This window comes from Heterodontus francisci, chromosome 29 (genome assembly GCF_036365525.1).
Source record: "Heterodontus francisci isolate sHetFra1 chromosome 29, sHetFra1.hap1, whole genome shotgun sequence".
NCBI classification, from domain to species: Eukaryota; Metazoa; Chordata; class Chondrichthyes; order Heterodontiformes; family Heterodontidae; genus Heterodontus; species Heterodontus francisci.
Window position 1 is genome coordinate 46,393,849 of NC_090399.1, and position 138,750 is coordinate 46,532,598.

General features: G+C 52.3%; 1 protein-coding gene across 2 annotated transcripts; it reads left to right on the forward strand.

Moving 5' to 3' along the window:
• Nucleotides 1-14,072: 14,072 nt before the first annotated feature.
• Nucleotides 14,073-110,169, forward strand: LOC137346266 (major histocompatibility complex class I-related gene protein-like). 2 transcript variants are annotated; one of them, XM_068009729.1, is made up of 6 exons: nt 14,073-14,205; nt 94,140-94,400; nt 101,394-101,666; nt 102,546-102,809; nt 103,249-103,353; nt 103,706-110,169. In XM_068009729.1, the coding sequence occupies exons 2-6, from the start codon at nt 94,283-94,285 to the stop codon at nt 103,816-103,818; spliced, it is 873 nt and encodes a 290-aa protein (XP_067865830.1). In that variant the 5' UTR covers nt 14,073-14,205; nt 94,140-94,282; the 3' UTR covers nt 103,819-110,169. The 2 variants fall into 2 exon arrangements, with proteins under 2 accessions (XP_067865830.1, XP_067865829.1); XM_068009728.1 differs by lacking the exon at nt 14,073-14,205 and adding an exon at nt 85,274-86,466.
• The last annotated feature ends 28,581 nt before the right edge of the window (nt 110,170-138,750 follow it).

Sequence of the window (138,750 nt, forward strand, 5' to 3'; positions counted from 1 at the left end):
ACGAGAAGTCATTGGCGGATAGGATCAAAGAAAACCCTAAGGCTTTCTTTAGGTATATCAGGAATAAAAGAATGATAAGAGTTAGAACAGGGCCAATCAAGGATAGTAGTGGGAAGTTGTGTGCGGAATCAGAGGAGATAGGGGAAGCGTTAAATGAATATTTTTCGTCAGTATTTACAGTAGAGAAAGAAAATGTTGCCGAGGAGATTACTGAGGTACAGCCTACTAGGCTAGATGGGATTGAGATTCACAAGGAGGAGGTGTTAGCAATTTTGGAAAGAGTGAAAATAGATAAGTCCCCTGGGCCAGATGGGATTTATCCTAGGATTCTCTGGGAAGCCAGGGAGGAGATTGCAGAGCCGTTGTTGTTGATCTTTATGTCGTCATTGTCGACAGGAGTAGTGCCGGAGGACTGGAGGATAGCAAATGTTGTCCCCTTGTTCAAGAAGGGGAGTAGAGACAGCCCTGGTAATTATAGACCTGTGAGCCTTACTTCGGTTGTGGGTAAAATGTTGGAAAGGGTTATAAGAGATAGGATTTATAATCATCTTGAAAAGAATAAGTTCATTTGCGATCGTCAGCACGGTTTTGTGAAGGGTAGGTCGTGCCTCACAAACCTTATTGAGTTTTTCAAGAAGGTGACCAAACAGGTGGATGAGGGTAAAGCCGTGGATGTGGTGTATATGGATTTCAGTAAGGCGTTTGATAAGGTTCCCCACGGTAGGCTATTGCAGAAAATACGGAAGTATGGGGTTGAAGGTGATTTAGAGCTTTGGATCAGAAATTGGCTAGCTGAAAGAAGACAGAGGGTGGTGGTTGATGGCAAATGTTCATCCTGGAGTTTAGTTACTAGTGGTGTACCGCAAGGTTCTGTTTTGGGGCCACTGCTGTTTGTCATTTTTATAAATGACCTGGATGAGGGTGCAGAAGGGTGGGTTAGTAAATTTGCGGATGACACGAAGGTCGGTGGACTTGTGGATAGTGTCGAAGGGTGTTGTAGGGTACAGAGGGACATAGATAGGCTGCAGAGCTGGGCTGAGAGATGGCAAATGGAGTTTAATGCGGAGAAGTGTGAGGTGATTCACTTTGGAAGGAGTAACAGCAATGCAGAGTACTGGGCTAATGGGAAGATTCTTGGTAGTGTAGATGAGCAGAGAGATCTTGGTGTCCAGGTACATAAATCCCTGAAAGTTGCTACCCAGGTTAATAGGGCTGTTAAGAAGGCATATGGTGTGTTAGCTTTTATTAGTAGGGGGATCGAGTTTGGAGCCACGAGGTCATGATGCAACTGTACAAAACTCTGGTGAGGCCGCACCTTGAGTATTGCGTGCAGTTCTGGTCACCGCATTATAGGAAGGATGTGGAAGCTTTGGAAAGGGTGCAGAGGAGATTTACTAGGATGTTGCCTGGTATGGAAGGAAGGTCTTACGAGGAAAGGCTGAGGGACTTGGGGTTGTTTTCGTTAGAGAGAAGGAGGAGGAGAGGTGACTTAATAGAGACATACAAGATAATCAGAGGGTTAGATAGGGTGGATAGTGAGAGACTTTTTCCTCGGATGATGATGGCAAACACGAGGGGACATAGCTTTAAGTTGAGGGGTGAAAGATATAGGACAGATGTCAGAGGTAGTTTCTTTACGCAGAGAGTAGTAGGGGCGTGGAACGCCCTGCCTGCAACAGTAGTAGACTCGCCAACTTTAAGGGCATTTAAGTGGTCATTGGATAGACATATGGATGAAAATGGAATAGTGTAGGTCAGATGCTCGGCGCAACATCGAGGGCCGAAGGGCCTGTACTGCGCTGTAATGTTCTAATTGTTGGGTAGATACCAGTGTTGCAGTTGTACTGGAACAGCTTGACTAAGGCTGCAGCTGGTTCCAGAGCACAGGTCTTCAGCCAGGATGTTGTCAGGGCCCATAGCCTTTTAGAAATGAAGTTGGAAGGACTTCACTCTTCTTCGAAAATGGCTTTATAGTTCTTACACCTCTTTCCACTTCACCATTTGATTGTGGATACAGTTGTGAACTTGTGAGATGTCGAAATCCCATTCTTGTTGCAAACTGTGTGAGATATTCATTCGCAAATGGAGGATTGATGTTTGGTGTTTAATTAGCTGCCCGAGAAAATAGAAATTATAATAAAGTCTTTGCAGATCACGCTTCCTATTATGGTCTTCAAATTCCATACAGTCCAAGTTCACTTGCAGTCTTCCAAGGTCCGATGAGGGAAGAATCCTTTCAGAGATAAGAATTCAGCAGTTCAGTTCAGCATTTGAAGCATCAAACTTTTCTTCTGTCTTCTAGCGATGAACACAGCAGATCAATAATTGGTTATTTTCTTCAAGGATTTCATCTGGCTTCAAGTTTTTAGAAGAGAGAGAATAATAAACTAACTTCTCTTCCTTCAGTTTAAATGGTCTGAGAGCACTTCTTTCTCCCTTCTGGTGCTGGCATGCAGCTGTGTCAACTACCTGTGCCTGCCAGCCAGTTTCAAAGTTAAATGTCATTGTATTTCGTCTCTTCTTGATTTGAATGGTAGCTAAGCAACTAGAATGCACTTTCGCTCAGTCACTGGAACTTGTTCCCTTAAAGATGTACTGATCCCTTACAGGCTTAAAGGTGCACCGCTTATAAAGAAAAAGGATCATGACACGTCCGCCCCTGGTGAAATGAAACACCATTCCCGAAATGCGTTTCATTACAATGTCAAAAAATAGATATTGAAAAACACTAACATTTTTTTCCCATATGTAGATATACTATTTTCCTAAAATGGTACGACTACAGCAACAAGTTCCATCAGAACATTTTCAGCTTTAAATTTTACAAAGTTTGTCCCAATTATCCCATTTCAACCTTCCAAATATAGCCTCCCAGTTGTTTTGTGTTTTCCTTCCAAGTGTCCCTATTGTCCATCACCTCAGCCAGGTGAGCTGCACAGCTAGGAGCACTGACCACTACTGGGTTCACTATTCTCTGAGAAGTTTCTCAAGTATTTCTTAATCTATGTGGCATCACTTGACACTGGAAAACCCTGTCCGGTGTAACAGAATCTGACCTTTCCTTATCTTAGGGTGTCAAAGGAATTTGACAGAATCCCTCCAACATATCTGTCTCTTTAAGACACATTGTGTTGCCCACTCTGTCCATACAATCCTTTAAATGAGAATTTAGATAGGAGTCGGCCTTCTTTACCACAGTGACTTTTCTAGAGTCTATGCAAGTTTGAGCCGACTCACCAGGTTTAGTCATCAAGACCATCTGCGAATTCCAGCTGTCCTGACTAGGTTCATCTGAGCTGCCCTTCTGTCTGCATTGTACCTCCGCTTCCACTTGGGCCTGTCTGTCTGGACCTAAGTGACAAGGATGTTGTTTTAAAGGAATGGCTCCCCCTATACCCACATCATGTGTGGCTAAGGTTGTGCATCCTGGCTCATCCCTACAAACTCTTTTAAACAACACTGTTTTGTCTCTAAGTGCAAAAATATATTGTCGAATTTTCCTAGCCGTTCTGTATTCGCTAATTTGATTGTTGGAGGTTCATTCTGAGAATTTCCTGGGCCTGCTTCTGCCTCATCCTCATTATCCTTTTCCTTCTCAACAGTCCCAATTACCTGAAATACCTGTACTGGCTTATCCTGCTGCCTGTGATAATATTGCTTTAGCATATTGATGTGACATAACCGGTTCTTCTTCAGGCAATCAGGGGTGTTTATCAAGTAATCTACTTTACTTACTCTTTTGATCACTCTATATGGGCCACTGAACTGTGCTTTCAATGGTTCTCCCTGTAATGGTAACAACACTAATACTTCATCCCATGGTTGAAACTCACGGGCTTTTGAATTCTTGTCTGCCCATTTTTTCACATTGGCTTGGGATGCTTTAAGGTGTTCCTGAGCTACACCATAAGCTTTTGTCAGCCTTTCCTGGAACACAGATATGTAGTCTAGTATCGAAGATTCATTCTTTTGTTCCAAGAATCTGTCTTAAGTTTTAGAGGACTTTTTACTTCTTGTCCGTAAACTAATTTGAAAGGACTGAAGCCTATAGACACATTCGGTGAGTCTCTGGTGGCAAATAAAAGAAAATCTAGTCCTTTATCCCAGTCACGTGGATATTTGTGACAGTATGTTTAAATCATTGTTTTGAGAGTTTGGTAAAATCTCTCTAAAGCTCCCTGTGACTGTGGGTGACAGGCTGAAGATTTCAACTGTCTAATCCTCAAATTGCCCATGACTTCCTCAAATATCCTAGACCTGAAATTAGAACCTTGATCTGATTGAAATTCAAGTGGCAACCCATACCTAGTAAAGAATTGGGTTAACTTTTCTACTACTGCTCTACTGTTCTCAAAGGAATGGCCTCTGGAAATCGAGTAGCCATATCCATGATAGTAAGTATGTATTGATGTCCCACTTTTGTTTTTGGCAAGTGTCCTACAGTCTACTAACACCCTGCTAAATGGTTCCTTAATCACTGGTATGGGAACTAGTGGTGGCGGTTTTATGGTAGATTGAGTTTTTCCCACCATTTGACATTTATGGCAAGTCCTACAAAATTGTCTCACATCCTTTGTAAGACCTGGCCAGTAATAACGTTTGCTTATGTGTGATTTGGTCTTCGGAATTCCCCTATGTCCTGCAAAAGGAATGTTTTGTGCTAACCTTAATAATCTTTGGTGATATTTAGGTGGTACCACTATCTGTTCAACAACTGTCCAGTCTTCGTCAGCAGGTCTATGAGGCAGTCTCCATTTCCTCCTCAAAACCCCGTTTGCAATATAATAGCCTTCTGGAAATCCTTTCGCCTCAGCTTCTGACAGAGCCATCTGTGCTATTCGATATATCTCTGGATCAGCTTGTTGTGCTACAACAATAGATGATCTGTTAAACATCTCATTTGTATTATCTAAATCCCCAATAAGGTTTCAGATGCTTGGCTATCTATTTGTGGTGCCCCTTTTACCTCCGACAATGGATCCTGTTTAGTCATTGCTTGAAGAGGCCTGAAGACTCAGGGGTGGGGCAGCCAAATCCAGTAAGGGCCCCTGTGTTTGTATTGGTGTTGCACACAGGGAGCTCCCTCCCCACCCCAACTGCCTGCTCGGGACAGCTGGAGTTGCCCGGGTGAAGACTGTCTTGTTAAAATCAGAAGAGGAGAATACCGGGCGGCTCCAGCTGTCCTGGGCGAAGAAGCCTCCCCCAACTGGAAGACAACAAACAAGTTTGGACTAATTGTGATAAAGGTGCTCCAACTGGCAGTTGAAACAAACATCCTTTTCAGCCTTTCTCTCCCTTCCTCCACTCAGTCGCCTCAATCACCTATCCTCCCCTTTTCCTTTACCATCCTACGCCATCCTCCTCTACTCCCACTCCACCTTGTTTAAAGTTTGCTTTTTTAAAAAAATTGTGTAAATTTGTTTTGTTTCTTGGGGGTGGACGTAGCTCTTAGACCCCATGGCAAGCCCCTCTTCGCCGGTGGCGGGGCCTTCCCGTTCATATGCTGCTGCGGCTGCTGCAGCTGCACCTGTTGCCCCGTCACCGTTTGCTTTATTAACAACGAAGCATGGGGTCAAGAGCTACGTCCACCCGAACATGACTATAGAGGCATGCGTGAAAGCAATGGCCGAGGTTGTCGGCCCTTCGGCCATTGTTGCAGCCTCTAAAATGTACGGGAAGGCAGTGTTTTTCCTGAAGACCGAGCGGGCGGTGTCCCTGGCTCTGAGCAAGGGGCTCACCGTGGGCGGGACCTTTCTGCCAGTGGACCCCCTGGAGGCCACTGCGCAAAGGCTCATTTTATCCAATGTCCCACCCTTCATCCCTGGTGAGCTCCTCCTTCCCCACCTGCACCATCTGGGGGAGGTAAAGACGGGGCTCACCCCAGTCCCGCTCGGTCTTCGGGAGAACAGCCTCCGACACGTCTACTCCTTCCGCCGCCAGTTATTCATGCAGCTGGCGCGGGAGGAGGTGACAGAGGGCCACTTCAATGTAGAATTCCAGGGGACGGCCTACCGCGTCTTCTGGACCTTGGACGGGGTGCGGTGCCATGTCTGTAAGGGGGTGGGGCATGTTCGTAAGAACTGCCCCAACCTCCCGGCTGCCAACTCCAACTCAGCGGCCCAGGGTGGCGACGCTGCACCTCCTCCCACCCCCACTACACCACCACCAGATACCATTCAGTCGGTACCGGAGGCTGTGGTTTTCACGGCCTCCGGCAGGGAGGGGGGTGACCGTCCAAGTGGAAGGAAGGCGCGGAGGAGAAATAAACATCGAGAGGCGCGTCCCCTGGATATCGTGACACTACCCGAGCCTGAGCTCAGCCCAAGGCCAAATCTCGGGAAGTCAAGTTGCCCCAGGGCTGGGCTCAGGCCCAGGGTGAATAAAAAAAAGGAGAGTGTGGAGGTGGAGGCCTCTGATGATATGGAGGTCTCTGAGCCTCCGCACACAACTGGGAAAAAGAGGAGAAGGCACCCCTCCACAGAGGTAACAAGGGGCCCTGAGGCGCAGGGCCCATCTGTTGGAGGGGAGCTGCCTCCTGTTTCGGGTCCCCAGGTTTCCCCTACCGCCACCACCAAGGCTGCAAAGTCCGGGCAGGTGCTCCCTATTCCTCAGGACGGAGGGGAGGGGATGGCCCCGGTACATGAGGCCCCTCCTGAAGGAGTAAGTGGGGCCCTGCTTGTGGTGGGGGAGCCTGGGGAAGCCGCCCATTCTTCCACTGCTACTGGGTCGGGTGTCCTGAATGAAGGGGAGGGCGAGGCCCCAGAGGGTCGGGCCTCCCAGCCGGAGTCCACCACCAACCAGGAGACACCCGACCCAGTTATAACTGAGAATGCTGCCCCACCTGCTGGGCCTGTGGGTGCTGGCGGAGCGGGAGATAGCCTCCTCCCTCCGCCTCCAATCTCGGCTCCGGCTGGTTTCCCGGAGTCGGGAACTTCTGTCTCCCCTGGACCACTCATTGCCCTGGGGACGGAGGTGGAGGGGGGTCCTGAACCGCTGGTGCCTACAGGCTCCAGTTTCACAATAGAACCCAGAGAGGACTCCTCTGCCATCGATCCTGGGGGTGGGATCGTGACGGAGGCGGGACCAGCTGGCGCGGCCGGGACGTCCGCCCCACAGTGTGTGGTGGATGTGTTGGCCGCTGGCGGTGATGACCCGGAGGAGGATGGGGATTCGGTGCGGGGCACGGAGGATGATCTTGATTCCATCGCCAGTGAGGTGGTGGAGTCCCTCGTGCCTCCCACCGAATCTCCTCTCATCCCCACGGCGGAACTCCGGGATTTCCTCGCGGCTTGCAGGGGTTGCCGCAATAAAGTTCAGCTGGCCCTCGACCGTTGGTCGAATCTGGCGCTGATCATCCAGTCCGTCCGTGCCGCCCTTAAGATAGCGGGCAAGCGCGCGGACGTGAAACTGGTTGAGAGGCGCCGTTTTAATGTGTTCCTCAATGGGTTGCTGGGGGAGTGGAGGGCCAGGTGCACTTCCACTCCCTCCTCACAGTGAGCTGTTGGTGACGGGTTTTAAGTACCTTTGACATGAAGATAATCATAGCCAGCCTCAACATCAACGGCAGCAGAGGGGCTCACCGCAGATTTCACAATCTCTCAGTCCTTAGGGAAGGGAGATACGCGGTGAGCTTTCTGCAGGAAACCCACACCGTTCCGGGAGACGAAGCCACCTGGCTCCTGGAGTGGCAGGGTGGGGTCTACATGAGTCACCTCACCCCTATTTCTAGTGGGGTGGATATCTTGTTGGCCCCGACTTTTCAGCCGGAGATCTTGGGGGTCAAGGAGCTAGTGCCGGGCCGCTTGCTCCACCTCGCCGTTCGCCTGGGTAGCGTGCCGCTCCACTTTGTGAATGTGTACGCGCCCAGGCCCGGCGCTTTGCAAGCGCGCTTCTTTGAAGAAGTGTCCGCTCTCTTGAGCTCCATCGATAGCGGCGAGTGCATCATCCTCGGGGGGGATTTTAACTGCACCCTCGAGGTGGGGGATCGCTCCGGTCCCCAGCGCGGCCAAGCGTCGGTGGAGAAGTTGAGGGGACTGATCAGCTCCCTTAACTTGGTGGACGTCTGGCGGAATCTCCATCCCGACTCCAGCGCCTTCACGTGGAGGTCTGGAGGAGGGGGGTCGCGAATCGACCGCCTCTACATTTCGCAGGCGTACGTCTCCCGCGTTTCGGCGGCCTCCATGCGGCTGGTGCCGTTCTCGGACCACCGCCTGGTGTGGGCGGAGTTCACTCCGCTCCGCACGCGGGCGGGGTCCGCGTACTGGCACTTTAACAACCGGCTGCTGGAGGACGTGCGATTTCGGGACTCGTTCTGTCGATTCTGGGCCGACTGGAGAAGGAAGCAGGGGGGCTTCCCCTCCTTGAGGCTATGGTGGGATGTGGGCAAGACTCACATCCGCGTCTTCTGTCAGGAGTACGCGAAGGGGTCGACCAAGAGGCGGGAAGCCGAGATCGGGCGCCTTGAGAGGGAGGTGCTCGACTTGGAATCCCGCCTCGGTCATGCCGTCGCGGACCCGGCCCTGTGGCAGGCGTACAAAGAGAAGAAGGGCGCGCTGAGGAACCTGCAGCTCATAGGGTCCCGAGGCGCGTACGTGAGGTCGCGGATCCAGATCCTGGAAGATTTGGACCGCGCCTCACCCTTCTTCTACTCGCTGGAAAAATGGCGGGGGGTCCGTAAGCAGCTCGTCGAGCTGCTGGCCGACGACGGATCCTCCATCACGGATCCGGAGGGAATGGGCCTCCTGGTCCGGACGTATTACAGTGCGTTGTTCTCTCCGGATCCGTCCAGTGAGGATGCGCGCAGAGTTTTGTGGGAGGACCTGCCGCAGGTCAGCCCGGAGGGCGCCGAAGGATTGGAGGCTCCGCTCACGTTGGCGGAGCTGACTGGCGCCCTCCACCAGCTCTCGAGGGGCAAATCCCCAGGGCTGGATGGGTTGACCGTGGAGTTCCTCAGGGCGTTCTGGGACGTCCTGGGGGACGATTACGAGCGGGTCCTGGGGGAAAGCCTGGCAACCGGGGAGATGCCCCTCTCGTGGCGCAGGGCGGTCATCGTCCTGCTGCCGAAGAGGGGCGATCTCCGCCTGCTTAAAAACTGGCGTCCGGTCTCCCTCCTCAGCACGGATTATAAGATCTTTGCCCGGGCTATGTCTACCCGCCTGGGCTCCGTGCTGGCCCACATGATCCACCCCGACCAGTCCTACACGGTCCCGGGCCGGTCCATCCAGGACAACATCCACCTGGTCCGGGACCTGATCCATCTTTCCCAGAGGACTGGTCAGTCGGTCGCCTTTCTCTCCCTCGATCAGGAGAAGGCGTTCGACAGGGTGGATCACGATTACCTTTTCGGGACTCTGCGCGCTTTCGGACGTCCGACTTTTATACGCCGCCGCAGAGTGTCTAGTCAAAGTTAACGGGTCCTTGACGGCGCCCCTTCGATTTGGGAGAGGAGTGCGTCAGGGGTGCCCCATGTCCGGCCAATTGTATACCATCTGCGTGGAGCCCTTCCTGTGCCTGCTTCGCAGGAGGTTGACGGGATTGGCTCTGCGCGAGCCGGCCATGCGGGTCGTCCTCTCGGCTTACGCCGACGACGTGCTCCTCACAATCACAGATCCCGTTGACTTGCGGAGGATGCGCGACTGCCAGCAGACCTTTTCTGCTGCGTCCTCCGCGAGGATCAATTGGGAGAAATGTTCCGGACTCCTGGTTGGTCAGTGGCGGGTGGACTCCCTGCCGGAGGAGATGACACCTTTTGCGTGGAGCACCACGCACCTCCTCTATCTGGGAGTCCACCTTAGCCCCGCTGAGGAAGCCTGGCCGGCAAACTGGCAGGAGTTGGAGGCGAAAGTCACCGCTCGGCTGGGGCACTGGACAGGACTGCTCCGAGTGCTTTCCTACAGGGGCCGAGCGTTGGTCATAAACCAACTGGTGGCCTCCATGCTGTGGTACCGGTTGGTCACTTTGGCCCCGCCCCCTGTATTTGCCACCAAGATCCAGAAGAAACTCGTCGATTTCTTCTGGGGCAAGAGGAAACACTGGGTCTCTGCCGCGGTCCTGAGTCTCCCGATCGAGGAGGGCGGTCAGTCGCTGGTGTGCGTCCGCACCCAGGCTGCGACTCTCCGCCTTCGGACCCTGCAGAGATACCTGTACGTCGAGCGTCCTCCCAGATGGTGTGCGCTGGCGACGTATTTTTTCCGCCAGTGTCACTGCCTTCAAGACGACACGCAGCTCCCGGTGGAGTCCGTTAGCCGCGCCTCTCTGAGGGAGTTGCCTGTCTTTTACCGGGATCTTTTCCGAGTCTGGAACATGGTCGCCTCCAGTCAGGGCGCTCCCCCGCCGGCGGAGGAGAGCGCCTCGGCTGTCCGGGCGGCCGACTCTGGGGACGGTCCGGCGGGCGGAGGAGTAGCCGAAACCCCCGGGACGCCCCTCACTGCGGGTGGCGAGGGGGCTCGGGAGTGCGGAGCGATCCCGGCCGAGCTGACCCCCGCTCGGCCGGAACTGCTCATCGGACCCAGGCCCCGAAACCCTCCTCGGGAGCCGGTCCCGCACAACCCGAGCCGCCTCTCGGAAATGCCCTCCGTGCCATTCCAATCGGCGCGGAGGGGTTTCCTGTACGGGCTGCTCCTGCACACTCTCCACTTCCTCGCCCTCGTCAGCCGGCCGGACACGCCCTGGCGGTCCGCGTTGCCATCTGGCGGCGAGGGGAAACCCCGATGGAGGTCTCTCTACGCGGGAGTCTTCCCCCTTTACATCGGGGACCTGGGGTGGAGGGTGCTGCACAGAGCAGTCCCGTGCAATAGGCTTTTAAGTAGGTTCACGGACTCCCAGGCCACCTGTACTTTCTGCGGCCTGGACGAGTCCGTGTTCCACATTTATATGGAGTGTGCGAGGTTGCAGCCCCTATTTGAGTTTCTGAAGGGGCTGCTCCTCAAATTCTGGCTGCACTTCAGTCCCACGCTCCTGATCTTTGGGCACCCGGTGCGGAGGGGCTTGGGCCGGGAGGAGGATCTCCTCGTCGGTCTGCTCCTGGGCCTGGCCAAGGTGGCAATTCACAGGTCCAGGTTGCGGGCCGTCGGGGGGTCCGTCCTCCCCGATTGCCTGCCCCTCTTCCGCGGTTACGTTCGCGCCCGGGTGTCCCTGGAAAAGGAGCATGCGGTGTCCGCCGGTACGCTTGAGGCCTTCCGCGACCGGTGGGCACCGCAGGGACTGGAGTGCATCGTCGACGCCGAGAATGGCATTTTAATTTGAGTTTTTTTTTTTGTTTATTTATCTGTTTTAATAAAGTTATTTTAAAACTGTAAATATGTACATAAAGAGGGCCTGAGGGATAAAGGCCCCCTCGATGTGAAAAATATAAAAGGGGCCTGGGGTATAAAGGTCACCTTGTAAAAAAAAAGAAAAAAAAAACAAAAAAAAACGGGTTAGATACAGAGTAAAGCTCCCTCTACACTGTCCAAAAAAAAAAAAACGGGGGTTAGATACAGAGTAAAGCTCCCTCCACACTAAAACAAAAAAAAAAAACAAAAAACGGGTTAGATACAGAGTAAAGCTCCCTCTACACTGTCCCCATCAAACACTCCCAGGATTGGTACAGCACGGGGTTCGATACAGAGTAAAGCTCGCATTACACCACCCAACCCCCGGCCCCCGGAATGCCAACACCTCTGTCTCAATCATCAAGAGAGAAAGGGGGAAGCATTTGTCCACATAGCTCCCGCTTCGCAGACGTACATTGATCCAGTGAGACTGACAGTCCATAATCCGCTACGTGCATGGCCCTTGTGTTGTTCTTCATTGACATAATTGAGGAAGGTTTTGCAGGCTGCACAGACACTGGCCCATGGCACTGCCTATCTGTGAATCAATGTAAGTCTGCCGAGAATGCCTAATGCATATACATTTCTTCCCCAAACTCTTAAAAGCAAGAGATTCTGTATAAAAGTTGCTGTTATTTCCAAAAATACACCAATACAGATTGTCAATTAATTTATAAACCTCAAGCATGCCATATTTATTCTGTAACTGGTCGGGGATCCTTACAGAAACTACGTCACTGCAACTGAAAATGCTTTCCAAAAATCTGTAAATGAAATGTATCCTGTTCTCCCAGTACGTGTTCAAGAAGGATCTGCTCTCCCAACACAGCAGAATGATCCAGTTCACAAGGAGACCACTCAGCCCATTGCATCTGTCCTGGCTCTTTGGCAGAGCTATCCAATTAGTTTCACTCCCCTGCCCTGTCCCAATAGTCTTGTCAATTTTTTCCCTTCAAGCATTTCTCCAATTCCGTTTCTCCAGCTGTGCCCCCTCGATTATCGGCACTGCCTCAGGCGAGTGGAACCGCTCAACTTGTATCTCATCCAAGTAGCCCTTCAGTCAGTTATTCAACCATGGAGGGCATCAGAGATGAGCACAGGCTTGTTTTCGCCCACTCACACGCAAAACCATACCTGCTTGCACTCCCTGGTAGAGATCACTGGACAGAAACTCAGCAGCAGAAACGCTGCCGACCTTTCCTCACTATACTTTATTGGGCAATGAAGTCAACTGGGCCTCCTTACACTTTCTGCAAGGCCCAGCAAACCGAGCACAAAAACAGTGACAGAGTCCAGGGTCTCGACAACCTGCTGCTTCTGGCTGAGTCCCGGACACTGACCTGGACACCCAATTTCCGCCACCCCAAACCCTGAATCGCAAGAGGAGCCGCCGAGGGCTCTCACGCCGCTGTCTCTCTCTTCCCCAGGGTTCAGAGATTCAGGTCTTGCGCATGGACATTGACTCAAAGAACAAAGACAAAGAACAAAGATAATTACAGCACAGGAACAGGCCCTTCGGCCCTCCAAGCCTGCGCCGATCCAGATCCTCTCTCTAAACATGTTGCCTATTTTCTAAGGTTCTGTATCTCTTTTCTTCCTGCCCATTTATGTATCTGTCTAGATACATCTTAAAAGACGCCATCGTGCCCGCATCTACCACCTCCGCTGGCAACGCGTTCCAGGCACCCACCACCCTCTGCGTAAAGAACTTTCCACGCATATCCCCCCTAAACTTTTCCCCTTTCACTTTGAACTCGTGTCCTCTAGTAATTGAATCCCCCACTCTGGGAAAAAGCCTCTTGCTATCCACCCTGTCTATACCTCTCATGATTTTGTACACCTCAATCAGGTCCCCCCTCAACCTCCGTCTTTCTAATGAAAATAATCCTAATCTACTCAACCTCTCTTCATATCTAGCGCCCTCCATACCAGGCAACATCCTGGTGAACCTCCTCTGTACCCTCTCCAAAGCATCCACATCCTTTTGATAATGTGGCGACCAGAACTGTACGCAGTATTCCAAATGTGGCCGAACCAAAGTCCTATACAACTGTAACATGACCTGCCAACTCTTGTACTCAATACCCCGTCTGATGAAGGTAAGCATGCCGTATGCCTTCTTGACCACTCTATTTACCAGCGTTGCCACCTGCAGGGAACAGTGGACCTGAACAGCACAATCTCTCTGGACATCAATTTTCCCCAGGACTTTTCCATTTACTGTATAGTTCACTCTTGAATTGGATCTTCCAAAATGCATCACCTCGCATTTGCCCTGATTGAACTCCATCTGCCATTTCTCTGCCCAACTCTCCAATCTATCTATATTCTGCTGTATTCTCTGACAGTCCCCTTCACTATCTGCTACTCCACCAATCTTAGTGTCGTCTGCAAACTTGCTAATCAGTCCACCTATACTTTCCTCCAAATCATTAATGTATATCACAAACAACAGTGGTCCCAGCACGGATCCCTGTGGAACACCACTGGTCACACGTCTCCATTTTGAGAAACTCCCTTCTACTGCTACTCTCTGTCTCCTGTTGCCCAGCCAGTTCTTTATCCATCGAGCTAGTACACCTTGGAACCCCAAGCGCCTTCACTTTCTCCATCAGCCTGCCATGGGGAACCTTATCAAACGCCTTACTGAAGTCCATGTATATGACATCGACAGCCCTTCCCTCATCAATCAACTTTGTCACTTCCTCAAAGACTCTTTCCCCTCTCAGCTGCCAATCTCACCTCTGACTTATCAGCAACAGCACACTGCAAAATCGTGACATTTCGACAAAACGTTAGCCTGCAATTGTGTCAAACAGGATCAATTCACAAATGTTCGTCAGTTTGCAGTGCTTGTTCGCCAGTAAGACGGAGACTGTGTCTGCACCCCAATGTGAGTGAGTCGGGGTCTGTTACACAGTGTTAGTGAGTCGGACCCTGCTCCCCAGTGTGTGTGAGTCGGATCCTGTTCCTCAGTGTGTGAGTCGGGGTCTGTTCCCCAGTGTGTGTGAGTCGGGGTCTGTTACACAGTGTTAGTGAGTCGGACCCTGCTCCCCAGTGTGTGTGAGTCGGATCCTGTTCCTCAGTGTGTGAGTCGGGGGCTGTTCCCCAGTGTGTGTGAGTCGGGGTCTGTTATACAGTGTTAGTGAGTCGGACCCTGTTCCCCAGCTTGGGCGAGTTGGGATCTGTTCCCCAGTGTGAGTGAGTCGGGGTCTGTTACACAGTGTTAGTGAGTCGGACCCTGTTCCCCAGTGTGTGTGAGTCGGATCCTGTTCCCCAGTGTGTGAGTCGGGGTCTGTTCCCCAGTGTTAGTGAGTCGGACCCTGTTCCCCAGTGTGTGTGAGTCGGATCCTGTTCCTCAGTGTGTGAGTCGGGGTCTGTTCCCCAGTGTGTGTGAGTCGGATCCTGTTCCCCAGTTTGAGAGAGTCGGGGTCTGTTCCTCAGTGTGAGTGAGTCGGGGCCTGATCCCCAATGTGAGTGAGTCGGGGTCTGTTCCCCAGTGTGAGTGAGTCGGGGCCTGTTCCCCAGTGTGTGTGAGTCGGATCCTGTTCCCCAGTTTGAGAGAGTCGGGGTCTGTTCCTTATTGTGAGTGAGTCGGGGTCTGTTCCCCAGTGTATGTGAGTCGGACCCTGTTCCCCAGTTTGAGAGAGTCGGGGTCTGTTCCTCAGTGTGAGTGAGTCGGGGTCTGTTCCCCAGTGTGAGTGAGTCGGGGCCAGTTCCCCAGTTTGAGAGAGTCGGGGTCTGTTCCTCAGTGTGTGAGTCGGGGCCTGTTCCTCAGTGTGAGTGAGTCGGATCCTGTTCCCCAGTGTGAGAGAGACGGGGTCTGTTCCCCAGTGTATGTGAGTCGGACCCTGTTCCCCAGTGTGAGAGAGTCGGGGTCTGTTCCTCATTGTGAGTGAGTCGGGGTCTGTTCCCCAGTGTATGTGAGTCGGACCCTGTTCCCCAGTTTGAGAGAGTCGGGGTCTGTTCCTCAGTGTGAGTGAGTCGGGGCCTGATCCCCAATGTGAGTGAGTCGGGGTCTGTTCCCCAGTGTGAGTGAGTCGGGGCCTGTTCCCCAGTGTGTGTGAGTCGGATCCTGTTCCTCAGTGTGTGAGTCGGGGTCTGTTCCCCAGTGTGTGAGAGTCGGGGTCTGTTATACAGTGTTAGTGAGTCGGACCCTGTTCCCCAGTTTGGGCGAGTTGGGTCCGTGTCCCAGTGTGTGAGTAGGGGTCTGTTCCCCAGTGTGAGTGTCGGGGTTTGTTCCTCATTGTGAGTGAGTCGGGGTCTGTTCCCCAGTGTGAGCGAGTCGGGATCTGTTCCCCAGTGTGAGTGAGTCGGCATCTGTTCCCCAGTGTATGTGAGTCGGACCCTGTTCCCCAGTGTGAGAGAGTCGGGGTCTGTTCCTCATTGTGAGTGAGTCGGGGTCTGTTCCCCAGTGTATGTGAGTCGGGGTCTGTTATACAGTGTTAGTGAGTCGGACCCTGTTCCCCAGTTTGGGCGAGTTGGGTCCGTGCCCCAGTGTGAGTGAGTAGGGGTCTGTTCCTCAATGTGAGTGAGTCGGGGTCTGTTACACAGTGTAAGTGAGTCGGACCCTGTTCCCCAGTGTGTGTGAGTCGGATCCTGTTGCTCAGTGTGTGAGTCGGGGTCTGTTCCCCAGTGTGTGTGAGTCGGGGTCTGTTATACAGTGTTAGTGAGTCGGACCCTGTTCCCCAGTTTGGGCGAGTTGGGTCCGTGCCCCAGTGTGAGTGTCGGGGTTTGTTCCTCATTGTGAGTGAGTCGGGGTCTGTTATACAGTGTGAGTGAGTCGGCATCTGTTCCCCAGTGTATGTGAGTCGGATCCTGTTCCCCAGTGTGAGAGAGTCGGGGTCTGTTCCTCATTGTGTGAGTCGGGGTCTGTTCCCCAGTGTATGTGAGTCGGACCCTGTTCCCCAGTTTGAGAGAGTCGGGGTCTGTTCCTCATTGTGAGTGAGTCGGGGTCTGTTCCCCAGTGTATGTGAGTCGGACCCTGTTCCCCAGTTTGAGAGAGTCGGGGTCTGTTCCTCAGTGTGAGTGAGTCGGGGTCTGTTCCCCAGTGTGAGTGAGTCGGGGCCAGTTCCCCAGTTTGAGAGAGTCGGGGTCTGTTCCTCAGTGTGAGTGAGTCGGGGCCTGTTCCTCAGTGTGAGTGAGTCGGATCCTGTTCCCCAGTGTGAGAGAGACGGGGTCTGTTCCTCATTGTGAGTGAGTCGGGGTCTGTTCCCCAGTGTATGTGAGTCGGACCCTGTTCCCCAGTTTGAGAGAGTCGGGGTCTGTTCCTCAGTGTGAGTGAGTCGGGGCCTGATCCCCAATGTGAGTGAGTCGGGGTCTGTTCCTCAGTGTGAGTGAGTCGGGGCCTGATCCCCAATGTGAGAGAGTCGGGGTCTGTTCCTCAGTGTGAGTGAGTCGGGGCCTGTTCCTCAGTGTGAGTGAGTCGGATCCTGTTCCCCAGTGTGAGTGAGTAGGGGTCTGTTCCTCAATGTGAGTGAGTCGGGGTCTGGTACACAGTGTTAGTGAGTCGGACCCTGTTCCCCAGTGTGTGTGAGTCGGATCCTGTTCCTCAGTGTGTGAGTCGGGGTCTGTTCCCCAGTGTGTGAGAGTCGGGGTCTGTTATACAGTGTTAGTGAGTCGGACCCTGTTCCCCAGTTTGGGCGAGTTGGGTCCGTGCCCCAGTGTGTGAGTAGGGGTCTGTTCCCCAGTGTGAGTGTCGGGGTTTGTTCCTCATTGTGAGTGAGTCGGGATCTGTTCCCCAGTGTGAGTGAGTCGGCATCTGTTCCCCAGTGTATGTGAGTCGGACCCTGTTCCCCAGTGTGAGAGAGTCGGGGTCTGTTCCTCATTGTGAGTGAGTTGGGGTCTGTTCCCCAGTGTATGTGAGTCGGACCCTGTTCCCCAGTGTGAGAGAGTCGGGGTCTGTTCCTCATTGTGAGTGAGTCGGGGTCTGTTCCCGAGTGTATGTGAGTCAGACCCTGTTCCACAGTGTGTGAGTCGGGGTCTGTTCCCCAGTGTGAGAGAGACGGGGTCTGTTCCCCAGTGTATGTGAGTCGGACCCTGTACCCCAGTGTGAGTGAGTCGGAGCCTGTTCCCCAGTTTAGGCGAGTTGGGATCTGTTCCCCAGTGTGAGTGAGTCGGGGTCTGTTCCCCAGTGTGAGTGAGTCGGGGCCTGTTCCCCAGTGTTAGTGAGTCGGACCCTGTTCCCCAGTGTGTGAGAGTCGGATCCTGTTCCTCAGTGTGTGAGTCGGGGTCTGTTCCCCAGTGTGTGTGAGTCGGGGTCTGTTCCCCAGTGTGTGTGAGTCGGGGTCTGTTATACAGTGTTAGTCAGTCGGACCCTGTTCCCCAGTTTGGGCGAGTTGGGTCCGTGCCCCAGTGTGAGTGAGTAGGGGTCTGTTCCTTAATGTGAGTGAGTCGGGGTCTGGTACACAGTGTTAGTGAGTCGGACCCTGTTCCCCAGTGTGTGTGAGTCGGATCCTGTTCCTCAGTGTGTGAGTCGGGGTCTGTTCCCCAGTGTGTGTGAGTCAGGGTCTGTTATACAGTGTTAGTGAGTCGGACCCTGTTCCCCAGTTTGGGCGAGTTGGGTCCGTGCCCCAGTGTGTGAGTAGGGGTCTGTTCCCCAGTGTGAGTGTCGGGGTTTGTTCCTCATTGTGAGTGAGTCGGGGTCTGTTATACAGTGTGAGTGAGTCGGGATCTGTTCCCCAGTGTGAGTGAGTCGGCATCTGTTCCCCAGTGTATGTGAGTCGGACCCTGTTCCCCAGTGTGAGAGAGTCGGGGTCTGTTCGTCATTGTGAGTGAGTCGGAGTCTGTTCCCCAATGTATGTGAGTCAGACCCTGTTCCCCAGTTTGAGAGAGTCGGGGTCTGTTCCCCAGTGTGAGAGAGACGGGGTCTGTTCCCCAGTGGATGTGAGTCGGACCCTGTTCCCCAGTGTGAGAGAGTTGGGGTCTGTTCCTCATTGTGAGTGAGTCGGGGTCTGTTCCCCAGTGTATGTGAGTCGGACCCTGTTCCCCAGTTTGAGAGAGTCGGGGTCTGTTCCTCATTGTGAGTGAGTCGGGGTCTGTTCCCCAGTGTATGTGAGTCGGACCCTGTTCCCCAGTTTGAGAGAGTCGGGGTCTGTTCCTCATTGTGAGTGAGTCGGGGTCTGTTCTTCAGTGTGAGTGAGTCGGGGCCAGTTCCCCAGTGTGAGTGAGTCGGGGTCTGTTCCTCATTGTGAGTGAGTCGGGGTCTGTTCCCCAGTGTATGTGAGTCGGACCCTGTTCCCCAGTGTGAGTGAGTCGGGGTCTGTTCCTCAGTGTGAGTGAGTCGGGGCCTGTTCCCCAGTGTGAGTGAGTCGGGGCCTGTTGCCCAGTGTGAGTGAGTCGGAACCTGTTCCCCAGTTTGCGCGAGTTGGGATCTGTTCCCCAGTGTGAGTGAGTCGGGGTCTGTTCCCCAGTGTGAGTGAGTCGGGGCCTGTTCCCCAGTGTGAGTGAGTCGGACCCTGTTCCCCAGTTTGGGCGAGTTGGGATCTGTTCCCCAGTGTGAGTTAGTTGGGGTCTGTTCCCCAGTGTGAGTGAGTCGGGGTCTGTTCCCCAATGAGTGTGAGTCGGGATTTGTTCCCCCAGTGTGAGTGAGTCGGGGCCAGTTCCCCAGTGTGAGTGAGTCGGGGCCTGTTCCCCAGTGTGAGTGAGTCGGGGCCTGTTCCTCAGTGTGAGTGAGTCGGGGCCAGTTCCCCAGTGTGAGTGAGTTGGGGTCTGTTCCCCAGTGTGAGTGAGTCGGGGTCTGTTCCCCAGTGTGCGTGTGTCTGGACCAGTTCCCCAGTGTGAGTGAGTTGGGGTCTGTTCCCCAGTGTGAGTGAGTCGGGGCCTATTCCCCAGTGTGCGTGTGTCTGGACCAGTTCCCCAGTGTGAGTGAGTTGGGGTCTGTTCCCCAGTGTGAGTGAGTCGGCATCTGTTCCCCAGTGTATGTGAGTCGGATCCTGTTCCCCAGTGTGAGAGAGTCGGGGTCTGTTCCTCATTGTGTGAGTCGGGGTCTGTTCCCCAGTGTATGTGAGTCGGACCCTGTTCCCCAGTTTGAGAGAGTCGGGGTCTGTTCCTCATTGTGAGTGAGTCGGGGTCTGTTCCCCAGTGTATGTGAGTCGGACCCTGTTCCCCAGTTTGAGAGAGTCGGGGTCTGTTCCTCAGTGTGAGTGAGTCGGGGTCTGTTCCCCAGTGTGAGTGAGTCGGGGCCAGTTCCCCAGTTTGAGAGAGTCGGGGTCTGTTCCTCAGTGTGAGTGAGTCGGGGCCTGTTCCTCAGTGTGAGTGAGTCGGATCCTGTTCCCCAGTGTGAGAGAGACGGGGTCTGTTCCTCATTGTGAGTGAGTCGGGGTCTGTTCCCCAGTGTATGTGAGTCGGACCCTGTTCCCCAGTTTGAGAGAGTCGGGGTCTGTTCCTCAGTGTGAGTGAGTCGGGGCCTGATCCCCAATGTGAGTGAGTCGGGGTCTGTTCCCCAGTGTGTGTGAGTCGGATCCTGTTCCTCAGTGTGTGAGTCGGGGTCTGTTCCCCAGTGTGTGAGAGTCGGGGTCTGTTATACAGTGTTAGTGAGTCGGACCCTGTTCCCCAGTTTGGGCGAGTTGGGTCCGTGCCCCAGTGTGTGAGTAGGGGTCTGTTCCCCAGTGTGAGTGTCGGGGTTTGTTCCTCATTGTGAGTGAGTCGGGATCTGTTCCCCAGTGTGAGTGAGTCGGCATCTGTTCCCCAGTGTATGTGAGTCGGACCCTGTTCCCCAGTGTGAGAGAGTCGGGGTCTGTTCCTCATTGTGAGTGAGTTGGGGTCTGTTCCCCAGTGTATGTGAGTCGGACCCTGTTCCCCAGTGTGAGAGAGTCGGGGTCTGTTCCTCATTGTGAGTGAGTCGGGGTCTGTTCCCGAGTGTATGTGAGTCAGACCCTGTTCCACAGTGTGTGAGTCGGGGTCTGTTCCCCAGTGTGAGAGAGACGGGGTCTGTTCCCCAGTGTATGTGAGTCGGACCCTGTACCCCAGTGTGAGTGAGTCGGAGCCTGTTCCCCAGTTTAGGCGAGTTGGGATCTGTTCCCCAGTGTGAGTGAGTCGGGGTCTGTTCCCCAGTGTGAGTGAGTCGGGGCCTGTTCCCCAGTGTTAGTGAGTCGGACCCTGTTCCCCAGTGTGTGAGAGTCGGATCCTGTTCCTCAGTGTGTGAGTCGGGGTCTGTTCCCCAGTGTGTGTGAGTCGGGGTCTGTTCCCCAGTGTGTGTGAGTCGGGGTCTGTTATACAGTGTTAGTCAGTCGGACCCTGTTCCCCAGTTTGGGCGAGTTGGGTCCGTGCCCCAGTGTGAGTGAGTAGGGGTCTGTTCCTTAATGTGAGTGAGTCGGGGTCTGGTACACAGTGTTAGTGAGTCGGACCCTGTTCCCCAGTGTGTGTGAGTCGGATCCTGTTCCTCAGTGTGTGAGTCGGGGTCTGTTCCCCAGTGTGTGTGAGTCAGGGTCTGTTATACAGTGTTAGTGAGTCGGACCCTGTTCCCCAGTTTGGGCGAGTTGGGTCCGTGCCCCAGTGTGTGAGTAGGGGTCTGTTCCCCAGTGTGAGTGTCGGGGTTTGTTCCTCATTGTGAGTGAGTCGGGGTCTGTTATACAGTGTGAGTGAGTCGGGATCTGTTCCCCAGTGTGAGTGAGTCGGCATCTGTTCCCCAGTGTATGTGAGTCGGACCCTGTTCCCCAGTGTGAGAGAGTCGGGGTCTGTTCGTCATTGTGAGTGAGTCGGAGTCTGTTCCCCAATGTATGTGAGTCAGACCCTGTTCCCCAGTTTGAGAGAGTCGGGGTCTGTTCCCCAGTGTGAGAGAGACGGGGTCTGTTCCCCAGTGGATGTGAGTCGGACCCTGTTCCCCAGTGTGAGAGAGTTGGGGTCTGTTCCTCATTGTGAGTGAGTCGGGGTCTGTTCCCCAGTGTATGTGAGTCGGACCCTGTTCCCCAGTTTGAGAGAGTCGGGGTCTGTTCCTCATTGTGAGTGAGTCGGGGTCTGTTCCCCAGTGTATGTGAGTCGGACCCTGTTCCCCAGTTTGAGAGAGTCGGGGTCTGTTCCTCATTGTGAGTGAGTCGGGGTCTGTTCTTCAGTGTGAGTGAGTCGGGGCCAGTTCCCCAGTGTGAGTGAGTCGGGGTCTGTTCCTCATTGTGAGTGAGTCGGGGTCTGTTCCCCAGTGTATGTGAGTCGGACCCTGTTCCCCAGTGTGAGTGAGTCGGGGTCTGTTCCTCAGTGTGAGTGAGTCGGGGCCTGTTCCCCAGTGTGAGTGAGTCGGGGCCTGTTGCCCAGTGTGAGTGAGTCGGAACCTGTTCCCCAGTTTGCGCGAGTTGGGATCTGTTCCCCAGTGTGAGTGAGTCGGGGTCTGTTCCCCAGTGTGAGTGAGTCGGGGCCTGTTCCCCAGTGTGAGTGAGTCGGACCCTGTTCCCCAGTTTGGGCGAGTTGGGATCTGTTCCCCAGTGTGAGTTAGTTGGGGTCTGTTCCCCAGTGTGAGTGAGTCGGGGTCTGTTCCCCAATGAGTGTGAGTCGGGATTTGTTCCCCCAGTGTGAGTGAGTCGGGGCCAGTTCCCCAGTGTGAGTGAGTCGGGGCCTGTTCCCCAGTGTGAGTGAGTCGGGGCCTGTTCCTCAGTGTGAGTGAGTCGGGGCCAGTTCCCCAGTGTGAGTGAGTTGGGGTCTGTTCCCCAGTGTGAGTGAGTCGGGGTCTGTTCCCCAGTGTGCGTGTGTCTGGACCAGTTCCCCAGTGTGAGTGAGTTGGGGTCTGTTCCCCAGTGTGAGTGAGTCGGGGCCTATTCCCCAGTGTGCGTGTGTCTGGACCAGTTCCCCAGTGTGAGTGAGTTGGGGTCTGTTCCCCAGTGTGAGTGAGTCGGGGTCTGTTCCCCAGTGTCAGTGAGTCGGGGTCTGTTCCCCTGTGTGAGTGAGTTGGGGTCTGTTCCCCAGTGTGTGTGAGTCGGGGTCTGTTCCCCAGTGTGAGTGAGTTGGGGTCTGTTCCCCAGTGTGAGTGAGTCGTGGCCAGTTCCCCAGTGTCAGTGAGTTGGGGTCTGTTCCCCAGTGTGAGTGAGTTGGGGCCTGTTCCCCAGTGTGAGTGAGTTGGGGTCTGTTCCCCAGTGTGAGTGAGTCGGGGTCTGTTCCCCAGTGTCAGTGAGTTGGGGTCTGTTCCTCAGTGTGAGTGAGTCGGGGTCTGTTCCCCAGTGTGAGTGAGTCGGATCCTGTTCCCCAGTGTGAGAGAGTCAGGGTCTGTTCCTCATTGTGAGTGAGTCGGGGTCTGTTCCCCAGTGTGAGTGAATCGGGGTCTGTTCCCCAGTGTGTGAGTCGGGGCCTGTCCCCCAGTGTGAGTGAGTTGGTGTCTGTTCCCCAGTGTGAGTGAGTCGGATCCAGTTCCCCAGTGTGAGTGAGTCGGGGTCTGTTCCCCAGTGTGAGTGAGTCGGGGTCTGTTCCCCAGTGTGTGTGAGTCGCGGTCTGTTATACAGTGTTAGTGAGTCGGACCCTGTTCCCCAGTTTGGGCGAGTTGGGTCCGTGCCCCAGTGTGTGAGTAGGGGTCTGTTCCCCAGTGTGAGTGTCGGGGTTTGTTCCTCATTGTGAGTGAGTCGGGGTCTGTTATACAGTGTGAGTGAGTCGGGATCTGTTCCCCAGTGTATGTGAGTCGGACCCTGTTCCCCAGTGTGAGAGAGTCGGGGTCTGTTCGTCATTGTGAGTGAGTCGGAGTCTGTTCCCCAGTGTATGTGAGTCAGACCCTGTTCCCCAGTGTGAGTGAGTCGGGGTCTGTTCCCCAGAGTGAGAGAGACGGGGTCTGTTCCCCAGTGTATGTGAGTCGGACCCTGTTCCCCAGTGTGAGAGAGTCGGGGTCTGTTCCTCATTGTGAGTGAGTCGGGGTCTGTTCTTCAGTGTGAGTGAGTCGGGGCCAGTTCCCCAGTGTGAGTGAGTCGGGGTCTGTTCCTCATTGTGAGTGAGTCGGGGTCTGTTGCCCAGTGTATGTGAGTCGGACCCTGTTCCCCAGTTTGAGAGAGTCGGGGTCTGTTCCTCATTGTGAGTGAGTCGGGGTCTGTTCCTCAGTGTGAGTGAGTCGGGGCCTGTTCCCCAGTGTGAGTGAGTCGGGGCCTGTTGCCCAGTGTGAGTGAGTCGGACCCTGTTCCCCAGTTTGCGCGAGTTGGGATCTGTTCCCCAGTGTGAGTGAGTCGGGGTCTGTTCCCCAGTGTGAGTGAGTCGGGGCCTGTTCCCCAGTGTGAGTGAGTCGGACCCTGTTCCCCAGTTTGGGCGAGTTGGGATCTGTTCCCCAGTGTGTATGAGTTGGGGTCTGTTCCCCAGTGTGCGTGAGTCGGGGTCTGTTCCCCAATGAGTGTGAGTCGGGATTTGTTCCCCAGTGTGAGTGAGTTGGGGTCTGTTCCCCAGTGTGAGTGAGTCGGGGCCAGTTCCCCAGTGTGAGTGAGTCGGGGCCTGTTCCCCAGTGTGAGTGAGTCGGGGCCTGTTCCTCAGTGTGAGTGAGTCGGGACCAGTTCCCCAGTGTGAGTGAGTTGGGGTCTGTTCCCCAGTGTGAGTGAGTCGGGGCCTGTTCCTCAGTGTGAGTGAGTCGGGGCCAGTTCCCCAGTGTGAGTGAGTCGGGGTCTGTTCCCCAGTGTGAGTGAGTCGGGGTCTGTTCCCCAGTGTGCGTGTGTCTGGACCAGTTCCCCAGTGTGAGTGAGTTGGGGTCTGTTCCCCAGTGTGAGTGAGTCGGGGCCTGTTCCCCAGTGTGCGTGTGTCTGGACCAGTTCCCCAGTGTGAGTGAGTTGGGGTCTGTTCCCCAGTGTGAGTGAGTCGGGGTCTGTTCCCCAGTGTCAGTGAGTCGGGGTCTGTTCCCCTGTGTGAGTGAGTTGGGGTCTGTTCCCCAGTGTGTGTGAGTCGGGGTCTGTTCCCCAGTGTGAGTGAGTTGGGGTCTGTTCCCCAGTGTGAGTGAGTCGTGGCCAGTTCCCCAGTGTCAGTGAGTTGGGGTCTGTTCCCCAGTGTGAGTGAGTTGGGGTCTGTTCCCCAGTGTGAGTGAGTTGGGGTCTGTTCCCCAGTGTGAGTGAGTCGGGGTCTGTTCCCCAGTGTCAGTGAGTTGGGGTCTGTTCCTCAGTGTGAGTGAGTCGGGGTCTGTTCCCCAGTGTGAGTGAGTCGGATCCTGTTCCCCAGTGTGAGAGAGTCAGGGTCTGTTCCTCATTGTGAGTGAGTCGGGGTCTGTTCCCCAGTGTGAGTGAATCGGGGTCTGTTCCCCAGTGTGTGAGTCGGGGCCTGTTCCCCAGTGTGAGTGAGTTGGGGTCTGTTCCCCAGTGTGAGTGAGTCGGATCCAGTTCCCCAGTGTGAGTGAGTCGGGGTCTGTTCCCCAGTGTGAGTGAGTCGGGGTCTGTTCCCAAGTGTGTGTGAGTCGCGGTCTGTTGTACAGTGTTAGTGAGTCGGACCCTGTTCCCCAGTTTGGGCGAGTTGGGTCCGTGCCCCAGTGTGTGAGTAGGGGTCTGTTCCCCAGTGTGAGTGTCGGGGTTTGTTCCTCATTGTGAGTGAGTCGGGGTCTGTTATACAGTGTTAGTGAGTCGGGATCTGTTCCCCAGTGTGAGTGAGTCGGCATCTGTTCCCCAGTGTATGTGAGTCGGACCCTGTTCCCCAGTGTGAGAGAGTCGGGGTCTGTTCGTCATTGTGAGTGAGTCGGAGTCTGTTCCACAGTGTATGTGAGTCGGACCCTGTTCCCCAGTGTGAGAGAGTTGGGGTCGGTTCCTCATTGTGAGTGAGTCGGGGTCTGTTCCCCAGTGTATGTGAGTCGGACCCTGTTCCCCAGTTTGAGAGAGTCGGGGTCTGTTCCTCATTGTGAGTGAGTCGGGGTCTGTTCTTCAGTGTGAGTGAGTCGGGGCCAGTTCCCCAGTGTGAGTGAGTTGGGGTCGGTTCCTCATTGTGAGTGAGTCGGGGTCTGTTCCCCAGTGTATGTGAGTCGGACCCTGTTCCCCAGTTTGAAAGAGTCGGGGTCTGTTCCTCATTGTGAGTGAGTCGGGGTCTGTTCCTCAGTGTGAGTGAGTCGGGGCCTGTTCCCCAGTGTGAGTGAGTCGGGGCCTGTTGCCCAGTGTGAGTGAGTCGGACCCTGTTCCCCAGTTTGCGCGAGTTGGGATCTGTTCCCCAGTGTGAGTGAGTCGGGGTCTGTTCCCCAGTGTGAGTGAGTCGGGGCCTGTTCCCCAGTGTGAGTGAGTCGGGGCCTGTTCCCCAGTGTGCGTGTGTCTGGACCAGTTCCCCAGTGTGAGTGAGTTGGGGTCTGTTCCCCAGTGTGAGTGAGTCGGGGTCTGTTCCCCAGTGTCAGTGAGTCGGGGTCTGTTCCCCTGTGTGAGTGAGTTGGGGTCTGTTCCCCAGTGTGTGTGAGTCGGGGTCTGTTCCCCAGTGTGAGTGAGTTGGGGTCTGTTCCCCAGTGTGAGTGAGTCGTGGCCAGTTCCCCAGTGTCAGTGAGTTGGGGTCTGTTCCCCAGTGTGAGTGAGTTGGGGTCTGTTCCCCAGTGTGAGTGAGTTGGGGTCTGTTCCCCAGTGTGAGTGAGTCGGGGTCTGTTCCCCAGTGTCAGTGAGTTGGGGTCTGTTCCTCAGTGTGAGTGAGTCGGGGTCTGTTCCCCAGTGTGAGTGAGTCGGATCCTGTTCCCCAGTGTGAGAGAGTCAGGGTCTGTTCCTCATTGTGAGTGAGTCGGGGTCTGTTCCCCAGTGTGAGTGAATCGGGGTCTGTTCCCCAGTGTGTGAGTCGGGGCCTGTTCCCCAGTGTGAGTGAGTTGGGGTCTGTTCCCCAGTGTGAGTGAGTCGGATCCAGTTCCCCAGTGTGAGTGAGTCGGGGTCTGTTCCCCAGTGTGAGTGAGTCGGGGTCTGTTCCCAAGTGTGTGTGAGTCGCGGTCTGTTGTACAGTGTTAGTGAGTCGGACCCTGTTCCCCAGTTTGGGCGAGTTGGGTCCGTGCCCCAGTGTGTGAGTAGGGGTCTGTTCCCCAGTGTGAGTGTCGGGGTTTGTTCCTCATTGTGAGTGAGTCGGGGTCTGTTATACAGTGTTAGTGAGTCGGGATCTGTTCCCCAGTGTGAGTGAGTCGGCATCTGTTCCCCAGTGTATGTGAGTCGGACCCTGTTCCCCAGTGTGAGAGAGTCGGGGTCTGTTCGTCATTGTGAGTGAGTCGGAGTCTGTTCCACAGTGTATGTGAGTCGGACCCTGTTCCCCAGTGTGAGAGAGTTGGGGTCGGTTCCTCATTGTGAGTGAGTCGGGGTCTGTTGCCCAGTGTATGTGAGTCGGACCCTGTTCCCCAGTTTGAGAGAGTCGGGGTCTGTTCCTCATTGTGAGTGAGTCGGGGTCTGTTCTTCAGTGTGAGTGAGTCGGGGCCAGTTCCCCAGTGTGAGTGAGTTGGGGTCGGTTCCTCATTGTGAGTGAGTCGGGGTCTGTTCCCCAGTGTATGTGAGTCGGACCCTGTTCCCCAGTTTGAAAGAGTCGGGGTCTGTTCCTCATTGTGAGTGAGTCGGGGTCTGTTCCTCAGTGTGAGTGAGTCGGGGCCTGTTCCCCAGTGTGAGTGAGTCGGGGCCTGTTGCCCAGTGTGAGTGAGTCGGACCCTGTTCCCCAGTTTGCGCGAGTTGGGATCTGTTCCCCAGTGTGAGTGAGTCGGGGTCTGTTCCCCAGTGTGAGTGAGTCGGGGCCTGTTCCCCAGTGTGAGTGAGTCGGACCCTGTTCCCCAGTTTGGGCGAGTTGGGATCTGTTCCCCAGTGTGAATGAGTTGGGGTCTGTTCCCCAGCGTGAGTGAGTCGGGGTCTCTTCCCCAATGAGTGTGAGTCGGGATTTGTTCCACAGTGTGAGTGAGTCAGGGCCAGTTCCCCAGTGTGAGTGAGTCGGGACCAGTTCCCCAGTGTGAGTGAGTTGGGGTCTGTTCCCCAGTGTGAGTGAGTCGGGGCCTGTTCCTCAGTGTGAGTGAGTCGGGGCCAGTTCCCCAGTGTGAGTGAGTTGGGGTCTGTTCCCCAGTGTGAGTGAGTCGGGGTCTGTTCCCCAGTGTGTGTGTGTCTGGACCAGTTCCCCAGTGTGAGTGAGTTGGGGTCTGTTCCCCAGTGTGAGTGAGTCGGGGCCTGTTCCCCAGTGTGCGTGTGTCTGGACCAGTTCCCCAGTGTGAGTGAGTTGGGGTCTGTTCCCCAGTGTGAGTGAGTCGGGATCTGTTCCCCAGTGTCAGTGAGTCGGGGTCTGTTCCCCTGTGTGAGTGAGTTGGGGTCTGTTCCCCAGTGTGTGTGAGTCGGGGTCTGTTCCCCAGTGTGAGTGAGTTGGGGTCTGTTCCCCAGTGTGAGTGAGTCGTGGCCAGTTCCCCAGTGTGAGTGAGTTGGGGTCTGTTCCCCAGTGTGAGTGAGTTGGGGTCTGTTCCCCAGTGTGAGTGAGTCGGGGTCAGTTCCGCAGTGAGAGTGAGTCGGGATTTGTTCCCCAGTGTGAGTGAGTCGTGGCCAGTTCCCCAGTGTGAGTGAGTCGGGGCCTGTTCCCCAGTGTGAGTGAGTTGGGGTCTGTTCCCCAGTGTGAGTGAGTCGGGGTCTGTTCCCCAGTGTCAGTGAGTTGGGGTCTGTTCCTCAGTGTGAGTGAGTCGGTGTCTGTTCCCCAGTGTGAGTGAGTCGGATCCTGTTCCCCAGTGTGAGAGAGTCAGGGTCTGTTCCTCATTGTGAGTGAGTCGGGGTCTGTTCCCCAGTGTGAGTGAATCGGGGTCTGTTCCCCAGTGTGTGAGTCGGGGCCTGTTCCCCAGTGTGAGTGAGTTGGGGTCTGTTCCCCAGTGTGAGTGAGTCGGATCCAGTTCCCCAGTGTGAGTGAGTCGGGGTCTGTTCCCCAGTGTGAGTGAGTCGGGGTCTGTTCCCCAGTGTGTGTGAGTCGCGGTCTGTTCCCCAGTGTGAGTGAGTCGGGGTCTGTTCACCAGTGTGAGTGAGTCGGGGTCTGTTCCCCAGTGTGAGTGAGTCGGACCCTGTTCCCCAGTTTGGGCGAGTTGGGATCTGTTCCCCAGTGTGAGTGAGTTGGGGTCTGTTCCCCAGTGAGAGTGAGTCGGGGTCTGTTCCCCAGTGAGAGTGAGTCGGGGCCAGTTCCCCAGTGTGAGTGAGTCGGGGCCTGTTCCCCAGTGTGAGAGAGTCGGGGTCTGTTCCTCAGTGTGAGTGAGTCGGGACCAGTTCCCCAGTGTGAGTGAGTCGGGGTCTGTTCCCCAGTGTGAGTGAGTCGGGGCCTGTTCCTCAGTGTGAGTGAGTCGGGACCAGTTCCCCAGTGTGAGTGAGTTGGGGTCTGTTCCCCAGTGTGAGTGAGTCGGGGTCTGTTCCCCAGTGTGAGTGAGTTGGGGCCTGTTCCTCAGTGTGAGTGAGTCGGGACCAGTTCCCCAGTGTGAGTGAGTTGGGGTCTGTTCCCCAGTGTGAGTGAGTCGGGGTCTGTTCCCCAGTGTGAGTGAGTCGGGGTCTGTTCCCCAGTGTCAGTGAGTCGGGGTCTGTTCCCCACTGTGAGTGAGTCGGATCCTGTTCCCCAGTGTGAGAGAGTCAGGGTCTGTTCCTCATTGTGAGTGAGTCGGGGTCTGTTCCCCAGTGTGAGTGAATCGGGGTCTGTTCCCCAGTGTGTGAGTCGGGGCCTGTTCCCCAGTGTGAGTGAGTTGGGGTCTGTTCCCCAGTGTGAGTGAGTCGGATCCAGTTCCCCAGTGTGAGTGAGTCGGGGTATGTTCCCCAGTGTGAGTGAGTCGGGGTCTGTTCCCCAGTGTGTGTGAGTCGCGGTCTGTTCCCCAGTGTGAGTGAGTCGGGGTCTGTTCACCAGTGTGAGTGAGTCGGGGTCTGCTCCCCAGTGTGAGTGAGTCGGGGTCTGTTCCCCAGTGTCAGTGAGTTGGGGTCTGTTCCTCAGTGTGAGTGAGTCGGGGTCTGTTCCCCACTGTGAGTGAGTCGGATCCTGTTCCCCAGTGTGAGAGAGTCAGGGTCTGTTCCTCATTGTGAGTGAGTCGGGGTCTGTTCCCCAGTGTGAGTGAATCGGGGTCTGTTCCCCAGTGTGTGAGTCGGGGCCTGTTCCCCAGTGTGAGTGAGTTGGGGTCTGTTCCCCAGTGTGAGTGAGTCGGATCCAGTTCCCCAGTGTGAGTGAGTCGGGGTCTGTTCCCCAGTGTGAGTGAGTCGGGGTCTGTTCCCCAGTGTGTGTGAGTCGCGGTCTGTTCCCCAGTGTGAGTGAGTCGGGGTCTGTTCACCAGTGTGAGTGAGTCGGGGTCTGTTCCCCAGTGTGAGTGAGTCGGACCCTGTTCCCCAGTTTGGGCGAGTTGGGATCTGTTCCCCAGTGTGAGTGAGTCGGGGTCTGTTCCCCAGTGTGAGTGAGTCGGGGTCAGTTCCGCAGTGAGAGTGAGTCGGGATTTGTTCCCCAGTGTGAGTGAGTCGGGGCCAGTTCCCCAGTGTGAGTGAGTCGGGGCCTGTTCCCCAGTGTGAGTGAGTCGGGGCCTGTTCCTCAGTGTGAGTGAGTCGGGACCAGTTCCCCAGTGTGAGTGAGTTGGGGTCTGTTCCCCAGTGTGAGTGAGTCGGACCCTGTTCCCCAGTGTGAGTGAGTCGGGGTCTGTTCCCCAGTGTGAGTGAGTCGGGGCCTGTTCCTCAGTGTGAGTGAGTCGGGGCCAGTTCCCCAGTGTGAGTGAGTTGGGGTCTGTTCCCCAGTGTGAGTGTGTCTGGACCAGTTCCCCAGTGTGAGTGAGTTGGGGTCTGTTCCCCAGTGTGAGTGTGTCTGGACCAGTTGCCCAGTGTGAGTGAGTTGGGGTCTGTTCCCCAGTGTGAGTGAGTCGGGGCCTGTTCCCCAGTGTGCGTGTGTCTGGACCAGTTCCCCAGTGTGAGTGAGTTGGGGTCTGTTCCCCAGTGTGAGTGAGTCGGGGTCTGTTCCCCAGTGTCAGTGAGTCGGGGTCTGTTCCCCAGTGTCAGTGAGTCGGGGTCTGTTCCCCTGTGTGAGTGAGTCGGACTCTGTTCCCCAGTTTGGGCGAGTTGGGATCTGTTCCCCAGTGTGAGTGAGTTGGGGTCTGTTCCCCAGTGTGAGTGAGTCGGGGTCTGTTCCCCAGTGAGAGTGAGTCGGGATTTGTTCCCCAGTGTGAGTGAGTCGGGGCCAGTTCCCCAGTGTGAGTGAGTCGGGGCCAGTTCCCCAGTGTGAGTGAGTCGGGGCCTGTTCCCCAGTGTGAGTGAGTCGGGGCCTGTTCCTCAGTGTGAGTGAGTCGGGACCAGTTCCCCAGTGTGAGTGAGTTGGGGTCTGTTCCCCAGTGTGAGTGAGTCGGGGCCTGTTCCTCAGTGTGAGTGAGTCGGGGTCTGTTCCCCAGTGTGCGTGTGTCTGGACCAGTTCCCCAGTGTGAGTGAGTTGGGGTCTGTTCCCCAGTGTGAGTGAGTCGGGGTCTGTTCCCCAGTGTCAGTGAGTCGGGGTCTGTTCCCCTGTGTGAGTGAGTTGGGGTCTGTTCCCCAGTGTGTGTGAGTCGGGGTCTGTTCCCCAGTGTCAGTGAGTCGGGGTCTGTTCCCCAGTGTGTGTGAGTCGGGGTCTGTTCCCCAGTGTCAGTGAGTTGGGGTCTGTTCCCCAGTGTGAGTGAGTCGGGGTCTGTTCCCCAGTGTGAGTGAGTCATGGCCAGTTCCCCAGTGTCAGTGAGTTGGGGTCTGTTCCCCAGTGTGAGTGAGTTGGGGTCTGTTCCCCAGTGTGAGTGAGTTGGGGTCTGTTCCCCAGTGTGAGTGAGTCGGGGTCTGTTCCCCAATGTCAGTGAGTCGGGGCCTGTTCCTCAGTGTGAGTGAGTCGGGGTCTGTTCCCCAGTGTGAGTGAGTCGGATCCTGTTCCCCAGTGTGAGAGAGTCAGGGTCTGTTCCTCATTGTGAGTGAGTCGGGGTCTGTTCCCCAGTGTGAGTGAAATGGGGTCTGTTGTTCAGTGTGAGTGAGTCGGGGTCTGTTCCCCAGTGTGTGAGTCGGATCCTGTTCCCCAGTGTGAGTGAGTCGCGGTCTGTTCCCCAGTGTGAGTGAGTCGGGGTCTGTTCCCCAGTGTGAGTCAGTCGGGGTCTGTTCCCCAGTGAGAGTGAGTCGGGGCCAGTTCCCCAGTATGAGTGAGTCGGGGTCTGTTCCCCAGTGTGAGAGAGTCGGGGCCTGTTCCTCAGTTTGAGTGAGTCGGGACCAGTTCCCCAGTGTGAGTGAGCTGGGGCCTGTTCCTCAGTGTGAGTGAGTCGGGACCAGTTCCCCAGTGTGAGTGAGTCGGGGCCTGTTCCTCAGTGTGAGTGAGTCGGGACCAGTTCCCCAGTGTGAGTGAGTTGGGGTCTGTTCCCCAGTGTGAGTGAGTCGGGGTCTGTTCCCCAGTGTGAGTGAGTCGGGGTCTGTTCCCCAGTGTCAGTGAGTTGGGGTCTGTTCCTCAGTGTGAGTGAGTCGGGGTCTGTTCCCCACTGTGAGTGAGTCGGATCCTGTTCCCCAGTGTGAGAGAGTCAGGGTCTGTTCCTCATTGTGAGTGAGTCGGGGTCTGTTCCCCAGTGTGAGTGAATCGGGGTCTGTTCCCCAGTGTGTGAGTCGGGGCCTGTTCCCCAGTGTGAGTGAGTTGGGGTCTGTTCCCCAGTGTGAGTGAGTCGGATCCAGTTCCCCAGTGTGAGTGAGTCGGGGTCTGTTCCCCAGTGTGAGTGAGTCGGGGTCTGTTCCCCAGTGTGTGTGAGTCGCGGTCTGTTCCCCAGTGTGAGTGAGTCGGGGTCTGTTCACCAGTGTGAGTGAGTCGGGGTCTGTTCCCCAGTGTGTGAGTCGGACCCTGTTCCCCAGTTTGGGCGAGTTGGGGTCTGTTCCCCAGTGTGAGTGAGTCGGGGCCAGTTCCCCAGTGTGAGTGAGTCGGGGCCTGTTCCCCAGTGTGAGTGAGTCGGGGCCTGTTCCTCAGTGTGAGTGAGTCGGGACCAGTTCCCCAGTGTGAGTGAGTTGGGGTCTGTTCCCCAGTGTGAGTGAGTCGGACCCTGTTCCCCAGTGTGAGTGAGTTGGGGTCTGTTCCCCAGTGTGAGTGAGTCGGGGCCTGTTCCTCAGTGTGAGTGAGTCGGGGCCTGTTCCTCAGTGTGAGTGAGTCGGGGCCAGTTCCCCAGTGTGAGTGAGTTGGGGTCTGTTCCCCAGTGTGAGTGTGTCTGGACCAGTTCCCCAGTGTGAGTGAGTTGGGGTCTGTTCCCCAGTGTGAGTGTGTCTGGACCAGTTGCCCAGTGTGAGTGAGTTGGGGTCTGTTCCCCAGTGTGAGTGAGTCGGGGCCTGTTCCCCAGTGTGCGTGTGTCTGGACCAGTTCCCCAGTGTGAGTGAGTTGGGGTCTGTTCCCCAGTGTGAGTGAGTCGGGGTCTGTTCCCCAGTGTCAGTGAGTCGGGGTCTGTTCCCCAGTGTCAGTGAGTCGGGGTCTGTTCCCCTGTGTGAGTGAGTCGGACCCTGTTCCCCAGTGTGCGTGTGTCTGGACCAGTTCCCCAGTGTGAGTGAGTTGGGATCTGTTCCCCAGTGTGAGTGAGTTGGGGTCTGTTCCCCAGTGTGAGTGAGTCGGGGTCTGTTCCCCAGTGAGAGTGAGTCGGGATTTGTTCCCCAGTGTGAGTGAGTCGGGGCCAGTTCCCCAGTGTGAGTGAGTCGGGGCCTGTTCCCCAGTGTGAGTGAGTCGGGGCCTGTTCCTCAGTGTGAGTGAGTCGGGACCAGTTCCCCAGTGTGAGTGAGTTGGGGTCTGTTCCCCAGTGTGAGTGAGTCGGGGCCTGTTCCTCAGTGTGAGTGAGTCGGGGTCTGTTCCCCAGTGTGCGTGTGTCTGGACCAGTTCCCCAGTGTGAGTGAGTTGGGGTCTGTTCCCCAGTGTGAGTGAGTCGGGGCCTGTTCCCCAGTGTGCGTGTGTCTGGACCAGTTCCCCAGTGTGAGTGAGTTGGGGTCTGTTCCCCAGTGTGAGTGAGTCGGGGTCTGTTCCCCAGTGTCAGTGAGTCGGGGTCTGTTCCCCTGTGTGAGTGAGTTGGGGTCTGTTCCCCAGTGTGTGTGAGTCGGGGTCTGTTCCCCAGTGTCAGTGAGTTGGGGTCTGTTCCCCAGTGTGTGTGAGTCGGGGTCTGTTCCCCAGTGTCAGTGAGTTGGGGTCTGTTCCCCAGTGTGAGTGAGTTGGGGTCTGTTCCCCAGTGTGAGTGAGTCATGGCCAGTTCCCCAGTGTCAGTGAGTTGGGGTCTGTTCCCCAGTGTGAGTGAGTTGGGGTCTGTTCCCCAGTGTGAGTGAGTCGGGGTCTGTTCCCCAGTGTCAGTGAGTTGGGGCCTGTTCCTCAGTGTGAGTGAGTCGGGGTCTGTTCCCCAGTGTGAGTGATTCGGATCCTGTTCCCCAGTGTGAGAGAGTCAGGGTCTGTTCCTCATTGTGAGTGAGTCGGGGTCTGTTCCCCAGTGTGAGTGAATCGGGGTCTGTTGTTCAGTGTGAGTGAGTCGGGGTCTGTTCCCCAGTGTGTGAGTCGGGGCCTGTTTCCCAGTGTGAGTGAGTTGGGGTCTGTTCCCCAGTGTGAGTGAGTCGGATCCTGTTCCCCAGTGTGAGTGAGTCGGGGTCTGTTCCCCAGTGTGAGTGAGTCGGGGTCTGTTCCCCAGTGTGTGTGAGTCGCGGTCTGTTCCCCAGTGTGAGTGACTCGGGGTCTGTTCCCCAGTGTGAGTCAGTTGGGGTCTGTTCCCCAGTGTGAGTGAGTCGTGGCCAGTTCCCCAGTGTCAGTGAGTTGGGGTCTGTTCCCCAGTGTGAGTGAGTCGGGGTCTGTTCCCCAGTGTCAGTGAGTTGGGGTCTGTTCCTCAGTGTGAGTGAGTCGGGGTCTGTTCCCCAGTGTGAGTGAGTCGGATCCTGTTCCCCAGTGTGAGAGAGTCAGGGTCTGTTCCTCATTGTGAGTCAGTCGGAGTCTGTTCCCCAGTGTGAGTGAGTCGGGGTCTGTTCCCCAGTCTGAGTGAGTTGCGGTCTGTACCCCAGTGTGAGTGAGTCGCGGTCTCTTCCCCAGTGTGAGTGAGTCGGGGCCAGTTCCAAAGTGTGAGTGAGTTGGGGCCTGTTCCCCAGTGTGAGTGAGTCGGGGTCTGTTCCCCAGTGTGAGTGAGTCGGGTCTCTTCCCCAGTGTGAGTGAGTGGGATCCTGTTCCCCAGTGTGAGTGAGTCGGATCCTGTTCCCCAATGTGTGAGTCGGGGTCTGTTCCCCAATGTGGGTGAGTCGGATCCAAGACTCCAGTGTGAGTGGGTTGGGGTCTGTTCCTCAGTGTGAGTGAGTCGGGGTCTGTTCCCCAATGTGAGTGAGTCGGGGTCTGTTCCCCAGTGTAAGTGAGTCGGGGCCAGTTCCCCAGTGTGAGTGAGTCGGGGTCTGTTCCCCAGTGTGAGTGAGTCGGGGCCAGTTCCCCAGTGTGAGTGAGTCGGGGTCTGTTCCCCAATGTGAGTGAGTCGGGGTCTGTTCCTCAGTGTGAGTGACTCGGATCCTGTTCCCCAATGTGAGTGAATCGGGGTCTGTTCCCCAGTCTGAGTGAGTCGGGGCCTGTTCCTCAATGTGCGTGAGTCGGATCCAAGACTCCAGTGTCAGTGAGTTGGGGTCTGTTCCCCAGTGTGAGTGAGTCAGATCCTGTTCCCCAGTGTGAGTGAGTCGGGGTCTGTTCCCCAGTGTGTGAGTCGGGGCCAGTTCCCCAGTGTGAGTGAGTCGGGGTCTGTTCCCCAGTGTGAGTGAGTCGGATCCTTGTCCCCAGTGTGAGTGAGAAGGGGTCTGTTCCCCAGTGTGTGAGTCGGGGCCTGTTCCCCAGTGTGAATGAGTTGGGGTCTGTTCCCCAGTGTGAGTGAATTGGGGCCTGTTCCCCAGTGTGAGTGAGTCGGGGCCAGTTCCCCAGTGTGAGTGAGTCGGGGTCTGTTCCCCAGTGTGAGTGAGTCGGATCCTTGTCCCCAGTGTGAGTGAGAAGGGGTCTGTTCCCCAGTGTGTGAGTCGGGGCGTGTTCCCCAGTGTGAATGAGTTGGGGTCTGTTCCCCAGTGTGAGTGAATTGGGGCCTGTTCCCCAGTGTGAGTGAGTCGGGTTCTGTTCCCCAGTGTGAGTGAGTCGGGGTCTATTCCCCAGTGTGAGTGAGTCAGATCCTGTTCCCCAGTGTGAGTGAGTCGGGGTCTGTTCCCCAGTGTGAGTGAGTCGGGGCCAGTTCCCCAGTGTGAGTGAGTCGGGGTCTGTTCCCCAGTGTGAGTGAGTCGGGGTCTGTTCCCCAGTGTGAGTGAGTCGGGGCCAGTTCCCCAGTGTGAGTGAGTCGGGGTCTGTTCCCCAATGTGAGTGGGTCGGGGTCTGTTCCCCAGTGTGAGTGAGTCGGGTCTCTTCCCCTGTGTGAGTGAGTGGGATCCTGTTCCCCAGTGTGAGTGAGTCGGGGTCTGTTCCTCAGTGTGAGTGAGTCGGATCCTTGTCCCCAGTGTGAGTGAGAAGGGGTCTGTTCCCCAGTGTGTGAGTCGGGGCCTGTTCCCCAGTGTGAATGAGTTGGGGTCTGTTCCCCAGTGTGAGTGAATTGGGGCCTGTTCCCCAGTGTGAGTGAGTCGGGTTCTGTTCCCCAGTGTGCGTGAGTCGGGGTCCGTTCCCCAGTGCGAGTTAGTCGCGACCCGTTCCCCAGCGTGTGTGTGTCGGGGTCGGTTCCCCAGTGTGAGTGAGTCGGTGTCTATTCCCCAATGTGAGTGAGTCAGATCCTTGAATCCAGTGTGAGTGAGTCCGGTTCTGTTCCCCAGAGTGATTTCGTCGGCGTCTTTTTGGTGGTGTGAGTGAGTCGGTGTCTGTTCCCCAGTGTGAGTGAGTCGGGGTCTGTTCCCCAGTGTGAGTGAGTCGGTGTCTGTTCCCCAGTGTGAGTGAGTCGGATCCAGTTCCCCAGTGTGAGTGAGTCGGGGTCTGTTCCCCAGTGTGAGTGAGTCGGGGTCTGTTCCCCAGTGTGTGTGAGTCGCGGTCTGTTCCCCAGTGTGAGTGAGTCGGGGACTGTTCACCAGTGTGAGTGAGTCGGGGTCTGTTCCCCAGTGTGAGTGAGTCGGACCCTGTTCCCCAGTTTGGGCGAGTTGGGGTCTGTTCCCCAGTGTGAGTGAGTCGGGGCCAGTTCCCCAGTGTGAGTGAGTCGGGGCCTGTTCCCCAGTGTGAGTGAGTCGGGGCCTGTTCCTCAGTGTGAGTGAGTCGGGACCAGTTCCCCAGTGTGAGTGAGTTGGGGTCTGTTCCCCAGTGTGAGTGAGTCGGACCCTGTTCCCCAGTGTGAGTGAGTTGGGGTCTGTTCCCCAGTGTGTGAGTCGGGGCCTGTTCCTCAGTGTGAGTGAGTCGGGGCCAGTTCCCCAGTGTGAGTGAGTTGGGGTCTGTTCCCCAGTGTGAGTGTGTCTGGACCAGTTCCCCAGTGTGAGTGAGTTGGGGTCTGTTCCCCAGTGTGAGTGTGTCTGGACCAGTTGCCCAGTGTGAGTGAGTTGCGGTCTGTTCCCCAGTGTGAGTGAGTCGGGGCCTGTTCCCCAGTGTGCGTGTGTCTGGACCAGTTCCCCAGTGTGAGTGAGTTGGGGTCTGTTCCCCAGTGTGAGTGAGTCGGGGTCTGTTCCCCAGTGTCAGTGAGTCGGGGTCTGTTCCCCTGTGTGAGTGAGTCGGACCCTGTTCCCCAGTTTGGGCGAGTTGGGATCTGTTCCCCTGTGTGAGTGAGTTGGGGTCTGTTCCCCAGTGTGTGTGAGTCGGGGTCTGTTCCCCAGTGTCAGTGAGTTGGGGTCTGTTCCCCAGTGTGTGTGAGTCGGGGTCTGTTCCCCAGTTTCAGTGAGTTGGGGTCTGTTCCCCAGTGTGAGTGAGTTGGGGTCTGTTCCCCAGTGTGAGTGAGTCATGGCCAGTTCCCCAGTGTCAGTGAGTTGGGGTCTGTTCCCCAGTGTGAGTGAGTTGGGGTCTGTTCCCCAGTGTGAGTGAGTCGGGGTCTGTTCCCCAGTGTCAGTGAGTTGGGGCCTGTTCCTCAGTGTGAGTGAGTCGGATCCTGTTCCCCAGTGTGAGAGAGTCAGGGTCTGTTCCTCATTGTGAGTGAGTCGGGGTCTGTTCCCCAGTGTGAGTGAATCGGGGTCTGTTGTTCAGTGTGAGTGAGTCGGGGTCTGTTCCCCAGTGTGTGAGTCGGGGCCTGTTTCCCAGTGTGAGTGAGTTGGGGTCTGTTCCCCAGTGTGAGTGAGTCGGATCCTGTTCCCCAGTGTGAGTGAGTCGGTGTCTATTCCCCAATGTGAGTGAGTCAGATCCTTGAATCCAGTGTGAGTGAGTCCGGTTCTGTTCCCCAGAGTGATTTCGTCGGCGTCTTTTTGGTGGTGTGAGTGAGTCGGTGTCTGTTCCCCAGTGTGAGTGAGTCGGGGTCTGTTCCCCAGTGTGAGTGAGTCGGTGTCTGTTCCCCAGTGTGAGTGAGTCGGATCCAGTTCCCCAGTGTGAGTGAGTCGGGGTCTGTTCCCCAGTGTGAGTGAGTCGGGGTCTGTTCCCCAGTGTGTGTGAGTCGCGGTCTGTTCCCCAGTGTGAGTGAGTCGGGGACTGTTCACCAGTGTGAGTGAGTCGGGGTCTGTTCCCCAGTGTGAGTGAGTCGGACCCTGTTCCCCAGTTTGGGCGAGTTGGGGTCTGTTCCCCAGTGTGAGTGAGTCGGGGCCAGTTCCCCAGTGTGAGTGAGTCGGGGCCTGTTCCCCAGTGTGAGTGAGTCGGGGCCTGTTCCTCAGTGTGAGTGAGTCGGGACCAGTTCCCCAGTGTGAGTGAGTTGGGGTCTGTTCCCCAGTGTGAGTGAGTCGGACCCTGTTCCCCAGTGTGAGTGAGTTGGGGTCTGTTCCCCAGTGTGTGAGTCGGGGCCTGTTCCTCAGTGTGAGTGAGTCGGGGCCAGTTCCCCAGTGTGAGTGAGTTGGGGTCTGTTCCCCAGTGTGAGTGTGTCTGGACCAGTTCCCCAGTGTGAGTGAGTTGGGGTCTGTTCCCCAGTGTGAGTGTGTCTGGACCAGTTGCCCAGTGTGAGTGAGTTGCGGTCTGTTCCCCAGTGTGAGTGAGTCGGGGCCTGTTCCCCAGTGTGCGTGTGTCTGGACCAGTTCCCCAGTGTGAGTGAGTTGGGGTCTGTTCCCCAGTGTGAGTGAGTCGGGGTCTGTTCCCCAGTGTCAGTGAGTCGGGGTCTGTTCCCCTGTGTGAGTGAGTCGGACCCTGTTCCCCAGTTTGGGCGAGTTGGGATCTGTTCCCCTGTGTGAGTGAGTTGGGGTCTGTTCCCCAGTGTGTGTGAGTCGGGGTCTGTTCCCCAGTGTCAGTGAGTTGGGGTCTGTTCCCCAGTGTGTGTGAGTCGGGGTCTGTTCCCCAGTTTCAGTGAGTTGGGGTCTGTTCCCCAGTGTGAGTGAGTTGGGGTCTGTTCCCCAGTGTGAGTGAGTCATGGCCAGTTCCCCAGTGTCAGTGAGTTGGGGTCTGTTCCCCAGTGTGAGTGAGTTGGGGTCTGTTCCCCAGTGTGAGTGAGTCGGGGTCTGTTCCCCAGTGTCAGTGAGTTGGGGCCTGTTCCTCAGTGTGAGTGAGTCGGATCCTGTTCCCCAGTGTGAGAGAGTCAGGGTCTGTTCCTCATTGTGAGTGAGTCGGGGTCTGTTCCCCAGTGTGAGTGAATCGGGGTCTGTTGTTCAGTGTGAGTGAGTCGGGGTCTGTTCCCCAGTGTGTGAGTCGGGGCCTGTTTCCCAGTGTGAGTGAGTTGGGGTCTGTTCCCCAGTGTGAGTGAGTCGGATCCTGTTCCCCAGTGTGAGTGAGTCGGGGTCTGTTCCCCAGTGTGAGTGAGTCGGGGTCTTTTCCCCAGTGTGTGTGAGTCGCGGTCTGTTCCCCAGTGTGAGTGACTCGGGGTCTGTTCCCCAGTGTGAGTCAGTTGGGGTCTGTTCCCCAGTGTGAGTGAGTCGTGGCCAGTTCCCCAGTGTCAGTGAGTTGGGGTCTGTTCCCCAGTGTGAGTGAGTCGGGGTCTGTTCCCCAGTGTCAGTGAGTTGGGGTCTGTTCCTCAGTGTGAGTGAGTCGGGGTCTGTTCCCCAGTGTGAGTGAGTCGGATCCTGTTCCCCAGTGTGAGAGAGTCAGGGTCTGTTCCTCATTGTGAGTCAGTCGGAGTCTGTTCCCCAGTGTGAGTGAGTCGGGGTCTGTTCCCCAGTCTGAGTGAGTTGCGGTCTGTACCCCAGTGTGAGTGAGTCGCGGTCTCTTCCCCAGTGTGAGTGAGTCGGTGCCAGTTCCAAAGTGTGAGTGAGTTGGGGCCTGTTCCCCAGTGTGAGTGAGTCGGGGTCTGTTCCCCAGTGTGAGTGAGTCGGGGTCTGTTCCCCAGTGTGAGTGAGTCGGGTCTCTTCCCCAGTGTGAGTGAGTCGGATCCTGTTCCCCAATGTGTGAGTCGGGGTCTGTTCCCCAATGTGGGTGAGTCGGATCCAAGACTCCAGTGTGAGTGGGTTGGGGTCTGTTCCTCAGTGTGAGTGAGTCGGGGTCTGTTCCCCAATGTGAGTGAGTCGGGGTCTGTTCCCCAGTGTAAGTGAGTCGGGGCCAGTTCCCCAGTGTGAGTGAGTCGGGGTCTGTTCCCCAGTGTGAGTGAGTCGGGGCCAGTTCCCCAGTGTGAGTGAGTCGGGGTCTGTTCCCCAATGTGAGTGAGTCGGGGTCTGTTCCTCAGTGTGAGTGACTCGGATCCTGTTCCCCAATGTGAGTGAATCGGGGTCTGTTCCCCAGTCTGAGTGAGTCGGGGCCTGTTCCTCAATGTGCGTGAGTCGGATCCAAGACTCCAGTGTCAGTGAGTTGGGGTCTGTTCCCCAGTGTGAGTGAGTCAGATCCTGTTCCCCAGTGTGAGTGAGTCGGGGTCTGTTCCCCAGTGTGTGAGTCGGGGCCAGTTCCCCAGTGTGAGTGAGTCGGGGTCTGTTCCCCAGTGTGAGTGAGTCGGATCCTTGTCCCCAGTGTGAGTGAGAAGGGGTCTGTTCCCCAGTGTGTGAGTCGGGGCCTGTTCCCCAGTGTGAATGAGTTGGGGTCTGTTCCCCAGTGTGAGTGAATTGGGGCCTGTTCCCCAGTGTGAGTGAGTCGGGGCCAGTTCCCCAGTGTGAGTGAGTCGGGGTCTGTTCCCCAGTGTGAGTGAGTCGGATCCTTGTCCCCAGTGTGAGTGAGAAGGGGTCTGTTCCCCAGTGTGTGAGTCGGGGCGTGTTCCCCAGTGTGAATGAGTTGGGGTCTGTTCCCCAGTGTGAGTGAATTGGGGCCTGTTCCCCAGTGTGAGTGAGTCGGGTTCTGTTCCCCAGTGTGAGTGAGTCGGGGTCTATTCCCCAGTGTGAGTGAGTCAGATCCTGTTCCCCAGTGTGAGTGAGTCGGGGTCTGTTCCCCAGTGTGAGTGAGTCGGGGCCAGTTCCCCAGTGTGAGTGAGTCGGGGTCTGTTCCCCAGTGTGAGTGAGTCGGGGTCTGTTCCCCAGTGTGAGTGAGTCGGGGCCAGTTCCCCAGTGTGAGTGAGTCGGGGTCTGTTCCCCAATGTGAGTGAGTCGGGGTCTGTTCCCCAGTGTGAGTGAGTCGGGTCTCTTCCCCTGTGTGAGTGAGTGGGATCCTGTTCCCCAGTGTGAGTGAGTCGGGGTCTGTTCCTCAGTGTGAGTGAGTCGGATCCTTGTCCCCAGTGTGAGTGAGAAGGGGTCTGTTCCCCAGTGTGTGAGTCGGGGCCTGTTCCCCAGTGTGAATGAGTTGGGGTCTGTTCCCCAGTGTGAGTGAATTGGGGCCTGTTCCCCAATGTGAGTGAGTCGGGTTCTGTTCCCCAGTGTGCGTGAGTCGGGGTCCGTTCCCCAGTGCGAGTTAGTCGCGACCCGTTCCCCAGCGTGTGTGTGTCGGGGTCGGTTCCCCAGTGTGAGTGAGTCGGTGTCTATTCCCCAATGTGAGTGAGTCAGATCCTTGAATCCAGTGTGAGTGAGTCCGGTTCTGTTCCCCAGAGTGATTTCGTCGGCGTCTTTTTGGTGGTGTGAGTGAGTCGGTGTCTGTTCCCCAGTGTGAGTGAGTCGGGGTCTGTTCCCCAGTGTGAGTGAGTCGGTGTCTGTTCCCCAGTGTGAGTGAGTCGGATCCAGTTCCCCAGTGTGAGTGAGTCGGGGTCTGTTCCCCAGTGTGAGTGAGTCGGGGTCTGTTCCCCAGTGTGTGTGAGTCGCGGTCTGTTCCCCAGTGTGAGTGAGTCGGGGACTGTTCACCAGTGTGAGTGAGTCGGGGTCTGTTCCCCAGTGTGAGTGAGTCGGACCCTGTTCCCCAGTTTGGGCGAGTTGGGGTCTGTTCCCCAGTGTGAGTGAGTCGGGGCCAGTTCCCCAGTGTGAGTGAGTCGGGGCCTGTTCCCCAGTGTGAGTGAGTCGGGGCCTGTTCCTCAGTGTGAGTGAGTCGGGACCAGTTCCCCAGTGTGAGTGAGTTGGGGTCTGTTCCCCAGTGTGAGTGAGTCGGACCCTGTTCCCCAGTGTGAGTGAGTTGGGGTCTGTTCCCCAGTGTGTGAGTCGGGGCCTGTTCCTCAGTGTGAGTGAGTCGGGGCCAGTTCCCCAGTGTGAGTGAGTTGGGGTCTGTTCCCCAGTGTGAGTGTGTCTGGACCAGTTCCCCAGTGTGAGTGAGTTGGGGTCTGTTCCCCAGTGTGAGTGTGTCTGGACCAGTTGCCCAGTGTGAGTGAGTTGCGGTCTGTTCCCCAGTGTGAGTGAGTCGGGGCCTGTTCCCCAGTGTGCGTGTGTCTGGACCAGTTCCCCAGTGTGAGTGAGTTGGGGTCTGTTCCCCAGTGTGAGTGAGTCGGGGTCTGTTCCCCAGTGTCAGTGAGTCGGGGTCTGTTCCCCAGTGTCAGTGAGTCGGGGTCTGTTCCCCTGTGTGAGTGAGTCGGACCCTGTTCCCCAGTTTGGGCGAGTTGGGATCTGTTCCCCAGTGTGAGTTAGTTGGGGTCTGTTCCCCAGTTTGAGTGAGTCGGGGTCTGTTCCCCAGTGAGAGTGAGTCGGGATTTGTTCCCCAGTGTGAGTGAGTCGGGGCCAGTTCCCCAGTGTGAGTGAGTCGGGGCCTGTTCCCCAGTGTGAGTGAGTCGGGGCCTGTTCCTCAGTGTGAGTGAGTCGGGACCAGTTCCCCAGTGTGAGTGAGTTGGGGTCTGTTCCCCAGTGTGAGTGAGTCGGGGTCTGTTCCCCAGTGTGAGTGAGTCGGGGCCTGTTCCCCAGTGTGCGTGTGTCTGGACCAGTTCCCCAGTGTGAGTGAGTTGGGGTCTGTTCCCCAGTGTGAGTGAGTCGGGGTCTGTTCCCCAGTGTCAGTGAGTCGGGGTCTGTTCCCCTGTGTGAGTGAGTTGGGGTCTGTTCCCCAGTGTGTGTGAGTCGGGGTCTGTTCCCCAGTGTCAGTGAGTTGGGGTCTGTTCCCCAGTGTGTGTGAGTCGGGGTCTGTTCCCCAGTGTCAGTGAGTTGGGGTCTGTTCCCCAGTGTGAGTGAGTTGGGGTCTGTTCCCCAGTGTGAGTGAGTCATGGCCAGTTCCCCAGTGTCAGTGAGTTGGGGTCTGTTCCCCAGTGTGAGTGAGTTGGGGTCTGTTCCCCAGTGTGAGTGAGTCGGGGTCTGTTCCCCAGTGTCAGTGAGTTGGGGCCTGTTCCTCAGTGTGAGTGAGTCGGGGTCTGTTCCCCAGTGTGAGTGAGTCGGATCCTGTTCCCCAGTGTGAGAGAGTCAGGGTCTGTTCCTCATTGTGAGTGAGTCGGGGTCTGTTCCCCAGTGTGAGTGAGTCGGGGTCTGTTCCCCAGTGTGAGTGAGTCGGGGCCTGTTCCCCAGTGTGCGTGTGTCTGGACCAGTTCCCCAGTGTGAGTGAGTTGGGGTCTGTTCCCCAGTGTGAGTGAGTCGGGGTCTGTTCCCCAGTGTCAGTGAGTCGGGGCCTGTTCCTCAGTGTGAGTGAGTCGGGACCAGTTCCCCAGTGTGAGTGAGTTGGGGTCTGTTCCCCAGTGTGAGTGAGTTGGGGTCTGTTCCCCAGTGTGAGTGAGTCGGGGTCTGTTCCCCAGTGTGAGTGAGTCGGGGCCTGTTCCCCAGTGTGCGTGTGTCTGGACCAGTTCCCCAGTGTGAGTGAGTTGGGGTCTGTTCCCCAGTGTGAGTGAGTCGGGGTCTGTTCCCCAGTGTCAGTGAGTCGGGGTCTGTTCCCCTGTGTGAGTGAGTTGGGGTCTGTTCCCCAGTGTGTGTGAGTCGGGGTCTGTTCCCCAGTGTCAGTGAGTTGGGGTCTGTTCCCCAGTGTGTGTGAGTCGGGGTCTGTTCCCCAGTGTCAGTGAGTTGGGGTCTGTTCCCCAGTGTGAGTGAGTTGGGGTCTGTTCCCCAGTGTGAGTGAGTCATGGCCAGTTCCCCAGTGTCAGTGAGTTGGGGTCTGTTCCCCAGTGTGAGTGAGTTGGGGTCTGTTCCCCAGTGTGAGTGAGTCGGGGTCTGTTCCCCAGTGTCAGTGAGTTGGGGCCTGTTCCTCAGTGTGAGTGAGTCGGGGTCTGTTCCCCAGTGTGAGTGAGTCGGATCCTGTTCCCCAGTGTGAGAGAGTCAGGGTCTGTTCCTCATTGTGAGTGAGTCGGGGTCTGTTCCCCAGTGTGAGTGAATCGGGGTCTGTTGTTCAGTGTGAGTGAGTCGGGGTCTGTTCCCCAGTGTGTGAGTCGGGGCCTGTTCCCCAGTGTGAGTGAGTTGGGGTCTGTTCCCCAGTGTGAGTGAGTCGGATCCTGTTCCCCAGTGTGAGTGAGTCGGGGTCTGTTCCCCAGTGTGAGTGAGTCGGGGTCTGTTCCCCAGTGTGTGTGAGTCGCGGTCTGTTCCCCAGTGTGAGTGACTCGGGGTCTGTTCCCCAGTGTGAGTCAGTTGGGGTCTGTTCCCCAGTGTGAGTGAGTCGTGGCCAGTTCCCCAGTGTCAGTGAGTTGGGGTCTGTTCCCCAGTGTGAGTGAGTCGGGGTCTGTTCCCCAGTGTCAGTGAGTTGGGGTCTGTTCCTCAGTGTGAGTGAGTCGGGGTCTGTTCCCCAGTGTGAGTTAGTCGGATCCTGTTCCCCAGTGTGAGAGAGTCAGGGTCTGTTCCTCATTGTGAGTCAGTCGGAGTCTGTTCCCCAGTGTGAGTGAGTCGGGTTCTGTTCCCCAGTCTGAGTGAGTTGCGGTCTGTACCCCAGTGTGAGTGAGTCGCGGTCTCTTCCCCAGTGTGAGTGAGTCGGGGCCAGTTCCAAAGTGTGAGTGATTTGGGGCCTGTTCCCCAGTGTGAGTGAGTCGGGGTCTGTTCCCCAGTGTGAGTGAGTCGGGGTCTGTTACCCAGTGTGAGTGAGTCGGGTCTCTTCCCCAGTGTGAGTGAGTGGGATCCTGTTCCCCAGTGTGAGTGAGTCGGATCCTGTTCCCCAATGTGTGAGTCGGGGTCTGTTCCCCAATGTGGGTGAGTCGGATCCAAGACTCCAGTGTGAGTGGGTTGGGGTCTGTTCCTCAGTGTGAGTGAGTCGGGGTCTGTTCCCCAATGTGAGTGAGTCGGGGTCTGTTCCCCAGTGTAAGTGAGTCGGGGCCAGTTCCCCAGTGTGAGTGAGTCGGGGCCAGTTCCCCAGTGTGAGTGAGTCGGGGTCTGTTCCCCAATGTGAGTGAGTCGGGGTCTGTTCCTCAGTGTGAGTGACTCGGATCCTGTTCCCCAATGTGAGTGAATCGGGGTCTGTTCCCCAGTGTGAGTGAGTCGGGGCCTGTTCCTCAATGTGCGTGAGTCGGATCCAAGACTCCAGTGTCAGTGAGTTGGGGTCTGTTCCCCAGTGTGAGTGAGTCGGGGCCAGTTCCCCAGTGTGAGTGAGTCGGGGTCTGTTCCCCAGTGTGAGTGACTCGGGGTCTGTTCCCCAGTGTGAGTGTGTCGGGGTCTATTCCCCAGTGTGAGTGAGTCAGATCCTGTTCCCCAGTGTGAGTGAGTCGGGGTCTGTTCCCCAGTGTGAGTGAGTCGGGGCCAGTTCCCCAGTGTGAGTGAGTCGGGGTCTGTTCCCCAGTGTGAGTGAGTCGGGGTCTGTTCCCCAGTGTGAGTGAGTCGGGGCCAGTTCCCCAGTGTGAGTGAGTCGGGGTCTGTTCCCCAATGTGAGTGAGTCGGGGTCTGTTCCCCAGTGTGAGTGAGTCGGGTTTCTTCCCCTGTGTGAGTGAGTGGGATCCTGTTCCCCAGTGTGAGTGAGTCGGGGTCTGTTCCTCAGTGTGAGTGAGTCGGATCCTTGTCCCCAGTGTGAGTGAGAAGGGGTCTGTTCCCCAGTGTGTGAGTCGGGGCCTGTTCCCCAGTGTGAATGAGTTGGGGTCTGTTCCCCAGTGTGAGTGAATTGGGGCCTGTTCCCCAGTGTGAGTGAGTCGGGTTCTGTTCCCCAGTGTGCGTGACTCGGGGTCCGTTCCCCAGTGCGAGTTAGTCGCGACCCGTTCCCCAGCGTGTGTGTGTCGGGGTCGGTTCCCCAGTGTGAGTGAGTCGGTGTCTATTCCCCAATGTGAGTGAGTCAGATCCTTGAATCCAGTGTGAGTGAGTCCGGTTCTGTTCCCCAGAGTGATTTCGTCGGCGTCTTTTTGGTGGTGTGAGTGAGTCGGTGTCTGTTCCCCAGTGTGAGTGAGTCGGGGTCTGTTCCCCAGTGTGAGTGAGTCGGTGTCTGTTCCCCAGTGTGAGTGAGTCGGATCCAGTTCCCCAGTGTGAGTGAGTCGGGGTCTGTTCCCCAGTGTGAGTGAGTCGGGGTCTGTTCCCCAGTGTGTGTGAGTCGCGGTCTGTTCCCCAGTGTGAGTGAGTCGGGGTCTGTTCACCAGTGTGAGTGAGTCGGGGTCTGTTCCCCAGTGTGAGTGAGTCGGACCCTGTTCCCCAGTTTGGGCGAGTTGGGGTCTGTTCCCCAGTGTGAGTGAGTCGGGGCCAGTTCCCCAGTGTGAGTGAGTCGGGGCCTGTTCCCCAGTGTGAGTGAGTCGGGGCCTGTTCCTCAGTGTGAGTGAGTCGGGACCAGTTCCCCAGTGTGAGTGAGTTGGGGTCTGTTCCCCAGTGTGAGTGAGTCGGACCCTGTTCCCCATTGTGAGTGAGTTGGGGTCTGTTCCCCAGTGTGAGTGAATCGGGGTCTGTTGTTCAGTGTGAGTGAGTCGGGGTCTGTTCCCCAGTGTGTGAGTCGGGGCCTGTTCCCCAGTGTGAGTGAGTTGGGGTCTGTTCCCCAGTGTGAGTGAGTCGGATCCTGTTCCCCAGTGTGAGTGAGTCGGGGTCTGTTCCCCAGTGTGAGTGAGTCGGATCCTGTTCCCCAGTGTCAGTGAGTTGGGGTCTGTTCCCCAGTGTGAGTGAGTTGGGGTCTGTTCCCCAGTGTGAGTGAGTTGGGGTCTCTTCCCCAGTGTGAGTGAGTCGGGGTCTGTTCCCCAGTGTCAGTGAGTCGGGGTCTGTTCCCCAGTGTCAGTGAGTCGGGGTCTGTTCCCCTGTGTGAGTGAGTCGGACCCTGTTCCCCAGTTTGGGCAAGTTGGGATCTGTTCCCCAGTGTGAGTGAGTTGGGGTCTGTTCCCCAGTGTGAGTGAGTCGGGGTCTGTTCCCCAGTGAGAGTGAGTCGGGATTTGTTCCCCAGTGTGAGTGAGTCGGGGCCAGTTCCCCAGTGTGAGTGAGTCGGGGCCTGTTCCCCAGTGTGAGTGAGTCGGGGCCTGTTCCTCAGTGTGAGTGAGTCGGGACCAGTTCCCCAGTGTGAGTGAGTTGGGGTCTGTTCCCCAGTGTGAGTGAGTCGGGGCCTGTTCCTCAGTATGAGTGAGTCGGGGTCTGTTCCCCAGTGTGCGTGTGTCTGGACCAGTTCCCCAGTGTGAGTGAGTTGGGGTCTGTTCCCCAGTGTGAGTGAGTTGGGGTCTGTTCCCCAGTGTGTGTGAGTCGGGGTCTGTTCCCCTATGTCAGTGAGTTGGGGTCTGTTCCCCAGTGTGAGTGAGTTGGGGTCTGTTCCCCAGTGTGAGTGAGTCATGGCCAGTTCCCCAGTGTCAGTGAGTTGGGGTCTGTTCCCCAGTGTGAGTGAGTTGGGGTCTGTTCCCCAGTGTGAGTGAGTCGGGGTCTGTTCCCCAGTGTCAGTGAGTTGGGGCCTGTTCCTCAGTGTGAGTGAGTCGGGGTCTGTTCCCCAGTGTGAGTGAGTCGGATCCTGTTCCCCAGTGTGAGAGAGTCAGGGTCTGTTCCTCATTGTGAGTGAGTCGGGGTCTGTTCCCCAGTGTGAGTGAATCGGGGTCTGTTGTTCAGTGTGAGTGAGTCGGGGTCTGTTCCCCAGTGTGTGAGTCGGGGCCTGTTCCCCAGTGTGAGTGAGTTGGGGTCTGTTCCCCAGTGTGAGTGAGTCGGGGTCTGTTCACCAGTGTGAGTGAGTCGGGGTCTGTTCCCCAGTGTGAGTGAGTCGGACCCTGTTCCCCAGTTTGGGCGAGTTGGGGTCTGTTCCCCAGTGTGAGTGAGTCGGGGTCCGTTCCCCAGTGCGAGTTAGTCGCGACCCGTTCCCCAGCGTGTGTGTGTCGGGGTCGGTTCCCCAGTGTGAGTGAGTCGGTGTCTATTCCCCAATGTGAGTGAGTCAGATCCTTGAATCCAGTGTGAGTGAGTCCGGTTCTGTTCCCCAGAGTGATTTCGTCGGCGTCTTTTTGGTGGTGTGAGTGAGTCGGTGTCTGTTCCCCAGTGTGTGAGTCGGGGTCTGTTCCCCAGTGGGAGTGAGTCGGTGTCTGTTCCTCATTGTGAGTGAGTCGGGGTCTGTTCCCCAGTGTGAGTGAATCGGGGTCTGTTGTTCAGTGTGAGTGAGTCGGGGTCTGTTCCCCAGTGTGTGAGTCGGGGCCTGTTCCCCAGTGTGAGTGAGTCGGGGTCTGTTCCCCAGTTTGAGTGAGTCGGGGCCAGTTCCCCAGTGAGAGTGAGTCGGGGTCTGTTCCCCAATGTGAGTGAGTCGGGGTCTGTTCCTCAGTGTGAGTGACTCGGATCCTGTTCCCCAATGTGAGTGAATCGGGGTCTGTTCCCCAGTGTGAGTGAGTCGGGGCCTGTTCCTCAATGTGCGTGAGTCGGATCCAAGACTCCAGTGTCAGTGAGTTGGGGTCTGTTCCCCAGTGTGAGTGAGTCGGGGCCAGTTCCCCAGTGTGAGTGAGTCGGGGTCTGTTCCCCAGTGTGAGTGACTCGGGGTCTGTTCCCCAGTGTGAGTGTGTCGGGGTCTATTCCCCAGTGTGAGTGAGTCAGATCCTGTTCCCCAGTGTGAGTGAGTCGGGGTCTGTTCCCCAGTGTGAGTGAGTCGGGGCCAGTTCCCCAGTGTGAGTGAGTCGGGGTCTGTTCCCCAGTGTGAGTGAGTCGGGGTCTGTTCCCCAGTGTGAGTGAGTCGGGGCCAGTTCACCAGTGTGAGTGAGTCGGGGTCTGTTCCCCAATGTGAGTGAGTCGGGGTCTGTTCCCCAGTGTGAGTGAGTCGGGTCTCTTCCCCAGTGTGAGTGAGTGGGATCCTGTTCCCCAGTGTGAGTGAGTCGGGGTCTGTTCCTCAGTGTGAGTGAGTCGGATCCTTGTCCCCAGTGTGAGTGAGTCGGGGTCTGTTCCCCAGTGTGTGAGTCGGGGCCTGTTCCCCAGTGTGAATGAGTTGGGGTCTGTTCCCCAGTGTGAGTGAATTGGGGCCTGTTCCCCAGTGTGAGTGAGTCGGGTTCTGTTCCCCAGTGTGCGTGAGTCGGGGTCCGTTCCCCAGTGCGAGTTAGTCGCGACCCGTTCCCCAGCGTGTGTGTGTCGGGGTCGGTTCCCCAGTGTGAGTGAGTCGGTGTCTATTCCCCAATGTGAGTGAGTCAGATCCTTGAATCCAGTGTGAGTGAGTCCGGTTCTGTTCCCCAGAGTGATTTCGTCGGCGTCTTTTTGGTGGTGTGAGTGAGTCGGTGTCTGTTCCCCAGTGTGAGTGAGTCGGGGTCTGTTCCCCAGTGTGAGTGAGTCGGTGTCTGTTCCCCAGTGTGAGTGAGTCGGATCCTGTTCCCCAGTGTGAGAGAGTCAGGGTCTGTTCCTCATTGTGAGTGAGTCGGGGTCTGTTCCCCAGTGTGAGTGAATCGGGGTCTGTTGTTCAGTGTGAGTGAGTCGGGGACTGTTCCCCAGTGTGTGAGTCGGGGCCTGTTCCCCAGTGTGAGTGAGTTGGGGTCTGTTCCCCAGTGTGAGTGAGTCGGGGTCTGTTCACCAGTGTGAGTGAGTCGGGGTCTGTTTCCCAGTGTGAGTGAGTCGGACCCTGTTCCCCAGTTTGGGCGAGTTGGGGTCTGTTCCCCAGTGTGAGTGAGTCGGGGTCCGTTCCCCAGTGCGAGTTAGTCGCGACCCGTTCCCCAGCGTGTGTGTGTCGGGGTCGGTTCCCCAGTGTGAGTGAGTCGGTGTCTATTCCCCAATGTGAGTGAGTCAGATCCTTGAATCCAGTGTGAGTGAGTCCGGTTCTGTTCCCCAGAGTGATTTCGTCGGCGTCTTTTTGGTGGTGTGAGTGAGTCGGTGTCTGTTCCCCAGTGTGAGTGAGTCGGATCCTGTTCCCCAGTGTGAGAGAGTCAGGGTCTGTTCCTCATTGTGAGTGAGTCGGGGTCTGTTCCCCAGTGTGAGTGAATCGGGGTCTGTTGTTCAGTGTGAGTGAGTCGGGGTCTGTTCCCCAGTGTGTGAGTCGGGGCCTGTTCCCCAGTGTGAGTGAGTTGGGGTCTGTTCCCCAGTGTGAGTGAGTCGGGGTCTGTTCACCAGTGTGAGTGAGTCGGGGTCTGTTCCCCAGTGTGAGTGAGTCGGACCCTGTTCCCCAGTTTGGGCGAGTTGGGGTCTGTTCCCCAGTGTGAGTGAGTCGGGGTCCGTTCCCCAGTGCGAGTTAGTCGCGACCCGTTCCCCAGCGTGTGTGTGTCGGGGTCGGTTCCCCAGTGTGAGTGAGTCGGTGTCTATTCCCCAATGTGAGTGAGTCAGATCCTTGAATCCAGTGTGAGTGAGTCCGGTTCTGTTCCCCAGAGTGATTTCGTCGGCGTCTTTTTGGTGGTGTGAGTGAGTCGGTGTCTGTTCCCCAGTGTGAGTGAGTCGGATCCTGTTCCCCAGTGTGAGAGAGTCAGGGTCTGTTCCTCATTGTGAGTGAGTCGGGGTCTGTTCCCCAGTGTGAGTGAATCGGGGTCTGTTGTTCAGTGTGAGTGAGTCGGGGTCTGTTCCCCAGTGTGTGAGTCGGGGCCTGTTCCCCAGTGTGAGTGAGTTGGGGTCTGTTCCCCAGTGTGAGTGAGTCGGGGTCTGTTCACCAGTGTGAGTGAGTCGGGGTCTGTTCCCCAGTGTGAGTGAGTCGGACCCTGTTCCCCAGTTTGGGCGAGTTGGGGTCTGTTCCCCAGTGTGAGTGAGTCGGGGTCCGTTCCCCAGTGCGAGTTAGTCGCGACCCGTTCCCCAGCGTGTGTGTGTCGGGGTCGGTTCCCCAGTGTGAGTGAGTCGGTGTCTATTCCCCAATGTGAGTGAGTCAGATCCTTGAATCCAGTGTGAGTGAGTCCGGTTCTGTTCCCCAGAGTGATTTCGTCGGCGTCTTTTTGGTGGTGTGAGTGAGTCGGTGTCTGTTCCCCAGTGTGAGTGAGTCGGATCCTGTTCCCCAGTGTGAGAGAGTCAGGGTCTGTTCCTCATTGTGAGTGAGTCGGGGTCTGTTCCCCAGTGTGAGTGAATCGGGGTCTGTTGTTCAGTGTGAGTGAGTCGGGGTCTGTTCCCCAGTGTGTGAGTCGGGGCCTGTTCCCCAGTGTGAGTGAGTTGGGGTCTGTTCCCCAGTGTGAGTGAGTCGGGGTCTGTTCACCAGTGTGAGTGAGTCGGGGTCTGTTCCCCAGTGTGAGTGAGTCGGACCCTGTTCCCCAGTTTGGGCGAGTTGGGGTCTGTTCCCCAGTGTGAGTGAGTCGGGGTCCGTTCCCCAGTGCGAGTTAGTCGCGACCCGTTCCCCAGCGTGTGTGTGTCGGGGTCGGTTCCCCAGTGTGAGTGAGTCGGTGTCTATTCCCCAATGTGAGTGAGTCAGATCCTTGAATCCAGTGTGAGTGAGTCCGGTTCTGTTCCCCAGAGTGATTTCGTCGGCGTCTTTTTGGTGGTGTGAGTGAGTCGGTGTCTGTTCCCCAGTGTGAGTGAGTCGGATCCTGTTCCCCAGTGTGAGAGAGTCAGGGTCTGTTCCTCATTGTGAGTGAGTCGGGGTCTGTTCCCCAGTGTGAGTGAATCGGGGTCTGTTGTTCAGTGTGAGTGAGTCGGGGTCTGTTCCCCAGTGTGTGAGTCGGGGCCTGTTCCCCAGTGTGAGTGAGTTGGGGTCTGTTCCCCAGTGTGAGTGAGTCGGGGTCTGTTCACCAGTGTGAGTGAGTCGGGGTCTGTTCCCCAGTGTGAGTGAGTCGGACCCTGTTCCCCAGTTTGGGCGAGTTGGGGTCTGTTCCCCAGTGTGAGTGAGTCGGGGTCCGTTCCCCAGTGCGAGTTAGTCGCGACCCGTTCCCCAGCGTGTGTGTGTCGGGGTCGGCTCCCCAGTGTGAGTGAGTCGGTGTCTATTCCCCAATGTGAGTGAGTCAGATCCTTGAATCCAGTGTGAGTGAGTCCGGTTCTGTTCCCCAGAGTGATTTCGTCGGCGTCTTTTTGGTGGTGTGAGTGAGTCGGTGTCTGTTCCCCAGTGTGAGTGAGTCGGATCCTGTTCCCCAGTGTGAGAGAGTCAGGGTCTGTTCCTCATTGTGAGTGAGTCGGGGTCTGTTCCCCAGTGTGAGTGAATCGGGGTCTGTTGTTCAGTGTGAGTGAGTCGGGGTCTGTTCCCCAGTGTGTGAGTCGGGGCCTGTTCCCCAGTGTGAGTGAGTTGGGGTCTGTTCCCCAGTGTGAGTGAGTCGGGGTCTGTTCACCAGTGTGAGTGAGTCGGGGTCTGTTCCCCAGTGTGAGTGAGTCGGACCCTGTTCCCCAGTTTGGGCGAGTTGGGGTCTGTTCCCCAGTGTGAGTGAGTCGGGCTCTGTTCCCCAGTGTGAGTGAGTCGGACCCTGTTCCCCAGTTTGGGCGAGTTGGGGTCTGTTCCCCAGTGTGAGTGAGTCGGGGTCCGTTCCCCAGTGCGAGTTAGTCGCGACCCGTTCCCCAGCGTGTGTGTGTCGGGGTCGGTTCCCCAGTGTGAGTGAGTCGGTGTCTATTCCCCAATGTGAGTGAGTCAGATCCTTGAATCCAGTGTGAGTGAGTCCGGTTCTGTTCCCCAGAGTGATTTCGTCGGCGTCTTTTTGGTGGTGTGAGTGAGTCGGTGTCTGTTCCCCAGTGTGAGTGAGTCGGATCCTGTTCCCCAGTGTGAGAGAGTCAGGGTCTGTTCCTCATTGTGAGTGAGTCGGGGTCTGTTCCCCAGTGTGAGTGAATCGGGGTCTGTTGTTCAGTGTGAGTGAGTCGGGGTCTGTTCCCCAGTGTGTGAGTCGGGGCCTGTTCCCCAGTGTGAGTGAGTTGGGGTCTGTTCCCCAGTGTGAGTGAGTCGGGGTCTGTTCACCAGTGTGAGTGAGTCGGGGTCTGTTCCCCAGTGTGAGTGAGTCGGACCCTGTTCCCCAGTTTGGGCGAGTTGGGGTCTGTTCCCCAGTGTGAGTGAGTCGGGGTCCGTTCCCCAGTGCGAGTTAGTCGCGACCCGTTCCCCAGCTTGTGTGTGTCGGGGTCGGTTCCCCAGTGTGAGTGAGTCGGTGTCTATTCCCCAATGTGAGTGAGTCAGATCCTTGAATCCAGTGTGAGTGAGTCCGGTTCTGTTCCCCAGAGTGATTTCGTCGGCGTCTTTTTGGTGGTGTGAGTGAGTCGGTGTCTGTTCCCCAGTGTGAGTGAGTCGGATCCTGTTCCCCAGTGTGAGAGAGTCAGGGTCTGTTCCTCATTGTGAGTGAGTCGGGGTCTGTTCCCCAGTGTGAGTGAATCGGGGTCTGTTGTTCAGTGTGAGTGAGTCGGGGTCTGTTCCCCAGTGTGTGAGTCGGGGCCTGTTCCCCAGTGTGAGTGAGTTGGGGTCTGTTCCCCAGTGTGAGTGAGTCGGGGTCTGTTCACCAGTGTGAGTGAGTCGGGGTCTGTTCCCCAGTGTGTGAGTCGGACCCTGTTCCCCAGTTTGGGCGAGTTGGGGTCTGTTCCCCAGTGTGAGTGAGTCGCGGTCTGTTCCCCAGTGTGAGTGAGTTGGGGTCTGTTCCCCAGTGTGAGTGAGTCGTGGCCAGTTCCCCAGTGTCAGTGAGTTGGGGTCTGTTCCCCAGTGTGAGTGAGTCGGGGTCTGTTCCCCAGTGTCAGTGAGTTGGGGTCTGTTCCTCAGTGTGAGTGAGTCGGGGTCTGTTCCCCAGTGTGAGTGAGGCGCGGTCTGTTCCCCAGTGTGAGTGAGTCGGATCCTGTTCCCCAGTGTGAGAGAGTCAGGGTCTGTTCCTCATTGTGAGTCAGTCGGGGTCTGTTCCCCAGTGTGAGTGAGTCGGGGTCTGTTCCCCAGTGTGAGTGAGTCGGGGTCTGTTCCCCAGTGTGTGAGTCGGGGCCAGTTCCCCAGTGTGAGTGAGTCGGGGTCTGTTCCCCAGTGTGAGTGACTCGGGGTCTGTTCCCCAGTGTGAGTGTGTCGGGGTCTATTCCCCAGTGTGAGTGAGTCAGATCCTGTTCCCCAGTGTGAGTGAGTCGGGGTCTGTTCCCCAGTGTGTGAGTCGGGGCCAGTTCCCCAGTGTGAGTGAGTCGGGGCCAGTTCCCCAGTGTGAGTGAGTCGGGGTCTGTTCCCCAATGTGAGTGAGTCGGGGTCTGTTCCTCAGTGTGAGTGACTCGGATCCTGTTCCCCAATGTGAGTGAATCGGGGTCTGTTCCCCAGTCTGAGTGAGTCGGGGCCTGTTCCTCAATGTGCGTGAGTCGGATCCAAGACTCCAGTGTCAGTGAGTTGGGGTCTGTTCCCCAGTGTGAGTGAGTCGGGGCCAGTTCCCCAGTGTGAGTGAGTCGGGGTCTGTTCCCCAGTGTGAGTGACTCGGGGTCTGTTCCCCAGTGTGAGTGTGTCGGGGTCTATTCCCCAGTGTGAGTGAGTCAGATCCTGTTCCCCAGTGTGAGTGAGTCGGGGTCTGTTCCCCAGTGTGAGTGAGTCGGGGCCAGTTCCCCAGTGTGAGTGAGTCGGGGTCTGTTCCCCAGTGTGAGTGAGTCGGGGTCTGTTCCCCAGTGTGAGTGAGTCGGGGCCAGTTCCCCAGTGTGAGTGAGTCGGGGTCTGTTCCCCAATGTGAGTGAGTCGGGGTCTGTTCCCCAGTGTGAGTGAGTCGGGTTTCTTCCCCTGTGTGAGTGAGTGGGATCCTGTTCCCCAGTGTGAGTGAGTCGGGGTCTGTTCCTCAGTGTGAGTGAGTCGGATCCTTGTCCCCAGTGTGAGTGAGAAGGGGTCTGTTCCCCAGTGTGTGAGTCGGGGCCTGTTCCCCAGTGTGAATGAGTTGGGGTCTGTTCCCCAGTGTGAGTGAATTGGGGCCTGTTCCCCAGTGTGAGTGAGTCGGGTTCTGTTCCCCAGTGTGCGTGACTCGGGGTCCGTTCCCCAGTGCGAGTTAGTCGCGACCCGTTCCCCAGCGTGTGTGTGTCGGGGTCGGTTCCCCAGTGTGAGTGAGTCGGTGTCTATTCCCCAATGTGAGTGAGTCAGATCCTTGAATCCAGTGTGAGTGAGTCCGGTTCTGTTCCCCAGAGTGATTTCGTCGGCGTCTTTTTGGTGGTGTGAGTGAGTCGGTGTCTGTTCCCCAGTGTGAGTGAGTCGGGGTCTGTTCCCCAGTGTGAGTGAGTCGGTGTCTGTTCCCCAGTGTGAGTGAGTCGGATCCAGTTCCCCAGTGTGAGTGAGTCGGGGTCTGTTCCCCAGTGTGAGTGAGTCGGGGTCTGTTCCCCAGTGTGTGTGAGTCGCGGTCTGTTCCCCAGTGTGAGTGAGTCGGGGTCTGTTCACCAGTGTGAGTGAGTCGGGGTCTGTTCCCCAGTGTGAGTGAGTCGGACCCTGTTCCCCAGTTTGGGCGAGTTGGGGTCTGTTCCCCAGTGTGAGTGAGTCGGGGCCAGTTCCCCAGTGTGAGTGAGTCGGGGCCTGTTCCCCAGTGTGAGTGAGTCGGGGCCTGTTCCTCAGTGTGAGTGAGTCGGGACCAGTTCCCCAGTGTGAGTGAGTTGGGGTCTGTTCCCCAGTGTGAGTGAGTCGGACCCTGTTCCCCATTGTGAGTGAGTTGGGGTCTGTTCCCCAGTGTGAGTGAATCGGGGTCTGTTGTTCAGTGTGAGTGAGTCGGGGTCTGTTCCCCAGTGTGTGAGTCGGGGCCTGTTCCCCAGTGTGAGTGAGTTGGGGTCTGTTCCCCAGTGTGAGTGAGTCGGATCCTGTTCCCCAGTGTGAGTGAGTCGGGGTCTGTTCCCCAGTGTGAGTGAGTCGGATCCTGTTCCCCAGTGTCAGTGAGTTGGGGTCTGTTCCCCAGTGTGAGTGAGTTGGGGTCTGTTCCCCAGTGTGAGTGAGTTGGGGTCTCTTCCCCAGTGTGAGTGAGTCGGGGTCTGTTCCCCAGTGTCAGTGAGTCGGGGTCTGTTCCCCAGTGTCAGTGAGTCGGGGTCTGTTCCCCTGTGTGAGTGAGTCGGACCCTGTTCCCCAGTTTGGGCAAGTTGGGATCTGTTCCCCAGTGTGAGTGAGTTGGGGTCTGTTCCCCAGTGTGAGTGAGTCGGGGTCTGTTCCCCAGTGAGAGTGAGTCGGGATTTGTTCCCCAGTGTGAGTGAGTCGGGGCCAGTTCCCCAGTGTGAGTGAGTCGGGGCCTGTTCCCCAGTGTGAGTGAGTCGGGGCCTGTTCCTCAGTGTGAGTGAGTCGGGACCAGTTCCCCAGTGTGAGTGAGTTGGGGTCTGTTCCCCAGTGTGAGTGAGTCGGGGCCTGTTCCTCAGTATGAGTGAGTCGGGGTCTGTTCCCCAGTGTGCGTGTGTCTGGACCAGTTCCCCAGTGTGAGTGAGTTGGGGTCTGTTCCCCAGTGTGAGTGAGTTGGGGTCTGTTCCCCAGTGTGTGTGAGTCGGGGTCTGTTCCCCTATGTCAGTGAGTTGGGGTCTGTTCCCCAGTGTGAGTGAGTTGGGGTCTGTTCCCCAGTGTGAGTGAGTCATGGCCAGTTCCCCAGTGTCAGTGAGTTGGGGTCTGTTCCCCAGTGTGAGTGAGTTGGGGTCTGTTCCCCAGTGTGAGTGAGTCGGGGTCTGTTCCCCAGTGTCAGTGAGTTGGGGCCTGTTCCTCAGTGTGAGTGAGTCGGGGTCTGTTCCCCAGTGTGAGTGAGTCGGATCCTGTTCCCCAGTGTGAGAGAGTCAGGGTCTGTTCCTCATTGTGAGTGAGTCGGGGTCTGTTCCCCAGTGTGAGTGAATCGGGGTCTGTTGTTCAGTGTGAGTGAGTCGGGGTCTGTTCCCCAGTGTGTGAGTCGGGGCCTGTTCCCCAGTGTGAGTGAGTTGGGGTCTGTTCCCCAGTGTGAGTGAGTCGGGGTCTGTTCACCAGTGTGAGTGAGTCGGGGTCTGTTCCCCAGTGTGAGTGAGTCGGACCCTGTTCCCCAGTTTGGGCGAGTTGGGGTCTGTTCCCCAGTGTGAGTGAGTCGGGGTCCGTTCCCCAGTGCGAGTTAGTCGCGACCCGTTCCCCAGCGTGTGTGTGTCGGGGTCGGTTCCCCAGTGTGAGTGAGTCGGTGTCTATTCCCCAATGTGAGTGAGTCAGATCCTTGAATCCAGTGTGAGTGAGTCCGGTTCTGTTCCCCAGAGTGATTTCGTCGGCGTCTTTTTGGTGGTGTGAGTGAGTCGGTGTCTGTTCCCCAGTGTGTGAGTCGGGGTCTGTTCCCCAGTGGGAGTGAGTCGGTGTCTGTTCCTCATTGTGAGTGAGTCGGGGTCTGTTCCCCAGTGTGAGTGAATCGGGGTCTGTTGTTCAGTGTGAGTGAGTCGGGGTCTGTTCCCCAGTGTGTGAGTCGGGGCCTGTTCCCCAGTGTGAGTGAGTCGGGGTCTGTTCCCCAGTTTGAGTGAGTCGGGGCCAGTTCCCCAGTGAGAGTGAGTCGGGGTCTGTTCCCCAATGTGAGTGAGTCGGGGTCTGTTCCTCAGTGTGAGTGACTCGGATCCTGTTCCCCAATGTGAGTGAATCGGGGTCTGTTCCCCAGTGTGAGTGAGTCGGGGCCTGTTCCTCAATGTGCGTGAGTCGGATCCAAGACTCCAGTGTCAGTGAGTTGGGGTCTGTTCCCCAGTGTGAGTGAGTCGGGGCCAGTTCCCCAGTGTGAGTGAGTCGGGGTCTGTTCCCCAGTGTGAGTGACTCGGGGTCTGTTCCCCAGTGTGAGTGTGTCGGGGTCTATTCCCCAGTGTGAGTGAGTCAGATCCTGTTCCCCAGTGTGAGTGAGTCGGGGTCTGTTCCCCAGTGTGAGTGAGTCGGGGCCAGTTCCCCAGTGTGAGTGAGTCGGGGTCTGTTCCCCAGTGTGAGTGAGTCGGGGTCTGTTCCCCAGTGTGAGTGAGTCGGGGCCAGTTCACCAGTGTGAGTGAGTCGGGGTCTGTTCCCCAATGTGAGTGAGTCGGGGTCTGTTCCCCAGTGTGAGTGAGTCGGGTCTCTTCCCCAGTGTGAGTGAGTGGGATCCTGTTCCCCAGTGTGAGTGAGTCGGGGTCTGTTCCTCAGTGTGAGTGAGTCGGATCCTTGTCCCCAGTGTGAGTGAGTCGGGGTCTGTTCCCCAGTGTGTGAGTCGGGGCCTGTTCCCCAGTGTGAATGAGTTGGGGTCTGTTCCCCAGTGTGAGTGAATTGGGGCCTGTTCCCCAGTGTGAGTGAGTCGGGTTCTGTTCCCCAGTGTGCGTGAGTCGGGGTCCGTTCCCCAGTGCGAGTTAGTCGCGACCCGTTCCCCAGCGTGTGTGTGTCGGGGTCGGTTCCCCAGTGTGAGTGAGTCGGTGTCTATTCCCCAATGTGAGTGAGTCAGATCCTTGAATCCAGTGTGAGTGAGTCCGGTTCTGTTCCCCAGAGTGATTTCGTCGGCGTCTTTTTGGTGGTGTGAGTGAGTCGGTGTCTGTTCCCCAGTGTGAGTGAGTCGGGGTCTGTTCCCCAGTGTGAGTGAGTCGGTGTCTGTTCCCCAGTGTGAGTGAGTCGGATCCTGTTCCCCAGTGTGAGAGAGTCAGGGTCTGTTCCTCATTGTGAGTGAGTCGGGGTCTGTTCCCCAGTGTGAGTGAATCGGGGTCTGTTGTTCAGTGTGAGTGAGTCGGGGACTGTTCCCCAGTGTGTGAGTCGGGGCCTGTTCCCCAGTGTGAGTGAGTTGGGGTCTGTTCCCCAGTGTGAGTGAGTCGGGGTCTGTTCACCAGTGTGAGTGAGTCGGGGTCTGTTTCCCAGTGTGAGTGAGTCGGACCCTGTTCCCCAGTTTGGGCGAGTTGGGGTCTGTTCCCCAGTGTGAGTGAGTCGGGGTCCGTTCCCCAGTGCGAGTTAGTCGCGACCCGTTCCCCAGCGTGTGTGTGTCGGGGTCGGTTCCCCAGTGTGAGTGAGTCGGTGTCTATTCCCCAATGTGAGTGAGTCAGATCCTTGAATCCAGTGTGAGTGAGTCCGGTTCTGTTCCCCAGAGTGATTTCGTCGGCGTCTTTTTGGTGGTGTGAGTGAGTCGGTGTCTGTTCCCCAGTGTGAGTGAGTCGGATCCTGTTCCCCAGTGTGAGAGAGTCAGGGTCTGTTCCTCATTGTGAGTGAGTCGGGGTCTGTTCCCCAGTGTGAGTGAATCGGGGTCTGTTGTTCAGTGTGAGTGAGTCGGGGTCTGTTCCCCAGTGTGTGAGTCGGGGCCTGTTCCCCAGTGTGAGTGAGTTGGGGTCTGTTCCCCAGTGTGAGTGAGTCGGGGTCTGTTCACCAGTGTGAGTGAGTCGGGGTCTGTTCACCAGTGTGAGTGAGTCGGGGTCTGTTCCCCAGTGTGAGTGAGTCGGACCCTGTTCCCCAGTTTGGGCGAGTTGGGGTCTGTTCCCCAGTGTGAGTGAGTCGGGGTCCGTTCCCCAGTGCGAGTTAGTCGCGACCCGTTCCCCAGCGTGTGTGTGTCGGGGTCGGTTCCCCAGTGTGAGTGAGTCGGTGTCTATTCCCCAATGTGAGTGAGTCAGATCCTTGAATCCAGTGTGAGTGAGTCCGGTTCTGTTCCCCAGAGTGATTTCGTCGGCGTCTTTTTGGTGGTGTGAGTGAGTCGGTGTCTGTTCCCCAGTGTGAGTGAGTCGGATCCTGTTCCCCAGTGTGAGAGAGTCAGGGTCTGTTCCTCATTGTGAGTGAGTCGGGGTCTGTTCCCCAGTGTGAGTGAATCGGGGTCTGTTGTTCAGTGTGAGTGAGTCGGGGTCTGTTCCCCAGTGTGTGAGTCGGGGCCTGTTCCCCAGTGTGAGTGAGTTGGGGTCTGTTCCCCAGTGTGAGTGAGTCGGGGTCTGTTCACCAGTGTGAGTGAGTCGGGGTCTGTTCCCCAGTGTGAGTGAGTCGGACCCTGTTCCCCAGTTTGGGCGAGTTGGGGTCTGTTCCCCAGTGTGAGTGAGTCGGGGTCCGTTCCCCAGTGCGAGTTAGTCGCGACCCGTTCCCCAGCGTGTGTGTGTCGGGGTCGGTTCCCCAGTGTGAGTGAGTCGGTGTCTATTCCCCAATGTGAGTGAGTCAGATCCTTGAATCCAGTGTGAGTGAGTCCGGTTCTGTTCCCCAGAGTGATTTCGTCGGCGTCTTTTTGGTGGTGTGAGTGAGTCGGTGTCTGTTCCCCAGTGTGAGTGAGTCGGATCCTGTTCCCCAGTGTGAGAGAGTCAGGGTCTGTTCCTCATTGTGAGTGAGTCGGGGTCTGTTCCCCAGTGTGAGTGAATCGGGGTCTGTTGTTCAGTGTGAGTGAGTCGGGGTCTGTTCCCCAGTGTGTGAGTCGGGGCCTGTTCCCCAGTGTGAGTGAGTTGGGGTCTGTTCCCCAGTGTGAGTGAGTCGGGGTCTGTTCACCAGTGTGAGTGAGTCGGGGTCTGTTCCCCAGTGTGAGTGAGTCGGACCCTGTTCCCCAGTTTGGGCGAGTTGGGGTCTGTTCCCCAGTGTGAGTGAGTCGGGGTCCGTTCCCCAGTGCGAGTTAGTCGCGACCCGTTCCCCAGCGTGTGTGTGTCGGGGTCGGTTCCCCAGTGTGAGTGAGTCGGTGTCTATTCCCCAATGTGAGTGAGTCAGATCCTTGAATCCAGTGTGAGTGAGTCCGGTTCTGTTCCCCAGAGTGATTTCGTCGGCGTCTTTTTGGTGGTGTGAGTGAGTCGGTGTCTGTTCCCCAGTGTGAGTGAGTCGGATCCTGTTCCCCAGTGTGAGAGAGTCAGGGTCTGTTCCTCATTGTGAGTGAGTCGGGGTCTGTTCCCCAGTGTGAGTGAATCGGGGTCTGTTGTTCAGTGTGAGTGAGTCGGGGTCTGTTCCCCAGTGTGTGAGTCGGGGCCTGTTCCCCAGTGTGAGTGAGTTGGGGTCTGTTCCCCAGTGTGAGTGAGTCGGGGTCTGTTCACCAGTGTGAGTGAGTCGGGGTCTGTTCCCCAGTGTGAGTGAGTCGGACCCTGTTCCCCAGTTTGGGCGAGTTGGGGTCTGTTCCCCAGTGTGAGTGAGTCGGGGTCCGTTCCCCAGTGCGAGTTAGTCGCGACCCGTTCCCCAGCGTGTGTGTGTCGGGGTCGGTTCCCCAGTGTGAGTGAGTCGGTGTCTATTCCCCAATGTGAGTGAGTCAGATCCTTGAATCCAGTGTGAGTGAGTCCGGTTCTGTTCCCCAGAGTGATTTCGTCGGCGTCTTTTTGGTGGTGTGAGTGAGTCGGTGTCTGTTCCCCAGTGTGAGTGAGTCGGATCCTGTTCCCCAGTGTGAGAGAGTCAGGGTCTGTTCCTCATTGTGAGTGAGTCGGGGTCTGTTCCCCAGTGTGAGTGAATCGGGGTCTGTTGTTCAGTGTGAGTGAGTCGGGGTCTGTTCCCCAGTGTGTGAGTCGGGGCCTGTTCCCCAGTGTGAGTGAGTTGGGGTCTGTTCCCCAGTGTGAGTGAGTCGGGGTCTGTTCACCAGTGTGAGTGAGTCGGGGTCTGTTCCCCAGTGTGAGTGAGTCGGACCCTGTTCCCCAGTTTGGGCGAGTTGGGGTCTGTTCCCCAGTGTGAGTGAGTCGGGCTCTGTTCCCCAGTGTGAGTGAGTCGGACCCTGTTCCCCAGTTTGGGCGAGTTGGGGTCTGTTCCCCAGTGTGAGTGAGTCGGGGTCCGTTCCCCAGTGCGAGTTAGTCGCGACCCGTTCCCCAGCGTGTGTGTGTCGGGGTCGGTTCCCCAGTGTGAGTGAGTCGGTGTCTATTCCCCAATGTGAGTGAGTCAGATCCTTGAATCCAGTGTGAGTGAGTCCGGTTCTGTTCCCCAGAGTGATTTCGTCGGCGTCTTTTTGGTGGTGTGAGTGAGTCGGTGTCTGTTCCCCAGTGTGAGTGAGTCGGATCCTGTTCCCCAGTGTGAGAGAGTCAGGGTCTGTTCCTCATTGTGAGTGAGTCGGGGTCTGTTCCCCAGTGTGAGTGAATCGGGGTCTGTTGTTCAGTGTGAGTGAGTCGGGGTCTGTTCCCCAGTGTGTGAGTCGGGGCCTGTTCCCCAGTGTGAGTGAGTTGGGGTCTGTTCCCCAGTGTGAGTGAGTCGGGGTCTGTTCACCAGTGTGAGTGAGTCGGGGTCTGTTCCCCAGTGTGAGTGAGTCGGACCCTGTTCCCCAGTTTGGGCGAGTTGGGGTCTGTTCCCCAGTGTGAGTGAGTCGGGGTCCGTTCCCCAGTGCGAGTTAGTCGCGACCCGTTCCCCAGCTTGTGTGTGTCGGGGTCGGTTCCCCAGTGTGAGTGAGTCGGTGTCTATTCCCCAATGTGAGTGAGTCAGATCCTTGAATCCAGTGTGAGTGAGTCCGGTTCTGTTCCCCAGAGTGATTTCGTCGGCGTCTTTTTGGTGGTGTGAGTGAGTCGGTGTCTGTTCCCCAGTGTGAGTGAGTCGGATCCTGTTCCCCAGTGTGAGAGAGTCAGGGTCTGTTCCTCATTGTGAGTGAGTCGGGGTCTGTTCCCCAGTGTGAGTGAATCGGGGTCTGTTGTTCAGTGTGAGTGAGTCGGGGTCTGTTCCCCAGTGTGTGAGTCGGGGCCTGTTCCCCAGTGTGAGTGAGTTGGGGTCTGTTCCCCAGTGTGAGTGAGTCGGGGTCTGTTCACCAGTGTGAGTGAGTCGGGGTCTGTTCCCCAGTGTGTGAGTCGGACCCTGTTCCCCAGTTTGGGCGAGTTGGGGTCTGTTCCCCAGTGTGAGTGAGTCGCGGTCTGTTCCCCAGTGTGAGTGAGTTGGGGTCTGTTCCCCAGTGTGAGTGAGTCGTGGCCAGTTCCCCAGTGTCAGTGAGTTGGGGTCTGTTCCCCAGTGTGAGTGAGTCGGGGTCTGTTCCCCAGTGTCAGTGAGTTGGGGTCTGTTCCTCAGTGTGAGTGAGTCGGGGTCTGTTCCCCAGTGTGAGTGAGGCGCGGTCTGTTCCCCAGTGTGAGTGAGTCGGATCCTGTTCCCCAGTGTGAGAGAGTCAGGGTCTGTTCCTCATTGTGAGTCAGTCGGGGTCTGTTCCCCAGTGTGAGTGAGTCGGGGTCTGTTCCCCAGTGTGAGTGAGTCGGGGTCTGTTCCCCAGTGTGTGAGTCGGGGCCAGTTCCCCAGTGTGAGTGAGTCGGGGTCTGTTCCCCAGTGTGAGTGACTCGGGGTCTGTTCCCCAGTGTGAGTGTGTCGGGGTCTATTCCCCAGTGTGAGTGAGTCAGATCCTGTTCCCCAGTGTGAGTGAGTCGGGGTCTGTTCCCCAGTGTGTGAGTCGGGGCCAGTTCCCCAGTGTGAGTGAGTCGGGGTCTGTTCCCCAGTGTGAGTGAGTCGGGGTCTGTTCCCCAGTGTGAGTGAGTCGGGGCCAGTTCCCCAGTGTGAGTGAGTCGGGGTCTGTTCCCCAATGTGAGTGAGTCGGGGTCTGTTCCCCAGTGTGAGTGAGTCGGGTCTCTTCCCCAGTGTGAGTGAGTGGGATCCTGTTCCCCAGTGTGAGTGAGTCGGGGTCTGTTCCTCAGTGTGTGAGTCGGATCCTTGTCCCCAGTGTGAGTGAGTCGGGGTCTGTTCCCCAGTGTGTGAGTCGGGGCCTGTTCCCCAGTGTGAATGAGTTGGGGTCTGTTCCCCAGTGTGAGTGAATTGGGGCCTGTTCCCCAGTGTGAGTGAGTCGGGTTCTGTTCCCCAGTGTGCGTGAGTCGGGGTCCGTTCCCCAGTGCGAGTTAGTCGCGACCCGTTCCCCAGCGTGTGTGTGTCGGGGTCGGTTCCCCAGTGTGAGTGAGTCGGTATCTATTCCCCAATGTGAGTGAGTCAGATCCTTGAATCCAGTGTGAGTGAGTCCGGTTCTGTTCCCCAGAGTGATTTCGTCGGCGTCTTTTTGGTGGTGTGAGTGAGTCGGTGTCTGTTCCCCAGTGTGAGTGAGTCGGGGTCTGTTCCCCAGTGTGAGTGAGTCGGTGTCTGTTCCCCAGTGTGAGTGAGTCGGGGTCTGTTCCCCAGTGTGAGTGAGTCGGTGTCTGTTCCCCAGTGTGAGTGAGTCGGATCCTGTTCCCCAGTGTGAGTGAGTCGGGTCTGTTCCCCAGTGTGAGTTAGTCGGGACCCGCTCCCCAGTGTGAGTGAGTCGGGGTCTGTTCCCCGGTGTGAGTAAGTCAGGGTCTGTTCCCCCGTGTGAATGAGTCATGATCTGATACACAGTGTGAGTTGGTCGGGGTCTGTTCCCCAGTGAGAGTGAGTCGGGGTCTGTTCCCCATTGTGTCTGAGTCCAGGTCCGTTCCCCAGTTTCAGTGACTCGGATCCTCTTCCCCAGTGTGATTGAGTCGGATCCTTGTCCCCAGTGAGAGTGAGTCGGGGTCTGTTCCCCAGTGTGAGTGAGTCGGTGTCTGTTCCCCAGTGTGAGTGAGTTGGGGTCTGTTCCCCAGTGTGAGTGAGTTGGGGTCTGTTCCCCAGTGTGAGTGAGTCGGTGTCTGTTCTCCAGTAAGATTGAGTCGTGGTCTGTTCCCCATTGTGTCTGAGTCCAGGTCTGTTCCCCAGTTTCAGTGACTCGGATCCCCTTTCCCCGTATGAGTGAGTCGGATCCTTGTCCCCAGTGTGAGTGAGTCGGGGTCTGTTCCCCCGTGTGAGTGCGTCATGTTCTGATACGCAGTGTAAGTTGGTCGGGGTCTGTTCCCCAGTGAGAGTGAGTAGGGGCCTGTTCCCTGGAGTGATTGAGTCGGGGTCTGTTCCCCCGTGTGAATGTGTCATGTTCTGATACCCAGTGTGAGTGAGTCGGGGTCTGTTCCCCAGTGTGAGTAGGGGCCTGTTCTCCGGTGTGAGTGAGTCAGGCTCCATTCCCCAATTTGAGTGAGTTGGACCCTGTTCCCGAGTGTGAGTGAGTCGGTGCCTGTTCCCCATTGTAAGTGAGTCGGGGTCTGTCCCCAGTTTGAGCGAGTCGGGGTTTGTTCCTGAGTCAGTGAGTCACGGTCTATTCCCCAGTGTGAGTGAGTCGGCGTCTGTTCTCCAGTAAGATTGAGACGTGGTCTGTTCCCCGTTGTGTGTGAGTCCAGGTCCGTTCCCCCGTTTCAGTGACTCGGATCCTCTTCCACAGTGTGAGTGAGTCGGATTCTTGTCCCCAGTGTGAGTGAGTCGGATGCTGTTCCCCAGCTTGAGCGAGTTGGCATCCGTTCCCCAGTGTGAAAGAATCAGATCCTGTTCCACAGTGTGAGTGAGTCGGATCCTGTTCCCCAGTGTGAGTGAGTCGGATCCTGTTCCCCAGTGTGAATTAGTCAGATCCTTGTCCCCAGTGTGAGTGAGTCGGATCCTGTTCCCCAGTGTGCATGAGTCAGATCCTGTTCCCTAGTGTGAATTAGTCAGATCCTTGTCCCCAGTGTGAGTGAGTCGGATCCTGTTCCCCAGTGTGAGTGAGTCGGATCCTGTTCCCCAGTGTGAATTAGTCAGATCCTTGTCCCCAGTGTGAGTGAGTCGGATCCTGTTCCCCAGTGTGCATGAGTCAGATCCTGTTCCCTAGTGTGAATTAGTCAGATCCTTGTCCCCAGTGTGAGTGAGTCGGATCCTGTTCCCCAGTGTGAGTGAGTCGGATCCTGTTCCCCAGTGTGAGTGAGTCGGATCCTGTTCCCCAGTGTGAGTGAGTCGGATCCTGTTCCCCAGTGTGAATTAGTCAGATCCTTGTCCCCAGTGTGAGTGAGTCGGATCCTGTTCCCCAGTGTGAATTAGTCAGATCCTTGTCCCCAGTGTGAGTGAGTCGGATCCTGTTCCCCAGTGTGAGTGAGTCGGATCCTGTTCCCCAGTGTGAATTAGTCAGATCCTTGTCCCCAGTGTGAGTGAGTCGGATCCTGTTCCCCAGTGTGCATGAGTCAGATCCTGTTCCCTAGTGTGAATTAGTCAGATCCTTGTCCCCAGTGTGAGTGAGTCAGATCCTGTTCCCTAGTGTGAATTAGTCAGATCCTTGTCCCCAGTGTGAGTGAGTCGGATCCTGTTCCCCAGTGTGAGTGAGTCGGATCCTGTTCCCCAGTGTGAGTGAGTCGGATCCTGTTCCCCAGTGTGAATTAGTCAGATCCTTGTCCCCAGTGTGAGTGAGTCGGATCCTGTTCCCCAGTGTGCATGAGTCAGATCCTGTTCCCTAGTGTGAATTAGTCAGATCCTTGTCCCCAGTGTGAGTGAGTCAGATCCTGTTCCCTAGTGTGAATTAGTCAGATCCTTGTCCCCAGTGTGAGTGAGTCGGATCCTGTTCCCCAGTGTGAGTGAGTCGGATCCTGTTCCCCAGTGTGAATTAGTCAGATCCTTGTCCCCAGTGTGAGTGAGTCGGATCCTGTTCCCCAGTGTGCATGAGTCAGATCCTGTTCCCTAGTGTGAATTAGTCAGATCCTTGTCCCCAGTGTGAGTGAGTCGGATCCTGTTCCCCAGTGTGAGTGAGTCGGATCCTGTTCCCCAGTGTGAATTAGTCAGATCCTTGTCCCCAGTGTGAGTGAGTCGGATCCTGTTCCCCAGTGTGAGTGAGTCGGATCCTGTTCCCCAGTGTGAATTAGTCAGATCCTTGTCCCCAGTGTGAGTGAGTCGGATCCTGTTCCCCAGTGTGCATGAGTCAGATCCTTGTCCCCAGTGTGAGTGAGTCAGATCCTGTTCCCTAGTGTGAATTAGTCAGATCCTTGTCCCCAGTGTGAGTGAGTCAGATCCTGTTCCACAGTGTGAGTGAGTCGGATCCTGTTCCCCAGTGTGAGTGAGTCGGATCCTGTTCCCCAGTGTGCATGAGTCAGATCCTGTTCCCCAGTGTGAATTAGTCAGATCCTTGTCCCCAGTGTGAGTGAGTCGGATCCTGTTCCCCAGTGTGCATGAGTCAGATCCTGTTCCCCAGTGTGAATTAGTCAGATCCTTGTCCCCAGTGTGAGTGAGTCAGATCCTGTTCCCCAGTGTGGGTGAGTCAGATCCTGTTCCCCAGTGTGAATTAGTCAGATCCTTGTCCCTAGTGTGAATTAGTCAGATCCTTGTCCCCAGTGTGAGTGAGTCGGATCCTGTTCCCCAGTGTGAGTGAGTCGGATCCTGTTCCCCAGTGTGAGTGAGTCGGGTCTGTTCCCCAGTGTGAGTTAGTCGGGACCCGCTCCCCAGTGTGAGTGAGTTGAACCCTGTTCCCCAGTGTAAGTGTGTCTGGACCAGTTCCCCAGTGTGAATGAGTCGGATCCTGTTCCCCAGTGTGAGTGAGTCGGGGACTGTTCCTCAGAGTGAGTGAGTCACAGTCTGTTCCCCTGTGTGAGTGTGTCACGGTCTATTCCCCAGTGTGAGAGAGTCGGGGTCTGTTCCCCAGTGTGAGTGAGTCGGTGTCTGTTCTCCAGTCAGATTGAGTCGTGGTCTGTTCCCCATTGTGTCTGAGTCCAGGTCCGTTCCCCAGTTTCAGTGACTCAGATCCTCTTCCCCCGTGTGATTGAGTCGGATCCTTGTCCCCGGTGTGAGTAAGTCGGGGTCTCTTCTCCCGTGTGAATGAGTCATGATCTGATACCCAGTGTGAGTTAGTCGTGGTCTGTTCACCAGTGTGAGTGAGTCGGGGTCTGTTCCCCGGTGTGAGTGAGTCGGATCCTGTTCCCCAGTGTGAGTGAGTCGGATCCTGTTCCCCAGTGTGAGTGAGTCGGGTCTGTTCCCCAGTGTGAGTTAGTCGGGACCCGCTCCCCAGTGTGAGTGAGTCGGGGTCTGTTCCCCGGTGTGAGTAAGTCAGGGTCTGTTCCCCCGTGTGAATGAGTCATGATCTGATACCCAGTGTGAGTTGGTCGGGGTCTGTTCCCCAGTGAGAGTGAGTCGGGGTCTGTTCCCCATTGTGTCTGAGTCCAGGTCCGTTCCCCAGTTTCAGTGACTCGGATCCTCTTCCCCAGTGTGATTGAGTCGGATCCTTGTCCCCAGTGAGAGTGAGTCGGGGTCTGTTCCCCAGTGTGAGTGAGTCGGTGTCTGTTCCCCAGTGTGAGTGAGTTGGGGTCTGTTCCCCAGTGTGAGTGAGTTGGGGTCTGTTCCCCAGTGTGAGTGAGTCGGTGTCTGTTCTCCAGTAAGATTGAGTCGTGGTCTGTTCCCCATTGTGTCTGAGTCCAGGTCTGTTCCCCAGTTTCAGTGACTCGGATCCCCTTTCCCCGTATGAGTGAGTCGGATCCTTGCCCCCAGTGTGAGTGAGTCGGGGTCTGTTCCCCCGTGTGAGTGCGTCATGTTCTGATACGCAGTGTGAGTTGGTCGGGGTCTGTTCCCCAGTGAGAGTGAGTAGGGGCCTGTTCCCTGGAGTGATTGAGTCGGGGTCTGTTCCCCCGTGTGAATGTGTCATGTTCTGATACCCAGTGTGAGTGAGTCGGGGTCTGTTCCCCAGTGTGAGTAGGGGCCTGTTCTCCGGTGTGAGTGAGTCAGGCTCCGTTCCCCAATTTGAGTGAGTTGGACCCTGTTCCCGAGTGTGAGTGAGTCGGTGCCTGTTCCCCATTGTAAGTGAGTCGGGGTCTGTCCCCAGTTTGAGCGAGTAGGGGTTTGTTCCTGAGAGTAAGTGAGTCACGGTCTATTCCCCAGTGTGAGTGAGTCGGCGTCTGTTCTCCAGTAAGATTGAGACGTGGTCTGTTCCCCGTTGTGTGTGAGTCCAGGTCCGTTCCCCCGTTTCAGTGACTCGGATCCTCTTCCACAGTGTGAGTGAGTCGGATCCTTGTCCCCAGTGTGAGTGAGTCGGATGCTGTTCCCCAGCTTGAGCGAGTTGGCATCCGTTCCCCAGTGTGAAAGAGTCAGATCCTGTTCCACAGTGTGAGTGAGTCGGATTCTGTTCCCCAGTGTGAGTGAGTCGGATCCTGTTCCCCAGTGTGAATTAGTCAGATCCTTGTCCCCAGTGTGAGTGAGTCGGATCCTGTTCCCCAGTGTGCATGAGTCAGATCCTGTTCCCTAGTGTGAATTAGTCAGATCCTTGTCCCCAGTGTGAGTGAGTCGGATCCTGTTCCCCAGTGTGCATGAGTCAGATCCTGTTCCCCAGTGTGCATGAGTCAGATCCTGTTCCCCAGTGTGAGTGAGTCAGATACTGTTCCCCAGTGTGGGTGAGTCAGGGTCTGTTCCTCAGAGTGAGTGAGTCACGGTCTATTCTCAAATGTGAGTGAGTCGGGGTCTGTTCCCCACTTTGAGTGAGTTGGGATCCGTTCCCCAGTGTGAAATAGTCAGATCCTGTTCCCCAGTGTGAGTGAGTCGGGGTCTGTTCCCCAGTGTCAGTGAGTCGGGGTCTGTTCCCCAGTGTCAGTGAGTCGGATCCGTTTCCCCAGTGAGAGTGAGTTGTGGTGTGTTCCCCAGTGTCAGTGAGTCGGATCCGTTTCCCCAGTGTGAGTGAGTTGTGGTCTGTTCCCCAGTGTCAGTGAGTCGGGGTCTGTTCCCCAGTGTGAGTGAGTCGGGGTCTGTTCCCCAGTGTGAGTGAGTCGGGGTCTGTTCCCCAGTGTGAGTGAGTTGTGGTGTGTTCCCCAGTGTCAGTGAGTCGGATCCGTTTCCCCAGTGTGAGTGAGTTGTGGTCTGTTCCCCAGTGTGAGTGAGTTGTGGTGTGTTCCCCAGTGTCAGTGAGTCGGGGTCTGTTCCCCAGTGTCAGTGAGTTGTGGTCTGTTCCCCAGTGTGAGTGAGTCGGGGTCTGTTCCCCAGTGTCAGTGAGTCGGGGTCTGTTCCCCAGTGTCAGTGAGTTGGGGTCTGTTCCCCAGTGTCAGTGAGTCGGGGTCTGTTCCCCAGTGTCAGTGAGTAGGGGTCTGTTCCCCAGTGTCAGTGAGTCGCATCCGTTTCCCCAGTGTGAGTGAGTTGTGGTCTGTTCCCCAGTGTCAGTGAGTCGGATCCGTTTCCCCAGTGTGAGTGAGTTGTGGTCTGTTCCCCAGTGTCAGTGAGTCGGATCCGTTTCCCCAGTGTGAGTGAGTTGTGGTCTGTTCCCCAGTGTCAGTGAGTTGGGGTCTGTTCCCCAGTGTCAGTGAGTCGGGGTCTGTTCCCCAGTGTCAGTGAGTCGGGGTCTGTTCCCCAGTGTGAGTGAGTTGTGGTCTGTTCCCCAGTGTCAGTGAGTTGGGGTCTGTTCCCCAGTGTCAGTGAGTCGGATCCGTTTCCCCAGTGTGAGTGAGTTGTGGTCTGTTCCCCAGTGTTAGTGAGTCGGGGTCTGTTCCCCAGTGTCAGTGAGTCGGGGTCTGTTCCCCAGTGTGAGTGAGTTGTGGTCTGTTCCCCAGTGTCAGTGAGTCGGGGTCTGTTCCCCAGTGTGAGTGAGTTGGTGTCTGTTCTCCAGTGTGAGTGAGTCGGGGTCTGTTCCCCAGTGTGAGTGAGTTGTGGTCTGTTCCCCAGTGTCAGTGAGTCGGGGTGTGTTCCCCAGTGTCAGTGAGTCACGGTCTATTCTCAAATGTGAATGAGTCGGGGTCTGTTCCCCACTTTGAGTGAGTTGGGATCCGTTCCCCAGTGTGAAATAGTCAGATCCTGTTCCCCAGTGTGAGTGAGTCGGGGTCTGTTCTCCAGTGTCAGTGAGTCGGGGTCTGTTCCCCAGTGTCAGTGAGTCGGGGTCTGTTCCCCAGTGTCAGTGAGTCGGATCCGTTTCCCCAGTGAGAGTGAGTTGTGGTGTGTTCCCCAGTGTCAGTGAGTCGGGGTCTGTTCCTCAGAGTGAGTGAGTCACGGTCTATTCTCAAATGTGAGTGAGTCGGGGTCTGTTCCCCAGTGTGAGTGAGTTGGGATCCGTTCCCCAGTGTGAAATAGTCAGATCCTGTTCCCCAGTGTGAGTGAGTCGGGGTCTGTTCCCCAGTGTCAGTGAGTCGGGGTCTGTTCCCCAGTGTCAGTGAGTCGGATCCGTTTCCCCAGTGAGAGTGAGTTGTGGTGTGTTCCCCAGTGTCAGTGAGTCGGATCCGTTTCCCCAGTGTGAGTGAGTTGTGGTCTGTTCCCCAGTGTCAGTGAGTCGGGGTCTGTTCCCCAGTGTGAGTGAGTCGGGGTCTGTTCCCCAGTGTGAGTGAGTTGTGGTGTGTTCCCCAGTGTCAGTGAGTCGGATCCGTTTCCCCAGTGTGAGTGAGTTGTGGTCTGTTCCCCAGTGTGAGTGAGTTGTGGTGTGTTCCCCAGTGTCAGTGAGTCGGGGTCTGTTCCCCAGTGTCAGTGAGTTGTGGTCTGTTCCCCAGTGTGAGTGAGTCGGGGTCTGTTCCCCAGTGTCAGTGAGTCGGGGTCTGTTCCCCAGTGTCAGTGAGTTGGGGTCTGTTCCCCAGTGTCAGTGAGTCGGGGTCTGTTCCCCAGTGTCAGTGAGTCGGATCCGTTTCCCCAGTGTGAGTGAGTTGTGGTCTGTTCCCCAGTGTCAGTGAGTCGGATCCGTTTCCCCAGTGTGAGTGAGTTGTGGTCTGTTCCCCAGTGTCAGTGAGTCGGATCCGTTTCCCCAGTGTGAGTGAGTTGTGGTCTGTTCCCCAGTGTCAGTGAGTTGGGGTCTGTTCCCCAGTGTCAGTGAGTCGGGGTCTGTTCCCCAGTGTCAGTGAGTCGGGGTCTGTTCCCCAGTGTGAGTGAGTTGTGGTCTGTTCCCCAGTGTCAGTGAGTTGGGGTCTGTTCCCCAGTGTCAGTGAGTCGGATCCGTTTCCCCAGTGTGAGTCAGTTGTGGTCTGTTCCCCAGTGTTAGTGAGTCGGGGTCTGTTCCCCAGTGTCAGTGAGTCGGGGTCTGTTCCCCAGTGTGAGTGAGTTGTGGTCTGTTCCCCAGTGTCAGTGAGTCGGGGTCTGTTCCCCAGTGTGAGTGAGTTGGTGTCTGTTCTCCAGTGTGAGTGAGTCGGGGTCTGTTCCCCAGTGTGAGTGAGTTGTGGTCTGTTCCCCAGTGTCAGTGAGTCGGGGTCTGTTCCCCAGTGTCAGTGAGTCACGGTCTATTCTCAAATGTGAGTGAGTCGGGGTCTGTTCCCCACTTTGAGTGAGTTGGGATCCGTTCCCCAGTGTGAAATAGTCAGATCCTGTTCCCCAGTGTGAGTGAGTCGGGGTCTGTTCTCCAGTGTCAGTGAGTCGGGGTCTGTTCCCCAGTGTCAGTGAGTCGGGGTCTGTTCCCCAGTGTCAGTGAGTCGGATCCGTTTCCCCAGTGAGAGTGAGTTGTGGTGTGTTCCCCAGTGTCAGTGAGTCGGGGTCTGTTCCTCAGAGTGAGTGAGTCACGGTCTATTCTCAAATGTGAGTGAGTCGGGGTCTGTTCCCCACTTTGAGTCAGTTGGGATCCGTTCCCCAGTGTGAAATAGTCAGATCCTGTTCCCCAGTGTGAGTGAGTCGGGGTCTGTTCCCCAGTGTCAGTGAGTCGGGGTCTGTTCCCCAGTGTCAGTGAGTCGGATCCGTTTCCCCAGTGAGAGTGAGTTGTGGTGTGTTCCCCAGTGTCAGTGAGTCGTATCCGTTTCCCCAGTGTGAGTGAGTTGTGGTCTGTTCCCCAGTGTCAGTGAGTCGGGGTCTGTTCCCCAGTGTGAGTGAGTCGGGGTCTGTTCCCCAGTGTGAGTGAGTTGTGGTGTGTTCCCCAGTGTCAGTGAGTCGGATCCGTTTCCCCAGTGTGAGTGAGTTGTGGTCTGTTCCCCAGTGTGAGTGAGTTGTGGTGTGTTCCCCAGTGTCAGTGAGTCAGGGTCTGTTCCCCAGTGTCAGTGAGTTATGGTCTGTTCCCCAGTGTGAGTGAGTCGGGGTCTGTTCCCCAGTGTCAGTGAGTCGGGGTCTGTTCCCCAGTGTCAGTGAGTCGGGGACTGTTCTCCAGTGTCAGTGAGTCGGGGTCTGTTCCCCAGTGTGAGTGAGTTGTGGTCTGTTCCCCAGTGTCAGTTAGTCGGGGTCTGTTCCCCAGTGTCAGTGAGTCGGGGTCTGTTCCCCAGTGTGAGTGAGTTGTGGTCTGTTCCCCAGTGTGAGTGAGTCGGGGTCTGTTCCCCAGTGTCAGTGAGTCGGGGTCTGTTCCCCAGTGTCAGTGAGTCGGATCCGTTTCCCCAGTGTGAGTGAGTTGTGGTCTGTTCCCCAGTGTCAGTGAGTCGGATCCGTTTCCCCAGTGTCAGTGAGTTGGGGTCTGTTCCCCAGTGTCAGTGAGTCGGATCCGTTTCCCCAGTGTGAGTGAGTTGTGGTCTGTTCCCCAGTGTCAGTGAGTCGGATCCGTTTCCCCAGTGTGAGTGAGTTGTGGTCTGTTCCCCAGTGTCAGTGAGTCGGATCCGTTTCCCCAGTGTGAGTGAGTTGTGGTCTGTTCCCCAGTGTCAGTGAGTTGGGGTCTGTTCCCCAGTGTCAGTGAGTCGGGGTCTGTTCCCCAGTGTCAGTGAGTCGGGGTCTGTTCCCCAGTGTGAGTGAGTTGTGGTCTGTTCCCCAGTGTCAGTGAGTTGGGGTCTGTTCCCCAGTGTCAGTGAGTCGGATCCGTTTCCCCAGTGTGAGTGAGTTGTGGTCTGTTCCCCAGTGTCAGTGAGTCGGGGTCTGTTCCCCAGTGTCAGTGAGTCGGGGTCTGTTCCCCAGTGTGAGTGAGTTGTGGTCTGTTCCCCAGTGTCAGTGAGTCGGGGTCTGTTCCCCAGTGTGAGTGAGTTGGTCTCTGTTCTCCAGTGTGAGTGAGTTGGGGTCTGTTCCCCAGTGTGAGTCAGTTGTGGTCTGTTCCCCAGTGTCAGTGAGTCGGTGTCTGTTCCCCAGTGTCAGTGAGTCGGGGTCTGTTCCCCAGTGTCAGTGAGTTGTGGTGTGTTCCCCAGTGTGAGTGAGTCGGGGTCTGTTCCCCAGTGTCAGTGAGTCGGATCCGTTTCCCCAGTGTGAGTGAGTTGTGGTCTGTTCCCCAGTGTCAGTGAGTCGGATCCGTTTCCCCAGTGTGAGTGAGTTGTGGTCTGTTCCCCAGTGTCAGTGAGTTGGGGTCTGTTCCCCAGTGTCAGTGAGTCGGGGTCTGTTCTCCAGTGTCAGTGAGTCGGGGTCTGTTCCCCAGTGTGAGTGAGTTGTGGTCTGTTCTCCAGTGTCAGTGAGTTGTGGTCTGTTCCCCAGTGTGAGTGAGTTGTGGTCTGTTCCCCAGTGTCAGTGAGTCGGGGTCTGTTCCCCAGTGTCAGTGAGTCGGGGTCTGTTCCCCAGTGTGAGTGAGTTGTGGTCTGTTCCCCAGTGTCAGTGAGTCGGGGTCTGTTCCCCAGTGTCAGTGAGTCGGGGTCTTTTCCCCAGTGTGAGTGAGTTGTGGTCTGTTCCCCAGTGTCAGTGAGTCGGGGTCTGTTCCCCAGTGTGAGTGAGTTGGTGTCTGTTCTCCAGTGTGAGTGAGTCGGATCCTGTTCCCCAGTGTGTGTGAGTCGGTGTCTGTCCCCCAGTCTGAGTGAGTCGGGGTCTTTTCCCCAGTGTGAGTGAGTCGGACCCTCTTCCCCAGTGTGAGTGATTTGGGGTCCGTTCCTCAGTGTGAGTGAGTCAGATCCTGTTCCCCTGTGTGAGTGAGTTGGGTTTTGTTCCCCAGTGTGTGTGATTCAGTGTCTGTTCCCCAGTGCGAGTGATTCAGGGTCTGTTCCCCAGCATAATTGGTTTGAGTATTGATTCACTCCTCATTTCCTGAAGTATTTTTTTTAGTGCCACACATTGAACACATGCTTGATCTGGAAGGGGAGCCTTTCAGATTTCTGAATTTCTAACCATATTGTTACGATCAGGAGAGAAAGGTGCCGAGAACACCCCTCTCAGACTTTTCCTAGTTTGGCCATAGCAGGGTTGACCTTTTATAAGACATGGCTTTTAACTCCCCTCAGTGAGTCCTTCCTCACCGCTTTCTAATTGTGATTGCAAAGTAATCAACCTGACAGGTTTTCTCAGATTTAAACAGGAAAAGTGTAAGTTTAGTAACCTTAAAATTCCACCTCAGATAATACGACTAAAAATACACAATGCGACCACTCTAGCTTGCATACATGATAAACACAGGCGCAAATAGAGACAGAGGAGGAGAAAGAATTGCAGGGAAATGTTTTGAAGTAATAAATGGAGTTCAGTTCCTGGTTTTGGGTTGGCTGTAACATCTTTGATTGAATTTAAGTCTTGCAGTTCTCGTTGGGGCCCAGTGCACACTTTCAAACTTGTTTTGGTTGCCTTCTGTTTTGAGGCTTAAGTTTCTTCCGTGGGTCCCTGGAACATTGCGTGACAGAGACAGAGACAGAGAGAGAGAGGGAGTGCTCTCATCTTGATGTTCAATTGTATTATCTTCCAATAACATTTCTGTGAACACCATTCAAATAACTCCAGGTTGGCCACCAGGTGAGTCATATGACTAGCTCCCTCCTTGAAACAGTCTCTCCTGCGAGGTTTGTGGATTCCTCCCAGCTTACCAGATACTCTCAGTGGGGGGGAGGCAGGCAGGGGTGGAATGATGCCTCTTACACAGTCAATAACTCTGTGTCTTTTTGATCATCACTATTGACAAAACCCATCTGGCTAATTGAATCTGGGAATACTCCCATTGTCTCTCCATGTCACTGTCCTTCAGAATGCAAATATGTAGCCATGTTTTCAGCCACTGTTCTGTGGTCTTTTTAAAACAAGTTATGTTCAATGTCCAGTATACGTTCAAATAATTTTCCAAATGACAAAATTAATATTTTCCATTTGGCAGGTGTGGTTTCTGTGACACCTCCATATCTGGCTGAACGAAATGCGACATGTGGGGAATATTTCATTATAAAATAGAAAGAGAAGAAAGTATAGAAAAACACACATGCATTTCTCTCATTCATTCTCATTCATTCAGAAATCTTAAAAATTGTTATGAATTGTCTTTCCTTTGTAGCAGTGCTGCTTTAAACTGCCCCTTTTCTCTTGAGATGGGTCTTAGATAGTTATGTGTTGCCCAAGGGGTTTAAAGTTTCTTCACTATCAGCCTGCAATACCTTGGGAATGGGCATCCCAATAAACATGTGATTTTTGGGGAGGTTTGCTTTTCACACATTTCCATGACTGTCTCGGGTGCCTTTGTTCCTGTTGAGGTCTGTAGGGGGAGGGTTAGAGTTAATTAGCCCTAGTTTGGATTTCTGATTAGCACTGGGTGGATCCATTCTGATCACTCTTTCAGTGCTCTGATGAATCAAGCAAGGGCTTTTCACCTGAGATGATGGCTGGTTCCCTTTCCTCTTGACTGTGTGGGAAGATTCCGTGCTAACCATCCCTTTGTCCTCTGGGACACTCCTGCTTGCAGATATTTGTCAAGATCCTGCTGTACTCCCCTGCGGCACTTCAACTAGGTGAGGCATCACCCTCATGGTTTCCCTGCCCTCTTGAGGACTTTCTCTGCAGGTTCCTGTAAATGCTGTGAGCAACTCTGGTGGGGTGTTTCCATTGTCTGCATTTACATAGGAAGATGTGGGGTCTAACTTTTCAAATATTTCGGGGTTGACTGACTGGACAGTAGGGTTTTCCATTTGGGAATCCTCTCGGACCTTCTTTAACCTGTCCTCTTTGTCCTTGTTTCCCCTTTCCTCTCTAACCTTTTGCCAGACTTGTGCCTGTCTGACCCCTTTTGTTCTCGGTGGGGGTCCCTTACAGTTCACCAGCCCTATGCTGGAGGGTCCTCCTAACACTGTTCCAGGACTTAAGGGTGCAGGTTTCACTGTAGGTTGGGTTTTCCCCTCAACCTGGCACATGTGGCAACTCCTGCAGTACTCCACCACATCTTTGTGGAGTTTTGGCCAGTCAAACCGCTGCATTACACGGGCTTTGGTTTTCCGTATACTGGCATGTACAGCCACTGTAGTCTCATGGGTCATTCTTTCCATTGCTATCCAGTACCTCTGTGGCACCACTAACTGGTGAACCACTGTCAATTATTTGTCCTCAGGTCTGTGAGGAGAACTCCATTTCCTCATCAGTACCTCATTCTTTAAATAGTAGCAATCAGGGACTACCTCTGCCTCACTTTCAGGCTGGGCAGCCTGTGCTAACTCTTTCAATACTGGGTTGGCTCACTGAGCCTCATCTAGGGAAGATTCATTTAATTCATTCCCTGGGTCCTCTAACATTCCAAAGATTGTTTCAGACAGACAGACCTCATGGTCATCTGCCTGTTGTGCGAATTCGGTCTCCTCTAGGGTTGCTGGTTTGGTCATGGCCTGAGTCACTACACATTCAGATAAACTGTAGGGTACTGTCCACTGCCACTGCCCTGTCTCTCTGACCTCCTGTGGTCTCTCATTACTGGGGAAGCCAGCAATTTAACCCCCGCACGATCATTACCTAAGAGCAGGTCAACCCTATCCGCAGGGATACTAGGAACAATTCCTACGATCACCTTCCCAAAATGAGGTCGCACTTCAGGTGCTCCCAGCATACAGGTACAGTCACACACTACCCTCCAATACCATTCATCACCATTCTGGTTTTCACTGCACTGTCTGGGTAAAGGTCAGGCCTTTTCCCAGTAAAAGGGATCTAGTGGCCCCTGTATCCCTGAGGATTACTATGGGCTTGCTTGCCCCACTCGAGAGGCATGGGGTTACTCTCCCTTCAGACACAAAATCGATAACCTTCAGGAATCCTATTAAATTTTCCTGTATGTTTTCTGGGCCTTGCTACTGCTGCATTTAAAGCCACAGCTTGTTCTGCTGTACTTTCCATCAGGGTCCCACGTCCTGTACTGAGCGGGTGTGCCCTGATTAACCCTACAGGCTTTCCCTGTAGTTTCCAGCAGGCAGCTCTCAGATGACCTGCCTTATTACAATGGAAGCACACAGATCTCCAGGTCTCACTCCGACTTACAGCACCTTCCTTTTTGGCTGGAGGAGGGCCCCCAGTGTCTCCTGCTTTTCTTTCTCTCCCAGGATTGATTAGGCTCCCATCACCTTCCCACCGTTTGTCCTTTTCGGATTTGTGGGGGTAACTAGGAAAGGTTTTCCCCAGGGAACTGACTTGTATATGAGAGAAAACTCATCAGCCATAACTACGGCTTGCCTCGCTCTGTGCACTTTTTGTTCCTCCACATGGGTCTTTATGGAGAGGGGGAGAGAGTTTTTAAATTCCTCTGGCAAAATCACCTCTCTGAGGTTTTCATTGCTGGGCTGCACGTTAAGAGCCCTCAACCACTGGTCAAAGTTCAGCTACTTACTTCTCTTAAACTCCAAGTAAGTTTGATCAGCTTGTTTCCTGAAGATTCGGAACTTCTGGTGATAGGCTTCCGCTACTAGCTCATATGTCCCGAAGATTGCATTTTTTGTCAGTTCACAATTTTATGAACTTTCATCTGGCAACAGGGAATAAACCTCATGGGCTTGTCCTGTTAACTTACTTTGCAACAGAAGAGTCCAAAACTCAGACAGCCATTTTAACTGCTTTGCCAGTTTTTCTTTCAAAAGATACAAAAATGCTTCCACCTCTACCTCATTGAATTTTGGAATCAATTGGGAAAATTTTAAAAATTCTGCACACAGCCCTGCACGACTTATATTTTCTATGCTTTCACTGGGGTTACTGTGTTGCCCCCTAGCTAACTCAGCTCTCTTTTCTCCCGTTCCTTCTGTAAATTTCTTTCTTTCTTTCTTTCTCTCTCTCTCCTGCCTTTCTCTTTCCCTGTCTTCCAATTAAAATTTCCTCTGATCCAGTTGTATCTTTACTAGCAATACCCTGTCGGAGTCTATTGCTCGCCCTGTATCTGCTTCTTCAGATCGAGGGAAAAATGGTTGGCCATTCGTGTTAGGAGTGTTAGGACTTCCTAACCTTGCCACGTACAGTGATCCCAGACTGCTAAGAGAAACTCCTCGACGCTTCCGTAGACAGTGCTTTTAACTAATCCCAAGTTACTTCACCCTGACTTGGGGAGCTACTGGCTTCAGTCACGGACATGTTCATATTCTAGCACACACAAACCACAAGAAGACCTGTAGTGAAATATTTGCTCTTTTTGATTGGGATCAATTTGACTTCCCACTCCCAATTTCCTTCCAATCTGGTCAAATCTGGGATGCTAGCCCCCAAACTTCTGTTCTGACCAGATGAGGAAGGGATCTAGGACTCCCCTCTCAGCCTTTTCCTGGTTTGGCCGTAACAGGGTTTAACTTTTAAAATAGTGTTTTTAACTCCTCTCAGTGAGTCCTTGCTCACTGCTCTATAATTGTAATGGCAAAGAAATCAAGCTGACAGGTTTTCTCAGATTTAAACAAGAAAGGTGTAAGTTTAGTAATCTTAAAACTCTAGTTCAGTTAAAACTACTAAAAATACATGAGACGACTGTGCCAGCATGCATACGCGATAAATACACACGCAAATAGAGACAGAGGAGGAGAAAGAATTAAAGGGGAAAGATTTGAAGTAAGAGATGGAGTTTAGTTACTGGTTTTGAGTTGGATGTAAAGTCTTTGATTGAAGTTAAGTCTTGTAGTTCTCGTTGGGGCACAGTGCACACTTTCAAACTTGTTTTGCTGGTCTTCTGTCTTGAGGTTTAAGTTTCTTCTGTGGGTCCCTGGAACTTTGTGTGAGAGAGAGAGACAGAGAAGTAGTGCTCTCTTCTTGAAGTTCAATTGCAGTCTCTTCTAATTGTTCTGTGAGCACCATTCAAATAACTCCAGGTTGGCCAGCAGGTTAGTCATGTGACGAGCTCCCTGCCACAGCCTCTCCTGCGAGGTTTGTGGATTCCTCCAAGCTAACCGGACACTCACAGAGGGGTCAGGTGGGGTTGGGGGGGGGGGGGGGGTGGGGGAGTGGATTTGAATGCTACCCCTTACACAGTCAATGACTCTCAGAACGACTTTTGATCATCATTATTGATAAACCCATCTGGCTAATTGAATCTGGGAATACTCCCCTTGTCTCTCCATGGCATTGTCTTTTAGAATGCAGCTATGTTTTCTGCCACTGTTCTGTGGTCTTTTTAAAACAAGTTATGTTCAATGTCCAGGAGGAGTTCAATTAGTTTTCCATATGAAAAAATTAATATTTTCCATTTGGCAGGTGTCACACCTCCAGATCTGGCTGAATGAAATATGACATTCAGGGAACATTTCATGATAAAGTAGAAAGAGAAGAAAGTACAGAAAAACACATATGCATTTCTCTCATTCATTCTCATTCATTCAGAAATCTTAAAAATTGTTATGAATTGTCTTTCCTTTGTAGCAGTGCTGCTTCAAACTGCCCCTTTTCTCTTGAGATGGGTCTGAGATAGTTATGTGTTGCCCAAGGGGTTTAAAGTTTCTTCACTGTCAGCCTGCAATACCTTGGGAATAAGCATGTGATTTTTGGGGAGGTTTGCTTTTCACACATTTCCATGACTGTCTCGGGTGCCTTTGTTCCTGTTGAGGTCTGTAGGGGGAGGGTTAGATTTAATTAGCCCGAGTTGGGATTTCTGATGAGCACTGGGTGGATCCATTCTGATCACTCTTTCAGTGCTCTGATGACCACCTTAGGCGCTGGTTGGTTCTCTTTCCTCTTGACTGTGTGGGAAGATTCCTTGCTAACCTTTCCTTTGTCCTCTGGGACACTCCTGCTTGCAGATATTTGTCAAGATTCTGCTGTACTCCCCTGCGGCACTTCGACGAGGTGAGGCACCACGCTCACAGCTTCTCTGCCTTCTTGAGGACTTTGTTTGTCTCTACAGGTTCTTATAAGTGCTGTTCGCAACTCTGTTGAGGCACTTCTGTTGTCTGCATTTACATTGGAGGATGTGGGAAACACGGAGCTCACAGCAGGAGAAGCCTATTTAGTGCTGGGCCATGAAGCAGATGAAGCAGGTTCTAGATGTCTGTTGTTCTGTTGATACTTTTGTTAATTTGGTTGATGTTGTGGTCGCTGTTGTTACTGTATGTTTAACAGCCCCACCATTTGTGATTGATGCTGTCCCTGTATTTCCAGCTGCTCCACAGAGACACTCGGAGCTCACTGTTCACTGGCACTCACACCTGCTCTGTTCCCTCGAGTCATAGTGACTGTTCCGATCCACACGAATCAAATCCGGACTTGAAATGTTCTCCAAGGAAGTGAAACATGATTGAGTCCCAGACCACTGATTGCTGACAGGGCAGTGTTGTTTCTGTGCTCTGGTGTATTGTCTCTTTTCACACTCTGTTGGGAAGTTGATTGGTTTGTGGATACTTTCTCTGATGTGGTCGAAAAGTCTTACAAAACCATTATCATGTAGTTAATTGTCACAAGGTCTTACCCTGTTTGTCTTTTTCTGATTGGTCATTGGCACAGTTTCTGTGCTGAGATGGCTGCCAGTTTTTTTATAAACCCCTCCCTCCCTAACTCTCTCCTCAATGTGAAAATAATCTGCTGTTCTCAACAAATGACAGGAAATATTGAATATAATTGAACATCACATGGATTCCATTTGCACTGAAACCAGCAGTTCCTATATTCCTATGTTAATCCTGAGGCCTTGAAGAGAGAGATTACTGCAAGTCCCCACATGTATCAGTGCAGACAAGGCAGAGTCTGAAACTGCAACACATGGCTGGATCTTTATGAATGAGCTTGCAGCACGGGCGATCCAACCCCTGCCATTGGTCCATGCAGTCGGAAGGAGCAGCAGGACGTAGCCAATGGCAGGTTTGAAATCTGCCTTCTAAATGCTGAGGTTTCCGAGCCCTCTGGTGAGATAGCCCGAGGGGCAGAATTTCACTTCAAAATCACCTCCCGCAATAAATTTGTGAGATTTGTCATGCGTGAAATAGAAGCAGGTTTATCTCTCAGCACTGGGCAAAGACCACACAGTTCAACAAATAACATGCATTTATATAGCGCCTTTCAGAGAGTAAAACATCCCAAGGTGCTTCACAGGAGCGTTTATCAAACAGAATTTGACACCGAGCCACGCAAGGAGATATGAGGACAGATGACCAAAATCTTGCTGAGGTATGTTTTAAGGGACCTTTTAAAGGAGGAGAGATATGTAGAAAGTTGGAGAGATTTTTGAGGGGGAATTTCAGAGCTTAGGGAGCAGACAGTTAAAGACACATTGCTAATGGTGGAGTGATTAAAATCAGGGATTCATTCATGGAATGTGACTGTCGCTGGCAAGGCCAACACTTTTTCCCATCTTTATCTGCCTTTGAGAAGGTGGTGGTGAGCTGCTTTCTTGAACCACTGCAGTCTGTGTGATGTAGATACCCACAGTGCTGTTAGGAAGGGAGTTGCAGGATTTTGAACAGGTGACAGTGCAGGAACGGTGGTATAGTTCCAAATCAGAATGGTGTGTGATTGGGAGGGAACTGCAGTTGGTGGTGTTCCTATGCACTTGTCCTTCGAGGAGGAAGAGGTCGTGGATTTGGAAGGCGCTGTCAAAGGAGCCTTGGTGAGTTGCTGCAGTGCATCTTGTAGATGGTACACACTGCTGCCACTGTGCGTCAGTGGTGGAGGGAGTGAATGTTTGTGGATGGGATGCTTTTGAAGCAGGATGCTTTGTCCTGGATGGTGTTGAGCTTCTTGAGTATTGCTCAATCATCCAGACAAGTGGAGAGTATTCCATCACACTCCTGACATGTGCCTTGTAGATGGTGGACAGGCTTTGGGGAGCCAGGAGGTGAGTTACTCACCACAGAATTCCCAGTATCTGACCCATCTTGTAGCCACAGTATTAATATCAGAGAATCACTGAACCACAGAATTGTTACAGCACAGAAGGAGGCCATTCGGCCCATCGTGTCTGCTCCAGCTGTCCTAATGAGCAATTCACTTAGTGCCATTCTCCCGACTTCACCCCATAACCCTGTACATTCTTGCTTTTCATGAAACTATTTTGAACTTTTGAACCTCGATTGAATCTGCCTCCATTACACTCTCAGTCAGTACATTCCAGATCCTAACCACTGACTGAGTGAAAAAGGTTTTCCTCATGTCATCAAATGTCTGGTCCAGTTCAGTTTCTGGTTAACGGTAATCCCCAGGATGTTGAGAGTGGAGGATTCAACGATGGTAATGCCGTTGAATGTCAAGTGGAGATGGTTAGATTCTGTCTTGTCGGAAATGGTCATTATCTGGCACTTGTGTGGTGCGAATGTTACTTGCCATTTATCAGCCCAAGTCTGAAAGTTATCCGTGTCTCGCTGCTTGTGGACACGGACTGCTTCAGTCTCTGACGAGTCATGAATAGGACTGAACATTGTGCAATCATCAGTGAACATCCCCACTTCTGACATTTATGATGGAGGGAAGGTCATTGATGAAGCAGCTGAAGATGGTTGATCTAGGAAACTACTCTGAGGATACCCTGCAGTGATGTCATGTAAATCCAACCATTGGAGAGTTTTCCACTTTGTTCCCATTGACTCCACTGTTGCTAGGGCTCCTTGATGCCACATTCAGTCAGATGCTGTCTTGATGTCAAGGGCAGTCACTCTCACCTCACGTCTATTCCATGTTTGAACCCAGGCTGGAACGAGGTCTGGAGCTGATTGGCCCTGGCGAATTTGGAGGAGTGCAGGTATCTCAGCGGGCTTAGAGCTGGAGGAGATTGCAGAGATAGGGAGGGGCAAGGCCATGGAGGGATTTGAAAACAAGGAAGAGACATTAAAACAGAGGCATTGATTGATCGGGAGTCAATCTCAGTCAGCAAACATGGGGTGATGGGTAATCGGGACTTGGTGCGAGTTAGGACATGGGCAGGAGAGTTTTGAATGAATTGAAGTTTATGTCGGGTGGAATTGGGAGTCTGAGCAGGAGTGCATTGGATTAGTCAGGAACAGAGGGAACAAAAGAATGAGAGAGTTTCAGCAGCAGATAAGCTGAGACAAGAGCGGAGTTGGATGATGTTGGGGAGGTGGAAATAGGCCGTCTTAATGGTGGCATGAAAGAAGGTCAGAAGTTCATCTCGGGGTCAAATGCAAAGTCTGGGATCAGCCTGGGATAACTTCCAGGGAGAGGGATGGAGTCGGTAGCGAGGGAATGGAGTTTGTCATGGGGACCAAAGACAATGGTTAAGGTTTTCCCAATGTTTGGTTGCAGGAATTTTCTGCTCATCCAGTACTGGATGTCGGATAAGCAGTCTGATAGTTTCAACACAGTGGAGGGGTCGAGAGAAGGGGTGGTGAGGTAGAGCTGAGTGTTGTCAGGGTACGTGTGAAAACTAATGCTGTGCTTTTGGATAATGTTGCTGAGGGGCAGCAAGTTGCTGGGAAATAGGAGGAGGACAAGGATCGATCCTGAGGATTGACAGTGCAGGAATAGGAAGAGGAGCCATTGATGGTGATTCAGTGGATTCGATTAGATTGAGAAGAAGGCAGACGAGTATTGTCACATCCAGCTGGTTCCTGTGCCTTCTGACCACTTCCTGAAGATACTGTCATATCACATTTGATGCTAAAATAGGAGATGCAGAGCAAAAGTGGCAGAAAATAAATATTATTAAAATTCTGAAATTGTAATACAAGTATAAGGAAAGGAAGGGTTTGAAATGGGAGAGCTGGAGCACAGCAAGTAAAAATGAACAATTTATTTGCACAGTTGGAGGGTCAGTACTGAGGGAGTGCTGTACAGTCAGAGGGTCAGTACTGAGGGAGTGCTGCACCGTCGGAGGGTCAGTACTGAGAGAGTGCTGCACTGTCGGAGGGGCAGTACTGAGGGAATGTTGCACTGTCAGAGGGTCAGTATTGAGGGAGTGCTGCACTGTCAGAGGGTCAGTGCTGAGTGAGTGCTGCACCGTCGGAGGATCAGTACTGAGAGAGTGCTGCACTGTCAGAGGGGCAGTACTGAGGGAGTGCTGCACTGTCAGAGGGGCAGTACTGAGGGAGTGCTGCACTGTCAGAGGGTCAGTATGGAGGGTGTGCTGCACCGTCGGAGGGTCAGTACTGAGGGGCTGCTGCACTGTCAGAGGGTCAGTATTGAGGGAGTGCTACACTGTCAGAGGGTCAGTACTGAGGGAGTGCTGCACTGTCAGAGGGGCAGTACTGAGGGAGTGCTGCACTGTCAGAGGGGCAGTACTGAGGTTGTGCTGCACTGTCCGGAGGGGCACTACTGAGGGCGTGCTGCACTGTCTGGAGGGGTGGTACTGAGGGAGTGCTGCACTCTCCGGAGGGGCAGTACTGAGGGACTGCTGCACTGTAGGGGGTCAGTACTGAGGGAGTGTTGCACTGTCAGAGGTGCCCCCCTTTTAATATTGACCTCTTAAGTTTAAACTGCCTTTCCTCATTCTTCCTTCCAAAATACATGAGTTCACACTTCTCTGCATTAAAACTCAGCTGCCGTATGCCTGCCCATTTCACCAGTCTGTCTAATGCAATCTTGGCCATTATCTCTGTGGGGTAAGGGGTGCTGGAATACAAAGTGGTGGATGTTATACATCAGTTGTACTGAATCTTGGTCAGATCCCACCTGGTTCAGTTCAATCTGTGAACAGCATCTCAGAGAAGATCATTTTTCCTTGGAGAGGGTGCAGGGCAGGTTCACCAGAGAGATATATTGGCTTAAAGGGATGTTACCTCAACTTGGCTTGTATTCCCTGGATTATAGAAGTTTGAGTGGTGATCTAAATGAGATTTTTTAAGATTAAAATAGTGTTGATACAGGAAAATGATTCCCTGTGGTGGGCAATCAAGAATGAGGGGGTATAATCTTAATATTAGAGCTTGGCTGTTTAGGAGGGAAATCAGGAAATTTTTTTTGCACATAAACTGTCGAAAACATCTGGAACTCATTCCTCCAATGGATGTTGGACAATTGAAGTTTTTAAAACTGAGAGCAATATTTTTTATTGGCTAATGGAATAAGGGATTTGGAGAAAAGCTGGGAAAATGGAATTAAGGTGCAGGTCAGCAATGATCTAATTGAATGGTGTAGCTGGCAGAGGGGCTGAATGGCCTCCCTCAGTTCCAAATGTTGTTCCCTCTTGTCACTTTCTGTGTCAAACTTTTATCCTCCCTGGCAATTGTTGAAGGAACTATGAGTTTTTATCTGATTGGATAATTTATGATGTTTGAAAAATTTATTTTTGTCCCCAAGTCACAGTCTGGACCTGAGTCACATCCTGTTTTTATTCTGATTGGCTCCATGGAATGGTCTTGCCCAATCAGTACAGAGGTTTCTGAGCAAATGGAATAATTCGCTGGTTTAATACAGTCAGGAAATGACACAACTCACAGACTGAGAGACACATTATCAGTACAGGACACGGGTCACAGACTGAGAGACACAGTATCAGTACAGGACACGGTCACAGACTGAGAGACACAGCATCAGTACAGAACACGGGTCACAGACTGAGAGACACAGTATCAGTACAGGGCACAACTCACAGACTGAGAGACACAGTATCAGTACAGGACACGGGTCACAGACAGAGAGACACAGTATCAGTACAGGACACAGCTCACAGACAGAGAGACACAGTATCAGTACAGGACACAGCTCACAGACTGAGAGACACAGTATCAGTACAGGACACAGGTCACAGACTGAGAGACACAGTATCAGTACAGGACACGGGTCACAGACTGAGAGACACAGTATCAGTACAGGACACAGGTCACAGACTGAGAGACACAGTATCAGTACAGGACACGGGTCACAGACCGAGAGACACAGTATCAGTACAGAACACGGTCACAGACTGAGAGACACAGCATCAGTACAGGGCACAACTCACAGACTGAGAGACACAGTATCAGTACAGGACACGGGTCACAGACAGAGAGACACATTATCAATACAGGGCACAGCTCACAGACTGAGAGGCACAGTATCAGTACAGGGCACAGCTCACAGACTGAGAGGGACAGTATCAGTACAGGACACGGGTCACAGACTGAGAGACACAGTATCAGTACAGGGCACAGCTCACAGACTGAGAGACACAGTATCAGTACAGGACACAGCTCACAGACTGAGAGACACAGTATCAGTACAGGACACGGGTCACAGACTGAGAGACACAGTATCAGTACAGGACACGGGTCACAGACCGAGAGACACAGTATCAGTACAGGACACAACTCACAGACCGAGAGACACAGTATCAGTACAGGACACGGGTCACAGACTGAGAGACACAGTATCAGTACAGGACACGGGTCACAGACCGAGAGACACAGTATCAGTACAGGACACAACTCACAGACCGAGAGACACAGTATCAGTACAGGACACGGGTCACAGACTGAGAGACACAGTATCAGTACAGGACATGGGTCACAGACCGAGAGACACAGTATCAGTACAGGACACAGTTTACTGACTGCGAATTGATGCTCCCTGGAAAAGGATTTTCCACAGACTTCTCCTCATAGGCTGTCGAAGGAAGCAACAATGATTGGTCTGATTGTGCTGGTCCTTCTATGTGGAGGGGGCTCTGCTGGTGAGTACTGGGGTCTGTGATGGGCAGTGTCAATCTGGGTAATGGGGCATTAACCCTTGGTCAGTGGGTAATGTGGTCTGAGAGGTTTTCAGTGCCAGGCTGGATACTGGGGGTGAGACGAAAAGAGAAAGACCGTAGTTGGGGCAGACTGGGGGGGGGGATCAGCCTGGTTTCTGAGAGACTGGGGCACGGGGCTGGAGAGTGAAGAACATAGTAACAGGAGCAGGTCGTTCAGCCCTTCGAGCATATTCTGCCTCTCAACTGGATCATGGCTGATCTGTAACACAACTCCACTTTCCACCTTTGCTCTCTTTGCCCTGATACCCTCTTCTAACAAAAATCTATTGCTGTCAGTTTTGAGAGCTCTAAGTGACTCCCAACATCCACAGCCTTTTGATGGAGAGAGTTCCAGATTTCCACTGCCCTTTGTATGAAAACAGTGTTTCCTGATTTCACTCCTGAACAGCTTGACTCTAACTTTAAAATGATGTTATCTGGTTCTCGATTTAACCACCAGATAAAATTGTTCCTCTCGATCTACCCTATTGAATCCTTTTAACATTTTAAACTCCTCGATCATTTCCTCACATTTCCCCACATTGAACAACATCTGCCACAGTTTTATCTGCTCTATTAATCCATCAATGTTCTTCAGCACTTTCCTGTCACTGTCCACACAATTTACTGTGCTACCTGACTTAGTGTTGTGAGCAAACTCAGATAAACAAGTCTCTGGGGTGAAATTCGGGAATGGCGCCCCCAGCTCACACTGTGTTCACAGCACAAGCTCAAATGCTGAGATCTGTGGAGCCTGGATTTTTGGCCTTGCACCTCACCGTTCTCTAGATGATGCTGGAGGAGGAGGCCACACAGATTAGTGCCCCAGGTTCCAGCTAACTGATCGGGTTGGATCACAGTGGGTCTGGAGGAGGAATGAGTGGGGCTCAGAATGAGTGGTGTGGGGTGCAGTTGAGGATTGGGGAGAGAGAACACAGGCCATGGGAATATCGTTTGGGGTTGGGAAAGATCTGTGGGATTGGAGGAATGGGGTTGTTACTTTTTTCTTCATTCATGTCCCTCTATGTCTGTTCAGTGTTTTGTGTTTGTCAAACATTTTTACCATTCTTTGAAGATATGTCAAGCAGGGTAGATACAGAGGAGGTGGTAAATGCAGTGTATTTGGATTTCCAAAAGGCATTCGATAAGTTGCCACAAAAAAGATTATGATTCAAGATAGCAGCTCCTGGTGTTGGGGGATATTCTTCTTCTTTGGCCTCCTTATCTCGAGAGACAATGGGTAAGCGTCTGGAGGTGGTCAGTGGTTTGTGGAGCAGCGCCTGGAGTGGCTATAAAGGCCAATTCTAGAGTGACAGGCTCTTCCACAGGTGCTGCAGAAAAATGTGTTTGTCGGGGCTGTTACACAGTTGGCTCTCCCCTTGCGCTTCTGTCTTTTTTCCTGCCAACTGCTAAGTATTTTCGACTCGCCACACTTTAGCCTCGCCTTTATGGCTGCCCGCCAGCTCTGGCGAACACTGGCAACTGACTCCCACGACTTGTGATCAATGTCACAGGACTTCATGTCACGTTTGCAGACGTCTTTAAAGCGGAGACATGGACAGCCGGTGGGTCTGATACCAGTGGCGAGCTCGCTGTACAATGTGTCTTTGGGGATCCTGCCATCTTCCATGCGGCTCACATGGCCAAGCCATCTCAAGCGCCGCTGACTCAGTAGTGTGTATAAGATGGGGATGTTGGCCGTCTCGAGGACTTCTGTGTTGGAGATACGGTCCTGCCACCTGATGCCAAGTATTCTCCGGAGGCAGCGAAAATGGAATGAATTGAGACATCGCTCTTGGCTGACATACGTTGTCCAGGCCTCGCTGCCGTAGAGCAAGGTACTGAGGACACATTCTTGATACACTCGGACCTTTGTGTTCCGTGTCAGTGCACCATTTTCCCACACTCTCTTGGCCAGTCTGGACATAGCAGTGGAAGCCTTTCCCATGCGCTTGTTGATTTCTGCATCTAGGGACAGGTTACTGGTGATAGTTGAGCCTAGGTAGGTGAACTCTTGAACCACTTCCAGAGAGTGGTCGCCAATATTGATGGATGGAGCATTTCTGACGTCCTGTCCCATGATGTTCATTTTCTTGAGGCTGATGGTTAGGCCAAATTTATTGCAGGCAGCCGCAAACCTGTCGATGAGACTCTGCAGACACTCTTCAGTGTGAGATGTTAAAGCAGCATCGTCAGCAAAGAGGAGTTCCCTGATGAGGACTTTCCGTACTTTGGACTTCGCTGCCCCCTGATCTTGTGTGGAGGAAAATTCCTTCTTCAGAAGACTTGAACACATGTGAGAGCAGCAGGGAGAAAAAAATCCCAAAAAGTGTGGGTGCGAGAACACAGCCCTGTTTCACGCCACTCAGGACAGGAAAGGGGTCTGATGAGGTGCCGCTATGTTGAATTGTGCCTTTCATATTGTCATGGAATGAGGTGATGATACTTAGTAGCTTTGGTGGACATCCAATCTTTTCTAGTAGTCTGAAGAGACCACGTCTGCTGACGAGGTCAAAGGCTTTGGTGAGATCATGAAAGCAATGTAAAGGGGCATCTGTTGTTCGTGGCATTTCTCCTGTATCTGACGAAGGGAGAACAGCATGTCAATGGTCGATCTCTCTGCTCGAAAGCCACACTGTGCCTCAGGGTAGACGGGCTCGGTCAGCTTCTGGAGCCTGTTTAAAGCGACTTGAGCAAAGACTTTCCCCACTATGCTGAGCAGGGAGATTCCATGGTAGTTGTTGCAGTCACCGCGGTCACCTTTGTATTTATAGAGGGTGATGATATTGGCATCACACATGTCCTGAGGTACTGCTCCCTCGTCCCAGCACAGGCATAGCAGTTCATGTAGTGCTGAGAGTATAGCAGGCTTGGCACTCTTGATTATTTCAGGGGTAATGCTGTCCTTCCCAGGGGCTTTTCCACTGGCTAGAGAATCAATGGCATCACTGAGTTCCGATTTTGTTGGCTGTACGTCCAGCTCATCCATGACTGGTAGAGGCTGGGCTGCATTGAGGGCAGTCTCAGTGACAACCTTCTCCCTGGAGTACAGTTCTAGGTAATGCTCAACCCAGCAGTCCATTTGCTTGCGTTGGTCAGCGATTATGGCCCCTGATTTAGGGGGGCGATCTTCTTGATGGTTGGCCCAAAAGCTCTCTTAATGCCATCATACATTCCTCTGATGTTTCCGGTGTCTGAGGCCAGCTGAATATGACTGCATAGGTGTTGCCAGTAGTCATTTGCACAGCGCCTGGCTGTTCTTTGTGCAGTGCTTCTGGCTGCTTTAAGTGCTATGGATGTTAACTCGCTGGGGGCTTTCTTGTAGTTCAACAGTGCAATGCGCTTAGCGGCTATGACTGGTTCCAGCTCTTCAGTATGAGATTGAAACCAGTCTGAGTGTTGGGGGATATATTAACATGGATAGAGGATTGGTTAATTAACAGCAGCATTGTATCTGTCTTCAGCAGCACTTTGGGGATGATGTACGCGGGTCATCAACCATGCACAAAGTGGGTAACCCTTGTCACCCAGGATCCAGCCGTCCAGTTCGGCTGCTTCCGCAAAAACCCCTGGCAACTGTGAGTTTCTCAAAATGTATGATCGTGACAGCTCCCTGGGAAACGTGCACAAACGTGCGTTAATATTCTCCTGTGGTTACAAACAACTTGTATGTTTAAAGAGTGGAAGCCTTTGTGATTCACAAATGCGGCAGGCTGGTCCCAGGGAGCTCTAATGGCCACATGAGGACAGTCGATCACCCCTTACACTCCAGAGAACCCAATGGTTGTACCAAAGGCTGCAGAATTTATGTCTGGCTGTCCCTGTCTGCAGCTAAGTAGGTGAAATCATTGGCACGTCGAGAAAGAGCATGGGTCACCTCTTTGATAGACCTGTGAGTCGTCGACTGTGATATGCCACATATGTCACCCGTCGATCCCTGGAAGGTCCCGTTTGCAACAGAAATTAAGTGCAGCGGTCACCTTGAGGGCAACTGGCATGTGATTCCCACTAAAGGTTGGCTCAGGCCTGCAACTGAAACCCAACCCGAGCCTGACAGAACCACATCCGACCCGAGCCTGACCTGGTCCGGGTCCTTTCATTTTTTCCTGTGCCCGACACGACCTGACCCGACCACTGGAATGAAGTTGATTATACTAAAGAGGTTGTGCTCTACCTTGGATGGAATCGCTGACTGTAGACAAGTGCGGAGTCTGGATGTATGTTTCCCGCCTTGACGTCCTGGCTGTCAATGTGTCCAAGCTGGCCCGACCCGACCCGAGCCTGAATGCCGGACCCGGAAGAGGCACCCGACCCAAACCCGACATATGTCTTCGGGCCCGGTTGGGTTCGGGTCGGGTAGCCACGCTTTGATTCCCACCGAAGCTGAGTGGCTGCAGGTCATGCTGCAGGATCCTGTAAATTTCTGTGACCATTTCACGTGACATCCTCAGGGGTCTCTGGCATTGCCTCTCTGACATGTGAAGGTAATCTGCCCTTGTTCTTAGGATGTGATGATGTGCCAGTGTCTGTCTTCGATAAGGCCATTCCTGGATGTCCTCATTCGGAGTATCCTCACCTTCCTTTTCTGCCTGTTGCTGTCGTTCAGGCATCATGCATTGAGGGAAAAGAGCCCTCCTGAATCTCTCCCTTTGTTCTTCATCCTGTGGTACGAGACAAATTGGGTGTATGAGACCAATGTCACTGTCGTCGTTCTTAACAATAAATAAGCAGAGTGTGGCAGTTCAGCCCTCTGTTACCAGTCAGCTGAAGCATCGAAGCAATGAACAGTTCATTTTTTATGTGCCTTAGATTTTCAGTCCAGTGAAAGACACACCGACTATTGTTTTCTCCTCCCACTCTCCTTGCAATCCATGAGTGGCCATGCGGCTTGTATTATTGGAGAAAATGGTGCGTCTAGAATTCAGGGCACCTCCCCTCACCTTCCAACCACCTCCTGCCACCGTCCAGCCTGAGCCCGTCATCTTTGACCCGCCAAATATAACCTTAACCATTCTCTTCATTACCATCGATCCTCTCCCAGTACCGTGCATAGTGTCATAATCAACTGATTCGTGCCATTCCTTCCTCCCTTTTACTGGTCCCGTTGCTATCGATGAGCCAATTCTGACCCCGGAACCTCCTCACATCGACCTGACCATTGTTGTCGAGTCCTGTTCCCCTCCCTTTCATATTTGTAGAATACACAACCCTAAGTCTTGACCTTCCCCCACCTACAGAATCCATTGATCCCCATTGAATCTGACCATTCCATCCACCAGCCAGTATCCTGAATTCGCCCCACAGGTCCCTGATATTGACAGTGCTCATCCCTCCCTTTAGGCCCCTCATGACCATTTGCTGACTGCAAAACTCAAATCAACCCTCCACCTCAGAAGCTGCCCACAGCCAGCTTCAGCAGCAATAGCAACCACTGCCCACCCAGGACATTCCCCTCCTCCCTCCCCTACTCCTCCACGCAGCCAATCACCCCACCATCTCCTCTCCTCCTCCCTCCCCTGTTCCTCCATGAACTCGATCACTTTACCCTTTATCCTCCGCTTCTCCTCCCCTGCTCCTCCAGGCACCTGATCACCCCACCATGTCTTCCCCTCCTCCCTCCCCTACTCCTCCATGCAGCCAATCACCCCACCATGTCTACCCCATCTTCCTCCCCTGCTCCTCCAGGCACCCGATCACCCCACCATGTCTTCCCCTCCTCCCTCCCCTACTCCTCCACGCAGCCAATCACCCCACCATGTTGACCCCATCTTCCTCCCCTGCTCCTCCAGGCACCCGATCACCCCATCATGTCTTCCCCATCTTCCTCCCCTGCTCCTCCAGGCACCCAATCACCCCATCATGTCCTCCCCTCCTCCCTCCCCTGCTCCTCCAGGCACCCGATCACCCCACCATGTCCTCCCCTCCTCCCTCCCCTGCTCCTCCAGGCACCCGATCACCCCACCATGTCCTCCCCTCCTCCCTCCCCTGCTCCTCCAGGCACCTGATCACCCCACCATGTCTTCCCCTCCTCCCTCCCCTACTCCTCCACGCAGCCAATCACCCCACCATGTCGACCCCATCTTCCTCCCCTGCTCCTCCAGGCACCCGATCACCCCACCATGTCCTCCCCTCCTCCCTCCCCTGCTCCTTCAGGCACCTGATCACCCCACCACGTCTTCCCCTCCTCCCTCCCCTACTCCTCCATGCAGCCAATCACCCCACCATGTCTTCCCCATCTTCCTCCCCTGCTCCTCCAGGCACCCGATCACCCCACCATGTCCTCCCCTCCTACCTCCCCTGCTCCTCCAGCCACCTGATCACCCCACCATGTCTACCCCTCCTTCCTCCCTTGCTCCTCCAGGCACCCGATCACCCCACCATGTCTTCCCCATCTTCCTCCCCTGCTCCTCCAGGCACCCGATCACCCCACCATGTCTACCCCATCTTCCTCCTCTGCTCCTCCAGGCACCCGATCACCCCATCATGTCCTCCCCTCCTACCTCCCCTGCTCCTCCAGGCACCCGAGCACTCCACCATGTCCTCCCCTCCTCCCTCCCCTGCTCCTCCAGGCACCCGAGCACTCCACCATGTCCTCCCCTCCTCCCTCCCCTGCTTCTCCAGGTACCCGATCACCCCACCATGTCCTCCCCTCCTCCCTCCCCTGCTCCTCCAGGCGCCCGAGCACTCCACCATGTCCTCCCCTCCTCCCTCCCCTGCTCCTCCATGTAAACACCCCCATGCCTTCACCGCCATCCGGCACATTTCCAAAATAAGGGGTCTCCCTTTTTAGACAGAGATGAAGAGGAATTGCTTCTATGAACATCGGAACAGGAGTAGGCTATTCAGCCCATCGAGCCTGCTGCACCATCCAATTAGATAAGGCCGATCATCTCCCACAATGGCACTTTCCTGCACTATCCCCATATCCCTTGATGTCATTAGTATCCAGATATCTATTGATCTCTGTCTTGAACGTACTTAATGGCTGAGTCTCCACAGCCCTCTCCGTCGAGAATTTCAAAGATTCACCACCCTCTGAGTGAAGAAATTCCTCCATATCTCAGTTTTAAATGGCCTCCTGCTTATTCTGAGATTATGTCACCAGCCAGGGGAAACATCCTATCTACAACTACCCTGTAACGCCCTCTAAAAATTTGTAAGTTTCAATGAGATGACCTCTCATTCTTTGAAACTCTAGAGAATACAGGCCCAGTCTCCTCAATCTCTCCTCATAAATCAATCCTGCCATCCCAGGGATTAGTCTGGTGAAACTTCCTGGTAAGTTTATCCTTCCTTAGGTAAGGAGACCAAAACTGTACACAGTACTCAGAGAGTTGTGAATCTTTGGAATTCTCTTCCCCAGAGAGCAGTGCAGGCTGGGTCATTGAATATGTTCAAGGCTGAGTTTGGCAGATTTTTGATCTCCAAGGGAGTCATCAGGTTTTGGGATGGCAGGTCGGAAAGTGGAGTTAAGGCCACAATCTGAATAGCCATGATCTTATTGAATGGCAGAAAGGCTGAAGGGCCTGAATGGCCTCCTGTTCCTATTTCCTAGGTTCTTAGTTTCTTAGCTCATGTCCTGATGTGTCTCTCTCCCTCTCTCCCTCTGTGTTCAGAATCTCACCTTTTGCAGGGTTTTGCCACAATTACAACTCCGATTCCCAATCTTCCGGAATTTGTGGCCGTTGGTTATCTGGATCAAATACAGGTTATTGTGTATGACAGCGATCGGAAGAGGGTGATCCTCCGGGATCGGTGGATGTTCATGAATACGTTACCCATATCCATGGATCAGATGGAACAGCTTTTGCAGGAAGCAGAGCAGGAACGGAACTTCAGTTTCGCATACCTCATGTCCCTGAACAAACAGACTGGTGGTGAGTTTGAGAGTGGGGCCGGCAAGGTGGACGTAGGTAGCAGTGGAGCAGGATCTGTGTTCCTGGGATGGAGATGTGTCCCTGGGGTGGAGCTCTGTGTCTTGGTGTGTTTGTGGGTGGGGCTGGGGAAAGGAGGTGGTGGAGCTCTGTATCTCTGGGGTAGAGAGAGATCGGTGTGCTGCAAATTCACAATCCTGTCCTTCCCCGCGTGATGTCATTACCTTTTGGACAAAGAAAATTCACATTGACATGATGTGCCTTTCTGTTCCCCCACATCTTCCTGTTTCCCCATGTCCTTCTATTCCAGCCCCATGTTTCTCTATTCCACCCCCATGTCTCACTATTCCCCCCGTCTCCCTCTATTCCCCCCGTCTCCCTCTATTCTTCTTGTCTCCCTCTGCTCCTCTTTATGTCCCACTATTCCTCTTTGTGTCCCTCTATTCCTCCCCGTGTCCCTCAATTCCTCCCCGTGTCCCTCTATTCTTCCCCGTGTCTCTCTAATCCCCTCCGTGTCTCTCTATTCCCGTGTCTCTGTATTCCCCCTGCATCGTGTCTCTATTCCTCTGTGTCTTTCTATCACCATATCTCTGTACTCCCCGTGCATGTCTCTCTATTCCCCTGCCTTTGTCTCTCTATTCCCCCCGCGTGTCTCTGTATTCCCCCCCGCCCATGTCTCTCTCTTCCCGTGTCTCTCTATTCCCTCGCCTGTGTCTCTCTATTCCCATGTCTCTGTCTTCCCCTCCGTGTCTCTCTGTTCCCAAGTCTCTGTCTTCCCCTCCATGTCTCTCTGTTCCCGTGTCTCTGCATTCCTCCTGCCTGTGTCTCTCTATTCCCCCGCTTGTGTCTCTGTTCCCGTGTCTCTGTATTCCCCCTGCCCGTGTCTCTCTATTCCTGTGTCTCTGTATTCCTGCCTGCCTGTGTTTCTCTATTCCCCCTGCCTTTTTCTCTCTGTTCCCGTGTCTCTATATTCCCTATATCCGTGTCTCTCTATTCCCGTGTCTCTGTACTCCCCCCCGCCTGTGTCTCTCCATTCCCCCACCTGTATCTCTCTATTCCTGTGTCTCTGTATTCCCCCCTGCCTGTGTCTCTCCATTCCACCGCCTGTGTCTCTCTATTACCGTGTCTCTCTATTCCCCTTGCCTGTGTCTCTCCATTCCCCCACCTGTGTCTCTCTATTCCCATGTCTCTCTATTTCCCCTGCCTGTGTCTCTCTATTCCCGTGTCTTTGTATTCCCCCTGCCCGTGTCTCTCTATTCCTCCCATGTGTATCTCAATTCCCCGCGCGTGTCTCTCTAATCATCCCCCTGTGTCTCTATTTCCCCCAGTGTCTCTCTATTCCCCTGCTCACCAATGCTCAGTTTGGATTCTGCCAGGGTCATTCAGCTCCAGAGCAGATTACAGCTTTGATCCAAACATGAACAAAAGAGCTGAACTCAAGACATGAGGTTAGAGTGGCTGCTTTTGACATCAAGGCAGCATTTGACCGAGTGGCATCAAGGAGGCCTAGCAAAACCGGAGTCCATGGGAATCCAGGGGAAAAGTATTCACTGGTTGGAGTCATAACTAACACAAATGAAGATGGTTGTCGTTGTTGGAGGCAAATCATCTCAGCTCCAAGACATCACTGCAGGAGTTCCTCAGGGTTGTGTCCGAGGCCCAACCATCTTCAGCTGCTTCATCAATGACCTTCCTTCCATCACAAGGTCAGAAGCGGGATGTTTGCTGATGCTGGCACAGTATTCAGTTCTATTTGCAACTCCTCAGATACTGAACATACAAACATGCAAACATATGAATTGGGAGCAGGAGTAGGCCACTCGGCCCCTCGAGCCTACTTTGCCATTCAATAACATCATGGCTGATCTGATTGTAACTCAACACCACATTCCCGCCTCAACCCCCCCGATAACCTTTCACCCTCTTGCTTAACAAGAATGTATCTAGCTCTGCCTTAAAAATATTTAAAAACTCTGCTTCCACTGCCTTTTGAGGAAGAGAATTCCAAAGACTCACAACCCTCTGAGAGAAAAAATTCTCCTCATCTCTGTCTTAAATGTTTGCCCCCATATTTTTAAACAGTGACCCCTAGTTCTAGATTCTCCCAGAAGGGGAAACATCCTTTCCACATCCACCCTGTCAAAACCCCTCAGGATCTTATATGTTTCAATCAAGTCGCATCTTACTCTTCTAAACTGCAGTGGATACAAGCCTACCCTGTCCGACCTTTCCTTATAAGACAGCAGCCATTGCATGTATTAGTCTAGTAAACCCTCTCTGAACTGCTTCCAATATATTTACATCCTTCCTTTAATAAAGAGACCAGTACTGTACACAATACTCTAAATGTGGTCTCACTGGTGCCCTGTATAGCTGAAGCATAACCTCCCTACTTTTGCATTCAATTCCCAGTGCAAAAAATGATTACATTCTATTTGCTTTCCTAATTACGTGCTGTACCTGCATACTAACCTTTTGTGGTTCATGCACTAGGACACCCAGATCCCCCTGCATCTCAGAGCTCTGCAATCTCTCACCATTTTTCATTCTTCCTGCCAAAATGGACAATTTCACATTTTTCCACATTATACTCCATTTGCCAGATCTTTGTCCACTCACTTAACCAGTCTATATCCTTTTATAGCCTCCGTATAACCTCTTCACAACTTACTTTCCTACCTATCTTTGTGTCATCAGCAAATGTTGCAACCGTCCCTTCGGTCCCTTCATCCAAGTCATTTATATAAATTGTAAAATGTTGAGGCCTCAGCACTGATCCCTGTGGCACACCACTCATCTTGCCAACCAGAAAATGACCAATTTATGCCTATTCTCTGTTTCCTGTTAGCAAGCCAATCTTCTATCCATGCCAAATTTACACCATGAACTTTTATTTTCCACAATAAACTTTGATGTGGTACCTTATCAAATGCCTTCTGGAAATCTAAGTGCAGTACATCCACCATACAGTCATAGAGTCATAGAGTTAGACAGCACAGAAACAGGTCCTTTGGCCCATTGTGTCTGTGCCAGCCATCAAGTACCTATCTATTCTAATCCCATTTTCCAGCACTTGGCCTGTAGCCTTGTATGCTATGGATTTTCAAGTGCTCATCTAAATACTTCTTAAATGTTGTGAGGGTTCCTGCCTCTACCACCCCTCAGGCAGTGTGTTCCGGATTCCAACCACAAAAACAAATTTACCTCAATTCCCCTCTAAACTTCCTGCCCCTTACCTTAAATCTATGCCCCCTGGTTATTGACCCTCTACGAAGGGAAAAAGTTTCTTCCTATCTATCCTATCAATGCCCCACATAATTTTGTATACCTCAATCAGGTCCCCCCTCAGCCTTCTCTGCTCTAAGGAAAACAACCCTAGACTTTTCAGTCTCTCTTCACAGCTGAAATGCTCCAGCCCAGGCAACATTTCCTCTGCACCCTCTCCAGGGCAATCACATCCTTCCTATAGTGTGGTGACCAGAACTGTACACAGTACTCCAGCTGTGGCCTAACTATCATTTTATACAGCTCCATCATAACCTCCCTGCTCTTATATTCTATGCCTTGGCTAATAAAGGCAAGTATCCCATCTGCCTTCCTAACCACCTTAGCTAACTGTGCTGCTGCCCTCAGTGATCTATGGACAAGTCCACCAAGGTCCCTCTGACCCAGTACTTCCTAGGGTCCTACCATCCATTGTATCCCTCCTGTCACGGTCTGTTTATCATTTCCCATATTAATACCTTTCTCTCTTGCCTTGCCTGTACTCTTTGATGTACCACACCTTCTCAAATTTGACTCCTTGCCCCATTATTTAGTTTAAAATCCTCTGTACTTCTCTAGTTATGAGGCTTACCCGAATACCAGCTCCAGCATGGTTCAGGTGTGGACCGTCCCAATGGTACAGCCCCACTTTCCCCAGTACTGGTGCCAGTGCCCCACAAACTGGATCCCTCTTCTGCCACACCAGTCTTTGAGCCATGCATTTATTTCTCTAATCTTATTTGTCCTATGGCAATTTGAAGATGGCTCAGGTAATAATCCAGAGATTATTACCTTTGAGGTTCTGCTTCTTAATTTGCTGCCTAGCTCCTCATACTGACTATGCAGAACCTCCTTCCTTGTCCTGCCTATGTTATTAGTACTGCCATGGATCACAGTGACTGGATCCTTCCCCTGTCACTGTAAGTTCCTCTCCAGCCCTGAGCATGAGGCAAGCAACAGAGCTGTCTGGACTCTCACTCTTGGCTGCAGAGAACAGTGTCAATCCCCCTCACTATAATATACCCTACTACTACTACATTCCTTTTTGCTCCCCCCACTTGAATAGCTCTCTGTACTATGGTGCCATGGTCAGGTTTCTCATCCACCCTGCAGCCCCCATTTTCATCCAAACAAGCTGATAGAACCTCAAAAACTGTTGGACAATCACAAAGGCTGAGGCTGCTGCACTCCTGCCCTCTGGGTCCCCGGACCTGCCTCAGCCTAAGCGACACTCTCCTGTCCCTGACCGCTGACCAAATCAGAAGACCCTATCCTAAGGGGTGTGACCACCTCCTGGAACAAAATGTCCAGGTAACCTTTCCCCTCCCTAATGTGTGCAGTGTCTGCAGTTTGGCCTCCAGCTCAAAAACTCTGAGCCGAAGCTCCTCGAGCCACAACACGGCCTGCAGCCATGTTTGCCCTGGATCTCACTGGCATCCAGGAGCTCCCACATGCTACAGCCATGAAACATCACCTGTCCTGCCATCCTTAATGTGTTTGAATGAATGACTTAATTATTTTATTCACTTATTTCTTTTCCTTTTATATATATTATTCGCCTTACCACCAGTTCCTGTACTATTTTAAACCTTAAGAATTGAATAGATTAGATTTAACTACTTACCAGATATTCACCAAATGGCTAGTTTCTTCCCCTGTAGTCAAGAACCAAATCCTATAAGGTGAAAAAGTAAGAAAATGCAAAGGAGCACCTCCTTCCCCTCCTCACCGAACTCCCGCAATTCACCAAACTCCTAGCACTCTGTTCATGTCACACTTAATCGCTTTTTAACAATCTAATTAGTAACCTATTTAAATGATCAGTTTTAAGTAATACCTCTAGTCTTGCTCTGCGCTTATACTCTCATAACAACACTTACTGTTACACTACTCAGTTGAATATTTTTAATTTCCCAGGTCATAATTTGAACTAATACACTCCCTGCTGGTCACTCTCTCTCACTCTGTATGATAAATTATAAAATCTGCATCAGCTTTTAGTTTATATATTAATGAATCAATCAAGTCTTATTTCAGATTTGATTGATTTCGATTACATTAAATTAAAGCCTTACCCTGGCTGCTTTCAGTTCCCCTGCTATCTCTATGTTGATTGTAGCGTCACTCTGATGTCACTTTTAATTTTTTTTCCCGCGCTGCTCCCGCTGCGCTCTCTCTCTCTGCAGTCCGTGAATCTGGCCATGCCTGCATGCATGCATGTAATATTTCTTGTCCCATGGTGTGTGATCTGTTGTTAAAATTCACAGGAACTCAAGTAATATTCAAAATAAATGTGGGGTTTTATTATAACAGAACTGGAACATATATACATAATAGTAACTGCATGAGCTCGTCTTGAACACATCTTACTGTCGCAGGCTCCATCCACAACTAACTGTTTTGGTGTGACTTGACATCACTTCCTCTGATGATAGAACCATAGAAAAGTTACCGCACAAAAGGAGGCCATTCAGCCTGTCGTGTCTGCGCTGGACGAAAAATCTAACTACTGAATCTAATGCTACCTCCCTGCAGCGGCACAGTGGTTAGCACCGCAGCCTCACAGCTCCAGCGACCCGGGTTCAATTCTAGGTACTGCCGGTGTGGAGTTTGCAAGTTATTCCTGTGTCTGCGTGGGTTTCCTCCGGGTGCTCTGGTTTCCTCCCACAGCCACAGGTTGATAGGTAAATTGGCCATTATAAATTGCCCCTAGTATAGGTAGGTGGTAGGGGAATATAGGGACAGATGAGGATGTGGTAGGAATATGGGATTAGTGTAGGATTAGTATAAATGGGTGGTTAATGGTCGTCACAGACTCTGTGGGCTGAATGGCCTGTTTCAGTGCTGTATCTCTTAAAAAAAAACCTTGCACTTCAGGTGCACGTCCAGGTACCTTTTAAAAAAATTGAGGGTTTCTGCCTCCACCACCGTTCCTGGCAGTGAATTCCAGACACCCACCACCCTCTGAGTGAAAAGGTTTTTCCTCATGTCCCCTCTAATCCTTCCACCAATCACCTTAAATCTGTGCCCCCGGTAATTGACCTCTCCACCAGGAGAAACAGGTCCTTCCTGTCTACTCTCTCTTGGCCCCTCATAAGTTTGTACAACTCAGTTTAAGTTACCACTCAATCTCCTGTGTTCTAAGGACAACAACCCTAGTCGATCCAATCTTTCCTCATAGCCCTGGCAGAATTCTTGTAAATCTCCTCTGTACTCTCTCCAGAGCGATTAGAAATGAGATGAGGAGAAATTTCTTCACTCAAAGGTTTGTGAATCTTTGGAATTCCCTATCCTAGAGAGCTGTGGACCATCAGTCATTCAGTTTATTTAAGACAGAGGTTGATAGATTTTTGGCTACTAAGGGAATTAAGGGATAGGGGGATAGTGCAGGAAGGTGGAATTGAGGTAGAAGATCAGCCATGATCATATTGATTGGTGGATCAGGCCCGATGGGCCAAATGGCCTGCCCCTGCTCCTATTTCTGATGTTTGTCTGTTCCTATGAAAGGTTTTGGGGAGTGTTGAGGTGTGTTAGTCACCACAGAATTCCCAACCTCTGACCTGCTATTGTAGCCACAGTATTTATGTGGTTGGTCCAGTTTAGTTTCTGGTCAGTGGTGACAGCCCCCAGGATGATGATGGTGGGGGAATTCGACAAGTTATGCTGGTCATCGAATGGTAGGCGGGGTCTCAGGACTGCATCTGATTGGCTGTATGTGTGCTTGATTGACAGGGATACACACATTGCAGGTGAGGACTGGCTGTGAGCTAAAGGATGACGGGAGCAAGACTGAGTTCCTCCAGTTGGGCTGGGATGGCCAAGACATGATGACCTTCGACCCAGAGAAGGCGGAGTGGGTGGCACAGGCACCATGGGCACACACTGCCCAGGACAATTGGAATCAGGACAGGGCCCTCAACCAGCTGTGGAATTTCTATCTGAAAGAGTTGTGCATCCAGTGGCTGAGGTCTTGTCTGCAGCACAAAGATCAAATACTGAGACCCAGTGAGTGATTGAGGGGACGGGAACTGAGTGAGTGAGGGGGGGTGACTGAGTGAGTGAGGGGGGGACTGAGTGAGTGAGGGGGGGACTGAGTGAGTGAGGGGGGAACTGATTGAGTGAGGGGGGGCTGATTGAGTGAGGGGGGGCTGATTGAGTGAGGGGGGAACTGAGTGAGTGAGGGGGGGAACTGAGTGTCTGAGTGAGGGGGGGACTGAGCGTTGGGGAGTGAGGGGGGTACTGAGAGTCGGGGAGTGAGGGGCAGACTGAGAGTCGGGGAGTGAGAGGGAGACTGAGAGTCGGGGAGTGAGAGGGAGACTGAGAGTCGGGGAGTGAGGGGGAGACTGAGAGTCGGGGAGTGAGAGGGAGACTGAGAGTCGGGGAGTGAGAGGGAGACTGAGAGTCGGGGAGTGAGGGGGAGACTGAGAGTCGGGGAGTGAGGGGGAGACTGAGAGTCGGGGAGTGAGGGGGAGACTGAGAGTCGGGGAGTGAGAGGGAGACTGAGAGTCGGGGAGTGAGGGGGAGACTGAGAGTCGGGGAGTGAGGGGGAGACTGAGAGTCGGGGAGTGAGGGGGAGACTGAGAGTCGGGGAGTGAGGGGGAGACTGAGAGTCGGGGAGTGAGGGGGAGACTGAGAGTCGGGGAGTGAGGGGGAGACTGAGAGTCGGGGAGTGAGGGGGAGACTGAGAGTCGGGGAGTGAGGGGGAGACTGAGAGTCGGTGAGTGAGGGGGAGACTGAGAGTCGGTGAGTGAGGGGGCGACTGAGAGTCAGTGAGTGAGGGGGGGGGTCTGAGTGTCAGTTAGTGGGGTATTCTCTGAGTGAGGGTCAGTGAGTGACTCTCTATATTGGAGATCCTGTATTGATTCCACTTTCTCTCTCTCTCAGTCGCCCCCATCGTGTCCTTTACCCGTCCGGGTGATCCTAACCGGTTGTCCTGTGTCGTCACCGGGTTTTACCCTCCAGACATTGAGGTGACTCTGTGGAGAGATGAACTTTTGATCGATGAGACCCTATCCTCTGGGATCTTACCCAATCACAATAACACCTTCCAGATCCAGAAATGGACGGAGTTTGTTCCGGAAGACCAGGCCGTGTATTCCTGTCGGGTGGAGCACCGTGCACTGAGGGAGACAATGGTGGTGATTTATGGTAAGACTGTCTCTCACTGTTAGAGGGGACCCAGCCTCAGAACAGGAGCACAGGAGGGAGGGTCAGTGCTGAGCTGTCAGCCCGGAACAGGCTGAGGCCCAGGATACAAAGAGAGGGAAATAACTATTAACTTTCAATGTCCTCAGTGTCTGACCAACTCTCTATCACCCTCTCTGTCTGTCCCTGTCCCTACCCCCTCCTATCCCACTCTTTCCTCACCCTCTCTCACAATCCCTATTGCCCTCTCTCTGTCTGTCCGTGTCCCGACCCCCTCCTTCCTTGCTCTCTCCCCTTCACACACTCCATATTTCCCTCAGTCTGTCCCTGCCCCTGTCCCTATCACCACATTCCCTCTCTCTCCGCCCCCTCTGTCATACTCTGCTTCTCCTTCTCCCTCTCTGTGTCTCTCTCTGATTGTCTCTCTGTTTCTCACTGACAGGTCCCCAGTCAGACTCCCAGGTCCCTGTTATTCTCGGTATTGTGTTTGGGATTGTGCTGGTCATCATTCTCATTATCCTGGCTTTCTTCATCTACAAAAAGAGAGGTAGGAATTGGAGAGGTAATGAACTGATGCTTGTCAGGAGAGGTGGGGCCAGAGTGACGGTGGGGGGTGGGAATATGGGTGCTGGAGTCCAGGGTGAGGGAGGTGAGTGGGAATGGGGGTGCTGGGGCCCAGTATGATGCTGATGGTGTTTATGGTGTGTGTTCTGGGTCTGATGGGTTTTGTTGCTGGTATTTGTGGGGTGTGTTTTCGGGGTCTGATCGGTTTTGCTGCTGGTATTTGTGTAGGTACGTTTTCGGGGTCTGTTGGGTTTTGTTGCTGGTATTTGTGGGTGTGTCCTGTGTCTGATATGTTTTCCTTTCTCTATGATCATGTATTTATCTCTCTTCCCCAGTGGCCTCCTGGGTCCCAACTGGAACTCCAGGGACTTCAGCACATGGAGGTCAGCAGGTGAACTGGATGAAAGAATCGGGGAGTGTGTCATTTCATCACAGTGACACTGCGTGATTGATGGCGTCTCTACATCTGTGACTCTGTATTTGGGATTGTGGGGGAGGGGCGGAGGATCTCCCTGAGACCTTCAGTCCCAGGGGGCTGTCGGGGTAGGTGGGTGGTCTGCTCCCGACACCTTCATTCTGGGGCTGGGGACAGCACTGACCCATAGGCTGAAGCCACATGGAGGGGGAGGGGTTATCGCTGGGAGATCAGGCAAACTGTGCACCAGAGATTTATTTCTGTTGTACATTTACAGGAGCTGAGACAGAGACATACATGGGGCCGAAGAGTATCAGTGAAACACCACCTCCTCAATGCTTTGTTTGTATTTTTAATGGCCTTACTAACCTGCACCATTACTTTAATGATTTGTCCATCTGTCCCCCTAGATCGCTTTACTCCTCTACCCCTTTTACTCTAGTTTTTCCAATTTATTACTTTTATCTTTTTTTTTTACATCCTTCTCAATCATTGTCTTAAACCTTTTGATGATGTGATCGCTATTGCCTTGATGATCCCTACATTTAATTCTCTTACCAATGCTGGTTCATTCCCCATTGTCAGATAGAAGATTATGTTGATAGAGTGAGATGAAGAGGTGGGAGGAAGCTCATGTGGATCATAAACACTGGCATAGACCAGTTAGGGGTGAATGGTCTGTTTCTGTGCTGTACTTTCTATGTTATTCTATCCATCAAATTCATGGCAGTGGCTGCACAGTCTGAGATCTGCTTTCTCTTTACCTCCTTTCTGTTCTCCCCTTCTCAAAACCTCTTTGTTCCAGTCAATAACATTTTTGCTATACTCCCCCATGATGGATGTGTAATATTTATAAAAGATGAAGGATTTTATTTGTTTAATTCTCCCTCCTCTCCCACTTTTCCTCAGTTATTTAAGGATTATAAAAGAAATGTTGCTCTCATATCTTTTTCTTGATAGATTTGTACTTCCTGTCGAGTTTCCAATGAGCAGCAACCAGTGGCATTTGCTGTGCTCCAGCCCTGACCGAATATCTCCAGCCACAATCCAAGTAGCTCATAAACATCTCCCTCTGTCTATGGTCCATCATTTACTCCTCAGTAACTCCCAAACCCTAATCCTGTTTGTTCTGTCACTCGCACCTCGCGTTTTTTATGAATTTAGTTTCATGATGTATTTTGGATGGGAGCAGCACAGTGGTGCAGTGTTTAGCACCACAGCCTCACAGCTCCATGGACCTGTGTTTGATTCTGGGTACTGCCTGTGCGGAGTTTGCAAGTTCTCCCTGTGACCTTTTGGTTTATCGCCGGGTGCTTCGGTTTCTTCCCAGAGCCAAAGACTTGCAGGTTGATAGGTAAATTGGCCATTGTAAATTGCCCCTAGTGTAGGTAGGTGGTAGGGAATATGGGATTACTGTAGGGTTAGTATAAATGGGTGGTTGTTGGTCAGCACAGGCTCAGTGGGCTGAAGAGCCTGTTTCAGTGCTGTATCTCTAAATAAAATAAATAAATACTGTCGTTCTAAGGAAACAGGGTGAAAACTCATATACAAATAATGCATCTCTCTCACACATATATTTCTGTACAGGAGTGAGAACTCTGCTTTGTTAACCTGATGACAAGTGAACTAGTTGGTCCTAATGCACTCTGGCTACTGCAGTGTCACCAGAACAGGCTAGAAACTACCATGTCCATGATGTGATTCTCTCCCACACAGAATGTGTTCATCGTAGCGGAAACACTGTAGTGTAAGATTTACTTTCGGGAGTCACAAATTACCCAAAAAGGGGGTCACACTCATAGGTAGTTTTAAAGTAGTTTATTAAGAAGCAGCAGTTTAAATATGATGGTACATGCATACGCTAAATAGTCAGAAAATACATACGACCTGTAACATTTTGTATAGTTTACTGATCCCAGATCATTCAGATGGTCAGAACGATGGTGACCATCTCCCCGATGAATGAGGCAGGCGAGGTGTTGCTGGTCTCTTTGGTCCTCAGAGTTCTCAGTCTTCTTGAACTAACCAATGTGTTAGGCCGAAGCCCAGCACTCGGGTGAAGCCGAGCTACAGGAAGATCTCCTTCTGTCAGAAGAAGACTGAAGATTTCCCCCCGAGTAACTGTTTATATCCTTTTATTTCTCGGTGCTGTTTGATGTCCCATTGTCAATCACTTGTTCAATTCCAATTGCCCAATCACCAAGAGACAGTAAAAGTAAACCCCTCCCATGCCCATCACTCTGCCCCTGAAGTCATCTTGTGGTTTATCGCTTGCTAGGATTGTTTGTAAATTTCTGCCAGGCACTTAGAATCATAGAATGATAGAATGTTTATGGCACAGAATGAGGCCACTTGGCCCATTGTATCTGCCCCAGCCAAAAAAAAACTCCAGCCTTATCCCACTTACCGGCAATTGGTCGGTAGCCCAGCAGGTTATGGCATTTGAGGTGCACATCCAGGCCCCTTTGAAATGAATTGCGGGTTTCTGCCTCAACTACCCTTTCAGGCAGTGAGTTCCAGACCCCCATCACCCTTTGGGTGAAAAAATACTTTTCCTCATCTCCCCTCAAATTCTTCCACCGATCACTTTAAATCTATGCCTCCGAGTCACAGACCACTCTGATAAGATAAATAGGTCTTTTTCATCCACTCTATCCAGACCCCTCACAATTTTGTACATCTCAATCAAATCGCCCCTCAGCCTTCTCTGTTCCAAGGAGAACAATCCCCTCCTATCCACTCTTTCCTCACAGCTGCAATTTTCCAATTCTGGCAACATCCTCGTAAATCTCCTCTGTACCTCTCCAGTGCAATTCCATTCTTTCTGTAATGAGGTGACCATAACTGCACACAGTACTCAAGTCTGGCCGAACCATTGAGTTATACAGTTCCAGCATAACCTCCCTGCTCTTATATTCTATACTTCAGCTAGTAAAGGAAAGGATTTAATCTGCCTTCTTAACCACCTGATTTACCAGTCCTGCTATCTACAGAGATCTGTGGATATTCACTCCAAGGTCCCTCACTTCCTTGACACTTATCACTATCCTCCCATTTATTGTGTATTTTTTTGCCTTGCTTGACCTCCCCAAATTCTTCACCTCACACTTCTCTGGGTTAAATTCCATTTGCCACTTTTCTGCCCACCTGACCAGTCCATTGCTATCTTACTGCAGTCTACAACTATCTGCAGAGAGTACGAGGCTCCATCTTATCAGCTTTAGGAATGTCTTGTTTCAGAGTTTGTGCCAGACTCATAGCAGAGATAACAGGCGGACTCTGCCCTGTGTGTTTCTGTCGGGGAGACTGCTATAGAATCTCTCTTAATAGAGTTAGAGAGTGAGAGTTATTTCTATCATATTCAATTAATTTTCTTCAGATTTTACAAGGTTACTAGACAGACATTTCTTCCAGCAGTATTATAAAAAAGAATAAAGAGGAAGTGGAGGAGGTGCAAAACAGATTGACAAGCCTGATAACAGATCTGAGAGGTTGTAACTGTCAGGAAAGATTGAGCAGATGTGGGCTTGAAAAGAGAAGGCAGAGGGGTGAGCTGATCCAGGACTATCAGGGTATAAAGGGGATTGATTAGTTACACATTGAGAACATGTTTTCACTTGTGGGGGAGATCAGAACTAGAGATCATAAATGTAACATGGTCACTAATAAATCCAAAAGGGGAATTTATGAGAAATGTCTTTAACCACAGAGTGGTGAGAATGTGGAACTTGCTACCACAAGAGGTAGTTAAGGTGTTGAGCACGGATCAATTTAAGAGGAAGAAAGATAAGCACATGAGGGTTAAAGGAACTAGAATGATATAATGCTAGGGTTAGATAAAGAGGAGTGGGAGGAAGCTTGTATGAAGTATAAATACCAACAGTTGGGCCAAATGACCTGTTTCAGTGCTGTACATTTTGTGTAATTCTATATAATAATCTGTACACCCAATAATAACCATATACTCAGTTACAAAACATACACCCAATAATAAACTATTCCCTCTACTGACAAGCTATGGACAACTCCTCCAGTTGCCATCCCAGGCATTAGGTCACTCTCTAGGTGCACTTGATACAAAGGTATGGATATATACTCCCCGCCCATACCATTAACGAAAACTTTAGCATTCAATGCACTGTCTCATGGAAATGTTATCCCTTTCCCCAGTAAAAGAGTTTGATTTGTCCCTGTGTCCGTAGTATAACGATAGGTTTGTCTGCCTCACTTGAGGGATATGGAGTTACTTTTCCTTTTGATAAGAGTTCTCTATAACTTTCAGATATCTTATTCTCAACCTCTACACTCACTTGGGATTTTTGTGTCTGGTTTTACAGTTGCTCTTAAAGCTACAGCCTGATCTGCTGTACTCTGAGTCAGACCTCCTTTCTCTTTTGGTCAGCTATGTGGCCTTGTCCAATCTACACCTTCTCCTTTGTTATCTCTTGCCCCACCCCCAGCTCACTTACTTATAACCTTTGACATTTCCAATATTTGCTAGTTCCGAAGAAGGGTCACTGACCCGAAATGTTAACTCTGCTTTTCTTTCCACAGATGCTACCAGACCTGCTAAGTGGTTCCAGCATTTCTTGTCTTTATTTCTCCTTTCTCTGCATTAGCTCTGTGTACCCCAACAAGTCACATGGGTTTCCCTCACTACTTCAAGTATTCTGAATGAAGATGTCCCACCTTGTGGCAATGATAACACTTTGGCTTGCGGATCTCACTTCCTCCCTCAGCACCTTCCTTTCTGTTCTGAGGAGGTGATCCTGTGGTGTTCCCAGCTGTTCCTTCTTGTCCCTGTCTACTTGCCGTCCTTTCACTCTCCCACTTTATATGCTTCTCGGATTTGTGGGGGTGACAGAGAAAAGTCTTTGGCTAATTCACAAGCTCAAAATCATCAGCGATTTCCACTGCATGTCTGGTTTTTAAAACCTTCTGGTTCTCGACATGAGTTCTCACTACTGAAGGAATTGAATTTTTAAACTCTTCCAAGAGAACCAATTCTCTAAGATTCTCTACATGGCTTCCATCTTTACTGCTTGTATTCAGCAATCAAAATTTATTTGCGTTACCCTCTCAAATTCTATCGGAAGCTTCAGGGACTAACTCATACGCAGTAGGAATAGCCTTTTTTTGCCCTCTCATAGTCTGCAGAAGTCTCTTCAGGAAGTATGGCGTAAACTTCATGAGCTCTGCCCATCAACCTACTTTGCACAAGCAGCATCCAGCTTTCCTTTGTCCATTTAATTTGTTAGGCTATTTTTTCAAAAGAAATGAAAAATGTCTCTCTGTCCCTTTACTTAAATGTAGGGAGAGTTTGTATGAATTTAAACAGCTTTTCGATGGTTCCTGGGCTGGATTCAGATCCTTCCTGACCAGAATTTTCCTGGAGTCAAGACTATCCCTTAATCTTCGTTCCATCTCCTTTAATTTAAATTTCCTGCCTTCTCTTTCACTCTCTCCCTGAAGTGCTCTCTCTTTCTCCCTTTCCAAATTCAAGTTTTCTTAGTTCTTTTTCAGCCTGAAGTTTTTATTTCATTTCTAACTGAATCTTAGCCGATTCTACTGCATCACCCTCTGATTTACTCTCTTCCTCTTCCTCTTCTTCCAATTTCAGATGTTGGGCTACAACATCAATTATCTCTGCTTTTTTTTACCACCTGATTTCAATTCTAACCCCAATTGTGCTGCCAGTTCTTTTAGTTTAATCTTGGTTAAAGTTTTCAAGTCACTGAGGGGCATATTCTCCTTTCCCAGAAAATCTGCTGCAACTGCTAATCCCATTTCAATGATATAACCTTTAACCTATTATAAAAGAAATCTGTTTCTTTTATTTTTTTCTTCTTTCAAATTATTACCCCCCTCACAATTCACATAATTAACATTGAAAATCATCCCGACAAGAGCCCCAATTAATATAAAAGCAAAATACTGCGGATGCTGGAAATCTGAAACAAAAACAAGAAATGCTGGAATCACTCAGCAGGTGATTGAACTCTCTTTCCACAGATGCTGCCAGACCTGCTGAGTGATTCCAGCATTTCTTGTTTTTGTTTCATGAACATTGAGTTCAATAATTTCAGAGCATGACAGCCCCCCATTTTACTTTCATTTTTAGTTATTTTTTCTTCCTTTTTTTACATTCCTTTTTACATTTTTTACAATTTTTTTTTGCATTTATTTCATTTCATCTTAGTTTGTTCAGTTTGCTTACCCACTGTGTTTTTCAGGTTGTTTTTCTTCAGGTTTGCACTTGCTGCTGTTCAATATTCAGTGTATTCACACCTAATCTGTACTAATGCTTTGTCTTTCAACACACCATTAACATATTGTTTGCCTTTGCTCCGTGACCTTTTGGTCAGCTATGTGGCCTGGTCCAATCTGCACCTTCTCCTTTGTTATCTCTTGCCCCACCCCCACCTCACTTGTTTATAATCTGTGACTTTTCTAATATTTGTCAGTTCCGAAGAAGGGTCACTGACCCGAAACGTTAACTCTGCTTCTCTTTCCACAGATGCTGCCAGACCTGCTGAGTGATTCCAGCATTTCTTGTTTTTGCCCCAATTAATATGTTCTGACCAAGGTGGGACTAATACATTGTTAATTCAGTTCCACTGCTCTACAGTTCATAGCATATCAAATAAAGTTTCCCACCTACCGAAGACTGGCCAAATTAAATACTCTATTTTTCCTCCAGAATAAAGTGCACCAAACCAGGTTTCTTTAAACAATAGTAACATTAACTATTTATGAGGAAATAAATAATAGGTCTTAACTACTAACGAGATAAATCTATACATGAAAAAAATCCTTATTCCCTTAACCCTCATGCACACGCAGATACATTCAAAAAGAAATGGTTAACCACTTTCAAAAGGGGGTTTTGGATTATAATTGTTTCTTTGGAATAGAAGGAATAATAAAAACAAAATAATTGAGGTTCACGTTCTGGTAGAATGTTTTCAGTATGGCGAGGTGTCCCAGAGTCAAATCGGTGGATACCACTCAAAGTCTCTTCAGATGAGGTTGATGAACAGTCTGTGGTGGGTAGGTGTTCACAGCAATTTAACTGCAGCAGGCATCACATAGGTCTTCCATCAGGGGTGTAGCAACAGGTCTGCTTGGGTTTTCAAGCAGCAGTCTAGCAGTAGAAGAATTCTTCATATTTTAGGATTTTCTTCGAACACAGGAGGCAACAGGAATCTGCTACCTTGCAAAGCAGGATTCCTTTTCAAGAAATGCAAGTCTCCTTTACAGAGAGAGAGGTAGTACTTTTCTGGGTTTATTCACTCTGGCTCCCGGCAGGTCAAGCAAAGATTTCAAATGCCCGCTCTTTGTTCAATGCACAGACTTGTCAAGGGTCCAAAGTGAAAAAAACACCTTCCTGAATATGATCACATGTCCAGGAACAGTGTCTCCCCATTGTTGCTCAAGCTGCTCTGAAGAAAGGTCAAACCCCTGTGATTTCCTTGAAACTGCAATCCTTCCTGTCCTTTTACTAGTTTAATTTCCTTTCAAAACACCCATAAAGTTGAACTCTTTGTTCTGTACTAATTTTCAACACATTGCTGGAATTCCAATTATTTTTGCACGTGTCCTTCACTAAGCAAAGTCCTTCTTTCATTTTTTGTTGAGACACATAGGGCTGAATGTTACCGGCCCCTTGAAACTGCGGACCGTGGTGCGAGGGCTGGTAAAATACTGCAGTGAGAGGCCCACCTTGACCCGCGACGTCGAGACGGGCCCGTCTCATTTTACTGGGGGCGGGACCTCGGTGCGGCCTCCCTGCCGCATGGCAGCGGCACCACAATCAACGTATGGTAATGATTACTTACCTCTGCTGATTTTGCAGCCTGCTGCCTCTCCACTGACACTGCCAGATTTTGCGTTGAATGGGTGGCCGTCATGTGCCGTCCCACTGACGATCTGAAAAGTCGTAGGGTCCTCACTCTGCATTACGGAAGGGAGGGGGTATACATGGGGGTCTAACTCTGCATTTTGGAAGGGAAGAGGGGGGAGATATACAGGTGTCTAAATCTGCCTTCTTAAAGCAAGGGGAGGGACACACAGGGGTATAACTGTGCATTCTTATGGGGAGGAGGGTGGGGGATATGCAGGGGTCTAACACTGCTTTTATAAAGGCGGGGGGGGTGTGGGTGGATACACAGGGGTCGTACTCTGCATTCTGAAAGGGAGGGGATCTGGGATTACTATGCTGGCATGAAGGGAGGTACTGTGTACCATCCCTCCATTAACAGTCTACGCTCTGTGTTTGTCAGGGTGCATTGGCACACTGGGCACCCTGTATGTGAGGAGGCTGCCGAAAGGGCAGGAGCATTGGGTTTTATGGATGATGTGGAAAATCGATTCAGCTGGTAGATCTTGATGTGATCATGTTGTGCCACTCTCAGTGTTGGCCAAGATGGGCAATGCCATGGCACGCCACATAGTTGATCCAGGAAAGCAGCTGATGTACCCGTCAACACTAATCCATGCCCTGTTAGGAACCTTTGAATACATGCAGGGTTCAAACTTATTTATCACATGGAAATAGGTGTGGCTCATCCTACATTGTGTGGTCCTCTGCTCGTGAGGATCCGTATGCACCAGAGACAATACCAACAGACAGGTGCGATCTACGTAGAGGCCACCGGTTGTGACCAGCAGCCCCCAAGGGGAGCTCGCCATTACAGTTTCCGTGCATCTCCAGGCCCCAGATGACATGCCATCAGATGTCAGAGCACCAGTGTCAGAGGAGATTGCGCATATAGAGAGGGTGGTGACACGTCTCTGTGCCCTATTCAAGGGTGACCTGCAGCCCATGGGATCCGGTGGACATGCCATGCCTTTGTTCCTCATAGCAACAGCAGTTCTCAAGCCTGATGCCTCTGCAGCCTTTTAGGGGCCCACCAGAGACCATGTGGGGTCACAGTCAGCAGTGCACCACTGCAACAGGGAGTTCACCAATGCCCTGCACCGGAGGGCCAGTGAGGATGTCCGCTTCAGGACAGACTCTCACAGCCAGGCCCAGAGGGCCATCGGTTTCAGCACCATTGCCAGAGAACCATAGGTTATAATGTTCATAGACTGCACTCATGTGCCGTCAGACCGACTGCCAGGCTACCACCTGCAGACATCACCAATAAAGGAGCCCTCTCAATCTAGGTGAAGCTGGTACGTGAACACCGCAGATGCTTGCAGCGAATGTGTGACTGCTTCTCAGGCAGCTGCCATGACACCTGGGTCTTGTGCCTAACCCGGCTGTCACCGCTGTTCACTGAACTGGCTCAGATGGAGTGGTGGCTTCTTGGAGATAAGGGTTATCCTGTGCAGACATGGCTCCCGACAACGGTGAGAGACCCCATCGTTGCTGCAGAGGTGAGATACAACGCCAGCCACTGAGCTACATGAACCAGCATTGAGCAGGAGATCGGCATGCTGAAAGAGAGCCTCCAATGCCTCGATGGATAGGGTGATGCCCTGTACGACAGGCCGAAAACGGCAGTTCCTTTCATTGCTACTCTGCACAACTCTGCACTCAATAGTGGCCAGGCCAGACATGATGAGGAGAGACATCAACAGGATTCCTCCTCGGACTAAGAGGACACTGAGGACCTACAACATCAAAGACGCATGGGAGGGCAGATGGCACCCAGGCTCTGCACACAGGGCTAGCAGTGAGGTAGGGAAGTACGGAAGTGCCTTATCAGACAAAGGCTGTCTGCTCCATAGGAACCGATATGAGCTCTGCAAGCCACACATCACCCTCGCTCACCTGCTGTGCGCCAGTCCACATCTGCAGCATCCCTGTGTAAACCATTAGAGGCAGCAGCTGACTGAGCCAATGTCCATGTCACTGCATCCGTGGAGGCACTCATGAGTAATAGTGGCATGGCAATGATGTTATTGCATTAGTTGGCTCTCCTGAAGGGCTAACGGTGCAAAGAGATGTGACATTGGCGCTACCTGCTGGCACACATCATTCGCACAGAGAAAAGGACACACATGTTGGTGAGGAACATTTGGTGAAAGACGTATTTACATTGCTCTGACACTCGTGCATTCCCATTTGTGTCTGTGTGTTCTCTGTAATAACGTTTATGGTCTATTTAAGTCTCACATCCTGGAATGTGAAAAATTAAGATTATTCACCCAGGTGCAGCACGCCTGCAAGAAGGAACGCTACACTTGAGTGGAAGGGGAGGATCACAACTTCACAGGACACTGGGACACAGCAGGGTAGGTAAGTGGCAGCAAAGCAGAAAGTGCTGGGGTCACTCAATAGGTCAGGCAGCATCTGTGTTGAGAGAAGCAGAGTTACCTTTGAGGTCTATGAACTTGGACAAGTTAAATCTGCTTCGCTCTCCACAGATGCTGCCTGACCTGCTGGATTCCTGCAGCAATTTCTGCTTTGCTGCCTGATTGACGGCAGCCCCACTCTTCAGTCAGGTAAATATTCTTTGACAACTGTCAGAAAGCAGGTGCTGGGGCGCTTAAAATATGGTACTATTGCGGGTGTGTGGTTTATTACTGTGTGTGTGGTTTATTACTGTGTGTGTGATTTATTACTGGGTGTGTGATTTATTACTAGGTGTGAGGTTTATTACTGGGTGTGAGGTTTATTACTGTGTGTGTGATTTATTACTGTGTGTGTGATTTATTACTGGGTGTGAGGTTTATTACTGGGTGTGAGGTTTATTACTGGGTGTGTGGTTTATTACTGGGTGTGTGGTTTATTACTGGGTGTGTGGTTTATTACTCTGTGTGAGGTTTATTACTCTGTGTGTAGTTTATTACTGGGTGTGAGGTTTATTACTGGGTGTCAGGTTTATTACTGGGTGTGAGGTTTATTACAGGGTGTGAGGTTTATTACTGAGTGTGTGATTTATTACTGGGTGTGTGATTTATTACTGGGTGTGTGATTTATTACTGGGTGTGTGATATATTACTGGGTGCGTGATTTATTACTGGGTGCGTGGTTTGTTACTGAGTGCGTGGTTTGTTACTGGGTGTGTGGTTTGTTACTGGGTGTGTGGTTTGTAACTGGGTGTGTGGTTTGTAACTGGGTGTGTGGTTTGTAACTGGGTGTGTGATTTATTACTGGGTGTGTGATTTATTACTGTGTGTGAGGTTTATTACTGGGTGTGTGATTTATTACTGGGTGTGTGGTTTATTACTGGGTGTGTGATTTATTACTGGGTGCGTGGTTTGTTACTGGGTGTGTGGTTTGTTACTGGGTGTGTGGTTTGTTACTGGGTGTGTGGTTTATTACTGGGTGTGTGGTTTATTACTCTGTGTGTGGTTTATTACTGGGTGTGAGGTTTATTACTGAGTGTGTGATTTATTACTGGGTGTGTGATTTATTACTGGGTGTGTGATTTATTACTGGGTGTGTGATATATTACTGGGTGCGTGATTTATTACTGGGTGCGTGGTTTGTTACTGAGTGCGTGGTTTGTTACTGGGTGTGTGGTTTGTTACTGGGTGTGTGGTTTGTTACTGGATGTGTGGTTTGTAACTGGGTGTGTGATTTATTACTGGGTGTGTGATTTATTACTGCGTGTGAGGTTTATTACTGGGTGTGTGATTTATTACTGGGTGTGTGAATTATTACTGGGTGTGTGGTTTATTACTGGGTGTGTGATTTATTACTGGGTGTGTGGTTTGTTACTGAGTGTGTGGTTTGTTACTGGGTGTGTGGTTTGTTACTGGGTGTGTGATTTATTACTGGGTGTGTGATTTATTACTGGGTGTGTGGTTTGTTACTGAGGGAGTGGTTTGTTACTGGGTGTGTGGTTTGTTACTGGGTGTGTGATTTATTACTGGGTGTGTGATTTATAACTGGGTGTGTGGTTTTTTACTGGGTGCGTTGTTTATTATTGGATATTGTCACAAAAGGTTTTACTTTTTGTAATAAAATCTTGGACTTCTATGGGCTGAATTCCATCAGGGTGCCGGCATTTAGCAGCCGCTGCAGAGCCCTCACGAAATTACATGAGGGAGCTCATTATTATCACTGCGCCGAGCCTCCCCCCCCAATATTACGTGAGGAGAGGTGGGACAATTGGCACAGTGAGGAACCCATTGAAAGTTGTGCAGTAAGTACTGGGGCCCTATTTTAAACACCCCAGCACCTGCTTCCTGACAGCTGTCAAAGAATACTTACTTGACTGCTGAAGCGTGGGGCTGCTGTCAATCTGGCAGCAAAGCAGAAAGTGCTGCAGAAATCCAGCAGGTCAGGCAGCATCTGTGGAGAGAGAAGCAGAGGTAACTTGTCCAAGTTCACAGACCTCAAAGTTAACTCTGCTATTCTCTTCACAGATGCTGCCTGACCTGCTGTGTTACCGCAGCATTTCCACATTGCTGCGACATACTTATCCTGCTGTGTCCCAGTGTCCTGTGAAGTTGCGATCCTCCCCTTCCACTCAAATGTGACATTCCTTCTTGTAGGCGTTCTGCACCTGGGTGAATAATCTTAAATTTGCACATTCCAGGACGTGAGACTTAAAAATCGACCATAAAAGGTATTACAGAGGTTTACAGAGAACACACAGATACAAATGGGAATGCACGGGTGTCACAGCAATGTAAATACGTCTTTCAGCAACATGTTCCTCACCAACATGTGTGTCCTTTTCTCTGTGCGAATAATGTGTGCCAGCAGGTAGCGCCAATGTCACAGCCCTTCAGAAGAGCCAACGTATGCAATAACATCATTGCCATGCCACTATTACTCATGAGCATCTCCATGGATACAGTAACATGGACATTGACTCAGTCAGCTGCTGCCTCTAATGGTTTACACAGGGATGCTGCAGATGTGGACTGGTGCACAGCAGGTGAGCGAGGGTGATGTGTGATTTGCAGAGCTCATGTCAGTTCCTATGGAGCAGACAGCCTTTGGCTGATAAGGCACTTCCGTACTTCCCTACCTCACTGCTTGCCCTGCATGCAGAGCCTGGGTGCCATCTGCCCTCCCTCGCATCTTTCAAATTGTAGATCCTCAGCAGCCTCATAGTCTGAGGAGGAATCCTGTTGACGTCTCTCCTCATCATGCCAGGTCTGGCCCCTATTGGGTGCAGAGTTGGGCAGAGCAGCAAAGAAAGGAGCTGGCGTTTTGGGCCCGTAATACAGGGCATCACCCTATCCATCGAGGCATTGGAGGCTCTCTTTCAGCATGCCGATCTCCTGCTCAATGGTGTCTCATGTAGCTCAGTGGCTGGCGTTGTATCTCTCCTCTGCAGCAGTGGTGGAGTCTGTCACTGGTGTCGGGAGCCATGTCTGCAAAGGATAGCCCTTATCTCCGAGAAGCCACCCTTCCATCTGAGCCAGTTCAGTCAACAGCAGTGGCAGCCGGGACTGGTGAAAGACCCAGGTGCCATGGCAGCTGCCTGAGAAGTGGTCACACATTCGCTACTAGCGTCTGCGGTGATCACATACCAACTTTGCCTTGATTGAGAGGACTCCTTTCATGGTGATGTCTGCAGGTGGTAACCTGGCAGTAGGCCCGATGCCACATGAGTGTAATCTATGAACATTATAACCTATGGTTCTCTGGCAATGGTGCTGAAACTGATGGCCCTCTGGGCCTGGCTGTGAGAGTCTGTCCTGAAGCGGATATACTCACTGGCCCTCCAGTGCAGGGCATTGGTGACGTCCCTGATGCAGCGGTGCATTGTTAACTGTGTGACCCCACAAAGGTCTCTGATGGGTCCTTAAAAAGCTGCAGGGGTGTCAGGCTTGAGAATTGCTGCCACTATGAGGAACAAAGGCATGGGATGTCTACCGGAGCCCGTGGGCTGCAGGTCATCCTTCAGCAGGGCACAGAGATGTGTCACCACCCTTTCTATATGCGCAATCGCCTCTGACACTGGTGCTCTGACATCCGATAGCATGTCATGTGGGGCCTGTAGACACATAGCAAACATAATGGCGACCTCCCTTTGGGGTTGCTGGTCATGACCGGGGGCCTCTACGTGGATCACAACTGCCTGTTTATATTGCCTTTGGTGCATACGTATCCTCTCGTGCAGAGGATCGCACAATGTAGGATGAGCCATACCTATTTCCATGTGATAAATAAAGTTGAACCCTACATGTATTGGAAGGTTCCTAACAGGGCATGGATTAGTGTGATGGGTCCATCAGCTGCTTTCCTGGTTCAACTATGTGGTGTGCCATGGCATTGCCCATCTTGGCCAATACTCAGAGTGGCACAACATGACCACATCAAGATCCTACCAGCTGAATTGATTACCCACATCATCCAGAAAACCTAATTCTCCTGCCATTTCTGGTATCCTCCCCACACACAAGGTGTCTGGTGTGCCAATGCACCCTGACAAACACAGAGCGTAGACTGTTAATGGAGGGATGGTACACAGTACTTCCCTTCATGCCAGCACAGCTTTCCCTCCAGTAATACCAGACCCCCTCCCTTTCGGAATGCAGAGTGCGACCCCTGTGTATCTCCCCCTCCTCCCTCTAGCAATGCAGAGTTAGACCCCTGCATATCCCCCCTTCCTCCTCCCTTTAAGAATGCAGCGTTAGACCCCTGCATATCCCCCCTTCCTCCTCCCTTTAAGAATGCAGCGTTCGACCCCAGCATATCCGCCCCCTCCCTTTAAGAATGCACAGTTAGATCCCTGTGTATCTCCCCCTCCTCCCTTTCGCAATGCAGCGTTAGACCCCTGCATTTCCCCCCTCCCTCCTCCCTTTAAGAATGCAGTGTTAGACCCCTGCATATCCCCCCTCCTCCCTTTAAGAATGCACAGTTAGATCCCTGTGTATCCCCCCTCCCTCTTCCCTTCTGTCATGCAGAGTGAGGACCCATCAGCTTTTCAGATCGTGAATGGGATGGCACATGACTGCTGCCCGTTCAACGAAAAATCTGGCAGTGTTGGTGCAGAGGTGGTGGGCTGCATAATCAGCATAGGTAAGTAATCATTATCCTACGTTGATTGTGGTGCTATTGCTATGTGGCGGGGGGCCGCTCCGAGGTCCTGCCGCCGCCAGGAAAATGTGGCGGGCCCATCTCGACATCGTGGATCGAGGCAGGTCTCTCCCCACAGCATTTTACTAGCCACTGAGCCGCGATCCATGCCTCCGAGGGGCCGGTAACATTCAGTCCCCAGTATTAACCCTCATGCCCAGTCATAAACCTCACACCCAGTAATAACCCTCCCATCCAGTATTAAACCTCACACCCAGTCATAAACCTCACACCCAGTCATAAACCTCACACCCAGTAATAAACCGCACACCCAGCAGTTAACATCACAGCCAGTAATAAACCACATACTCAGTAATAAACTAAGACCCAGTGGTAAACGTCACCCAGTAATAACCACACACACAGTAAAAAACCATAAACCATCTAAACAAAGTTCACACCCAGTAATAAACCACACACCCAGTAGTAAACCATACACCCAGTAATAAGCCAGACACATAATAATAAACCTCAAATCTAGTAATAAACCACACACCCGTTAATAAACAATGGACCCAGCCATAAACTATACACCCCATAATAAACCAGACACATAGTAATAAACCACACACCCAATAATAAATCATTCACTCAGTAACAAATCGTACACCCAATAATAAACTATACACCCAATAATAAAGCATGCAACCAGTAATAAACCACACAACCAGTCATAAACCCCACACACAGTAATAATCCGTACACCCAGTCATAAACTTCAGTCCCAGTAATCAAGCACAAACCCATTAATAAACATCACACCCAGTGGAAAAACACACTAAGTAATAAATCACACACCCAAGAATAAACTGTGCATGCAGTAACAAAACCTACACCAAATAATAAACCATACACCCAATAATAAACCAAACACCCAGTACCTCATGGCAGACTGGTACAAAAGGTGAAGTCACACAGGATCAGAGGTGAGCTGGCAAGATGGATACAGAACTCGCTCTGTCATAGAAGACGGAGGGTAGCAGTGAAAGGGTGCTTTTCTGAATGGAGGGATGTGACTAGTGGTGTTCCGCAGGGATCAGTGCTGGGACCTTTGCTCTTTGTAGTATATATAAATGATTTGGAGGAAAATGTAGCTGGTCTGATGAGTAAGTTGGCGGATGACACAAAGGTTGGTGGAGTTACGGATAGTGATGAGGATCGTCAGAGGATACAGCAGGATATAGATCGGTTGGAGACTTGGGCGGAGAAATGGCAGATGGAATTTAATCTGGACAAATGTGAGGTAATACATTTTGGAAGATCTAATGCAGGTGGGAGTTATACAGTAAATGGCAGAACCCTTAGGAGTATTGACAGGCAGAGAGATCTGGGTGTACAGGTCCACAGGTCACTGAAAGTGGCAATGCAGGTGGATAAGGTAGTCAAGAAAGCATACGGCATGCTTGTCTTCATCGGTCGGGGCATAAAGTATAAAAATTGGCAAGTCATGCTGCAGCTGTACAGAACTTTAGTTAGGCCACACTTAGAATATTGCATGCAATTCTGGTCGCCACACTACCAGAAGGACATGGAGGCTTTGGAGAGTGTACAGAGGAGGTTTACCAGGATGTTGCCTGGTCTGGAGGGCATTAGCTATGAGGAGAGGTTGGATAAACTCGGATTGTTTTCACTGGAACAACAAAGGTGGAGAGGTGACATGATAGAGGTTTACAAAGTTATGAGCGGCATGGACAGAGTGGATAGTCAGAAGCTTTTTCCCAGGGTGGAAGAGTCAGTTACTAGGGGACATAGGTTTAAGGTGTGAGGGGCAAAGTTTAGAGGGGATTTGCGAGGCAAGTTCTTTACACAGAGGGTGGTGAGTGCCTGGAACTTGCTGTCGGGGGAGATGGTGGAAGCAGGTATGATAATGACGTTTAAGAGGCATCTTGACAAATACATGAATAGGATGGGAATAGAGGGATACGGTCCCTGGAAGTGCAGAATGTTTTGGATTAGGCAGGCATCAAGATCGCCGCAGGCTTGGAGGGCCGAATGGCCTGTTCCTGTGCTGTACTGTTCTTTGTTCTTTGTAAACCAAACACCCAGTAATAAACCATAAACCATCTAATAAACCACACACCCAGTAATAAACCACACACAGCGTATTAAGCTTCACACCCAGTAATAAACCACACACCCAGTCATAATCCTCACAACCAGTCATAATCCTCACACCCAGTAGTAAACTTCATGCCCAGTAATAAACCACACAACCAGTAATAAAACTCACACCCAGTAATAAACCACACACACAGTAATAAACCACAAACACAGTAATAAAACTCACACCCAGTAATAAACCTCACACCCAGTAATAAACAACACATCCAGTCATGAAACATACACCCAGCAATAAACCACACACATAACAATAAACCACACACACAGTAATATGCCACACACTCAGTAATAACCACATATGCAGTAATAAGCCATAAACCATCGAACAAAAGCGTACAGCCAGTAATAAGCCACACACCCAGTCATAAGCTTCATACCCAGTAATAAAGCCTACACCCAGCACCCTATTCCAATCTGCAATGTCGGTGTACCTACCCCACGTTGACTGCAGCGGTTCAAGAAGGCAGCTCACCACCATTTCTCAAGGGAAATTAGGGATGGGCAATAAACGCTGGCCTCGCCAGTGACGTTCACATCTCAGGAACAAACTTTTTAAAATTAAACCACGCACCCAGTAATAAACCACACACCCAGTCATATGCTTCACACCCAGTAGTAGAACTCACACCCAATAATAAACAAAGCTCACGCAATCATAAACAATACACCCAGTAGTAAAGCTCACACCCAGTAATAAACGACACACCCAATAATAAACCACACACTCAGTAACAATACGTACACACAATAATAAACCATAAACCCAATAATAAACTATACAGCTGGTAATAAACCATACACCCAGTCATAAAGCACATACCCAGTAATAAACCAACACTCAGTAATAACCTTCACACCCAATAATAATCACATTGCCAGTAATAAACTGCAAACCATCTAACAAAAGCGTACAACAAGTAATAAACCACACACCCAGTCATAAGCCGCACACGCAGTAATAAAGCACACACCCAGTGGTAAACCTCACACTCAGTAATAAACAACGCACCCAGTAATAAATCACACACATAGGGCTGAATTTTATTGGGGCAGCGCCGTCTGCGGCGGCACCATTTGAACTCAGCACGTCGCCCGCCTTTAGCAGCCGCCGCGGAGCCCCCACGATATTACGCCCGGGGTTCATTAAAATCACTGCGCCGAACCTCCCTCCCGATATTACGTGGGGAGAGGCGGGACATTCGGCGCAGTGAGGAACCCTTGACAGCTGTGCAGCAGGTGCTGGGGCCCTATTTTAAGCGCTCCAGCACCTGCTTCCTGACAGCTGTCAAACAAATACTTAGCTGACTGCTGAAGAGTGAGGCCGCTGTCAATCTGGTAGCAAAGCAGAAAGTGCAGCAGAAATCCAGCAGGTCAGGCAGCATCTGTGGAGAGAGAAGCAGAGTTAACTTGTCCAAGTTCACGGACCTGAAAGTTAGCTCTGCTTCTCTCTCCGCAGATGCTGCCTGACCTGCTGATTGATCCCAACACTTTCCACTTTGCTGCCACATACTTACCCTGCTGTGTCCCAGTGTCCTGTGAAGTTGCGATCCTCCCCTTCCACTCAAGTGCAACATTCCTTCTTGTACGCGTGCTGCACCTGGGTGAATAATCTTAAATTTGCACATTCCAGGACGTGAGACTAAAATAAACCATAAAAGTTATTAGAGGTTTACAGAGAACACACTGATGCAAATGGGAATGCACAGGTGTCACAGCAATGTAAATACGTCTTTCACTAAATGTTCCTCATCAACATGTGTGTCCTTTTCTCTGTGTGAATGATGTGTGCCAGCATGCAGCACCAATGTTACATCCCTTTGCACCGTTAGCCCTTCAGGAGAGCCAACGTATACAATAACATTGCCATGCCACCATTACACATGAGCGCCTCCACGGATGCAATGACATGGACATTGGCTCAGTCAGCTGCTGCCTCTAATGGTTTACACAGGGATGCTGCAGATGTGGACTGGTGCACAGCAGGTGAGTGAGGGTGATGTATGACTTGCAGAGCTCATGTTGGTTCCTATGGAGCAGACAGCCTTTGTCTGATAAGTCACTGCCGTACATCCCTACCTCACTGCTAGCCCTGTGTGCAGAGCCTGGCTGCCATCTGCCCTCCCATGCATCTTTCATGTTGTAGGTCCTCAGTGTCCTCATAGTCCGAGGAGGAATCCTGTTGACGTCTCTCCTCATCATGCCAGGCCTGGCCCCTATTGGGTGCAGAGTTGGGCAGAGCAGCAAAGAAAGGAGCTGGCCTTTTTGGCCCATAGTACAGGGCATCACCCTATCCATCCAGGTATTGGAGGTGCTCTTTCAGCATGCTGATCTCCTGCTCAATGGTGGCTCAGTGGCTGGCGTTGTATCTCTCCTCTGCAGCAATGGTGGAGTCGCTCACCAGTGTCAGGAGCCATGTCTGCAAAGGATAGCCCTTATCTCCGAGAAGTCACCCCTCCATCTGAGCCAGTTCAGTGAACAGCGGTGGCAGCCGGGACTGGAGCAGATCCATGGTGTCATGACAGCTGCCTGAGAAGTGCCCACAGATTCGCTGCTAACATCTGCGGTGTTCACATACCTGCTTCACCTAGACTGAGACGTCTCCTTTAATGGTAACATCTGCAGGTGGTAACCTGGCGGGAGGCCTGATGGCCACATCTGTGCAGTCTATGAACATTATAACCTATGGTTCTCCGGCAATGGTGCCAGAACCACTGGCCCTCTGGGCCTGGCTATGAGAGTCTGTCCTGAAGTGGACATCCTCACTGGCCCTCCGGTGCAGGGCATTGGTGACCTCCCTGATGCAGCGGTGAATTGCTGACTGTGTGACCCCCACTAAGGTCTTTGGTGGGCTTCTAAAAGGCTGCAGAGGCACAGGCTTGACAACTGCTGCCACTATGAGGACCAAAGGCATGGGATGTCAACTGGAGCCCATGGGCAGGGGACAGAGACGTGTGACCACCCTCTCTATATGCGCAATCTCCTCTGACACTGGTGCTCTGACATCCGATAACATATCATGTAGGTCAGTAGATGCACGGCAACCATAATGGCGGGCTCCCCTTGGGGGCTGCTGGTCAAGACTGGGGGCCTCTGGGTGGATCGCAGATGCCTGTTGGTATTGCCTCAGGCACAGTCAGATCCTCACGAGCAGAGGATCACACAATGTAGGATGAGCCATACCTATTTTCATGCGATAAATAAAGTTGAACCCTGCATGTATTGGAAGGTTCCAAACAGGGCAGGGATTGGTGTTGACGGCTACATCAGCTACTTTCCTGGATTAACTATGTGTTGTGCCATGGCATTGCCCATCTTGGCCAACACTCAGAGTGGCACAACATGACCACATCAAGATCCTACCAGCTTAATTGATTGCCCACATCATCCATAAAACCTAATGCTCCTGCCCTTTCTGGCACCCTCCCCACACACAGAGTGCCTAGTGTGCCATTGCCCCCTGACAAACACAGAACGTACACTGTTAACGGAGGGATGGTACACGGTACCCGCCTTCATGCCAGCACAGCTTTCCCTCCAGTAATACCAGACCTCCTCGCTTTCAGAATGCAGAGTTAGACCCCTGCATATCCCCCCCTCCCTTCTCCCTTCTGTAGTTCAAAGCGAGGACCCGGGGCAGCACAGTGGCGCAGTGGTTAGCACCGCAGCCTCACAGCTCCGGAAACCTGGGTTTGGTTCTGGGCACTGCCTGTGCAGAGGTTGCACGTTCTCCCTGTGACCGCGTGGGTTTCTACCAGGTGCTCCAGTTTCCTCCCACATACCAAAGACTTGCAGGTTGATAGATAAATTGGCCATTGTAAATTGCCCATAGTGTAGGTAGGTGGTAGGAGAATTGAGGCAAGGTGGGGATGTGGTAGGGAATACGGGATTAATGGTGGATTAGTATAAATTGATGGTTGGCACAGACTTGGTGGGCCAAAGGGCCTGTTTCAGTACTCTATGACCCACTGGTTTTTCAGATCACAAATGTGACAGCTGCCTGTTCAATGCACAATCTGGCAGTGTCAGTGGAGAGGCAGCGGGCTGCATATTCAGCAGAGGTAAGTAATCATTACCATATCTTAATTGTGGTGCTGCTGCCGTGCGATGGGGGGCCGCACTGAGGTCCTGCTGTTGCTGGTAAAATGCGGCAGGCCCGTCTCAGCATCGCGGGTCAAGGCGGGCCTCTCCCCACAGCATTTTACTGGCCCCTGCGCCACGATCCACACACTCAGTAATAAACCACACACCTAAATAATAAACCATACAATCAGTAACAAATCATACACCCAATAATAAACTGTACATCCAGTTAATAAACTACACACCCAGTCATAAATCTCACACCCAGCAATCAAACTCACACCCAGTAATGAAACCCACACCCAGTAGTAAACCACACACTCAAGGCTGAATTTTATGTGCCCCCCAGAGATGGGCTAGGAGGTGGGCCCATAGAATTGCAATGGGAGGCAGGGCAGAGGGTTCGTCACCTTCCTGTCGCATCGCAATTTAGTCAGGGGTGTGATAGGCTGATGACGACCTTCCTGCTCAGAGGACAATTGAGGACCTTCAGAGGCCCATTAACAGCTATTTAAGGGTGTCAAACCCCTGCCACTAGCATTCAGCCAGTGATAACCTGTACAACGGTGCATCAACAGCCATATTTGCATCCCACCTGTCCCACATCCAGAAACCCCCTCCGCAATACATCCTATATCCAAATGCTCATATACACTAAGATCTCCCTTTCACCATGTTCCAACCTTCCTGCACCATTTCCAGCAATTGGGGAGCCAAGATCCATCCTCCTAGTACTCCCAAACTCAAGGACCACACCTCACCAATATTCCCAGCCACCACTCCTCCTCCATTCCTTCCTCACTTCACTTCTCCTCCCACTGCTCCCACATCCCAGATCGCCCTCCCAACATTACCAGACCTCACAATCGTTAGAACATGTGGAGGCAGGGGCTCGTAGCAGGACGGTTAGTAAATTGGCTACAAAACAGAGACCTTCTTAGGCAGTCCTTTGGGAACGAGGATGACCGTTTTCCACTCCAGAGTGATGGGTCCTTAGGTGACTGAATAGTCCAATTCTGGACCTGCACACTCTGCCACAGGTGGAGCAGGTGGTGTTTGGTGAGGGAGTGAATGGGATGCTCGAATTTCCGAACGCTCCTTCCACTGTTTGCACTTGGTCACTGCCTGGGCATGTCGACGTTGTTGGAACTGGCTGGCACCTTCGCGGATGCTTCTTCTCCATTTTGGGCGGTTTCGGGCAAGAGATTCCCATGAATCAGTGGAGATGTCACATTTTTGCAGGGAGGCTTTATGGACATCCTTGTAGCATTTCCTCTGTCGTCCTGATAGCCTCTTGCTGTGATGGAGCTCAGAGTAGAAAGCTTGTTTTAGGTGTCTTATGTCAGGCATGCGGACAATCTGGCCCACTCAGCATAACTGACTAGCCATGATCAGTGTCTCGATACTGGGGATGTTGGCCTGACAGAGGACACTGATATTGGAGCGCCTGTCCTGTCACTGAATTTGCAGGATCTTGCGGAGGCACCTGTGGTGATATCTCTCCAGGGCTTTGAGATGTCTGTTGTGCAGTGTCCATGTTTCCAATGTATGCAGGAGGGCAGGTAACATTGCGGCCCTGTAGACCATGAGCTTGGCACCAGGTTTGATGTCTTTGTCTTCAAACACGGTTTTCCTCAAGCGACTGAAAGCTGCGCTGGCACAGTGGAGGCGATGCTGAATTTCATCGTCGATGTCTGCCCGTGCTGAGAGGAAGCTCCAAAGGTATGAGAAGTGATTCACATTGTCCAGTGGTTCACTGTAGATCTTGATAGTCGGGGGTAGTGTTGCGCTGTGGGAGCAGGCTGGTAGAGGACCTTTGCCTTCTGGATGTTTAGCTTGAGGCCCATTCTTTCATACATCTTAGTGAATGCATTGCCGAGGGTTTCAAGCTCATCCTCTGAGTGTGCGCATACGCAAGCGTTGTCAGCGTACTGCAGCTCGATGACAGAGGTCGGAGTGGCCTTGCTTCTGGACTGGAGGCGATGTAGATTAAATAGTTTCCCACTCATCCTGTAGAGTAGATCGACACCCGCAAGGAGCTTCAAGGAAATGATGTGGAATGTTGCAGCGAGGAAGATGGAAAAGAGCATTGGTGCTATGACACAGCCTTGCTTGACCCCAGTTTTCACTCGGATTGGCAAGGATCTGAGCTCCGTCATGGCAAGAGGCAACCAGGAGGGCAGATGAAACTCTACAAGGATGTCCTTAAAGCCTCCCTGCAAAAAATGTGACCTCTCCACTGATTCATGGGATTCATGATTCACTCTTGCTCAAAACCGCCCAAAATGAAAAAGAAGCATCCACAAAGGTGCCAGCCAATTCGAACAACGTTGACCTGCCTAGCCAGCGACCATGTGCAAACAGTGGAAGGAGCATTCAAGCAGGTTGTGCAGCAGGTGGACGATGGAGACGAATTTCTCCAGGCAGTCAAATTTGAGAAGGATGTTCCATAATCCCTCCCGATTGATTGAGTCGAAGGCCTTTGGGAGGTCAAAGAGGGCCATGTATAAAGGTTGCTGCTGCCTCCTACATTTTTCTTGGAGTTGTCTTGCTGTGAAGATCATTCCCATTGTGCCTCCTGATGGACGGATTCCACATTGTGATTCCCGTAGGAGCTCTTCAGCCACGGGGAGGAGGCGGGTGAGGAGGACTCTTGTGATGACCTTCCCTGTGGTGGATAGCAGGGATACCCCTCTGTAGTATCCACAATCGGTCTTGTCGTCATTTCTGAAGATGGTCACAATTATGGCGTCTCAGATATCCCCTGGCATGCTCTCCTCGTTCCAGACGAGGGATATGAGACCATGTATTCATGTCAAGAGTGCCTCTGAGTCGTATTTTAGTATTTTGGTGGGAATTCTGTCTGTGCCGGTGGCCTTATTGTTTTTTAGCTGTCAGATGTATTTTTGATCTCATGTTGTGCTGGGGTTGTGTTGAGATCGTAGCAGTAGCATGCTGTGGAATGTGACCAAGAGTACTCGCATCAAGGACTGAGTCACAATTGAGAAGATCTTTGAAGTGCTCCTTCCGATGAGCGCTGACTGCCTCTCTGTCCTTGATCAGTGCCACTCCATTCTTTACTCTCAATGAGGTAGGTCCTTGGGTACTTGGGCCGTAAATGGTCTTGACTGCGCTGAGGAATGCACGCATGTGGTGGCTGTCAGTGAGTTGCTGCACTTGCTGTGCTCTTTCAGACAGTTCTTTAGTCATGGGTTTTTTGTTGGACCTTGGCCTTCAATTGTTTGAATACCTGCTTTTTTTCCCTCAAATTTTGGTGATGCTTCCAGTTCAGGAGCACCTTGCACTTGTGATTTAGTAGCTCCTGGATCTCTTGGTTGTTCTCATCAAACTAGTCTTGATGTTTCCTGGTCGAGAAACCAAGATTATCTTCACAAGTGCTGATTATGGTAGCTTTGAGGGCAGACCAGGCATTGTGGACATACTGTGGTTCCTGTTCATTGAGCTTCGCCAGGTTTGTCGGTAGACGCTGAGTCGGTCTTTCTTCGCCGAGTCCTTGATATCATTGTTGCTGATTTTCCTGTGCAGTGCTTCTGCTGCAACTGCCGCTTTTGGACTGGATTTATGGAGATAGCAGCTCGGATTAGGGATTAAGGGTAAGCACTCAGACTGGTGAAACTTGGGATGTGGTGTTCCACAGGGATCGGTGATAAGAGCACTGTTGTTCACCATTCAAATAAATGATTTGGACAAGAGAATCGGCAGCACAATTTCAACATTTACACAAGACATCAAATTGAGGGAAGGGTAAGGTGGCTGGGGTATAGTAAATAATAAGGAAGATTGTGACAAAATACAGGAAGACATGATTAAATTTACAGAATTGGTGTGTAGTCCGTGTTACACTCATCTGATTCCTGCTTAATATTGATTTTCTAGGAGGTATTATTCATTCTCAGTGCCAGACACTGAACACATACTTGATCTGGAAAGGGAGCCTTTCAAATTTCTGAATATTGAAACATCTGGTTAATTTATGCCCTCAGTATCGGCAGAATGGACCTTTTCCAAATGATCGTTCTTAGACGTGGACCTTAGAAACACGGAGCTCACAGTAGGAGAAGCCTATTTAGTGCTGGGCCATGAAGCAGATGAAGCAGGTTCTAGATGTCTGTTGATCTGTTGCTGCTTTTGTTAATTTGGTTGATATTGTGGTTGCTGTGGTTACTGTACGTTTAACAGCCCCACCATTTGTGATTGATGCATTTCCAGCTGCTCACTGTTCACTGGCACTCACACCTGCTCTGTTTCCTCGAGTCATAGTGACTGTTCCAATTCACACGAATCAAATCCGGACTTGAAATGTTCTCCAAGGAAGTGAAACATGATTGAGTCCCAGACCACCGATTGCTGACAGGGCAGTGTTGTTTCTGTGCTCTGGTGCATTGTCCCTTTTCACACTCTGTCCGGAAGTTGATTGGTTTGTGGATACTTTCTCTGATGTGGTCGGAAAGTCTTACAAAACCATTATCATGTGGTTAATTGTCACAAGGCCTTACCCTGTTTGTCTTTTTCTGATTGGTCATTGACACAGTTTCTGTGCTGAGATGGCTGCCAGTTTTTTTATAAACCCCTCCCTCCCTAACTCTCTCTCTCCTCAACATGAAAATAATCTGCTGTTCTCAACAGATGAAAGGAAGTATTGAATATAATTGAACATCACATGGATTCCATTTGCACTGAAACCAGCAGTTCCTATATGTTCCGATATTCCTATGTTAATCCTGAGGCCTTGAAGAGAGAGATTACTGCAAGTCCCCACATGTATCAGTGCAGACAAGGCAGAGTCTGAAACTGCAACACATGGCTGGATCTTTATGAATGAGCTTGCAGCATGGGCGATCCAACCCCTGCCATTGGTCCATGCAATCAGAAGGAGCAGCAGGACGTAGCCAATGGCAGGTTTCAAATCCGCCTTCTAAATGCTGAGGTTTCTGAGCCCTCTGGTGAGATAGCCCGAGGGGCAGAATTTCACTTCAAAATCACCTCCCGCAATAAATTTGTGAGATTTGTCATGCGTGAAATAGAAGCTATTGTAGGTTTATCTCTCAGCACTGGGCAAAGACCACACAGTTCAACAAATAACGTGCATTTATATAGCGCCTTTCAGAGAGTAAAACATTCCAAAGTGGCTCACAGGAGCATTTATCAAACGGAATTTGACACTGAGGCACATAAGTAGTTGTCAGGATAGATGACCAAAAGCTTGGTCAATGAAGTATATTTTAAGGAGCCTTTTAACGAGCAGAGATGGGTAAAGATTTGGAGAGATTTAGCGTGGGAATTGCAGAGCTTAGGGAGCAGGCAGTTAAATACACATAGAATCATCGAGTCATCGAACCATTTACACCACAGAGGTTAGCCATTCGGCCCATCGAGTCCATGCCTGCTGTCCACAGAGCTATCCAGTTAGTCCCAATCCAACACCCAATCCCTGTAGCCCTGCAAGACTATTTCCTTCAAGTGACCAGCCAATATCCTTTTGAAGTCATCGCTCGTCTCCGCTTCCACCACCCTGGAGGGCAGCGAGCTCCAGATCATTACTGCCCGCTGTGTAAAAAAGTTCTTCCTTATATTCCCCCTGCATCTCTTGCCCAAAACATTCAAGCTGTGTCCCTGGTCCTTGTACCATTCGTTAATGAGTACAGTTTCAACTTGTCCACCTTATCTAAGCCTGTCAGAATCTTGTACACTCCTATCAAATTTCCCCTCAATCTCCTTTGATCCAAGGAGTTCAAAACCATATTTTCAAACCTAACCTTGTAACTGAAATCCTCCATCCCTGGAACCATTCTGGTAAATCTCCTCTGCACCCTCTCAAGGATACTCACATCCTTCCTGAGGTGTGGTGACCAGATGGAATACTCTGGTTGGAGCCTAACCAGAGCTTTATAAAGGTTCAGCATAACTTCCCTGCTTTTCTACTCGATGCCTCCATTTATGAAGCCCAAGATCCCATATACTTTACCAATCACTCTCTCAGTATGTCCTGGCACCTTCAAAGATTTATGCACATGAACCCCCAGATCCCTCTGTTCCTGCACACTCTTTAGAACTGTGCCATTCAGCATATATTGTCTTTCCCTATTCTATCTGACAAATTTCATCACCTCACACCTGTCCGTATTAAATTCCATTTGCTACCTCTCTGCCCATTCTGCGAGCCTATCAATATCCTGTTGCAGGCGGTTCACATCATCCTCACTGCCGCACCACCAATGTTAGCGTCACCAGCAAATTTTGAGAATTTACTCTGTATTGCAAGATCCAAGTCATTTATATGTAGCAAAATAAAATGGTGGAGCAATTAAGATCAGGGATGCTCAAGAGGCCAGAATTATTTATTTTCTTTTTTTATTTATTTATGGGCTGTAGGCATCGCTGGCAAGTCCCATTTATTTATTTCGAATCGCTAACTGCCATTGAGAAGGTGATGGTGAGCCACCTTCTTGAACCGCTGAAGTCCATGTGGTGTAGCTACACCCACGGAGCTGTTAGGAAGGGAATTCCAGGATTTTGACCCAGCGACAGTGAAGGAATGGCAATATAAGAACAAAGAACAAAGAACAGGACAGCACAGGAACAGGCCATTCAGCCCTCCAAGCCTGCGCCGATCTTGATGCCTGCCCAAAACTGAAAGCTTCTGCACTTCCGGGGTCCGTATCCCTCTATTTCCTTCCTATTCATGTATTTGTCAAGATGCCTCTTAAACGTCGCTATCGTACCTGCTTCCACCACCTCCCCTGGCAGCAAGTTCCAGGCACTCACCACCCTCTGTGTAAAGAACTTGCCTCGCACATCCCCTCTAAACTTTGCCCCTCTCACCTTAAACCCATGTCCCCTAGTAACTGACTCTTCCACCCTGGGAAAAAGCTTCTGACTATCCACTCTGTCCATGCCGCTCATAACTCTATCATGTTGCCCCTCCACCTCCGTCGTTCCAGTGAAAACAATCTGAGTTTATCCAAACTCTCCTCATAGCTAATGCCCTCCAGACCAGGCAACATCCTGGTAAACCTCTTCTGTACCCTCACCAAAGCCTCCACGTCCTTCTGGTAGTGTGGTGACTAGAATTGCACACAATATTCTAAGTGTGGCCTAACTAAAGTTCTGTACAGCTGCAGCATGACTTGCCAATTTTTATACTCTGTGCCCCGACCGATGAAGGCAAGCATGCTGTATACCTTCTTGACTACCTTATCCACCTGCATTGCCACTTTCTGTGACCTGTGGACCTGTACGTCCAGATCTCTCTGCCTGTCAATACTCCTAAGAGTTCTGCCATTTACTGTATACTGCCCACCTGTATTAGATCTTCCAAAATGCATTACCTCACATTTGTCCGGATTAAACTCCATCTGCCATTTCTTCGCCCAAGTCTCCAACCGATCTATATCCTGCTGTATCCTCTGACGATCCTCATCACTGTCCGCAACTCCACCAACCTTTGTGTCGTCCGCAAACTTCCTAATCAGACCAGCTACATTTTCCTCCAAATCATTTATGTATACTACAAACAGCAAAGGTCCCAGCACTGATCCCTGCGGAACACCACTAGTCACATCCCTCCATTCAGAAAAGCACCCTTCCACTGCTACCCTCTGTCTTCTATGACAGAGCCAGTTCTGTATCCATCTTGCCAGCTGACCTCTGATTCCGTGTGTCTTCACCTTTTGTACCAGTCTGCCATTAGGGACCTTGTCAAAGACTTTACTGAAGTCCATATAGATAACATCCACTGCCCTTCCTTCATCAATCATCTTTATCACTTCCTCAAAAAGCTCAATCAATTTAGTGAGACACAACCTCCCCTTCACAAAACCATGTTGCCTCTCGCTAATAAGTTTGTTTGTTTCCAAATGGGAGTAAATCCTGTCCCGAAGAACATTCTCTAATAATTTCCCTTCCACTGACGTAAGGCCTATAATTTCCTGGATTATCCTTGCTACCCTTCTTAAACAAAGGAACAACACTGGCTATTCTCCAGTCCTATGGGACCTCACCTGTAGCCAATGAGGATGCAAAGATTTGTGTCGAGGCCCCAGAAATTTCTTCCCTTGCCTCCCTCAGTATTCTGGGGTAGATCCGATCAGGCCCTGGGAACTTATCTACCTTAATGCTTTGCAAGAAACCCAATACCTCCTCCTTTTTGATAATGAGATGACTGAGACTATCTACACTCCCTTTCCCTAGGATTGTCATCCACCAAGTCCTTCGCTTTGGTGAATACTGATGCAAAGCACTCATTTAGTATCTCGCCTATTTCCTCTGGCTCCATACATAGATTCCCTTCTCTGTCCTTGAGTGGGCCAACCCTTTCCCTGATTACCCTCTTGCTCTTTATATACATATAAAAAGCCTTGGGATTTTCCTTAATCCTGTTTGCCAATGACTTTTCATGATCCCTTTTAGCCCACCTGACTCCTTGCTTAAGTTCCTTCCTACTGTCTTTATATTCCTCAAGGGATTCGTCTGTTCCTCGCCTTCCAGCCCTTACAAATGCTTCCTTTTTATTTTTGACTAGGCTCACAATATCCCGCGTTATCCAAGGTTCCTGAAACTTGCCAAACATATCCTTCTTCCTCCCAGGAACATGCCGGTCTTGGATTCTAATCAACTGACGTTTGAAAGACTCCCACATGTCAGATGTTGATTTACCCTCAAACAGCCACCCCCAATCTAAATTCTTCAGTTCCTGCCTAATATTGTTATAATTAGCCTTCCCCCAATTTCGCACCTTCACCCGAGGACTACTCTTATCCTTATCCACAAGTACCTTAAAACTTATGGAATTATGGTCACTGTTCCCGAAATGCTCCCCTACTGAAACTTCGACCACCTGGCCGGGCTCATTCCCCAATACCAGGTCCAGTACGTCCCCATCCCTAGTTGGACTATCTGAATATTGTTTCAAGAAGCCCTCCTGGATGCTCCTTACAAATTCTGCCCCATCCAAGCCCCGAGCACTCAATGAGTCCCAGTCAATATAGGGGAAGTTAAAATCACCCACCACTACAACCCTGTTACCTTTACATCTTTCCAAAATCTGTCTACGTATCTGTTCCTCTAACACCCGCTGGCTGTTGGGAGGCCTGTGGAAAACCCCTAACATCGTGACTGCACCCTTCCTATTCCTGAGCTCCACCCATATTGCCTCACTGCATGACCCCCTCCGAGGTGTCCTCCCGCAGTACAGCTGTGATATTCTCCTTAACCAGTAATGCAACTCCCCCACTCCTTTTACAGCCCCCACTATCCCGCCTGAAGCTTCTAAATCGTGGAACATTTAGCTGCCAATCCTGTCCTTCCCTCAACCAAGTCTCTGTAATAGCAACAACATCATAGTTCCAAGTACTAATCCAAACTCTAAGTTCATCTGCCTTACCTGTTATACTTCTCGCATTGAAACAAATGCACTTCAGACCACCAGTCCTGCTGTGCTCCACAACATCTCCCTGCCTGCTCTTCCTCTTAGTCTTACTGGCCTTATTTACTAGTTCCCCCTCATTTATTTCACTTGCTGTCCTACTGCTCTGGTTCCCACCCCCCTGCCACACTAGTTTAAACCCTCCCGAGTGACACTAGCAAACTTCGCAGCCAGTAAGTTTGTGCCCCTCCAGTTTAGATGCAACCTGTCCTTCTTGTACAGGTCCCATCTGTCCATGAAGAGAGCCCAATGGTCCCGATATCTGAAACCCTCCCTTCTACACCAGTTGTTCAGCCACGTGTTTAGCTGCACTATCTTCCTATTTCTAGCCTCACTGGCACGTGGCACAGGGAGTACACCCGGGATTACAACCCTGGAGGTCCTGTATTTTAACTTTCTACCAAACTCCCTAAACTCCCCCTGCAGGACCTCATCACTCTTCCTGCCTATGTCGTTGGTACCGATGTGTACCACAACCTCTGGCTGTTCACCCTCCCCCTTCAGAATGCCCCCTGTCTGTTCAGAGACATCCTTGACCCTGGCACCAGGGAGGCAACATACCTTCCTGGCGTCTCTTTCACGTCCACAGAAGCGCCTATCTATGCCCTTGACTCTCGAGGCCCAATTAACTATTGCTCTTCTGCGCTTTGTCCCTCCCTGCTGAACAACAGTGCCAGCCGTGGTGCCACTGCTTTGGCTGCCGCTGTTTTCCCCTGATAGGCCATTCCCCCTCAACAGTATCCAAAACGATATACTTGTTAGAGAGGGGGATAGCCACAGGGGATTCCTGCACTGACTGCCTGCCCCTTCTGGCTGTCATCCATCTACCTGCCTGTACCTTGGGTGTAACCACTTCTCTGAAACTCCTGTCTATGACGCTTTCCGTCACCTGCATGCTCCTAAGTGCATCCAGTTGCTGCTCCAACCGATCCATGTGGTCTGTGATGAGCTGCACTTGGTACACTTCCTGCAGATGTAGTCATCCGGAACGCTGGAAGCGTCTCGGACCTCCCACATCTCACAGGTGAAGCACTTCACCCCTCTAACTGACATTTCTAGCACTAATTAAAAAATTAATTTAAAATAAATAAATGCTTATTAAATCCTTACTAAATTGTTATAATTAACAATATGGTCCCAAATGCTAGATTCCTACTATAAATATTAAATGCTAACTAAATACAGTAATCTCCTCCCTCTGGTTTAGTTACTCTACTTATTAATTAGTTAATTAGGGTTTTAATCAATTTTTATCAATGTTTTATTTTCAAATTCAGTAAAAATTCCCGACCAGCCAATCAGGTCACAGCTTTCCTGTGATGTCACTTTCAGTTTTTTTTACCAGATGTAGGTTTTTTATACTTACCGGTCTGGAACTCCGCCCTTCAAGTCTTCTCCCTGGATGCAGGCCACAAAACCCCGAGGTAAGTTTTTTTATACTTACCGGTCTGGAACTCTGCCCTCCAAGTCTTCTCCCAGTCAGCTGTGCTCTTTGGAAGCTCTCGGTTCTCCTCACTCTGAGGACAGGTAGGAAATGAAAGGAGCTCCTCACTCCCTCCTCACTGAACTTCCTCAGTTACCAAACTTCCACTATAGCATTCTAATGCAACCCAAGTCAGCACACTAGTGCAAACAAAGTCAGCACTGCAGGATGGCTCACTTTTATACTGACTGACTCTAGCCACTGAAAACTGGTTTAAGCCAATTGTCTAATAGTTCCAAGTCAGGATGGTGTGTGGCTTGGAGGGGAACTTGCAGGTGGTGGTATTCCCATTACTCTGTTGCTCTTGTCCTTCGAGCAGGTAGAGGTCATGAGTTTGGAAGGTGCTGCCAAATGAGCTTTGGTGAGTTGCTGCTGTGCATCTTGTGGATGGTACGCACTGCTGTCACTATGCGCCGGTGGTGGATGCGGTGCCAATCAAGCAGGCTGGTTTATTTTGCATCACACTGAGTTTCTTGAGTGTTGTTGGAGCTGCACTTATTCAGGCAAGTAGGGAGTATTCCATCATACCCCTGACTTGTGCCTTGTAGATCGTGGAAAGGCCTTGGGGAGTCAGGAGGTGAGTTACTTGCTGCAGAATTTCCAGCCTCTGATCTGCTCTGATCTGCTCTTGTGGCAACAGTATCTTCAGGCTGATCCAGTTAATTTGTTGGTTAATGGTAAACCTCACGATGTTGAAAGTGGAAGATTCAGCACTGTTGAATGTCAATGGGATATGGTTAGATTCTCTTTGTTGGAGATGGTCATTGCCTGGGACTTGTTCAGCACAAATGTAACTTGCCATTTATCAGCCCAAGCCTGGATGTTGGCCAGGTCTTGCTGCATATGGACATGACCTACTTCAATATCTGAGGAGTCATGAATGATACCGAACATTGTGCAATCATCAGCGAACATCCCCACTTCTGATCTTATGATGGAGGGAAGGTCATTGATGAAGCAGCTGAAGATGGTTGGGTCCAGGACACTAGCTTGAGGAACTCCTGCGGTGATGTCCTGCAGCTGAGATGATTGACCTCCAACAACCACTACCGTCTTCCTTCGTGCTAGGTACGATTCAACCAGTGGAGAGTTTTAACCCTGATTTCCATTGACTTCAATTTTGTTGGGACTCCATAATGCCACACTTGGTCAAATGCTGTCCCATGTTCATGTTTGAACCCAGGCAGTAATGGCTGGAGATGAGAGTCCATAGCGGAATTGGAGGAGTGCAGATATCTCAGAGGGGTTAGAGCTGGAGGAGATACAGAGACAGGGAGGGGCCAGGCCATGGAGGGATTTGAAAACAAGGAAGAACATTTGAAAATGGAAGCATTGCTTGATCGGGAGTCAATGGAAGTCAGCAAGCACGGGGTGATGGGTAATCGGGACTTGGTGCGAGTTAGGACATGGGCAGGAGAATTTTGAATGAATTGACGTTGATGTCGGGTGGAATTGGGAGTCTGAGCAGGAGTGCATTGGATTAGTCAGGAACAGAGGGAACAAAAGGATGAGAGAGTTTCAGCAGCAGATGAGCTGAGACAAAAGCGGAGTTGGGTGATGTTGGGGAGGTGGAAATAGGCCGTCTTAATGGTGGCATGAATATAAGTTCAGATGTTCATCTCGGGGTCAAATGCAAAGTCTGGGGTCAGCCTGGGATAACTTCCAGGGAGAGGGATGGAGTCGGTAGCGAGGGAATGGAGTTTGTCATGGGGACCAAAGACAATGGTTAAGGTTTTCCCAATGTCTGGTTGCAGGAATTTTCTGCTCATCCAGTACTGGATGTCGGATAAGCAGTCTGATAGTTTCAACACAGTGGAGGGGTCGAGAGAAGGGGTGGTGAGGTAGAGCTGAGTGTTGTCAGGGTACGTGTGAAAACTCATGCTGTGCTTTTGGATAATGTTGCCGAGGGGCAGCAAGTTGCTGGGAAATAGGAGGAGGACAAGGATCGATCCTGAGGATTGACAGTGCAGGAATAGGAAGAGGAGCCATTGATGGTGATTCAGTGGATTCGATTAGATTGAGAAGAAGGCAGACGAGTATTGTCACATCCAGCTGGTTCCTGTGCCTTCTGACCACTTCCTGAAGATACTGTCATATCACATTTGATGCTAAAATAGGAGATGCAGAGCAAAAGTGGCAGAAAATAAATATTATTAAAATTCTGAAATTGTAATACAAGTAGAAGGAAAGGAAGGGTTTGAAATGGGAGAGCTGGAGCACAGCAAGTAAAAATGAAGAATTTATTTGCACAGTTGGAGGGTCAGTACTGAGGGAGTGCTGCACAGTCAGAGGGTCAGTACTGAGGGAGTGCTGCACTGTCGGAGGGTCAGTACTGACGGAGTGCAGCACTGTCAGAGGGGCAGAAGTGAGGGAGTGCTGCACTGTTGGGGGTCAGGACCCAGGGAGTGCTGCACTGTGAGAGGGTCAGTACTGAGAGAGTGCAGCACTGTCAGAGGGTCAGAACTGAGGGAGTGCAGCACTGTCAGCGGGTCAGCACTAAGGGTGTGCTGCTCCATCAGAGGTTCAATAATGAGCGAGTGCTGGACTGTCAGAGGGTTAGTAATGAGGGAGTGCTGCTCTGTCAGAGGGACAGTATTGAAGGAGTGCTGCTCTGTCAAAGGGTCAGTGCTGAGAGAGTGCTGCACTGACGGAGGGTAAGTACTGAGGGAGTGCTGCATTGTCAGAGAGTCAGTACTGAGGGAGTACTGCACTGTCAGAGGGTCAGAACTGAGGGTGTCCTGCACTTTCAGAGGGTCAGCACTGAGGGAGTGCTGCATTGTCAGAGGCTTAGTAATGAGGGAGTGCTGCACTGTCGGAGGGTCAGTACTGACGGAGTGCAGC

What these genes read in the sequence shown, in the direction of transcription:
- LOC137346266 (XM_068009728.1), top strand. Translation starts at nt 86,418, where the DNA reads ATGATTGGTCTGATTGTGCTGGTCCTTCTATGTGGAGGGGGCTCTGCT. An exon ending in CCTGAACAAACAGACTGGTG is followed by an intron (nt 94,401 to 101,393) that starts GTGAGTTTGAGA and finishes CTTGATTGACAG; the next exon opens with GGATACACACATTGCAGGTG. An exon ending in AGATCAAATACTGAGACCCA is followed by an intron (nt 101,667 to 102,545) that starts GTGAGTGATTGA and finishes TCTCTCTCTCAG; the next exon opens with TCGCCCCCATCGTGTCCTTT.